The sequence below is a fragment of the Ammospiza caudacuta genome, chromosome 2 (assembly GCF_027887145.1).
Source record: "Ammospiza caudacuta isolate bAmmCau1 chromosome 2, bAmmCau1.pri, whole genome shotgun sequence".
In the NCBI taxonomy this organism is placed as follows: Eukaryota; Metazoa; Chordata; class Aves; order Passeriformes; family Passerellidae; genus Ammospiza; species Ammospiza caudacuta.
The window spans coordinates 87,580,159-87,718,014 of NC_080594.1; the positions used below are offsets into that span (position 1 = coordinate 87,580,159).

The window sequence follows — 137,856 nt, forward strand, 5'->3', positions numbered from 1 at the left end:
TTGTCAGCAGGCTACCACATAAGAGAGTTGGGCAATATGGGTATTTTTAAAGGAAAAAAATCAACTCAGTTTGGTTCTTTCAAAACTGTTGTGAGGGACCCCTGGCTAGGAGAGGGATTCTGCGTTTGGAGAAAACAGCTAATTTTAGAGGCAATCTGTGTACAGCCCCATGCAAACTGTGTTTAATATTTCTGCATGGCTAACCACAGTTCCCCTGCTCCTCTGTGGTTTTGGGGGAGATTATCTTCATGAGGCACTGAGTACTTTCTCCCTACTCATAGTGTCTGAGGGCTTTGAATAGCAGGGGTGAAAAGGTCAAATACCTCAGAGGAAGACACTGAAACATCTGGTCTGGTAAATGATGCGGATTATTGCCTTCTTTGCAACATTACAAAGTGTCAGCATTAAAGATCTAAAGATCTGAAAATGTGTTATTTTAAAATGCTGTGTCTCTTTCCAGACAGCAAAAAGATGGCAAACTCAATGCTAAGGCTAGATTTCACTGTGTGTCTGCAGGTCTGGAGCATTCTGAAATCCTGAAAGGATCACCAGGGTTCAGTGAGTCCAGGGTAGAGCTCGGTCGTTATTTAAACAGCCTGTAAAAATACACCTTGGTGTTGTGCCTTCTGGAGGAGAAAGGAGGGGAGGATCTAAAGGGAAAAAGGGGAAAAATACTTGAAATGGGAGTGGATGAGCCCCAGAAGAAAGGGGAACAAGATGGTGATGCCGTGGGTACATTAAGGCTGTAAAGCAAAGGGAAGTTTGTTCGCGCGCGCGTGTGTGTGTGTGTGTATGGAAATATCACCCCTGAAAGGACAACTCTGTAGTAGGAGCCTTAGTAAAATATCTGTATTATATTTGAATATCTGTATACAGGCCTTGCCCTGATAAGCCCTGGTTGTTCTTGATGGGCTGCAGCTGTGATGTCCTTAATTGGGCAGCAGCTGTGGCTAATGAAGATAACTGGGATAAAAGGGGCTGGGCTTGGCCAGTCAGGGAGAGCCTGGAAGGAGCCCCGACTAAGAAGCAGGAACAAGCGGGAGAAGAAGTCAGAGCTGTGAAGAACTGCCCCCAAGAAATATCTCCGAGAAGGTATGAGACTTTAGAAATATGATTGTGACAGTATGGGACTTTAGAAATATGAAATACAACAACAAGATAACAACACAACTCCACCAAGCATCCATGTTTGGTATTCCAGGCTGTCCTGGTGGCTCCCAGCCTGTGTGTGCACTGACTGTGTGTGATCAGGCAGTGCTTTCAAGGTAACATCTGCATGCAGAGGAAAAAACATCTGTAAGCATTTCTTTAAACATAGTTGTGTAGTTTATTTTCAGCAGCCTAAGGGGTGTCCTAAAGACAGGACATCCTGGAAGAAGGCCAATGAGGATGGAAAAATGGAACCTGGATACTACAAATAGGTCTGATCATTAAAGGAGAAAAAAAAAAACAAAAAACAAAAGCAAATCCTGGGGAATCTTGCAGCAGAGGAACAGTCCAGTTCAGGACATCACTCTTTAAAATGTTTATTAAAATCTGCCATATCGTTGCTGGTGCATCACTGTAACATGAGAAGTCAGATTCTGCTTTGGGAACTGCACAGACTTGAAAATCCAGAGCTGGTCGGCAGAAAGTTCAGCGAAACTACGCTTGAGCATTTAAAGGTTTATGGGAAGTCACAAAAGCTACCAAGGTGTAACACAGATTAACTTTACCCCTCTAACCTATTGCATCAAGCCACAGGCCCACAGAAGGAGAAATATCTTCAACTCCAAACAAGCACACTCACAAATGTGGGCTTAGAACTCTTCACACAAATAAATTCTGTAGTTCATTTGACTTCTTCCAGTCAGATTTACTACTAGATGGAAGCGTTTCTTCATTGCTGTTTAGTGTCAAGGTTCAAGCAGCATAGAAATTCTGTGGGATCCCTTTCACACCCAGGCCTGTTATCTGTTTTAAAAAAGATAAAAGAAAGGAAACAGATAATATAATGAAAGCATTCAAACATTGTAGAGCAAATGCCATAGCAGCAGACTACTATGTGGAGGGTCCCCTGCTTCAAGAGGAGCCCAAAAGGAGTCACGACTTGGGGTTCTTCCAAACTCCTTAAAATCACTAAGATTATCAAGCACTACTCAATAATTTTGCTAATTGAAATGTTATCTGTGGCCTTTGTATGTAGTCCTTGTCTTCAAAACAATTCATAGTAATTTTTAACATGCTTTGCCCATGCAAGACAAATGTGAGTTTGGAAAACATCAATTCCCTTGTGGAACTGGAGAACCCAAGAACAAAACCAAAAAGATGCTTATTTAATCCTCCTGTGGGCTTCTAAACTGTGGTGCTTGAATATATCAGTTCTCAGCCATGAGATATCTGCTCTAAGCTCTGCTTTTCAACAGGAGTGTCCCAGATCCCAGAAAAGATTTCCATCCCTCCTGTAACATGTCTTCATCTTGTGGCCAAACTGATAAAAGAGTTTGGTCTGGGTTGATGGCAATTGCTGAGTAAGAATTGCATTTTATTCTCCTGATGTCCTTTTTGCTAATGGAGTGAAAAAAAATGAAGAGAGAAACAAGTTCCAGACTCAAGAGCCCCAGACAAAAATGTTTTCTAAAAAGTAGCAATCATTTTTTGTTGGAATCTGAAATGCAGGGAATTCCCAGAACTCTAGGCCTGTAAGGCAAAGCTTAGAAATAAACACAGAATTTGCTTTGAGACCTGAGAAAAGGTTTCCAAACTTTAGCGCTAGAAGTGAGAATGTGGATTTATAGTTTAAAGTAGAGACACGTTAAACTAAGTAGAGGAAAGTTTTGAATTTTAAAATACAGTATTATAGATTTGCATATTAAAAAATGATTACCTAAGAAAGCTTACACTGTAACATGAATCCATAAGAAGAAATATTTAAAGATTGAATCAAAAACATGAATATCCTTGTTAACAGTGTTTTATTAATTAATAAATCCTTAGAAGATCTTATAACTAAAAGTCTCATGACCTTCTAAACCATGTGGTGAAGATGTGAACCAAACTCACCCTTTCTACCTATATAGAAGATTAAAAAAATAAATCACATTATCTAAAACAACTCAGAAATCCTATTTCTAACTCATTCAAAATTCCTTCAAATCCTCACATTTTTTAACCGACAAAAAGAAATCCTAAAAGTTTTCAGACTGAGACGCAAAATTTTGCCTAGTAAATTTAAACATTTAATTTTTAAAGGAGAAATATGTTCTGTAAGCATTTCGATTTCCTGGCACAATTAAAAACTGAGAAGTAAGAGAATGAAATTTGCAAAAGGGATTAAATTATAGTAAGAGATAAAAGCAATTCCTTGCAGTGTATTACAGAACACACTATCCATATGGCAGATCCATACCCACTCACTGCCTCCAGATCTTGACCAGTCAGCTTTGGCCAACCCAGATATCAACAGTATAACTTGTAATTTCTCCAAGTCTTCCTTCCAATTGCATGAGCAGTTCTGCAAAAGCAGCTGGGCCTGGCTGGGGGACAAGCCATGCACCTGGAGCAGCTCATGAGATGAATGGGATGAGCAAAGGCAGCCGGGGCCACCTCACTCCCAGAACACGAGGCTTGGCAGGTCTGATGTACACAAAGAAAGAAATAAAGTCTGCTCACCTTGAAAATCTCTCCTGCATGAGGTTCCTTGGCTAAGGTGGCCTCGTCCAGTCCATCATATGCAGAAGTCACATACATTTCTGAGTAGTCTTTTCCACCAAAGCAGCAAGAGGTGATCCTTGGAGTAGGCAGCCTCACAGTTTGGATTCTTTTTCCTGGGAAAAATGTAGAGTTGTTTTCTAATGTTCATTTTTTAGGAAGCATGTAATTATGAATACTATTAGTACACATGGCACAGATGTGCCATTACTCAGAAGGCACCTCCCTTTCAGAGAGAGACCACATCCTAAAGGACAGTTTGTGGGGAAACCAAATTATTTCATCTGCCTCATCTCTAGCTATTTTTCAGGCTCTCCCCCGCATCTGCGAGGCTTCATTTCCTTTTCTCAAAACAAAGCAGTACTGTGTGTGAGGTCAGGAAGGGCAGGGACACCTGGCTTGGGATGGATGTAGTTCCTTAAAGCAATTTCCATTTAAACATTTCAACACTGAGAAATGTTATATGCAGCATTTTGTGGGGGATTTTTTGATAGTGGTACTATTAAGAAGAGTGTGCTGCATTTCATCAGCCAACAATAGGCAGGGGTACCTGACACTGGAGGCAGCACAGGGAGCTGCACTCTTTACATGATCACAGCCTGAGCCAGCCATGCTCTTGGCAACCCATGGGGCAGAAATGGGCAATTCTTTTCACCTTATCTCCTCTTCAAACCATTCCCCCTGCTGCCATTCCCCTCACATGTACATGCACAAACTGGTGGAGGCCTTACCTGTCTCTGGGTCGATGCGAATGACTCTGCCGCCATCAATACAGGCCACCCAGAGCTTCCCTTCTGCGTCTATGCACATCCCGTCAGGCATCTGCTCCTCCTTTTCCAGATGGTACAAAAGCTTGGGGCAGGCTGCAGGGAGAGTTACAAAGCCGATGTTATGTGGGCTGCTACCCATTGTGTATCAGATCCCAGGCTAACCTCTTCCATGCCCTTGCAAACAGCTGCGTTCATTTTCTGTGAGAAAGACATGCTGCAAAATGTATATCACACCTGCATTCTGCAGATGTGTTAAAAGCCTAATCCAGCCTGGCAGAGACAAGTCCCCAGCACAGACATTTCAGTCTGGGATTGTACCAAATTAGTGCTCCTGTTATTTTACCAAGAGAAGAGAACAAAATGCCCCCATCTCTCTTGTTAACCCACCTGCTGCCTGCCACAACACAGCCACTGCAAGTGCAAGAAATTTTCCCGGACCTTTATTGGTCATGTCACATAAATAATTACCTGCATTTAAACATTGGTGATAAGCAATCTGTCCTAGCAAAAGATCAAAAAATTTACTTTTTAATGGCAAACCAAGCAAGTAGTTTTGATTAAACCTGGACACCAGCTCATGGTCAGGGATGCAGTGCAGATATGTTGGTGAGCAGTCAGGTTCATGGAGCAGGGCCCATGGGTCATGGATCACCTGCTCTGACCCACCCAGCACCTTCTGGTCATTTCACTACCCAAGAATAGACAGCTGTGGACATAAAGCCAAGCCTAGGAAACTCAAACATGTTACTTTTTTACATTTGCAGGGGGAAATGTTGCATTATATCCTCTTTTGAAATCTTACATCCTAAAATCTGTAGAAAGAGATGTTCTCAACAAAATGAAATCTGAGTGAATGCAATTACTTTGTGTGATTTTCATCTATGATTACCCAAAGTCTGCCCTCTTTAAAGTACAAAGGCAGTTCAGACATTTAAATTCCTGTTGAGTATATCAGCTTGATACAGCATGAAAATATTTCAAAGAGTTTTGAAATGAGGTTAGATCCATTTTGCTTATACTTAAATTTAGTTCCTTGAAGATACAATAAAAAATGTTTATCCATAGAATGAATTTAAGTTAAATTTGAAAACATCTTAATTTCAAAAATTTTGTAGGGAAAACTCTGTCACAATGGCAGCTTGATCCTCTGAAAACCTTTCTGTGAAATACATACATGCACGTTCTCCACTTGTATTTATGGAGCTAGTACAATCAAAGGAATTCCAGTAGATGGCACTCAAGAATAAATACCATCCTAAAAGCTCTTTCTCATTCTGCAGTGTAAATGACTTCTTTCTGCAATTCCTTGAACAGGACTAAGTATGAGCCATCTCTCCAGATGAAAGAAAGCTGAAACACTGTCAAAAGTTTGTTCACCAAATATGCCTGCTAAGTAAATTTGGGGAATATCACAGTCAGCCAGCTGACAAGCTGTAACCAGAAGATAGGAAATCTCTCAAAAGAACATGCCCTGCATCTCACAGGCCCAGGTCTTCTGCAGACAGAGCAGTGGCACTAATCATCACCAAATTTAAAACATGTGTACCAATCTTTCCAGTGTGCACATCGTAGCTGAAGGCATGGACAGCGTATGACAGGCTGTCGATGTGGAAGAAGGTCCTGTGGTCCAGGGACCAATCCAGACCATTGGAGATGTCCAGCTGGTCTAGCTGTTTTATTACTGAATGGTCAGGGAAGAGGGTATAGAGAGCTCCTTGCCGCCTCGCTCGGACTCCTGGCGCCGTCTCTTCAGCCATCGTGCCTGAAATGGAAAAATGGAAGTGGGAGCACTGGTTAGAAACTAGAAGCTTGCTCCTCATGTTTGATCAAAAACCAAGTGTTACCAAGAGGTTCTAGGGAGAATCACAGGATTGTGATTCTTCCTAAAAAGAAAATATTTTTAGGAAGAAAATCTTTCCTGTGAGGGTAGTGAGGTACAGGAACAGATTGCCAAGAGAAGTTGTGGGTATCCCATGCCTTGGAAGTGTTCAAGGCCAGGTTGGATGGAGCTTTGAGCGACCTGATCTAGTGGAAGGTGTCTCTGCCCACAACAGGGAGGTTGGAACTACATGGTCTTAAGGATCCCTTCCAACCCACATCATTCTATGATTCTACAATTCTGCAATCCTATGGTGAAAGGGACTAATAGGTCCTGTCAGATTGATGAGGAAGAGCAAAAGGAGCAGATCAAGGGAAGCTGCCTCCCACAGAGCAGATCCTGGCCAATGAAAGGATGTTCCTGCATTGCCATGAGTTTTAAGTCATAGACATCAAAGACCCAACGGACTGCCAGGACACGCCCCAGAGGGTTGAGTTTTTGCTTACAGCAGAAGTTGAGATGCAGGCAGGCATCAATCATATGCTGGTTTTGTTGTTGCTCTTTGTAGGCTACTTTCATAATTTAAATGGGCTGTGACCATTAAAATACAGGTGCACACCATGTGCCTGAGAGCATTGTTCAAACAATTCTTGAACTCCGTCGGGCTTTGTGCCATCACTGCTTCCCTGGGGAGCTTGTTCCAGTGCCTGACCACCCTGTGGGTGAAGACCTTTCACTCAATGTACAACCTAAACCTCCTTCTTGCCTTCAGGAGGCTGAGGATCTCCCCCCCGTATCCTTGTTTTCCACAGGCTAACCAAGAGAGGATGCACAAAATGGGTGCAAGCTGCAGCTCATGTTCTGCTCTAGAAGCTACATCCTTCTCTACATTTCCAGAAAAAGTCCCACCTACATGTACCCTTCACTGGCTTTTCCATGAAGGTAGTTGTTTGAAAAACACCTTCCACCAAGTAGGGAAGCCTTCCTGTCAGATGGCCCCTGTCAGCAGCATCTGTCCTCATCTAGGTCAGAAGATGCAGGGTACCCTGTCCTCCTCCACTGGGCAGTAACCAATCAGAGCATTCACAAGACAGGGAATAAATAAAAATGCCTTATATAAAATACACTATAATTAGTTTCCCTTTGCTCCAGGGGAAATTTCTGCCAGGAACTTACCAGCAAAAAACCTCCCCTTTGGATCCACTTTCCCATCATTGAACCTGTTGTTGGGTTTATCCTGCTCGAGCTCGAGGATGGTGGTGACCTCCTGGGTGTCCCAGTCCAGGAAGGCAAACCTGGTCCCCAGGGTGATGACATAGCCCCCACACTGCCGCAGGGCCACTGAGCTGACACGGGCATCTGTGGGGGAGAGGGAGCAGAATATGAAGGGCAGCTCTGGGGCCGTCACTCGGCCCTCACCGAGGGCATCTGGGCTTGACCCGGGACACCCCTGACCAGGAAAGGCTGAGCTGATGCTGAGATCCTTCTCCCCTGGGATTGTGAGCACATCTCATTGGCTCTGTGTTCCATGGATTTTTCCACCTTCTAGGAGGGCACAGCCATTAGGACTGTACCTTTTCCTCTGCAAGTCCCAAATGAAACATGCATTCCCTGTTAGGCTTATCAGGAGCAACACGTGAATGGTCCTCTCCACTCAGCTGGCTTAGGCCACACTGTGCTCAGCAACACATTGTGAGAAGACAGGGAGTGTGGTCCCATGAGAGACCACCAACCTGCAGGACTCCTACCAGGAGGGGTGGATGGGACAGACAGAGTCCCAGGATGAAGCAGTGAGTGTGGACTCTTACCCACAGACACACTCTGCACTTCATTAGTGACGGGGCTCCAGCGGCAAACTTTCTGTGAGTTGATGTCCACATACACAAGTGCATTCTCCCTTTCCTCCCAGACTGGGCACTCTCCCATCCGGTTCTTCTCCTTCACAACGGACTCGATTTTGATGGAGGAAGACATGGTCTGAGGGGAAGTTAATAATGGATGTAATTAAAAGCTGTCATGTGAATATTTCCATGCCTACAATGTTGAAAAGCAGAGGTTGTAAATAGCAAAGCACTCCAAATCCCACAACCAAGTAATTTAGGAGGTTAATAGTTCTTATGACATTTCCATGGCCTTATAGCTGGAACTGACCTTGAGGTGCCAAAGCTTCTCCCCACCAAAACTTTCCTAAGCCACAGCTGCTGATGAGGCACCTGTCTCCAGGCACAGGAGTGCTGGCTATGGCCCTAAGCTGGAACCAAGCTGCTGTCTGGGGATCCATGATCCTAAGTGTTCCCTTGACCACAGGGAGGGATCAGAAGGCAGCAGCACCAATGAGTGGTGGATCAATCTTTTTGTGGAAAATCAAGGCTCTGCCTTACTAACACAAGTGAATTGATTTCCTCCACAGGAAGACACTGACACACCCACAGCACCCACTCCACTTTGCCACAGAAGCCACTGCACAACAAATGCCTGTTCCCACACCAAGTCAGTGAGAATATGCAAATACTGAGGAAGGCTCCTGCCTTTGAAATTCTACTGCTTTGTTTTCCCTCTAAGCCTTTCCTCTTCATCAGCCCCCTCAGTGCCCCAACTTCATCTCCAACCCCTGCTGCACACTCCAAGTTTTCCCCAATGCCAAGCTCTGGGGTGTGATTACCCCAGCTGCTGCTTGGGGGGCCAAAGCCACCAGTGAAGTTCCCATTCCATATGCCTGCCTCTGCCACAAGTTGTTCATGCTCTGGCTCCCCTGTCCCCATTGCAGCAGGGTGCTTGCAGGGACATCGGTCAATCAGCCACAGCTGGTTGACACCCACACATGGTGCACAACCCATCAGTTTTATGTCCAGTACCCACTGATGTCCTCAAAAACACAGATCCTGTCCCTTCCCTGACCTTGCTGTGGGGTGGGAAGTGAGCAATAAGCTCCACATTGAGCTCTTACAAAAGAAAGGGGCCCACTCAGTGCCTCAGTCACCCCTAATGGAGCTGCCTCCGCTGCTGCACCCACTGGCCTCAGCACATTTTTTCCACAGATTGGGAGATAATTCTTGGGAGGCAGCCAATCCCTGACATAACATCAGTCCCAGGGATTACTGTCTTCAAGTGGGTATTGTTTCCTAGCAGGTGAGCCAGTGATAAGGTGTACAAATAATTAATTAGCATTAATGCACTTCAAAATACATGGGAAGAGCCAGTCAATCACTGTGAGTGGAAATGCCAGGGCTGAGGGACGTGGGATCTTTCCTGCAATGAGTCACATCACCAAGTTTCAAACAACCCATCTATCAAATATATCCTTTTCCCTTCCAAAATACACTGGCCACAAGAGGCTGGGCAGCAAGGTGTTCCACGCAGGAAAAGAGCATCTAAAGCATAAATGAAGATACACAGCAAGATGCCAAGTTTTAACCTCCAGAAACCTGTTAAACAGTGCTTGGGCTGGAGGAGTGAGTTTCATTGTGGGTTAAAGCTTTGTGTCATGTGGCTGCCATATGTGGGACCCATGGCTTGGAGACACAATGCTGACTTTATTGTAGCATGGCCTGGGAAACACAGAGCTGTTCTCACCCCTGTGGGAAAACAGGAGCTCGGCAGCAGCCCGGCAGCACTGTGGTTCCTGCAGAGGCAGAAAGGCTCCAGATCTGCAGCAGCCAGTGCGTATTTGTCTTGTCAGCAGTTTCATTCACCCAACCAAGCCTTATTAAACCTTTCTTTTCCCACCAGCTCCTGTTTCATTTACACGCCCCTTGTCCAACTTCTGCAACGCCAAAACAGGGGCCTGGCATGATAAGCTATGGTGAAATACTGATTCACAGACCCATCCCACATGCCACATGAGGAGTACACAATCACACCACTGCCAGCTGTTTCACAAGGCATAGGCAGGCGAGAAACCATCCTGCCTGCACCAGCTGCCTGCTTCCCCCTCTCCTGCTCCCCCAGCGATGCTGCAGAGACCTGCCCTGTCCCATGGACCCTCAGAGCACACCCACCTTCTCTGAATGCACATTCAGCCCCAGCATCCCTCCCCTCTGCCACAGAAATAACTCCTGCGTGTCACTCCAGCTGTGGAGGTTCCCATACTGGTGAATATTGTGGCTCAAATCATCCTCACCCCTCCCTGCTTTTAAGAAGAGGGCAATTAGAAGGGAAGGTCTGTGTTTTGCTAGCTGAGGTTTCACTAATTTTTACTAGCAGCTGAAAATGGAGGCTTTTAACAGGAAGGACCATCCAACCCTAACTGGCAGCATTGCCTCCAAAAGAGTCAAAAGAGTCCCCACAAGCTGTGAGGGACTCAGCCCTGTCCTACCCAGTCCCTGTCCCCCCTCTGCTCAGTGCTCTGCTCATTTCCTGCCATGCCCTCCCTGCTGCAAATGCAAATTTCCCCAGGGAATTATGCAGCAGTAACATTTCACCAAATACAGCATCTCAGAGGGAAAAATGAGGAAATGACCCCCAAAAACCCAGTTCAAAATATCCCAGCATAGCCAGTCCCCAAGCATCCTGCCACCTGGACACCTTTATCTGTGGCACCTTGCACCCTGCTTGGTACAGCACTGACCCATCAGAGATGAGCATGCAAGGAAAGATGAGAAATTCCAAGCAAAAATCACCAAATATTTCTGTAATCTCCCAAAGCAAAATCCCTGCAGAAAAAATCAGCACATCCACCCTGCCTATATCCTCTTTCCAACATTTTGTTGGTTTTGCAGCCTCCTGGACTCATGCACAAGGGATGGACAGGTGTCACTGAAACATTTTCCAAGTTAAATTGTTAAACTGTTTTACGGGTAAAAGTTATCAGAATTTGGAGACCATAAGAAAATGTTCCTGTTAGGAATAAAAAATTAATGTAAAAACATCCTCTCTGCTCTAGAAACTAAACCCTCTCTCTGGCAGCCATTTGAAAACAGTCTTTCTAGACCTCTGTCCACATCCCTTTTCAAATCATCTGCACAAAAGTTGGTCATTTCAGTACCCCTAAAAAGATACAGGTAAAATACAAATGAATGACTGACCTTAAAAGTGGTTTTTTGCTGTTTCCTTCCCTCTCTCCCTCCCGTGCAAACACACATCATTTCATTGTTAATGTCAAACTGACCCTTCAAATAAGCAGGCAGACAGCTAAAACTTTTAATGTACACTCAAGCAACCATCTGCATAAACCAGAGAATTTTAAGAACCCTTTTCCCCTCAGTCAAGCAGCTGAATATCGTTACCAAGCTGGAGGACACCTATGCAAAACGCTGCAGTTCATCCCACCAACGCACCTGCTGAGGAAAATATTGCCAGCCCTGGCTTGGTGACTCTTTTCCAGCACTGGTCCAATGAAACTGGCTGCTGTTTTCAGCGACGGTTAAAAATGTGCACCAGTTGATGTTATCTGCATGGAGCAGGTAACCCTTTACATTTTGTATTCAGTCAGCAGTCACATGAATGATGAGGCAGGGAGCAAAGCCTTTCTGAATGGTCTGGTTTGCAGTGCCAGCAGCAGGACATGTGATAGAGAAAAATCCTTGCTCAGTATTTTTCTCATGTCGGGAGAGTGTGAGAGGGAAACTGAGGCGTTGCACCATTCAGTTGCCCCAAGGGCTAGCTCAGCCTTCCAAAATTTAGGGTGCTGAAAAGGGAAGGTTAATGAAAGATGCGAGTGAGGGTTTTGTAGTATTCTGATAAAGAAAAACATATTGTTGTGATTAAGGCCTATTATCATCTTTAAGACTTGGCTCCTACTCCCAGCTGTGCCACAAGCTTCCTGTGTGTGAAGTCCCAGGGCTCCTCACCTTGAGCACGCAAAGCCTGATCCCACTTTGGCAAAAAGCTCCAAGCTGCTGCCTGTAGCACACAGAGGCAGGACTTTTACCAGGCACTCTCAGCCACTGCCATGGATGCTGCAGGATGGTGATGTCTTGCCTGGCTTTTATTTTCCTCCTCCTTTGGCATTTGCCTTCTTTTTTTGTCTATGGGAGGCCAAGGTGGGAGATGCCAAGTGCCTTCTCCCAGCCAGCCCTGCTCAGCAGAGTGAGGGGATGGCAGGGCCAGCAAGGTGGGGACAAGGCAGGCTTGCCATGGGGACAGGGACCAAGCTGGGCACTGAGCCAGAGCGACCACCAGAGTTTTGGTGACAGGGCCACACTCAGCAAGGGCAGAAGCCCCTTGGGAGAAATCAGCCCCAGTCCAGAATGCAGGAACAATGCATTTCCTTATTCATGAAAGACTTTAATGAACACTGTAATTTGATGTTCAAATGATTCACAGGATGAACACGTTTCCCTGATAAGCAAGCAGACAAGATAGATGTATTATCCTACCATAGTCACCATCAATCCACATTCAGAGATTAAAAAATTACAGCCCTAAGACATAAACAAATTAAAATATTTCTAGGGAAAAAGCCAGGTATATTTCCAAGTCAAACTCCTTCCAAAATCACTGTATTACACACAATGTGATTCTGGGTACCTTGAGGACCCTTTTGAGCTTTCCTTGGCCCCCAAAGGCTCCAACTCATCTCTGCACAAACCCTCAGTTTCTGCTGCTTTCAAAGGGAGGTTCAAGTATAAAAATATACATGTTTTCCACAGCATTTTCAGCTGGAAGACATATCCAAAAGGAAAATTCTGGCTTATGATAATTTTCACTGAAAATTAATTTTCATCTGAAAAAAAAAAAAAAAAAAACAACTTAGAAATATAAGTTATCTTGTTTTCTACAAAATATTTCCCAAAGCATTTTCTTTAAATGGATTTTGGAGGAGAAAACCACATTTTCCACACAGCCTTTTACTTCTGGTGACTTGACTTCCCCATCACAGGCTGCAGCTACGTAAAACCAAGTGAGGCAGAGGGACAAAGAATTCACCTTGCTGGCAATGAAAACACCAAACGTGCAGCTTGCTGGGTGAGCAGCTTGAGTGTTGGATCATCAGTGGCACAGGAAGGACAGCAGCTGGGAAAATTATACCAGAACACATCTCTCTAATTTATTCATGTGGCTGCAAATGCTCTGGGGATGCCCCTGCCACATTTTGCATCATCTCTTATTCCTACCCTGACCACCTCTAGGCTACCAACACAGTTACCACATCTCCCACTCTGCCATTTCAACATCCCACATGTCTGCCTTTCCAGAAGCCAGTCCCTTTAGGAAGAGACACATCTCAAAGGTTTTGTGGGTGTTGCTGATGAGTGATGCAGCTCTGCAGCAGCAGGTGCATGTATTTGCTAGCCAGCAGCTTTTCTATTAATTGTTTCCACAACATAAAGAGCCTGGCCCTGCCATGCCCTTTGTTTGTTTCTGATGTTGCTGGGTTGCAAAGCAGAAGTTTCTAGTGAAGTTGGCCAAAGGCAGCAACGCACCCCTGTACCCCTGGCTGACACCCAACCACTTGTCTCCTCCTGGTGTGGCTTCCTCTCTCCCACTGCTTTGTGTCCTCTGATGCAACTCTTACCCGCTGTTTTTTGTAGACCCTAGTTTTTATCAACATAGTCAGGAGAATATCAAGGCATTATCACACCACAAAATGTGGTATTTAAATAGTTGTCTTCTGTTCCCCACAGGCGTGTGCTCAGACAATAGCTCAGAATTTGTTCTTGTGGCTTTGCAAATATTTGGTAAATCCATCGCTTCTCTTTTTTTCCCCATATCTCTCCAAAATATACTTGTGTTACTTATTCCCCTTGAGGATCCATCCCATCATTCACAGCTCTAGAAACTCAAGTTTGCTTGTTATTTGGTTGTCCTGATCTCTTAAAGTTTTTATGCACCTTTGCAGCTCTCAGGGCAAGAGCCCCCTCCCTTGTTAACTCTGCCTGTTGTTAACTCTAACAGGCAGAGTTAACAAAGACACAGGCATTAAAAACCCCGGGCAGATACAGGTATGGTTACTCACCCCAGAGATATCCCACTTGACAGCGTGGTTCAAAAGTGAAACCAAAGCTTATCTTTTCCTGGCTTCACCCTTTTGTAGGAAGGGCCTGGTCCCTCCCTTGTGCTCGAGATGGGAAGAACTGGAGTTCCCCAGGCAGTCAGTGCCGCCTGCTTTTATTCCAGCAGAGCTATTTTGCCAGCAAAGGATTACAAGAGCTTTCTCCAGCTTGGTTGGGAACAACTACGCTTCACCTACTACTATAGATTTTGGTCATGAGGATGAAGAAACCCTTGAGGGCTCAGCAGCTGCTCCTCCTGATACTGCCTTTCCTGTCACTGAGTTCTTGCTCAACCCTAATTGAAATCAGTGCTGATCTTTGATCAAAGAGGTGAGCGCCATTAATAAGCGAGGGATTAAACAAAAGTCAGGAAGCCTTCCTAATTGAGGGAACCGGCAACGGCTCAGCTCCAGTTTGCCAGATCCAGCACCCAGTCATGGGACCTGAGTGAAAATACGCCAGCAGCACCAGTTTGGGCTCCTCAGGGCTGGGGTGCAGGAAGCAGCTCCAGCCCCAACGCTGAGACGCGCTCCCGGGGCATCTCGGCAGCATTAAAAATGCAACTCTCCTGGCAGAGTTGGCTCTTCCTGCTCGTGGGAAGCCCACAAAACCTGTGCAGCAAAGAAGAGTAGGTGCTTTTACTGCAGGGGGAGGTGGCATTCATTTGTAAAATGTCTGCAGCAGCTTATTTTACCAGCCCGTGCTCTCACACTCACAAAGCACAAAGAAATGAGTTGCTCAGACATTTGCCCAGTGCCACCCATGCACAGCATGGAGGAAGAGGGGCTCCAGCAGCCATGTCCTCCTCCCTGTGGCTCACAGGTGCCTCCTAGCCAACTCTGATAAACTAATCTTTGACCCATTTTTTCATGCCTGTACAAGCTATTGCTCTTACTTTTCTAATGCAGCAACAACATAAAAAAAGATTGGCTTGTTTTTTTCTGTTGTGCTGGCAATCACCCTACTGCCAGATGGTGTGAGAGTGAGCACAGGTACAAAACCTCAACAGCAATGGCAGAGGAAGCTTATCTGTGTTTATGCCCACTTATTTTCTGCTGCATCTCTGGATCTCCACTAGTGATCAACCACAGCAGCCCAACAGCATGGTTCCAGAGTTACAGGTATCACCAGGTTTGTGACTTTAGTGAGATCAGAGCCCTAAATTTGCTACATTTACCATCTCTCTTAACTCAAGCTTTCTCAATACTGTGCTTTGAGTAGACTTTAGATTGTGCCTTTAGATTGCCTTGTAGCACAAAATAAATGAAGGATGTGGACACTCCAAAGAACAAGGCCCAGCTTCCTTTACTGCCTCTCATGCTCATCCACACTGAAGAGTAGCTGCTTAAATCTTTTTTTTTTTCAGCTGCCAGGACAGATCCCTGCATGATTTAAATAGGGGAAACAGTAATGTGTACAAAATAATCTTTGAACCCTTGGATCAAAGCAGCACTGAGGCCTTGGTGGGCAGCTGAGTCACCCACTGCACACTTGAGGGCACAGCAAAAAGAAGATGATCCATCAGAAACTAAGTGCAACAAGCCTGCAGAAATGGCAAACCATTATGTGCGGATTCTTGGAGCTACCTGGAGAGAAAATGCACTGCCACGGGCTCACTTGGCAGTCACTTGGTGGGTGACCCTCACACAGCAGGATGGGGACACACAGCTATTCCACCTGCAGACGGAGGCGCACTAACATGGGAACCTGTAACATTCCAAGAGCAAAATTCTGCAGAATGAAATCCAACTGAGATACATCACAGCTGTTGCAGCACATACAGGCCTGAAGTTAAAGGCAAAAATGCAATCCAGTGAGTAAGTTTTCATTCACAACAGGTGGTGTGAAGAAATTGCAACAGACCTTCCCTTTCCTTCACACTTGTAAAAGCAGTGGCTTTTTGGGCATGTGGGCCTGCCTTGCCTCTTTGTACTCTGGGGGAGGTTGGGTCTGGAGGAGGTTTGTGTGTGCAGGTTGTGCTTTATGCACAAACAGCCAAGAATGCCCAATGTTTTCCTGTCATCATGGACGTCCCCAAAACAGGCCAAGATCTTCAAAGGATAGAAAAGCATATGGTTCTTGACTCCAAAACTTTGGGTTTGTATTTAACAAAATGAGCAACATGGTAACAGGCACTGGGGAGAGGAGTGATAAATTCCAGCCAGAGTTAATTTAAGCACAGCCACAGCTGAGGCCTGTTAGAAGGAAGCTGCAGATGCAGTGAGAGGTATTAATGTTTCAGTTGTTGGGAACATCTTAGGACAAATGAAGTTACAGTTAAAACAGTGGTAGGACCACCAAAAGTCATTTTATGAGGAACTTTGAAAATATGCAAAAGAGACAGTACAACTAGTATAATCAGTAAAACAATATAGCATAAGTTGCAAATGAGACAGAAGACTACTCGATAAAAATATATTAAAATATTATTTAATCATAAAATAGAATTACAACAGTAGCTTATTAGGATGAGAATCTTTTTAGCACAGCAGAAAAAGTACCATCATATATTTCAAGTAAGTTTCAAGGGAGAAAAAAGATCAGTTTTAAAATATTCCATGTATTTCAGTAGTTTTTAATCCTTTCCTGATGAAAGATTGTAATGGGGTTATGATTTCCAAGCAAAAGATGCTGAACACCAGAATAAAACCTTCAGACTCGTCTTGCTTACGCCAGCCCTCTGTAATCCATTCTGAAGAGGGTATTTAACCTGCAAATGGATACGGTGGAACTCCTTTCACCCCCAGTCCTGTTATCTGTTAAAACACAGAGAAAAAAAAAATAGAGTGATAATTCACCATTATTAGGTGCTTGGTTTCCTTACAAAACTAGACATGCTTTAATTTAGAAAAGGACTGCATACTCTAGCTTGACATCCTACTATATTTTGCACACATCAGCTCATCACAGACGGGAATTTCAATGCATGCTCTTTCTCTAAAGCTCAGTAATCATAGGCCAGAGTCCATTCCCCAAAAGCCTCTTCTCTTAGATACTGCTAAGCCTTAATTCTGCAGTTCACAATGTAACCTTCGGCATGCACACACAAAGAGCAGGGCTTTAAAACAAATCCCAGTGGAACAATTTTTTAAAGAGATAACTTCCTGATAATTAACTAGAAAGTAAATAAAAGCAGATGCTTTTATCTGCCTCTGATTAAGATATGTAAGTATATACCCATCCTTTCCATAAATAGAAAATGCAAACAGTGTTGGGAGAGGGAGAAGGATAAAGAGATGATGGCATTGAAAATTTGCACTATCAGCACTGGTACAAAGTTTAAACCCCAAAGTATCTTCAAACCTCTAAATGTGTTTAACTTTCTGCAAGAGGAACAAAAAATACAAACAGCAGCTTAACATATATGACCAATGTTCTAACAACTGCCTTTTTCCAGCTTCCCAGCACTGCCAACTGGAGTTCTGCTACCTGAAAAAATCAGGAGTGAAACAACAGCTTTCTAAAATTAAAGGAGAAAGTATCATTCACCTTGAAAATCCCACCAGCCTGCGGTTGCCGTGAAAGCCACTCTTTATCCATTCCATCACTGGCAGAAGTCACAAACATTTCTGAATAATCCTTTCCTCCAAAACAGCAGGAAGTTGTTTTGTCTATGGGAAGTTTCACAGTCTGGAGTCTTTTTCCTGCAGGAAAACATGCATGGTGTTTCCTGTTTGTCGACTTAGAACAAGAAATCTAAACAAATTATCACAAATAACCTTTGTAGAGCCAGATGTTCTGCAAAAGTGGGAACCAGGGCTGGGAGAGGTCCCACCCTGACTGATGAGCACCATGACAGGGAGAAACCAGACTTCTTCGAACCCTGTTGTTGATGATGTACCATTTGACAAGTTTCAGTTTCAGGTATCACCGACAAATCCCACTTCAATCCCAGCTTGTCCTCTAATTAAATGCTAACATCCACAGCACAAACACGTATCTGAGCTCATCATCTAGGCTGTCCATGGAGTCAATGGAAATGGGATAGAATTCCTCTCTAAAACAGGTCACATGAATCACACCCTAGACCTGCTGACTTTTCTACTTTCAACTACAAAGCAGCCTGGAGCGAGCAGACCTCGCGCAGCGCTACGGAGGCGCACCTCCTGCTGCACCTCTGCTGCCTGTGGTTAGGGCAGATTAATTCCTAGAAGTTTTTCCTGAAATTTCAACCGTCTTCCAAATCAAGCTTTCATAAAACAGGGATCATGGGACATGTGTGATGTTTATAGAAAATCAGTGCTACCATAAATAATACTAGACATTTATTATGCCAACAAATAACGACGGTCTTAATGAGGGTAGTGAACACATTGCCTCCAGCCCTAACCAGAAGGCTGTTGAGACATCTTGCAGCAGATTTTTCCAAAATTTCTGCTAATTCTGGGCAATAACAGCCTATTCCCATTATGCCTATTTTATGTACCTACAAGTGAATTAATTTCTCTTTCTAAAAATATGCACATGAATTTCCTTAAAATATGTGTAATTTCTCTGTCCTCCCAATTGCATGTGCAAAGGGCTTGGTCCCCTTACAGCAACCAACTTTACTGATGTGTTGAAATAGCAGGACGTTGGGAACCCTAGAAAGTGACTAACAACAAGTCTGGGAGAAAGTAAGTAGGAAGGGCATTCAAAAGGAAAAAACATGGACTGTAGGAAAAGGGGCATGAGCCCCAGAGACAAGGAGCTAGAACCTGGTTGCAGGTGTAGAGTGCTCTCAGTGGATAACAGCCTGGAAGTTATCATTTACAAAGCTCTGAAGTGTCTCCCTGGAGTTTCAAGAAAATCTGCACCTGGATGCTCTACAATCTATCTGGAGTATTACTCTGTGCTTGCTCTCTATTGAAGAGACAAATATAACAAATCTTTTTGACACTATAAATGTCAAATGATGCTGAAAACAATCATTAGGAAGAACTATAAAATATTTAATTGCAGTTTAGATTGAACATTAGGAAAAAATTTTTCACTGAAAATGTTGTCAAGCATTGAAACAGGCTGTCCAGGGAAGTTGTGGGATCATCATCCCTGAAAGTATTTAAAAACTATGTAGATGTGGTACCTAAAGACATGGTTTAGGGGTGGACTTGGCACTGCTGGTTGATGGCTTGACTCCATGATCTTGGAGGTCTTTTCCAGCTTTAATGATTGCAGGATTCCAATTTAAAGAGTAAAAGTAGCAGGTCACTGCGTGACCAGAAGCTGTGACAGGACTTGGTAACCTGTACATTAGACATCCCCTGAGTCCTCTGCAAACCCCAGGGATCAGCCATCAGCCCTTCCCTGTAGCACATCCTCAATCTAAAGGCAGCAGCCATCTCTGCTAAGGAAGCCTAGACCTGAAAATCTGCTTCACCCTGATCCTCAAAACCTTCACTTAGGAAAGATGTCAAACAAACAAGTTTCCTGGTCCCATTACCCTAAAAACAAAGTCCAGGCTTTGAAACCTGAAAACCTCTCACGTGCTTTGGATGAGGTCTTTATTGGTGGATGTGTCTGCACTGGCTGACAGCCATTCAAGCCACACTTAATGGATATTGTGCATTAAAAGAGGCTCTCATAGAATTCTCTTCAAACCTCACTGGGTTATCTCCCTAAATAATTACAATTCATTCAGAATTCAGGAAATTGCAGATTTTAGATATTACTTCAAAATGATAGCGTGAGAGGGCAGGTAAGCATGAGATATTCACAAAAAAAGGTGGCTCTTTTTGACATGGACAGTTACCCTGTGAAACTTCACAACACTGTTCTCTGCAGGTGCTATGACAGGGGTGAGGGGGAGACAGAACAGGTTCATGGAAGAGAAGTACACTGAGAAATGCACTACCAACACATCAGCACCTCATCCATCTGTGAGCAGAGTTAAGGACTGGGAGTGCATCAGGGATATGTACTCTGCCATCAATATTCCTGCTATCCCTACACATCTGCTTATGGACACTATTCCTTCTAGCTTTCCCATATGAAAACACCTCCAAAAGGGATAAGGAAAAGGAAAATAAGAGAAAAAGTGGAAAAAGGGAAGGAAAATAAAAGGCAGGAAAAAGGCAGAAACAGTGAACCAGAGAGGAAAAATTACTGAATCTACTACATCAGGAGGGTATTCAGAGGGCTGGTGGATGTCACCAAGGAATGCTCTGCCCACCAGAGCAAGAGAATGTGGGTCCAGAGACAAGTCCCAGCATTGCTGGCATCTCCCAACTGGAGCTTCCTTCTCCCTGAGCTGGGGTGCAGACTCTGCACAACTGGAGAGTTCCTACAGGTTGGCAAGACTTTGGATGGGTACAGATCAAAAGGTGAGGGGGAAAGCAACAGTGTCCCATGGGACTTGTAATAAAAGCCAGGAGGCTGCCCAAAACAAAACACTAAGCTGAAGAAACAAGACTCAAAAATGGTAGAAGTTCCAGCAGAGTCAGAAGCAAGGCTGGTGCACGTGTGCCAGGGTCTGCTGCACACTGCACACAGGGCACTGGCATCCCTGAACCCACAGTCCCACAAAACCCCAAGCCTTCTGCTAGGCTCCAGAGGCATCCCAGTGCAGTTTCTCTTCTGCTGCATGATGCAAACTTGTGCTGTCTGGGATCTGACAAAATCATGCTCCCGTTGCCACCCAACAGCCCTTTGCAGTGAATGTGGTTCATTTCCCTTAAGTGCTTTACATGTGTTTTCTACCCAGAGTAAATCATCCCTGGCACATCACTAGAGTCCAAATGAGAGCAGCAATGAACAACAGACTCAGACAATGGGCACACCCAAGACATTACTGCGGGAATGATAAAATGCTGTGGAATCCATTAAACATTTTTTAATTATTTCATTGCAAAATTGATCGTGCAAGTAACTTCCAACAATAAAAAAGATGTTGCTGGCATCATTGTCCCATGAGACTTGTAATAAAATCCAGCAGGCTGCCCAAAATAATATACTAAGCTGAAGAAATAAGACTGAAAAATGGTTTTAAGTCATCTTTCCCATTTATCAATGAGATAAACATTGGTCTTAATTTTGGAGGATGCAAGAGGATGCTAACACAAACAATTCACAAGCAGAATGATGGTCTCTTTAGTGACTTTATCTTTTCCAACAAAACAGATGCTGGGAACAAAGGAGACATATTTACAAAGGTAATTTTTTAGATCAGGGACATAAAATTGTTTGAAATTATAAGAAAAAGAAAAAAAAAAGAAAAAAGCAGTTTTTAAAAAGGAGTAGATACACTATTTCTGTGAGGTGAAAAAACCCCACCCCTCACGCTTTGTTTTTATTTCTTCTTTGGGGTTTTTTTGTTCTGTTTTGTTTAACACAAAATTCCAGTCCATCTGTTGCAAGGACTTACCTGTCTCGGGGTCAAGGCGAATCACTCTCCCACCATCATAACAAGCCACCCAGAGTTTGCCTTCTGTGTCAATGCACATCCCATCAGGAATGCTCTCCTCTTTTTCCAGTTTGTATATACTCCTACGGTTGCCTGCAGCATAGAAAAACCACAGAACTGAGTGAGACAGTTGTTAAAATTTTTATCAGTCACAGCCCAGCAAAGTTATTTGTGCTACTATTTTCAAAAGCTGTGCTGAGGCCCTGAGTTTTTTTTTCCCATGAAAGAAATAGATTGTGTCTGCTGCCCTGTTTGTTTCCTGAGACAGTTGTTTCTCAGCATGAAAGCCTGTGGATCAGTTTCTATCCATTGAAAGTATAATCCTTCTTTCTGGCATTCATTTCTAGTGCACCACTAGTGTTCCCTACTTACAATATTAAATGAAATAACTGAATAAATTCATGTTAGATATATTCATAAAATTAATTACTTGTTTTAAAAGCAGTTTGAATAATTTCAAGTATGGGTTGCTCCAGCTGGAGACTTTTCAAACAGTTTGCTGGAACGTGCCAACAGTCACTGTTTCAACACAAAACTGAGCTTCAGATCTACAAACTGAGAGATTACATAAACACAGAGTTTGGGGATAAAGCATCAATTTCAAAGGCATACTATTGACCAAAAAACAAACAACTCTATCTGGACTTTTATCCACTATTAGTAAAGAAAATTAAACCCAACTTTCCAACATTGTTTATTTTATGCTCTGACAACTTCAATGCTCCTCATCTGCAGCAACACTTTTAATGAGTTTCCTTTTTGCTGCTGGGGATTGTCAGACTGCCCACAGAAAGAGCGAGCAAGAATGAGTGAGAGAGAGAAGTACCCTATTTCCTAGGGAAAAAATCAGATATAAGCCATGGCAGAGAGACATTAGGACAAGGTGCTACACCCAAAATTGCTTTAAATTCAGAGCTGTAAAACTAAACATCAAATTGGCTGGGCTCTCTAAAAGAAAAATACTGCAGCCTGTGTACTCAAAAGCAAATTACTAGTCCAAGTCACCAGAATTTTTCTTTTGCCCAAGCTTGTAGAAGCCCTCAAGGCTTTGGTTTGTTTTAAATTAACGAAGGAAGCTTTGAGTTACTGCTACCATTGTTGCCTTGTTCTTTCTGCAGAATCTTCCTTTAGTAACTTGTATTAAAAAAAAAAAAAAAACAAACAGGGTGAAGAGTGAAAAAATATCTAGAGAAGCTAGCAGAGGTTTTGTGCAAGACTACAAGCTTGCTGTCACTTTGCCTGTGCTGCCAGTAACAAGAAACACGCAGCCACGGGAAGAGACAGGTGAGATACACTTTGTCCTTTTCGCTGCAAGATCAGATATGCCTTTTGTTTAGTAACAGTAGTACAGATTGTTACTCCAAGTGCCAATTTAAATACTTTATAGTATTACCAAACAACCCTGACTGGTTTGAGCCAGGAGCCTACGCAGACAGAGGTTAATATGGCTTCTGGTCATCCCCCAAAGCTCTGATCATCTCTGTGTAATGACCAGAGCAGAAACAAACACCACCACCTTCAGGCACAAACAACTGGTTTAGAATACAACCATTCATACCAATTTTTCCAGTTTGGAGGTCATAATCAAAGGCATCCACGGAGTAGGACAAGCTGTCAATGTAGAAGAAGGTTCTGTGATCCAGCGACCAGTCCAGCCCATTGGAAATGTCCACCTGGCCAAAGTGCTTCACCACGGAGAGGTCGGGGAGGAGCGTGTACAGAGAGCCCTGGCGCCTCTCCAGCACGGCAGGACGGATCTCCTCTGCCATCGTACCTGTGCACAGCCAAAGGGGAAAAAGCAGGTTCAGAGCCAATGGACTCCTCTCCACGTTTGGGGACAGCCTCTCACTACCATGGTGATCACACTGCCAGCATAGAAAGGGGGGGCTTCTGAAATTTGAGGAAGAAACTGAGTTAAAAACAGAAGGAAAAGGCAGACTTCCGAAGTGCTTGCTTTTAGCAGAAGGTGGCAAAACACAGCCTTTGTTCTTTTGTTGAATGTTTCTGCAGCAGAAATGGTGTGCAGCATGATTCCTGCAAAATGTTTTATTCAGTCACTCATATATTAAGACAGGTGTGGCCAGCATTTAACTTACAATCAATCTTAATGCCTTGTAGAGCTGAGAGAGTGGAAAAAAAATTACCTCCTCCCCTCAGAATGAGTTTCACACTTAAGCCTCTTTTAAAGCAAATCTCATCTTTACACGTTGAAGTTGGCAGCTGAGACTGGCTCTTGAGAGGCTGGGTAAATGCAGGTTAAGTCAGGTCTTGGGACTGAATGACACAGCAAAGCACAGAATGGTGGTTTGAAAATCAGGAGGACAGCATCACAGCTGAGGCTGGAGGCACCTCTGGGCATCATCCAGGATCACCCCCTGCTCAGAGCAGGGTCAGACACCACAGGTTCCTCCCACCAGTGTTGGGCCTTGAAGATCTCCATGGATGAAGACTCCATACTCTCTCTGGACAACCTGTTCCACTGTCTGGTCACCCTCAGTAAAAGAGTTTCCTTACATTCATACAGAATTGGCTGAGTTTCAGCTTGTGCCCACTCCTTCTGGTCTTTCAGTGGGCACCACTGAGCAGAGCCTGGCCTCCATCTCTTTTACTCCCTCCTCAGTCAGGCACTTATACATACAGGTGGGATCCCCTGAGCCTTCTCACCTCTGGGATGAATTGTCCCTTAGTTTTTAGAAGCAATATTCTGAGTTACGGAGAACAAACCACACAATATAATAAATTTCCCACTGGAAATGTATTTTCTATTGGCACCCTTCAAATCAAGCAGCTGACAGGAAGGAGGCAAGGCCAGTATCTTAAACTAGGCAGGCTCGGTGTAGTCAGCCTCTTTTTATCAAAACAGTCCAGATTAGATAGTGCCCAGGTGATATAAACAAATCTGTAAGCGGATTTAAGCTCTGTTTGAAGAAAACAAAAAAAAAATCCCCACCATTTAACTGTGAAGGAAAACTTGCTGCATCTACAACTGATCACTGACTCTTATCACCAAAACCCAGCAAGCACCAGAGGGAAGAAAGAGACTGCGGCATACCTGCAAAATACCTCCCTGCAGGATCCACCTTGCCATCATTGAACCGGGTGTTTGCCTTGTCCTTGTCCACTTGAGCAATGGTGGTTACCAGCTCCTCTTTCCATTTCAAAGCAGCAAACCTGGTTCCCAGGGTGATGACATAACCCCCAGACTGACGGAGAGCCACGGAGCTCACAGGAGCATCTGGAAACGGGGTGAAATTGAAAAGTGAGATGCGCCATGAAGAGACATTTCTTTCCTACCCTCTTTAGACATGCCAACTGAACTCAGCAAAACCACAGGCAAGAGAAACAAACTACTTTTCTACCAACAAAACTGATGTTTAAATACATAGAAACAGATTATGTCACATGAATTTGAGTATTACCACTGCTACCAGGAGCTATAATCATTACCAGCACCTAGTTGTGCTAGGTGCTTTACTGAAAAAAAATAAGTATAAAAAGGAGGACAGGAACATATGCTTTTCACAATTGCTTACTGTGTGGGCTGTCCTCTCTCCAAGGGAAAAATCAATTGTCATAAGAGCTCTAGAGCAACGGTGTTTATTTAGCACAGCTCCTGTGTAAATGAGCCGTGAATGATGGGGGCAGAGTATCTCTGCACTGGGACAGGTCACACGGGGCAGAGACACCCCTGTACCACACTCTGCTGTGCCACTCAACCTCCAGCAGCACCAAAAACACACCTAGGAGTGGCAGAGCTCCCCAAGAGCTCAAACAAAAGAGAAAACTAGTTCACACTCACTTTCCATGACTCCACTTGAGCTATTATGCATAAAACCTCAATTACATGTTATTATAAAGGAATTAGTAAAAGAAAACAGTGAGTGCAAAGACAACATTTCTGTAAAAGCCTACAATCAGATGCAATCTAAGGAATAATAACTTTAGGCAGGGCAACCAAGTCTAGCATAGTGTTTTCTATGAATGGCACTAATCACTAATTTTCTAATTTAAAACCAAAACATGTATTGTATTTATAGCTTTGCAGGGGTATAGAATTAGGTAATACTTTCACAGACACTTAGCCACCACTGGGTACAAGAGGAACTGCTCCTTCCCAGCTGTTTGCTCAAGGCTCAGGATGCCCCTTCCCTCTGGAGCCCTGGCAGCAGCACCACCGTGACAGAAATCCGAATGCTATTTGTCCATCTCCAGCACTGGAGATGAACATCCGACTGCAAGCTCAGCTCTAGCAGCTGAGGGCATTTGAAAGTTCTTTCTAACCATGTAAAGTTATAAAGGGCATTTTAAGTTGTTTCTAGCATGGGGTTGTTGTAATTTTCTTATTAAAATCTTCAATAATTAATAATTTCTCTTAGTTTCCACTTTGGAAGCCTGCTGCTATAATCACATGGCATTCTTTAGTTGTTTGGGGGTTGTTTTTTTCCTTTTAATTGTGGCATTCCCAAAGACACAGCTATGAATCATAACTGGTTTATTACTAAAGAGAGGAAACAATTTAAAAAAAATAAAAGAAAAACAGGAGCTACTTCAGCTGCTCTCCCTTCCACATCTCCAGAGAGATTGCAAGCAAAAGACTACACCTGTGAGAGTAGATCAGTCTGGGGAAAAGGAGATGCACACTCCCTCAGCTAAGCTAAGAGCAAATAAGTTTGGGAAGCAACACTTCCAAAATCACCATCAGGCCTTCTCTCATCTTGAAATTGGCAACTACAGTAATTTGGAGGGCAGATAAGCCCAGATCAGTTTCTAGTGAATAATGTGAACAGCTTATAGGTAGGCAAAATTGATTTTCACCAAGTGCTATTGAACACGTGAAAATAATAAATTGCACTGAAACCACTTAAGGAGCTGTCTCCCAACACAAATATTTACTCTATCACATCCAGCAGTAAATCTGCAATCCTTTTGTAATGTGAGTTAGCATATCTCTTCCTTTCTGGAAAAAATACTTGAGCCATTGAGACTCTAGCTGGCGACACCGCTACCTTAAAAAAGTATCAACTTCTTAAAGCATTATTGGAAATCATCTTTCATAATATAGAAAATGTTTCATGATACAGAAAATGTTATGAGCACTGATCATTCACATCAGAACTACTACAGGCACCAACAGAAGAACTTCACCTCTGGGACAAAGTACGAGTAAAAGAGAGCGAGCTGAGGACAACTTACAGGGAGAGTAAATAGATCAAACATAAGCCAGTACTAAAAATTCATAAGGAAAGTCCCCAGGACTAGGTCTGGTCTGTATCTAGTGTCTCCCAGTGTGCTGGTGACCGAGGAAACCCCGGCTGTAGGGAAGGGTCTCCAGATCTGAGCCAGTGCAGCCGCCGAGGGACAGAGCCCGAGCGCCAGCGCGCAGCTCCCGCAAATCGGGAGGGTTTTCCAGGGCTCCCGCACACCGGGAGGGTTTCCAGCGGCTCCCGCACATCGGGAGGGTTTTCCAGGGCTCCCGCACACCGGGAGGGTTTCCAGCGGCTCCCGCACATCGGGAGGGTTTTCCAGGGCTCCCGCACACCGGGAGGGTTTCCAGCGGCTCCCGCACATCGGGAGGGTTTCCAGGGCTCCTTACCCAGGGCAATGGCCTGTGCTTGCCGGGTGACGGGGCTCCAGCGGCACACCTTCCTGCCCGTGATGTCCACGTAGAGCAGCGCGCCCTCCCTGTCGTCCCACACGGGCGACTCGCCGACCCTGCAGCCCTCGCCGACCACGCACTCGATGCTGACAGATGACATGGCCTGCGGGGAAGCGACACCGCGTTACAGCCCGGCCCCGCCGGGCCTGCGGGAGCCAGCCACCAGCGGGAACGGGGAAGGAAAAAAGAGAAAAAAAAACCAAGGAGAGGGAATAATAAAAGAGAGAGGGAAGATTGAATCGGGGTGCGGGCGGGCACAGGGAGGCCAAGGCCGCTCCGCCGCGGGCCCGCCCCCGCATGCCCGGCTGCTGGGGCGCAGCGTGTGTGTGCGTGTCTGTGTGTGTGTGGGTGTGCGTGTGTCTGTGTGTGCGTGTCTGTGTGTGTGTGTGTGCGCCGCCGTGTCATGTACACACGGCGTGTGCGGGCCCCTGCCTACCCGCGAACGCGGGAGAGAAAAGCAGCACTAACAATCATCAGTAACTCACGGTAGCAAGGAAGCGCTATTCCCAGCCCGCCCCGGCCGTACCTGCTCCCAGGAGCGCTCCCGCTCCCGCCGCTCTTATAGCGCCCCTTGGTCCCCCGGCAGGGGCGGGCTGCGCGGCCGGGCCCCGCGGGATCCTCCTCTCCCCGGGGCCGGCGGTGCCGGCTGGCCGAGCAGCAGCGGCTCGGCACCCCTCTTCCAAGAGCTGCAGGGAGGGACAAGAGGGAGAAGAGCTTTCTTCCCCACTACGGTGGCCCTTGGAGAAGCTGATTCCCCGAAGGCCTGGCTTCTCCCTGCCTTCTTGCTCTGGTGGAGGTGGCCACAGATATTTGGCCCTGACTTCCAGCACCAGGGATCCTTCACAGCTCCTGCAGCAGCGCCTCGGTTATCCAGATATCTCAGGCCTTCCGCATGCCCTGTCCTCTTTTATTCCCCATGCTGTTTAGTCTCAAAAACTTGCAAAGGCAGGAGGCAAACAGCTGGCAACAAAATTTGCAGATAGAGTTGACTGTTGCGCCTGCTTATCTCTGTGCTATGGCCACTACAGCTGCCAGGCCTCAAGTCTCAAAGCAGTGGGTACTTTTTTTATTCCAGGTCTCCTCTTCAGCATCCCATGACATATTGCCTTTTAACTTGGACTTGGTGACCCCCACAGGGATCAGTGACATCAAGTGGCTTCAGGGCCTTGTGTGTCTCCGCCTGGAAACTCAGGAGCACAAGGCAGGCACAGGCTGGCTTGCTGCTCTGTCCCCTCAAACCAGGATTAACTCAACTGCTCCAAAGCTCACCTCTTCCCCATCCAGACTCTGGTTTTCAGCTGGCTTATGTAGCAGCCCCATTATTGAAGGGGCACTGCAACCAGTGATCCCATAGCACCCAGCTGGGTCTTTTAGGAGGTAGTCCCCACACAGTTCCTCTTAGATATTTCATCTGCTTCTTATCATATGTGGGAACCCAGAACATCCCTTTGGCTGTCCAGGACAGCCAGGACCCCTGCCAGGGGGCTCAGAAGCCCTGGCACGGAGCCCAAAACACCTGTGATTTTGATTATGACCCGTGGAGCAAATTACCAACCTTATATGAAGATCAGCAAGCTACAACAGTTTAGGTAGAATAATAGTGAAGTTATCACGGGGTGAAAAAGTAGACTTTGGGGTTTCTGGTATGGGGGTTCAGGAGGCAAGATGGAGGGAACTGGGCGTGTCCAGCCTTTCTCCTTCTTCTTCTTGGCCTCCATCTTCTGCTGTAATGGCACTTTTAGATTAGTTTAGAGTAGAAGCTCACTGTCTAACATAGGTGATAGATATTGGAAAGTAATTGTAAATATCATATTTAGTATTAGTTTAGTTTAGTATTATATCGTATTAGTTTTTAGTATAAAGACAGAACACTGCCCCGGGGGCAGGCAGTGTGCCTGGAACTGTCCTGCTCGACGGACCTCAGCAGGACAGGAGAAAATTTTTTATAGATAAGACACAATAAACAACCTCGAGACCAAGAATTTAAGAGCTCTGACTCCTTCTTCAAGCACTCAGTTTGGGAAAAGAGACTTTTAACATTCTTGGGGTCACAGTGACCAGCAAAAGATCCCGAGAATCATACACCCTCCTTGCAGCAATTATATCCTGTTTAACATTTTTATTTGGTTGTCTTTATTCATAAAGCAGGTGGTCACAGCCCAGGCTTCACTTGCTAACATTTATTTCTATTAGTGGTATCTTCAGAAAGTTCATGGGCTGCATGACCTTACTGACATGTGCTTCATGTAGGCTTCTTCTGATGTAGTACTGATGTGATATTCATTAACTTATGTTCATTAACTTATTGTCATCTCATCTGAGCAGTTAGACTTCTATTTTATAGGCTTCCATGGTATTCCTTCAGTGCTTAGCACTGAATTAATTTATTTTTCTGTCCTACTGCTGCATGTACAACAAATAGCAGGAATTCATCTCAGATCTGAGGCAAGCAAATTATTAGCAACAACCAACACAGAGACACATGCAGAACAAAAGTGCCACATCTCTCTTCTTTTTTCCACACACTTCACAACATGGAAAGAAGATTCAGAAATTTTAAAAAACAAACAAACAAACAAACAAACCCATATGCAAAGAATCAAAGAATTCATTAAGTACAATGAAGAACAATTATTGCTTCTTACAAAGCTTAGCCACATTTACTGCTCTCCCATTGTTTTTGCACACTGCAAGGCCATTTGGGATACAAAGCAAGAGCTTACTGAATCCAGCAGCAACAGGAGATACACCCTCAACCCACCTCAGCAGTCTCTGTTCCTTGCTGACTTAAGCATTTGCCAGCATGGTTTGGAGGCATCAAAACAAGCTGTGTGCTGGCACACATCTTGGGAGAAAATAAACAGCCTCTGTAAGCACTGGGTTACAACACAGACTCTGTGCCATGTGCTTGGAGCTCAGAGCTCTAGTTACATGGGACAGCACCCCTGCTTTGTCCTCTCTGCATTGGCTAATCCAAGCTTGTTGAAAGGTAGAGCAGGGAGGAATCCGTGCTGGGGTGCCTTCACAGAGAGCATCAGATAAAGTCTTCTGCCAGTACAAGCTCACCGTGGGAGAGAAGAGCACGGAAGGGGTGGCTGCCAAAGATTGTACTGCCTTGTGCCTTCCCACCAGGAACTTCCCACTGTGGCACTGCAGCCACAGGCTACTGTGTGGCCAAGTCTGACTGATAGGGAGCTAACTCAGCACCTCTGTGGCTTCCACACTGCTGGCTTAGCATTTATTCCACATGGTGGGAGGGAGCAGGGAAGTGGAATTCTTACTTATCTACAACCATGAGGAACACAAAGAGGAGATCTGTGATGTGGGAGGCCTTGTAGGGTGAAGTCACAGCTCTCCCCCAGCCTGCCAGAAGCCATTACCATTCCTGACAGTCAGGAAACACTCAGCAGCTCTGGAGAACAGCCCAGAGCCCCACAGAGATGGAAAAAAAACCCCCACTCTCAATGACTGTAGGCAAGAAGAGGTGCTGAACTATTTCAGGCACTGTAGAGACTGGGTTTTACTTCTGCTCATTCCTGGAAAGTTGCAGTTGTTCTTGTCTTCTTTTATGAGCCTGATCCTGCAATTTCTTCATTTTTAGAGCAATCCTTGTCTTTTTTCCTTCCTTACTACTGTGAGTCCTCCTTCCTGCTTGAAGGTGGGAGAGCTCTAGGCCTGATCCATGGCTGGTATGAAGTGCAAATGCTGTGCATCAGCTGTCTGTATCCCAAAAGCTGCCTCTGTCAGGCCACCTCGGCAGATGGGCAAGGTACAACTGAGAGCAGGGACTGTGCCAAGGGCTGTGGAGCCCAAAGAGCCATTACCTCAGTGCAAGCCTGTTAAATCCATTAGGGCAGCCAGAGTGGGCATGTGGGAATTCTGCACTAGCAGATAGTACTGCATTTGGGGATGCACAGATGGAGGGACAAGCAAAAAACCCTGAGCAAGAGCAGAGGCAGAAACATGAAATCAGTCACTGCCATCAGTTCACTGGAAAGGAAGAGTTGGCACTGCCATGCACTTGTTTGCAGCCAAGTATAATTCTTGGAATTGGCTTGTGTATCCAGATCAAGTTTTATTTGTTAGCAACAAGCAACAAGTAACTCCAAGAGAGATCAAACTGCTGAGAAGTTTCAATTGTTTACGAGTCTGGCTGATCACAGTTGTGTATTTAAACATAATAAAACATTTGCCAAAGTACTCCATTTTCCTGTTTGCAAATGTCTGCCTGGGAGAAGGTGGCACCAAGCAGATTTGTGCCCATTGACTAATTTATGTGTCCAACACCGCTGTCACACAAGTTAATGCAGAATGGATTAAGAAGCTCAGACAAGGAATCCTTTATACAAAGGATTGCACCAAATCACCATGAAGTCATATTGAAGTATTTAGCCTTCAAAAACCAGTTTTCACAAAAATGGCAATCGTACCCTTTACTTATTACAGTTTATTACACAGACTTCTTTCAGCACAATTCCTTCTGTACAGGCCACAGGCTCATGAAAAAGCATCTCTCACTTAAGATTACAATGCTTAAGCAAATGTGTGACCCTTCCCACTGCAGCCAGTCTCCCCAGTGTTTCATGAACACCCTCACACTCTCACACTTACACCTCCATCTTCTTTGTCATGGGAGCACCAACCAGTGCAGGTTTCTGCTGCCTGAAGCTGCCTCACAAATCTGGAGTTCCCAGCCTGTGCCTCTCCAGACCTCTGCTCTGTACTGGCAGCAGTTGGGCAACAGGGTGCTTCAGAAAGCATTCTTCAGTGGAGCACAGCCAAGACACTTTTCATTAATGCCTTACTTTTCTGGTCTTTGTACCCCATGTGACCTGGATTTGCATTTTACTTGCCTCAGGATAAAAAAAAAAAGCATTGATATGTGCTACAGCAGCTGCAAAATTATAGTCACAACAGAGGTCATGCAACAGAGCCAGGACTTGAGGGGAAGGCAGCATCTTTCATTCAAATAACTGATCTAGCAACAGTGCTTTCAGTGTTTGCAGCTTACAGGCATGCAAATCCTTCTTCTGGCCAAATCAAAATTAAATTTCAAATTAACTGCAGATTTAGGGTGACTTCACAGAGCTTTAATTTAAGATGTTCAACCAGACAATTGGAGGAGTTTGGTTTATGTACCAGCCATTTGTAACGAGTGTAAACTACAACTTGCTTATAAGTATCTGCATCACCTGGCTCATCCAGCTTTTCAGCCTCTGTCCTTCCTTTAACCAGGAGAGATGTCTGGCTTGTTGCATAATGATTAATCAGGAAAAAGATGAAACAATGCTCCTACTTCACTTTAGAGGAGACAAGAGAACAATAGCTGAGCCAGTTTTAAGGAGGGAAAGCACTTTGGTCAGGTTCCATTCAACCAGATGCAAATGGAGCCTAAAATGCCAGTGACAGGGGTTCCCAAACTACCCAGCACCACCCTTCTGAGATAAGGAACTACAAAGGAATGCAGACAGACACTGTGGTTTCAGGTGAAGTGGGTGGGCAGGTGTTTTTCCCCCTCAGATGACTCATTCCCTCACCAGAGCCTGCATTCCCCAAGGTATAACCAGAGCCATTTTCCCAAGTGGCATATAACACTTTTTCTTTCTATAGGTACTACTCTTGAAGTCTGTCACAAGCTCAAGAGCTCTCAGACGACCAGGAGATTTCTTGATGGCACCTTCCTTTTATGTTACTGTTGAGCTAAGTTTAAATCCTTCCTCAGGACACTGGCCCACCAATTTTATGAGCAGAACAACTCTGGAACTGTTATGGAACTGTCAAAATACAACTTTTGTCCTGCTCCCCAGTGCTCTTTCCTTGGGATAGGGTGGGTGGAGCAGCACCTGAGGAAAAACAACAGAAACTGGAAAAAAATGTGTTAAGGATGTTTAAGCCAAAAGAAACCATGAAGGTGTCATCATGGAAGCTAGCCAGAGATTTAAAACAATGTATATCAGATAAAGCAGCCAAGGTGAGGCAGATACCCAGCTCCAAGTCTGACGAGAAAGTAATGGAAGGCAGGGAGGGTCTGCCCAACCTAAAACAAAAGAAGAATCCCAGAGAAAGGGCAGGGCAAGGTGGATGCAGGAGACTGCCCCAGACAGAAGAAGCCTACTGGAAAAAGAAAGTTATCTGGGAGCTGCATACACAGAGGCAGGGAAATTAATGAGCAAATATGCAAGGCTGCTTCTCCTAGAACTACGTGGTCACAGAAATTTATCCAAGCTCTCTGCAGAGGGGGGAGCTTGAGGAACAGAAACAGTCATGCACATCCACTTTTCAAACAACTTACCCAACTAATATGTAACATTTTCTTTCAGAAGTCGGTGCTTGCAGTCACTTTAATCCTCCTGCCACATCCCACTAGATGCACTCACTTGGTTAGGAGCAGAGCCTGACAGCAGTTATCCCAGAATCATCTCTGCAAGAGGTAAATACCACAGAGTTTTACCTCAGGAGTGGGCAAAGTGTTCAGCCATGAAGCTGGTGTAAAAGGAAGGTTCAGAAGCAGCAGTAGCAAGGCATCTCCCATGAAACCAGAGCCCAGAAGTCTGTGTGTCTAAGGAAGCCACATTGAGGCACGCCATTGTTTTCCATTTCTGCCCTTCCCTGGTATTTTTCCCTTGCATGCCAAGCTCCCCGGTTGTGCAAGCAGCTTTTGTTCCTTAATTCGCATCAAAAGCTTATTCTCTTAGTAGATGTGTCAATTCCCTGCAGTGCTAAACCTTTACAAGTTCTGGGATCATCCAAATTCCCAAGATGAGAATGAGTGGTTTCGCTGGATTATCTTGGCAGCTCGCAGAGGCAGGCTTTGGTTGCCTCCCAGGTATCACATCCACACCATAAGTCTGCAGTACAGCCTGCACATCCAGGCCAGGTCATCAGAGCAACCACATCAAATTCAAGGGAATGTTCCAGGCTTACATTGAATAGCCAAAGACATTTGTCAATTTCTCCCCCAGTCGTTTGGGATTTATGGTGCAAAGAAAACATTCCACAAGTGATATACACAAGTTATAACTGAGAAACATTTCTTTTAGGGCAGAAACATAAATGCAGAGATGATGGTGCTCAGAACTACCGTGCAGCCCCTTTAGCCCTTGGACCATGTTACTATCAACAAAAAAGCACACTTAGTTATTTGATAAGACTCTACAAACAGTAGATGTTTCCTAATTAATGGGGACACCAATCTCCTTCCTTGGCCCTGTCTTTCCCTCATCCCAGCCACAAGCAGACTATATGTGGAGAGGGAATTAGAACCACCAGTCAGAAAGTCACAACAAGGAAGTCTGTTGCTGGTATCTGTTGCCAGATGCCTTTAGGGAAGAAGAAATCCTGGTCCTGAATAACAACAACCAGTCCAACGCTTACTGCTTCTTCCTAGTGCTGGCTTTTCTTCCCTTCTGTCTCACTTTTACTGCCTTTTCCCCTTGTTTTACCTCCTGCTTGCTTTTCAGCTGAGGGATTTGGGCTCCATTTCACCCAAGCTTTCTTTAGCTACAGTTCAAGCCTGCCTGGGGCCACCTGCTCAGTCACTCCAGCCCTTAAGCCAGCCCACAGTGGTGTTGTTGGCTGCTCAGCTTTGACTCTGCTGCTGCCGGGGCCATTGCAGGCAGGAGGGTCACTGCTGCCTGCAACAGCCACACTGCAATGCCATCTTTCTTGAAGGCTGCCAGCTGCAGAGCCAGTCAGAGCAGGAGGGACACCACGGGATCAGCTGTGCAGCTAGCACAGCACCTCTCCCTCCACCTTCTCATTCTTCCTTCCTCCCTGCTGTAGCCCAGGGAGCAGCTGCCCTGTGCCAGCGAGGCACCTCACAGCACCGGCCTGTGGGAGCAGGGGGAACTACAGCAGAAGGTCAGGAAAACCCACGTGAAGGGGACACGAGCCCAGGAACGCAGCGCTGGCCCCGCTCTGTCCTTTGCAGGCCAGTGGGAGTTCAGCTGCCACGTCTGCGGGTACAAGAACGGGATCAGACGGGAGGCCTGGCTACGGCCCTTCCTCTGTCACTCACTCTGTCCCACCAGGGACAACCAGCCATACTACAGCATAAGCAAATACATTGAAAAGGGAGGCCAGGGCAGCACATGGTCTGTTACATTTGCTCAGCTAGGCAGAAACAAAAGCCAGGCTTGCACTATTTCCTATACAGAGCAAATTAGTGCTCAGCGACTCTTTTTTGGGAGGCTGAAGGGGAAGGGTTTTCCTGGATACTTAACTTGTTAAAGTATTGCCAAATCGGCAGAAATAATTTACTCCTGATGGACACAGTACTGATGAGTTTTACAACCTGCCAGACACAGAGGGTAAAGCCCTGAATAAATCACAACAAATGAAAATATTGTTAGCAGTTTCATAATTTAATGAAAAAGTACTTGTAAAAAGGGGACATCTGAAAAAGACCGAGTCCATCTTGGAAAATTGAATATATATATATTTATATATATAAAACAAAATGCAAAAACACAACAAAAAATTGACAAATAAGGTTAAGAGGTAATACTTCAAACAGTTAGCCACCGAATGCACAATAAAAACTAGCAAATGCACTTTGGGGACAATACTTGAGAACTACATAACCAAGGGCTCCTTCATATGTCTATTAAAATCATGTAAAAATTAGCAAAACCATTGCCCAGACTGGAAACAACTGAATTGATAACGCCAGAAGAGCAGAAACGCTGAGTTTTGCTGAAGCACCATTTTCCCTCTCTTCTGTCATATGCTTCCAGCCACAAAATAACATGAACACTTTGCTGACCTCCCAGATAAGTGTTCCCAATAAAAGCTTCATAAAATTTCATGGCCAGTGAGAGAGGATTACTAATAAATATTGAAGGAGAACTAAGAGAATCAGAACCAGAATACAAATGAACAGACATTTGTTTACTTATTCTGAATGACCCATGGCTTAGAACACAAAGCATTTCCCATAAAAATAAAATATGTGGAAACCTAAATTGCTACTGCATATTTACACCAAAAGAAATAATTTTGAAGATACAGCTCTAGAAAGATCAATTACACAAATATACATAAAATCAAGAAGTAAAAAAAAAAAAAAATTTAAAAAAAATAAGATGCATGAAGCAAACAGAGCAGATTGGCCAAGTATACTTTTTTAAAAATGATTTCACTTCTGAAGAGTCCTCCAGCCCCTGACCTGCTAGTCCTATTGCAACTAGGGAGATTTCAAAGTTAGTTTAAAACAAATCTGAAAATGTCGTTGCCATTTCCCAACCTAAAAGCAATAAATTAAAACTATGAAGCTAAACCGAGCTGCTGTTCAGATTCTGCATAGTCATCTTCACGCTGTGAGGGAACACCTTTTTGTTTATAGACAAAACTGAACCCTCAACAGAGCTGTACAACGTGCCCTACATAACCTGTGGGTTGTTTCAGCCAGTGATGTGGGGACAGAGGATGTGGAGGATGTGTTTATGAAATGTACAGCATTACAGACAAAAATAGTGCAGTAGCTTTGTTGATCAACACAACACCATCTGTAAAACAAGTTAGTTTGCATTCAAACAGAAATCCCCTGTCTTTGAAACAAACAGAAAGGGATTCATTCCCTTCCCTTCTCGACTCCTCAGTCAGTACTGGCTGAAATTTAATCACTATTTAATAACTGCTGATTTTAAAGGACATACAAAAAATGTGTTAGACTGGGAAACAGCAACTGATCCAGAGGTTGAAAAGCAGCATAATAAAAATAGTAGATTTTCAGGAATTAAAAAAAACATCTTTAATTAAACCATCATACTCTAAATGATGACTGGCTAAAATTTTACAGACCTAGATGCCAGAAGACTCCTATGCCTGTGTTCAGGCAACTAGGGTTGAAAATTTGCACCTGAAAAAAAAAATTCAGCTAAAATTATTTCTAATTCAGCTGACTTTAAAAATACCAGGTAAAAACACCTCCGGATATGAAATCTCAGTTTCAAGAGGAACCTGGCATCACCGGTGATTGCCTAAATGTAAGTGTCAAATAGTATTTTTCTTTGAAGTAGTACATCTACTTTTGTAAACACTATCCACAAAATTAGCCATCTGTACTTGTTAGCTGGGTAAAATATTTACAAGTGCATCCCACAACAAGCATCTATGTACAGAGATTAAAAAAACTGAAGTACTAGAAGTTGTATATTTACAAAATAAGCGAATTATTGTGAAGAGAAACACAATCTTCAGCAAAAGCAGGGAATGGGGGGCACGTCTAGAGGTCAGCGAGTTTGGCAGCGAGGGCCAGCGACGCCTGCTTCCGCCCTCTGCAGGGAGCCTGCAAACGGCACTGCAGTTCCAAGCCTCCTGCAGAAGGGGACCAGCACTTAGTAGTCACTTTGGGCCTGATCCAGCAGAGCACACCGGCATGTGCTCGGATAGCTGAGCACAAACGTTCCCGGGGGAAACCAGCAGGGCTATCCACGTGCTTCACTTCCCAACACATCCGCAAGTGCGTTGCTGGATCAAAGCCACACTGCAGGTGCCATAATAACGCACTTTCAGTGTCTCCGTTTGCAGTCTCTTGCAAGACCTTAGAGCAATGCAAGGACTTCTTCTAAACCTGTCCACCACCACCAGACTGCCTCCACACGAACACAGTGCCTTGCACTTAAGCTGGCAAGGGAGAAGCAGTTTCCTGAATTTTTGCACAATTAACTGCTTTGTGCTCTCCCAGATGTTACCCTCTGACAAAACACACAATTTCCACAACTTTGTGGATAACTGAGCTAACCCTGAAAAGACTGCAAACCAATTCACAGTTGAACAAAACTACTCTGATTTCTCTTCCTCCCCCATCCCCTACTGCAGCTCTTCCTAAATAGGTCCTAGACTATTTTCTGGAACCTTCTGATGCTGAGCTTTGCACTGGTACACCGGAATACATAAAGGCTGAATTACCCCGTGGGGGCTTCTAATCACCTCTGTACCGAACTGTGAGATATCATATTCTTTTTGTTTCTATTGTGACAGTCTCTTCCAAAGTCCTTACTTGGGCTTTCTCGCTCTGAGCTACTTCGTCTTAACCTCACTTGTTCTTTGTTTTCATCACTTTCTGCTTCAGAGTCACTCAGCTCTAAGTCAGGACAGTACCCATCGTTGTCCTGGTATGGAGCACCTTCAAGTGTCTGCTTGCTCCACAAGCGATCTTTTGTTGCAAGTCTTCTCGTTGGCTTTTCACAGCACCGGAGATCCTCCGTGGTCCTCACCAGACTGTTGGTAGCCTCTTTAAAGGACCGGCTGAAATGTTCCATGGTGGATTTGCGGAATCCACTCTGGCTGGCCAAGTGAGCCGTGAGCACGGACTCCTGTTCGTAGGACGTCTGGCTGGAGCTGTCTCTCTGGCTCACATCTCCAGCCCTGCCCATCAGACCATTGGATTTGGACACCAGCCTTGAGTTCTCCTGCTGCAGCCGCCCGTTCCCGATGGAAGACTGTCCATGCAGAGCAGCCTGGAATGCTAAAGGCTTCCCGGAAGGCTGGCCCCGGTGAAACTCCATCAGCTGCGTGGGGCCAGAATCCTTCGCCTCGCTCCGCGGCTTGCCGATCCCTGCCAGCAGCCCATTACTTCTGCTGTCATGCTGATACCTGGCATAAGATTTTGCTTTAATTTCAAACGATTCCTTTGACATTGGCACACTCCGTTTGCTGTAAACAGTGCTGTTGTTGTCAGGAGAGAGCAGTCTGTTGCCAGGCTTCAGCGAGTTATTTTTGCAGTCTCCCAATGCTGATTTGGGCATTTTTAACTTCAGGGTGATCCTGGGAGGTGGGTAGAACAGTGTGTTCTCTAGTGCACTTGTCAGGGTATGGCCTACAGGAGAAAGAGGTGAGGAAGCAGAAGAAAAAGAAAAAAGGCTTTTTTAAAAAGCATAATTTCTTTTGCCATCCGTAACAAGTTTATTGTCCATTATATGCTCATGCAACAGTAGGAAGCATTTGCAAATAATTAGCGTGAAATTATTTTAGGACACAAAGGAGAAGTTGGGATAACCAAACTGTTCCAAATTATCCACCGCTTTGGAATTTAGGTAAGCATTTAAATATTCCATTAAAAACAACAATGTGCCCTTTTTACGGGGCTCTAAGCCAGTGAATTGAACCAGTTTTGAGATATGACTGAAGTTGTTCCAACAAAACTGTAAAAAAGGTTCATATTCAGTTTTGGATGAAGAAAAAACAATGGTTCAAACTGAGTTTCAATTTGGACTTAGTTCAACTCTCTGCTTTGTATTATAAAATTCTCTAAGCTTTAAAAGTCTTTTTACTTCAACATACGAGTTGTTTGTGGTAATACATGCTTACAGCATCCACTGCAAGTATGAAGCTATTATAAAAGTATTAAAAAAACATTTGTACTTGTAAAGATATTAAATAAACTTAGTAGGCATTTCTAATAAAATGCATTTACACAAAAGCAAGGAGCTTCAGACTGCCACTGCTTCCATGAAGTACTAGTCTGATCTAGTTAAAAAAAAAACCCTTATCAGTACTAATGAAACCTATCCATGTTTCAGAGACAGAGAAAAAAAGCAGGAAGATTTCACCCTAAACCAGTGAAGTATGTATCTTGAAAGACCAGAGAGATCTTAATTTCACACAAAAAAAAGCTGCCTTTCCTATTAAAAAAAATCCCAGTAACTACACTGGAATGCATATGCTTTTCCTCTTTCCAAATGCTGTGTTCCTCATTTTAAAATAAGTTGCTGTAAATGCTAAGGGCAAAGTGGGGTTTGGCACCTCAGCATTCCCAAAAAGTTACTAGTCCCTATTAATACCCAGAGTACTTAAACTCTTTTGGCAGGAAGGAGAGCAAATGCAGATGGCAAGCTAAGAAATCTGTGCTGCTCATGACGTGCACAAGGCACATGAGAACAGCAGCAATTCCCATCAGTCACTCTTTCTCTTGCCTGAAGGAACCAACTGGTGACAGCCAGCAAAAAAGCCTTCTCAGCTGGAGAAGCAACCAGCAGGGTGGAGCTTGCTGTGGGGAACCAGTGCCACACAGCAGCAGCCCAACAGTGCAAAAACCTAGAGATCACCAGCAGCTCATTTCTGCTATCTGGATGCCACAGTGATAAGCAATAGGCATATACCAGAAACAGCCATAAAATAAAGAAATATTCAAGTAAATACTTTAAGCAATTATGGAGTTCTGCGTTGCTACTTTGATTGACTGTGCACTTGAAGAAAATTCTTAAAGGCATTTTTACATGTTAAAAGCACTGACCAGGAACATAAAGAAAATACACTGCTTTAGTTTAAATACAGGCAGGATTTATAAATATTTTACATTTATATGATTACCTGCAGCAATTTCCTGATTAATGAGTTGGACTTGCAAGTTGAAGACCTGCTCATGTACTTTACTGTGGGACAACTTCAGTTTCTCTCTCCTGCTTACCATGTAGCAGAGATTTCTTACCTACGGAGGAATAACAGGAGACTTAAAAGGCAGTAAGAAAATAAATCCAGACATAGTTTACAAATTGTATCAACAACATTACTTGCAAAATCCCTTGGTAAAGTTCTTGTGAATATTACTGAATGTAGCTAACTATTAAAAAAATGTTCAGCCTGAAAAAGAGAAGGCTCTGGAGAGACCTCACTGCAGTTTTTCCTTATATGAAAAGGGATTGTAAGAAAGACAAAGAGACCAGAACCTCTAGAGACAGAAAAGAAGGCAATGTTTTTGAACTGAAGGAGGGTGAGTTTACACTAGGTGTAAGGAAGACATTGTTCACAGTGAGACACTGCAACAGGTTGCCCAGAGAAGTTGTGGAGGCCCCATCCCTGAAGTGTGGTTGGGGCTTTGAGCAACCTGGTCTCATGGAAGGTGTCCCTGTCCATGGCAAGTGTGTTGGAACTAGAGGCTCTTTAAGGTCCCTTCCAACCCAAACAATTCTGATTCAGTTCCACATAATTCTACTTGTTTGAGCTAATAGCAACATTTCCACCTAAGGTGAAAGAGTTAGAAGAGACACTGCAAGTTCTTGATAAACACCTAAAAGTGCTTTCAAAACACAGAAACAGCATAGGGGCTGGATGAAAGGTATCTGCCAAATAAACTTTCCCTAGCACTCACTTCCATCAGTCCAGAACGGGAATTCCTTTACCTAGAAACTAAATTCCAAGATTCCCAAATTTATATTTATCCCAAGATAGAATAGAAAATGTTGTGGCACAAGAAGTTCAGAAACTTGGAAACAAGCATTTCAAATTATGAATCCCCTCCACTCAGAATAAGTACATCCATTTCAACAATATTTGATGCAAACCAAACATTTATCAAACAAAAAGCTTGACATGGTCTCTTGAAAAATAAAAAAAACCACCCCCAAATACCAATCCTCCATATTATGGGGTTTATATTTTTTTCTTAAAGTATGCTTCCATATCTAAAGCAGTCCTGGAAAAGATCTGAGATTGATTATGATAGATTAAAGACAACAGTTACACTGACAAGTGCAAATCTTGGCTCCAACAATATTACTGTATGTTCATGTTGTTCTCTCCACAATATTTTTTCCCCTTTTCTCACCACACTATTACCTCTCTTCTGCTTTTACTTCCCCTCTCCTCATCACATCTATTTTATTTTATTACCTTTTTTACATTCACTACCTATTTCTAAGCACTTGGAAACTGCAGGTAACCCCTACCCAACAGGCCAACCTAACAGGCAGCCTCCAAGTGGTAACAAGCCTTACTCTTCTTTTCTGTTTAATAAAAGTAACATTTTTTTCTAATTTAATCTGTATCACTAACTATTACTACAGTGGGCCAAATAAATGTCTTCATTTTTTTAAACATTTACTCAACTGAAGCTGAAGTCATAGAGTCAATTACCAAGTATGTCCATTGTGCATAGAAATATGCATCTTTAAACACATAAAGGAATAACCTTTAAGCATGTCAGGAAGCACTGCTTTCACCTTGGATCTTTAATTGGACTGAGAGAGGCAGCTCCTGAAAGTCTCTGCAGCAGGCAGTGCAGCATATAAAAAATAGAGTTGAAGTCCGTACGTTTTTATTTTTTTAAGTTATTATTTTCAAAATCATCTCCCTTTGAATTCCCCATTTCTTTCATCCACAAAGAAAGACCTTCCTCAACTGCAAATAGTTTTTCAAAACTTTACAAGTTAATGCTTACCCTCTCTAGGTCCTGCCTTAAATGCATGAACATCCTCATGCGAGTATGAATGCTATCTTCTTTTGGCTGCACCAAGCCATTTTCTTCATCCTCCTTGGGAGGAAACAATGGTTTGTTAAAGTTACTTTTTCGCTTTAATTTCCAGTAATTGTAGATAAAGTCTACAGCAAGTTTAGGAAGGCCCAGCTCTGCTGCAACATCCTCCACTTTTACTAGTGAGTAAAACTCTTCTTCCAGCTCTCGGAGCTTTTGGGCTCGCAGGCTCGTTTTCTCACTCTCTGTTTGCTTCTGCTCTGGCACGCTCTTGGGGTGCTCCTCAACATCAGGCAGCGAATTCTGTTTGTTCTTGCTGTGCTTTAGACAGTACGACTTGAACTTGACTTCATCCCCATCATCCAGGATAGTCTTCATCTCCAAGCTATGCTCAAAGGCACAGGTGACATGAAAGGCAGTGATGCAGCTTTTCACGGAGCACTGCAGACAAAACAAAACAAAAAGCCTCAATTACTAATTACTCAATTACTAACAGTAGCAGCAAACTAGAAAAAAAGGACATAACTACCTCAACCACATGAAAATCCATCCCTACCAAAACCAATTTCCTACATGTTCTTAAAAATATTGATCCCTTTGAAGTTGGTATTACCCAATATAGTATTTTCTTGTTTACAGAGTGTTCAGTAGAAGTTTTCTGTTAATCTTTGATAAACATAATAGTGGCTCTTAAACACCTCAGCCTTATTCAAAAGATGGCAAACTTGACTAATTCTTCTGTCTAGTCAACTAATTTGATAGCAAATGGCTATGAAGAAGCAGACATCTATCCAACAGTCATCTCCATTGTAAAGCATCTCTGAACACAGGAAGAACAAAATGCAAAACCAAAATTGCCCTTCTGACAAATTCATCCCTGCAGAGTCACTATGGGACAAGGACGTACCTGAATGCAAGCACCAGTTTTCAGTTTGCATAAACTACACACTAGAGCCCATCGACTTGGTGGAATGTGAGACACCTTTGTGATTGGCTCCATCCTTTCTGGGCAAGCAATACTAACCTGTAAAGAAAAAAAGCAGTGCAGAAACCAGTTATCAAAGAGAAAAACACCCAACCCAATATCTCCATTTATATCAGAAGAAGAAAGCTATCCATTCATTTCTCTTCCAGCAAGATGTCCATGTACTCATACTTCTCAGAAAGGGACCCCAAAAGATCCCACATGCAGACAACAGTGTGGAATACTATCAGTTTAACCTGGTGACTCAAAGCTGCAATCATTCAAAACATTTGAGGCATCTACAGCATGCCCTTGTTATGAACCAATGTCCTGATTCCAGCCAGGACAGGGTTAATTTTTGCAGTAGCCAAGAGGAAGCATGGCTACGACCCAGAGGTTATTCTACCAGCTCACATCATTTTCTGAGAGTGGGGAGAAGGGCTCTCTTCTGCTCAGGTAAGTGTGGTGTGAAGCCAGTGGTCGGGTAGTGCTGGCTCTATTACTGATATTGTAGCTCTTACAGTCCATTCTTCTTTGTTTTTCTTATTTCACTTGCCGCTTCCAGTAAATTCTTCTTTCCTTGATGCATGATCCTTACCATTTGTGCCTCCAAATCCCCTCTCCAGCCTGGTGCAAGGGAGGGGGGAGTGGTGCATGGTTTGAAGTGCTTCAGTGGGAACACTAAATTGGGGAATACGATTCCTAAACTACCACCAGCTGAGAGACTCCAGCAAGTGTCACTCTAAGTTTATTTATATTCCCTTGTGGTTTTGTTTTTGGTTTTTTTTTCCCCTCTGTGCTGCTTTTACAGGTCTAACTTTAAAAAAATGCCAAAATACAAGCCCCTCAGAACAAAACAGGAACACTTTCCTGAAAAGTTCCTTCTATAAAATCCCTAGATCTGCTACGGTATCTACTTCTGTCAACTCAATATTTGGGACAGAATCAGATCTATCAGTAAGCAGCCAGGAAAAGCCTTGCTTCCCAGCTCTGCCTCTCCACTGAGCACTCCCACTGCAAGAGATAATCCTAATACATTTTCCTAACTATGGACTGTATCAAACATAATTTGGGGAAAAAAACCCAACAAACTTCTCTTATTACAAAGCAGGATATATCATCTTGTGCTAGTTTTCACAGACTTAGTCTCAACGATAAATTTGTCTCTGGTAGACCAGATTATAGATATTACTAAAAGAAAAGAAAAAACCCCACCCATATATAGACAGAATAGTTCTTCCTATTCTTTGTTATATTAACTTCCTCATATCCATTGTGATAGAAGTTTCTCAGTTTTCTGTTGTCTACACAGGGAAATGAGGACTCTCCTCATGATGACTTAGAAACCAAAACAGATAAATCTATATCTGTAGACATCCCTAAGCCCATCCTGACAGGATTTATCCAAGCACAGAAACAAAAACTTGGCCAGCTCTGAATGACTAACATGCAGAACTGGGCCAGTATGAGAATGGCACATGGCAGAATATTTCAGTGGGATAACTGTCCCAAAAACATCAGTCTCCAAAAGCTTGGATTTTGACACTTCTCCAACACTTTTTGAATTCAGCAGTTGTGTGCCTTGCAGGGCTACCTGGCTGAACCAAAACCACAATGCTGATACAGTACACTTTCTAACAGCAATTCATCTGAATAGAGCAGACCTCTATTTCCTGTGGTGGGAATATGAGCTTCTTCTCAAAGGGGTCAAGCCTAAGAATTCAAAGAAAGGAGGTTCCTAGGTCATGCTCTGTGGCACAGTGAGGCCAGAAGAAAGCTGATGGCTAAAAAAAGCAGTTAAGGGTGACATTTGAACAACAATTATTTTGTTTTTCTAGAAAATTACTACATTATAGTAATTTCCATAGATTAAATCTACAGTAAGAGACACCCAGGAAAATCTGGGTTGGATGAATTAGTTTAACATGTGATAATTAAACTGGCAAGTTTACAAGAGCTGGTAGACAAAGCTGAATTTTTTAGCTTCCCTTTGGAGGTATATCATCAATCATTTGATGCACATATTCATTTTAAAACCTGTTTAATCCCTATGGATGAAAAGCTTTCCTTCAGCAGACCTCCTCAGTGAGGTAGACTTAGCCAAAGATAGCAGTGCTAAGTCACAGTTGCTATGCTCAGAATATTTTTGCTACTCTCTCCTTATCATGCATTGCTTTAAGGATCATTTAAGTAGGTGGAAAGAACAGCTTTGCAAGAGATTACTCAGTTCATCATTTCCACATTAGAAAAAAAAAAAGATGACCAATAGCTCATGAATTAATTACATAAATGGACTCAAATAAGATAGTGTTTGTTACAGTACTTCCCTCTCTGATCTGCCAAGTGCAAGCCCACATCTTCTGGAATATATTGAGTGTATGGCATTTCCCAAAGTCCTCATTAGGAAGACACTGAGATGCTTCAGAAGGTTCAGGTTTTAAAGAAGAACAGTCAGGCAATACGTGATGTACTCACGAGACAGACGTGGCTAACAATTTAACCTCCTGTGGCCTTCCTTAAATTGGTGGAAAAGTGACAAGACTGTCCCTGGAATGCCTGAGTAGCTCAACAAAATCATGGTCAGTGCTCTTCAGTATCATCAAATGTAGCTTTTTTGCTTCCAAAATGAAAGAAACTTTCATGAACCTGACTTGACCATGCTTAGAACAAGTTGCACAGATATTTCTGAAACAATATTGTACAAAGATTGATTGTTACCACTACACTGAGAGACAAGACTTCCCTTAAGAATCAAGGGATTTCATGAATGTGCCAGGCTGTCTATATTCTTTTCAAAAAGAAATCAGAACCTACAATGACTTTTTTTCTGGAGACTGAGTAATATCAGCTTTCCACTGGGCTTCCCAGCAGGAGCTGGGAATTGACACAGACCTTTTCCCTGCCCCTTTCTGCCCCCTTAAATATTCTCCCTGCTCCTTCCCCAGAGGAGACTCATAAGGTCAGGAAGCATTTATATTGGAAATACTGTTCATTCAGCTTGTAATGCTGACTGTTGATATTACCCCACTTTGTAAAAGCACAAAGAGGCACTTACAGAGTCAGGTGCAATTTATTTACACTGGCCTTGTGCCACCTGCATGTTTCTGCAGAGAGGAGTCAAGGCAAAGTCCGTTTGAACTTTGCTGCTCACAAGGGATCCAGAGAGCAGAAGCCAACCTTTTCATCCCCCAAGAACTCCCATTCCAAGGCAGAAATGATCCATCTGCCATAACATGTAGTCATTTTCTCCATTTCTTCACTTTGCATCAGGTTACATCTTGACTGCTATACTCTGAAGAAGTTCTAGGAGTGGGAGAGAGTGAAGACAGTGGGTTGTTGAAGCCTATTATCATGTTATGCACATGATCAATCACCCTGCTGTCCTCTGCTTCCCTGCTAACTGTGCCACCAGCAGCTGCTCCAGTACACAAGGATCAGGGGTTGGGAAGGGCAGCCCAGTGGCTTGAGCACAGCCACTCACTACAGCTGCTCAGGACAGTAAATTTTATCTTTGCTCTACAGCCAGGGAGGTGTTATCACTTTCTGCTTCAGCTAACACCACAACGACTGGCAGAGGACATATCTATAATAGGTTATTTAAGGCAGAGAAACACCTTGAATTTCAAAACACTCAGTACAGGTTTTCTGGTATCAATGTTTCCTTTTTTGATTTTTTTTTTTATTTAGAAGAACACCTTTTAAAAAAACATGAAATAGACCACATATTTACACTAAAGGAAAGTAAAGGCAGAAGAAAAAGAGGATATAAACCCATGAGCACTCTTTGGAAAGTAAAAACCTTCAACTGTCCCAATCAGTCAAGGGAGTGAAAAGAAAGCCTTTAAACAGCATTAACTCCCAAGGAAGGCAGGGAAGAAGAAAGATTTTAAGACAGTGCTGAATGAATTAATGCAGGAGAATACCTGGCACAATTGACTGCCACAATGCTAGACTACACTTGGTGACTCATGGAGTGTCTCTGAACCTTTTGCCACAAGACACAAATGTTTATAGCCCCTTCCTCCCTGCTTTCTGCCTTGATTCACTTTGTTAGGACCTCAAGAGGAAATTCCAGTGACTTATAATTAATGTTTCTTAAAGGGAGTTCCAGCATGCTAGTACCTTGGAAGAAAAAAATAATAGATACATGAGAATGCACACTCTCCCCTAAAGCATCCATGCCTGGGTCTTCAAACTCTTTCTTGCCCCCTGCAGCACATAAGGCCCCTCCAAACAGGAACTGAGCTACTGGGCTTGTGTGTAGTCACAGGTAAAGCAATTCAGTTAGCAGAGAAGCCAGGAAAACTCTTTGTAAATCTCTACTAAATCTCTACTAAAATGGTAGCTCAGCTCCTGTTTGGAGGGGCCTTATGTGCTGCAGGGGGCAAGAAAGAGTTTGAAGACCCAGGCATGGATGCTTTAGGGGAGAATGTGTATTCACCTGTACACAAGCCCAAGAGAATGGATCCAAGAGGCATTTCCCATGCCTAGAGACATGTACCATCTCTTCACAATGCCTGACACACTTGGCATTGGTGCAGAGAGGAGGTGTCCAAAACCTGGAATCACTGAATGGGCTGTGGAAACAGCTGGATTCAAGCTCTCCCACCCTGGGTGTCCCCCAGTAGCTTCACTTCCTCAGCCAGAGGAGCAGAGCCTGGACAGGCAAAAAGCCAGGGTGTGCTTCCTGCTCAGCCATCACCACCTTCCCAAACCTCACTGTTCCTTTTCTGCAGATGAGAACAGCAAGGCAACCACATGTAGAATGGACCTCTTAGAAGAAACAGTCAGCTCAGAGCCAGGAGAGGTTCCAGGCAAGACACTTCATAAGCACAAGAGGAGAATTGATTTAAAAAAAAAAAAAATTTTTGGTTTTTTTCTCAACTGCTTACTCCTTGAAAGTGAAAGCAATGACAGAAACTACAAATAGGCCTGAAAGGACAAGTGCAGCTGCAAAGATCATCTCCTTAAGAAGCAGATATATGTGCCTGAGACAACTAAGAATTACACACTATATCCAGTTGCTAAGTCAAAATAAACCAAACCAAAATCTTAACATCTTCCTCAAAGTTGTGCACACATCAGACCTGTCTGCACAGAAAATACTGTATGCTTGATTTTAGGGTGCTGACAGATCTGGCTACTGTCTCACATTAAACCGCCCACCATAATAGATTTGTGAATCTTACCAGAAATAAAACATAAATATCCCAAGTGCAAAATTAAACACAAACTCCATCTATACCTAAGTGAACTTTCTGTTTTACAGAACTACACTGTAATGCTAAAGTTGATTCAAAATGGAGGAGGAAGCATAAAACTTCATTATGAAACTTTCCATATATGTTATGCACAGATATATCAAAAAAGCCTTTATAAATAAAGTGTATATAACATGGAGATAAAAATTCTCATCTCCCTACCATTCAGAAAAATTCTAATTCAAAGAAACTTTAAATACAAACTGCAGCATACATCCTATACAAATAATGCAGTGCAGGCGACCTTTAAGCAAACAAACATAACTCTGAAAAAAGTGGAGGTACTCATGCAAATTACACATGAATCCAAGCACACAAATTCACAAAAAAATATGAGACAGTGAAGCTGCAGTTGAAGATACAGCTTATATAAGTTGCCCTTTCTAGCAGGTCACAGATACCATAATGACACCAAGAAGTGATTGCTGAGTAAATGCAGGTGACAAAGTGACTCATTAGTAGAACATAATCTGGACTCTTTCCCACACTTCACAAACTGAGCAGCCCTATCAAAATAAAGCCCAGTATTATGCCAAAGACCTTAAATCATGAGAATGCAAGAGGGCAGAGGATGGAAGAGGAAGACAGGAGAAAACTTAGGGTTTTACCTCTGGAATCCAAAGAGCACAGCTCACATGTGCCCACTTGGTCCCTGTCCTGGTAGCTTTCATGGCACCTCCTCTTTTAGGACAGAGGAGGCACTGAGGATGTATTCCCAGGACACAGGTACGACACAGCCAGCTCCCTTCAGGTACTTTTAAGATTCCATAGCAAGCCTTGGAGAAAAACAGATATTGGAATCATTGTGCTGAAATTATTTCACACACAAGCATTCATATTCACACAGAGCAAAGCTTTCAAAAAGTAAAGGCACTACCAGCCTTCACTTAATCTGTGATTTCTTTACCTTAAAATGAGTCAATTAATCCAAGAGAGAAACAGCCTCAAAAGCAAGTTTTTACATCTGTTTATAAAACATAACCACTGGGACTGCACAACAGCACTGGTGTTACAAACCTTTACCTTTGACTTTAGTGACTTTTAAACACTTACTTTTTAAACACTTACTTACTTTTAAACACTTTACTTCTGAAGTAAACAACATGGATATTCCTTTAAATTAGCTTCTGTACCTAATACTTTCTAAAATTACCACTTCCTTCTGCTAAAAATGTAATACTCTAACATAATTCTATTTAGGGATAGGGATATGAGCACTGCATTTTCTGCAATGTTTGTGTTTACAGTTCTGTGAACTTTTTTTCTTTAAATATTTATATAACATTGCAACAAAAATTACTGCATACACTGGAAGTATAAGATGCTGGGTTTTAGAGTTATTTCCCAAGTACTGCGCTTAACCACATGGAAAATTAAAAATTTCTAAAGTTTTGCTAGGTTTGAGAATTAAAATAAAAAAGGAAAATAGTTTAGTTTCCAATTCAAACTCCTCGTGGTTCTTAATGGAGCCAATGGTGGATCCTGACGTATACATACAACCCTCCTACCTCCATGGAGCTGAGTTATCTGAAATCACTGGCTGCCACCAAGGCCTAATTTCACTCAACCACTCCAAATAAAAGTTTTATCAAAAGGGTGGATATCACAGGAAATCTCATAATTTCTAACACTATCTCTAGTAATGATAACATTAAAAGACTCAACAGGATCAGTAGTTGCAACCATTCTTTCAGATTAAATCTAGTATAAAATTCCCATACTTGCCTTCCCAAACTTTTGCTTGTAAGATTTCAGTATTTAATATTAAACAATATCATAAAACACTGCACATTTATGTCAAGCTTGTAGGGAGGGGGACTTCGCTGAATTAAATGCAGCAATACTGACTAACCTAAATGTTTTTTTTTTTATGTTACAACTCCTGTAAAAGCCCAACAGGGGGAGCTGCAATCCAAATTTTACAAGTGTTCTTTTCCTCCTCTGTGGCATATTTCCACCTGAATTCTTTCTGTTACTATAGCAGAAGTGGCATTAAATCTAAGATCATATCTAGGGTGTTGGAAATGGACTGAAACTATTTGCTAATTTTAACTGATCAGCAAAGGATGCCTAGACTACTAAAACAGTAATTTCACTACATGTCTGAGCCAGCACAACAGGGGTACCACGAAGGAAGAATTTTCTCACACTCTTCCTCCCCTTCACCTCCAAACTTGTGATGACAAACAGACCTGAGGCTATTTGTTGAACCAAAGTTGATCCAGATTAAAAATGAAACAAGTTGTTGCTATAGTTAGGATTCACTCTAGCCCAGACACACTCTCCAGTTTGTTTCAAGCAGATCCAGCACAGGGAAGTGTGAGGGGCAAGGAGGCAGGAGACCATCAACTCAAGCTCAGGTGTCAGGAGACAACCATGAGCCCTTTACTGCAAATCCATCATTACTTCTTAACAGGCACAAGCAAGGACTGAAGCAGGCAGCCCAGCTGCCAGCCATATTCCTGTCACTGCCACCTTACTGCCAGCTCAGGCTCACAGGCTGCTTCACAGGGGGACTCAGGTCAGGAAAGCAGCCAGGCTGGAAGCCAGCCCACTGTGAGCAGGGAGGTGACAGGTCTTTTTTCAGACAGATATGTTTTCCAAATATTACTTGCAGCCAGTACAAAAATGCATTTAAAAAAACCCCGAACTTTCTTGGTCTCTTTTCAATTTGTAGCAAAATTCCCTTCCAGAATAGGATGCACAGAACCACAGGATTCATACCCCTTTTCTGATTATAAGGATACCTTTACCTGACTATGCTGAGCTCAGGCAGTGTAAAGTCTTGACTACATCTGAAACACTATAAACATGAACACCATTCAGACTGAGACCATGGTTTTTGCAGGTGCTGATGGCTCCTGAAAAAGATCACTCTATTAACTTTCTACATATGGTTCCAGATGGCTAAATTTGGACAGTATATGTCTGACTACATAAGTAGTCAGTAAAAGAAAAAAAAACAACTCTGAAACAAATGATCTTCAGATTTCTCCTAAACAGGCAAGCCAGTATTTCCTGTCCTGTTTATCTTCAAAAGCAGATTTAGTAATAGGGGGAACAATTATTTACAGTCACAGAGGAAATACTTGCATGTCCCAAAAACATACTTTGCATTCCTGCTAGACTGTAGCTGTCCACTTATTAACTTTGCTAGGCCACTTAATCTACTGTAATTGTTATAGTCCAAAATTTCACCTCAGTATTGCACCATCCTTTGTATGTAGAAAACCACCAAGCCCTCCACTTAGCATTTAACATCCATTCAAATTCCACATTTGCCTGGGTAAACAAACCACAGGAGAGTGTCACCGTTTCTGCAGGCACTAACCTGATGGACACAGATGTTACATTTGTCACAGAACACCATGTCATTGCCATCCTCGCTGTCCGGGGACCGGCACACGTCGCAGATGACGTCCTCGTCGTACTCGATGCCCAGCCCCTCTTCGGTCTCGATGGCGTGATTCATGTTCTCATGGCAGTGCCGCTCCAGCACTTCAATTGTCTTCTCCATCGTGTTCTCATCCAGGAGCCCACAGCCTGCAACACACAAAGGGAAGGGCAATTAGAGGACAGTCAGATGCCTCTGAGTCAGAGATGCAGGAAGAGAAAAAACACAACTTCTAGCAACTAATGCAGTAGACACGGCATCTAAAAATAAAATAAAAAACACAAGATTTTTCACTCACAGACTAATTATAACATTGTTTTATAAATACAAGCAGAACTACTACTTGAGTAAAAATTTTACACAAACCACAAGGCTGCACCTGGAAGAAAACACTGCATCATAAAAGACGGCAGTTGCTGTAACTGCTGGCTGCTCTCACACAACCCTTCCTGCATCTCCATAATTTTACTAAACACTAATGAAATCCAAAAATCACACACTGTGTTCTTCTGAAGACTAATGCTCTAGGAAACAAAACTTATCAAGAATACTTCATATCTTATAATGAAAGTTGCACCACCCAGTACCTCTAAGTCCATTGTGATGGATGACATGATCAAAATATGATGATTATGAAAAATGGTTTTATGTTTCTGATATTTTTTTTAAAACAAATAAAATAGTAGATAAATATACTGTTGCAATCCATACTATCTGTTCATGTGAACACTACACACACTATATGTACTCACCACTAATCAAACTTAGCATAAGCGGGATCACTTTATAAGTATTTGCTATGAGATTGGCCCTCAGCTTGCAGCTTCAGGACATGCACTGCATTAGAAACCCCATGATGTTCACAGCTACAAGACATCTCCACATTGCATCTCATCAAAATCCTTGCTCAAAAATGATCACAATGTTCACAGCTTTTGATTTACTCACGCCTTCAAATGTTGGGATACTCACATAACATTAATTGCAGAGGCTAATATTTTAACTAAGGCTACTTAGGTTAAAATATTGTGATTTCTTGTTACAAACAATAAACAGGGAGAGTTAAAGTGTTCTCTCCCATGCTCTAATACTTTCTCATTGCCTGAATTAAATGAATTACCAAATCATGCAGGTAGGAAGGGTCCTACAGAGGGCTTCAGCCTCTGCCTGGCTTCAAGCAGAGTCAACAGGAAATCCAAAAAGGCTGCTGCTTAAGAGATGCATGTAGTCACATCTTGAAAATCTCCATGGATGGAGGAGATCTGCCCCCTTGAAAAGCTAACAGCTTTTGCTCACAGCATTCCTGTATGCCTGGAAAGTTTTTGTCCTTGCTTCTACTTACATGCATCCTTTGGCACTGGAGCTCAGTCATGAGCTCCCTACTTCACCAAAGCAGTCTCCCAGCACATCTACTCATTTTCCTGAATGCATAGTTGGAACTTTCTTGTGCTTAGAGGACAGTGCTCTTGAAGTTCTGCTAGCTCTTTTCAGTAATTCCACCCTTCAGAGCTGCCTCCCAGATCCCACCCAGTTACCTAAGTAGAAACATGCTGTCCTGAAGCCCAGGACCAGAAAAACTACTTCCCCTCCTCAGTTCTCTCTGGATCTCAGTCACCACTATTTCATTGCTGTTACAGAAAATGCTGCCGTTGATTAGCACTTCTCTATTGGTACTTCTTATTTTGTTAGCAGCCAATTCAGGAGATGCTAACCCGTCCTTGCTAAAGGACCTACAATCACACATGGAAGAATACCAGCCACACAGGCTATTCCACCACAATTCAGTTATTCCAATGATAATTCCAGTATTATTTTCCATAGCTCACTCCTGCTCATAGACCTCTATACCCACAACTTACATGGCAAAAGAAAGTTTACTTAGCTGATTTTGAATGGGCTAACATGTGTGAAACTTAGTTACTCTGTTGAGAACCCAGCATGCAAGTTCCTCAAAACTCTGAATTTGTAGATATGTTCCAAGTTCAAGAAATGGAAACATCTGCTTTCCCTACATAAAATCTTTAACTTTTGAAGTCCTAGAATTAATTCCACCTGGTGTAGGCTTTTTCTCTCCTGGCTCAGTCTGCAGAAGTTGCTGATGATTTTGGACATCAAGAAAATTTTAGGTACAACAGATAAAAAATAAAACATTAACAGATCAAGAAACTAATTACTTTTTTAGCTCCTGTTTCTCTTAGTATTTCCATTCAATTCTCATTCAGCAATCTTTCAGAGACCTTACACAGAAATACTAGTCAACAGCAAAAAACCTAAACAGCAAAAATTAAGCACAGCTTTTAAAATGAGAACATGTTGTGGAATTACCCATTTCTGTAAGCTCTTCATTTAGCTCCTGGAGCCAAAAGATGTCCATGTCATCCAAGTCATAGCGACACATAGATTCTGCTAGCTCCAAAATGTTGATATAACCTGGCTCTGTGGGCTCTTGGCTGGAACAGTGGATGTATTTCCTGGGTCGTGTATACAGTACTTCTTTTACCTTTTCTGCTACAACCCTGTGAGTGAAAAGAAAAAAAAAATACTTACAGCTTTCTAAGACCCATCCTTGAAAGACATAAAATATTTGCTGTAAGTGCAAAGAAAGCTGGGGTTTCACAGATTTTAAACCAGCCAGTAAGTATAGTCAGCCTAGGGAGACAGGATTCTCAAAATGTCATTTTTTCACCCAAAACGTTCCAAGGTTTACTACACATACAGAACCCTATTTAAAATGTAAGCCTGTCCATATGACTTCAATTTAACAAATGCTACTGCTATGACAAAGCAACTGTTTCTCAAAACCACAGAAAGTATTATGCACAAAACCAATACAATCTTTGTCCTATATTCTTCCTAAATGACATAAGGAAATCTTGCCAACTGATGTCCTCAAAACACCAGCTTTTTCATGAAAGCTTACTGTAGTAATTCTACTGTAGTGTGTATGTGTGTGTGGGAAAAATCCTTGCTCTTCATTTGGGATACTCAGTCAACCCTTTTTTTGTAAATGACAACTTATCCACATTACAAATATATTACTTTTGTTATGCAATAAACATTATGATGCCAAGCAAAAATGTAAAGGGGAAAAGTCATCCAAGAAGCAACAGAGAAAAAGATTTGTGTTCCTTCTGTTGTTTCTTTCAAATATTTTCAGAGATAAAACTCTGTATTTAATTGGTTTGATTTTGGAATGGAAAGAATAATCTGAACTAGATAAAGTTCAATCTTTCTCTGAATTCAATGCAAAAAGCCCTACATGTGGAAGGAAGCCAGAGAGATACAGAATGGAACAGTGCCATGCATGAGCAGCTCTACATGCTTTCTGGAGCTCACCCTCCACAGGACAAGGAAAAAATAAAAACTCTAGAAAACAAGGCAGCAAAAAAGGAGGAGGCAGCGGTCAAGCTGTATCCCACATAATTCTAACTGGACAATGTGGATTATCAATGTCAGCACAAACAATGTCCTTCTGCCATTCTTCATCCCCCTTTACCCTGCTCACTTTTTCCTCTAATTCCCTTGTGAGCTTTTCTTTTTTCTGGTCCAATATTTTCCTCTAATATAATACTGCTGGTATGAGCTGCAATATACTTATTTTTAATAACTTAGTAGTGACAAGAGCATCAGTAGAAATTAAATTATGCTGACACAGCACTTTCACCAGACAATTAATTTATCTTCATCTTGAAGAGCATGCTGGCATTAACCTTTCTTTGTTGAAACATGCTTTGTTTCCACCAGGAAGGGCTGCAGGACTACAGTGCTATGTTTCCCTAGCCTAAACACAGTGTGAGAGAACAGAAGATTCTTTATCTATCTTCAGAATCTGAGATCACTGAAGTTCTATAATGTTAATAGCCAACTGTGGTGAGAGAAGGCAGAAAAGGTTAAAACATTGAGAATAACCAAAATTAGATTATGTAAACAAATGAATAATTTTATCAGGTATCAGTGATTACTGCATGCCTAGTGCTCTATATCACCATGCAGTGTAGGGAAACCCTTCAAGTAAAATGCATGAAGTATGGGCTTATTTTTAATTTATTCAACTCCCCATGCTGAAATAAAAAACAGCTTTTAATCCATAGCACCATGTGACTGAGCAAAAAAGAGCTCTTTACACTCACAATGTAGATACTGTAACAGCGTGCAGACAGAATGAGATCTGGACTGAAGCACCACAGAAATGCTTTCCAAATTGGCACTTGTGTGGTTTAAGAACATGTCTGAAGGCTGCTACACTGAAGATTTAAACATACCAACAGAGAAAATCTGACTGCACTTAGACAACTCAGTTTTGAGAGACCATCTTCTCTGAGTTGCCATTTTGTAGACATGATCCACGTCTGACCAGCAATACCTGAGAGAAGGCTGCGGAATAGTTTCTGGACTGGCTGGAACCTGAACCCCTTTCTCCCATTCTTGTTTCCACGTGTCTGCAAAGACGTAATACTCATCAGGGTTGACATGGTGAGAGTCTGGCAGTTTCATGGCACTAATGAGATCCTTGCGGAACACCTGCAGGAAACAGAGTGCAAACATGGATTTGAGAGAGAGCATTGTGTTAAACAATGTGGCAGGTATTTTTCTTAGTTACACTGAAACAGTGCATAAGCATTGATAATTTTTTTAAGAGTATCAACACAAATCAATTTGAAACTACCTAGATTATTAATTTTTACTGTATTAGGTACAGTAGGATAAGAAGTTTACACTAATTCAAAACCATGCTGCTGCCCAAAGGCTAACCTTTGGAGTTAGAAGAAGGAAGAAGTTTTTTACAGGCAACCAGAGAGAGGAGAAAGGAAGCCCGCATCTGATTCAAGGCTCCTCACCGTATTTTCAATCAGCTTATTGTCAGCCTGTAGGTTGTACCCCAACTTAGACACAAGGTAGGATATCCTTTTCTTTCACTCAGTTCAGCTACTTTAAACTGTCATAATCATCATGGGTTACAAACAGTTGCCATGGCAAAACTGATGGATAGGCACTTGCTAATTTATTAAAACCACTTTAAGTTTTATTGGTTGGGATCTCTGAGATCGAAGATGAACAGCAGCCTTTGCTGGAAGACAAGACCTGTGTTGCTCTGTGGGTAAGCAGTGATGGACAAAATCCAGCCTCAGCATCTTTCAGCAAACCTATACCATGAAACATCACCCTCAGAGTAAACTATAGCAGCAGATCTTCAGCCATAACACTTGGCTCCAGAGAGTTATGTTTTTTCAAGCATGTAAACATTATTATCAGTCATCTCAAAGCTTACTTAATGTCAATATCTGTCAACTACAGGTGTGGACAATTTAAATAAAGGGCACATTTATCCTCTTTTTTTCCTCCACTGCTACACTGCACCAGCTTAATGATCAGTAAAGCAAAACAGCAACCGTGACTTGGTTTTAGGGAGACATTGCAACTAATTAACTGTATTATTGTAATAAGAAATCAAATCCTCAAAGGGCCATAAAATGAAATGGAAAATATCCCTGCAGTAAGTTGTGACAGGTTGAATTCTCTTCTTACCAATTCAGTTTTATAAACAGAGAGTAATAAACAATCTCAGAGCCCAATATCTCCATGTACCCTTTTCAATTTCACAGTACCAGACTGGTTATGCCTACTGCAAAAATTCTCAGCTGTTCTTGGAAATCATCCAGTAAATATTACTTAAAAGTCTCTGTGCTAAACAGGTATTGAAATAGCTGCTGGTGACCTGGAACATCAGTGTTACTTCATTATGTTCTACAACTGCATCTCATACAGGTGGCCAGGAGAGCAAGCTGACCGAGGGTACTCAAACCCACAGACTCAAGGGTCTTGTATCTGCTAATCATGTGCTACCTGCCTTGGTTCAGAACAGGCTGTTCACTGCTGCCTTCTGTACATAACTCCTCAGGTACATAACAGGCTCCTATTAAAATCTGAATGTCAAGAGTGAAACATTGAGACTGCAAGCATCCTTTTTTTTTCCCCAAGCACTATATGTACACACCAAAATAAAATGTAAAATTATTTATGTTGCTTAAAAGGCATTTTAGTTTTCTGTGCTACAGGTACAGAGCCAGAATTATTAGTAACACTAACAGGGTACAATTCCAAAGAACGCCGGAATGGAAAAGTATGATACAGGAGAAGTGCAATGACTGCTTTAATTACCAGAAAAGATATTTCTCAAATCTTATCTGAGGTAAGTGCTTTACAAACTACCTTTTAAGCCAGTGACAGAATATAAAAGTGAAGTATTTCCTATCAAACTCACTATTTCTTAACCACTAGATGAAAAATGATATTAAAGGCATCCGTATTCTAACTACATTGCTTAGCAGCAAATCTTCTGATCATCCATTATGTATGCAAACTGTACCTCTATTTTTAGAGCACAAACCCCCTGGAGCATGAATTTTTCTGGGTTTCTTTTGACTGTTGTGAGTACTGACCACACCGTCACCATGCCACAACATTAAGTTCTCTGCTTCAGATTTCTACAGTTTACAGGTACCACTGAAAGTCAATAATTTAATCAATAAAAAGATAACTGTTGAAACCTTAAGAGACTCCAAAACTCAGCTAAGACTTCCTAAGAATTGCCTGTTCATACTTGTGATTAACAGTGCAGTTGAGGATTTCTTGCAGACACTTGGAATCATTACAATCTAGCTCTAGTCATTCTACATTTCTTCACGTGTGGCAAAGCAGGATCTTCCAACAGTAAAATACTCTCAGAGGGCAACGTATGAGAATACTCAATCTGTATTTCTTCCATTGTGGAAGTAAACCAAAACACTCAGGGGACCCAAAGAGAGTTTTCTGACAAATGAAGTAAATTCTACTTCAGCAGTCAGCCTCAAGGCTATGAACTAAGCCATCCGCACAAAGAGCAGCACACATGCCTCCAGGATTTAGACAGCCAGCTTCTCCTCATGTTGAAAAACAAATAAATGCTGCTCCTTTACTAACTGTGTCCACAGAACAACAGCTAGCCTGCTCTACAGCACACACTCTCCCCTCCTGGCAAGAACCACCTGCATTTCCAGTTAGCCCATGAAGCTCAGCTCACCTTTCAATCACCCCAAAGCAGTTCTACTTCTTACCTTATATAAAGCACAACCCCTCACCTTTATTTTAACATCACCTGTGGTATCATATATATTGAAAATACCTGAAATGAGCACACCAAGGCTAGGCTTATAAAACATTCCCATTCAGAAACACCATTCCTCACAACCAGACTCAGCTGGTGCCGAGTGTCTTTAGCACACAACAGAACAAGGCCCTGCAGAGCTGAGCTATAACCAAGTGCAGCTCCCAGAGCCACACAGAAGTGGGAAACTCCCCACCACTCTGAGCATTCCACAGTAGTTACTGTGTGACAGTGGGATTTATTAAAAATAATTTTTAGTAAAGAGAGCGTGAAAGTACAAACGAGTTTTAGCCTTACCATGCAAGACTGCTTAGTCTGAACTTAAAATTTCATTTTGCTGCCAGGAATTTTTGGCTTCAACCACAAGCAGTACAGCACTTTGAGTAAATTACATCAATGAAATGTGTCTGCTTATGTCATCATTGTCTCATAATCTAATCGTTACCATTTCATTGAGAACTTCTATTACATATTTCATGCTTTAGAACTGGGGCCTAAATCTGGAACAAAAGACTTTGTTCTTTACTCATGTTGTGGTTTTAAGCCCAGCTGGAAATTAACTACTCAGCCACTTGATCCCCTGTCTTCCCGCCCAAACCCGGTGGAATAGGGAGTAGAATCAAAGTAAACTTACATGTTGAGATAAGAACAGTTCAATAATTGAAAATTAAGTAAAACACAATAATAATGGTAAATAATACTAACAACAATGATAATAAAAAGGAAAAACTCAAACAAGTGGTGCACAATACAGTTGCTCACTACCCACTGACCAGTGCCACACCCCGCTTCCCAAACCCAGATCAGCTCCCCTTCTGGGTAACTCCCCTAGTTTATGTAACAATTCTAAGATGTGGAATATCCCTTTGGTCAGTTTGGGTCACCTGTCTCAGTTATGCTCTCTCCCAGTCTTTTTGGTTTCATGGTTTATTTTTTATTGCATACCTCCTCCCTGACAGAGCATGAGACACATAAAAGAAGTCCTTGAATTGGGATAAACATAAATTACCAAATAAACAAAGCATCACTGTGTTATCAACACCATATTAATTCCCAATCCAAAACACAGCACTGCAACAGCTACTGAGAAGAAATTAGCTTTACCCTTACTGAAACCAGGACAGGTCAACATTAGTGGCTTGTTCTGCAGTAGAAGTCTGCCTGCTTTTGCTGAGGAAATGAGAACCTTCCAGTCAGCTCTGCAGACACACTGCCATCTATAAAGCCTTTAAAAGCTAGATTCTACAAAAAGCCTTGAGAAATATGGACACACTGCTCCTCCAAAGCACTAATGCACGAAGAAACAACAATATCAAAGATATAGTTTGCACATTGTATTTGTTTTTCAGACTTCTGAGTCCTATTTGGAAATTATGTTAGAAGAGTACGTCCGAGAAAAATTAACTTCTCAGAATTTATTTTAAAATGCTTCACCAAAAGCCATCTCTAATTTGAACCCAAACTCATTCTGGAAGCACTCTATGGAAATGCAATATATAATCTTCCTCACTGGACCCTGTTTTGCTTACTCTGAATAAATCAGGCTCTGAAACAAAGAATATGATTTCGCATGAAGTATCCTTATCCATTAAAGATATCAGGGAGAATACAAGTAATGCTGTAGAGAATTACAGTAAAACACTAGCACTGAATACAGAATGGTCTTAACAATAAAATGGCCTTCTACAACCCCCATCTTTGATGAACAATTCAAATATCAGATCTGCACAGACTGCCAGGCACCTTCTGTTCATGACCACTGCAAACTTAAAACCACATTAAGAAAAGAAAAAAATTAGTGAAATACCTTTTCCAATACCCCTTGTAAGCTACTACTGAAGCTGACTGATGCCACTGCTCATTCACCATGTCTTGCCCAAATGCATGTGTGAGGAAAAATAAATGGATTGTGTCATCTCTTAAAAATTAAATGTAAGCCAGTACTACTTCTTGTGACGCTCTCTGCGCTTTCAGGTACTTTGATCAACTGCTTACAGACTCCCAGCACGGGTAAGTCACTTGTCACAGGCACCTAGGCCATGACTGGGAGCCACACCTCCAAGGCCTAAGCACATTATGGGTTAACTGCTCTTGTTACAATCGAAGCCCACTTTATGCTGGATTGCATGGAACTGCTTCAGGCTTCCCCTGCACCCAGCAGAACTCAGCAACTCAGGCTTTTCATCACCTGGGGAGTCAGGAGATGCACTGCTCACAAGCACAGACCTAGGATTTTTTTAAAAAACAGGAGGGAACTACTATGTCCTGTCTTCCCTGCAGAAGCATATTAGATCTTTTACAGCAAACAGCATGGAATGAGGGCCAGCATCCTTTCTACCAGACAACAGCTAGCATTTTCCTAGATTTTTGGTGTCCCTCCCAACCCATCTTGAAGGCCAAGTTTGAAATTCTTTTGTCAAACACTTGAGTTTATATGAAATGTAAATTACACAAGAGTTTTTCCATCATGTTGAGAGTAAAATAATCTTTCTTTATTCTCCTTGGAAAGCATCTAGTAACTTTTATTCCCATAAGCACTCCCAAGCATTAAGGCTTACTCTACTATTGTAGCTCTCAAATACAGGCCCTTAGCAAACAGACTTCTGAAGCAGCAGATTTACACCTAAAATCACCTCAAAAATAATAAACAAAATTTAAATTCTAATATGACTTATTACAAGTCACACAGTATGTAAGCATACTTTATCTTTGTATGGATGTTTGACAGTATGCACAAAAGACTGCCCATTTATAGGGGATGAAACACCAAGAACAGAACTTAGTGAGCTTATCCTGGAAAGGGAGAATTCTTCTTTTAATATATTGCTACCTGTGCAGGAAGTTTCTGAACTAAGAAATTTACCTTCTAGAGAAGTGTAGAAACTTAAGGCAGGTTTGCTTTGGGTTTTGGTTGGTTGAGCAATTTTTGGCAGCAAAGAAAATAAAAGGCAACATAAATTTCAAATGGAAATGAAGCTACAATTCCAGGCACATATACCAACTAGACTGAGAAACTTAAAATGTTAAAAATGCTGTGATAGTCAGGAATATGTGTAGAATTAAATTTGTAGTTCCCAAACATCCACACAATTGGGCAAGTAAGGCAGTAAATCCTAATATTAAAACCCCTTACTCTCTAAAACTATCTTAATTATCCAGGGCTTAAGTAAATTAAATATTGTACTTTTCATTTAAGTAGCCATGATTCCTCCAAGCCTCCTTTTACAAGCATGTAAGCATGTATAGGAAATGCCAGGAAATTGGATACTTAATCAATGCTACCTAACATCATGTCTCTGACAGTATCTCATGAGCCAGAAGAATGTGCAAGAACATGTCAAGTTTCCTTCTGGTTGCTAATCAGACATAAGCTTTGGATTTTGGGGTTAATCCTAACAATCAATTTTTAAAGTGGTATTAATTTATACAGATATTTTTAAAAATCTGTACTTGCTATCATCTGTCCAATTCCTTTTTAAATCTTGTTTAATTCTCAGTCTCAACCACTTCCTGTAGCAGATGAGCTTCCCAGCCTAATTGCATGAAAAGGATATCCTTTTAATTGCTACAGATTTTTCAAATTTTGGCCTCATTTTTCAATGCTCATAGCTGCTTTTTCTGTCCAGTTCTTCCATCACAAGGACAGGCAGGACTGAAGCACTCTAGCTCTGCTGTTTCCAACCCGTTCACACTTTACTGTTATGCCTGCTCATTCACTTCAAAGGTAAAACAGCTCAGCTTTTTCACAAGCAAGCTCTTCCACACCTTTCTGCATTTGGGTCACCTCTTCGTAAAGAGTTCAAATAGCCTGAGACAGTATCTCACAGGGGAAAAAAAAATCATAGAAGTAACTGATGAGTTTGCATCTCCAGCCTTATGTATTTTTTTTAAAAAAACAACTAACCCAAGCAGGCTAAAAAGTAGCTCATGGATAGCACATGCTTCCCAGAGGTCTTGAGAAGCCTGTACACATCCCAGATAATTCAGAATTTTTTAAAGTGAGCATGCACATAAAAGTGGCAGTCTCTTATTACACATGGTGCATGCAAAGCAATATAGTTTAACCACATTGCCCATTCAGTCACAGAACAAAATAAAGCACTTTCAAACTGCAAAAAGAGTCCATTTGCTGCCAAGAGTCTAGTCTTACGGGCTGCTTCTCAGGATCAAGACTGCAATTTATGTGGCAGTTAAATGCACTAAAAAGAGTTTCACGTACCCAAGTAATGAATGCAGACCATTTACTTTTGGAAGATAAGCTGCATTTCACATGATAATACAGCTGTCACAATCAGCAATGAGGGATTAAAAATTACTCCTGCTGTGAGATTCAAAACCCTATTTGCAAAGAGCAGTAAAATATTACCATGTTATATGGAAAAGGTTTAAAAAAAAGCACAACGCTAACTTAACCTCTTTGCACTTTCAAGGAGGAGACAGGATTGAAAAAAGATATAGATAAATTTGAATGTCATAAAGATCTCTTGGGCTTTTTTTTGACCCCACAAGCATAAGGGAAAAGACATGGTCAGTCATACAGGCCAGTCCAACTAATGCATTTTCCCTGCAAAAATTACTCCCACTACTCTGCCATCATTTTCTGCCTCAGCTTTCATGGAGACAGGAAACTGCCAAGTACAGGCTTCATGCTGAGCCAGACATCCAAATGTCTCCTACCCTGCTGCTCCCACACAGCCTACTGCAGAAGGCTGTGAGTCCCTCCTGCCTATGTTTAAATCCACTGAGGGGCAACACCACAAATGGTATGCAGCCAACATCATCATAAAAGTCTCCAAACCAGTTATGACTTTGAATTACTGGTGTGCCTCTAACCTCAACACAGTTTATTTATTCACAGTAAATGCTAAACTAATTGAGTAACAGAATTTTGAAGTCACCATTGCAGTCGTTTGTGATAGACTGTAATCCAGAAGGTGAGCAGTGAGAAAGAGACACAGCCCTGCTTTTGACGCTACCTACAGAAGCACCATGGCCTGAAGAAGCATCATTACAGGCTTCCCTTGTTCTCACCTTCTTTTCCAAGGAGCAAACTGGAGTAAGTTGAAACCAGGTCCAACCCACTAACATCAATCAATCAATCAATCTCTTCTGGATTGATACAGGCTCTGGAAATGGGCTTTGACATTTGCACTGTAACAAACACCTCTTGGCCTAGCATTAACACCAGACAACCTCGCTCCATTGAGGCCATTCCCAAACCCACCTGGATTCCAAAGCACCTGGAAGGCAACTCAAGCAGTCCTGAGATGCAGCCACTCATCACTTTTTACAGGCAAACTCAGAGGACACCAGCATATTCAGATAAGTCCTGAACTGGACATATACTCACTACTTGCTTATTGGAGAACCAAACCCAAGCTTTTCTTTGGAGAGAACCCAGGTACTCAGGTTGGGCTGGTGATGGTACAGGAAGGGGAAGAAAGCATATATACTCACATGCAATTTATTTGAAAAACCAAGGCTTACTGGCATGAAAAAAAAATTTAATGTATGAAGACCATGAACAAAAACATTCCCAAACAACTATTTATAGCTTTGACCTTCTAGATTTTCTGCATCACTAACTCAAGAAACAGCCTGCTGTCTGGCAAGCAGAGGTGAATGAAAGGAGAGCAATGCCAACTTGTTACAGAGAGGCCTTGCTAAAGAGATACTGTCAGCCTGAAAATTTAAATTTCTATCTAATAAATATTAGATGTGTAGTGAGGTCCCTTTTCAGTATTTGCTTTGCTCCCCTGTCACCACTTGATGCATAAATAACCAATTTCAATGCTCTGCTGGCAAAAGCATTTTGTATACTACACTTCCCAGCATATGCTTTTCAAGGGGTTGGAGGGAGTGCTTGCTTTTAGTGGAATAAAAGCAAAACATAAACAATAGCCAGAAGTCTTATGTACAAGAGGTACAGTACTACTGTCACCTTCCCTTCCACGCCCTTTCCAGGAGAACTCAATTAATTTCAGGGATCTTTTAAATGTTGTACTCAGAACACTCTTTCCAAAGAGGATATGTTCTAAAGTTTGGGATTTCTTTCCTTTTCTTTTCTTCTTTTTTTCCCCCCAGGATTAGAATCTTAAATCAAATATGACAAAGAAATTCCAGAATTACTAGAAGGATTACATTATGAAATAGACTTTGAAATTTCAAGTGTATATTCCAGGTTTTGTTCTTCAAAGTTTCATATTTTAAGCATTAAAGGAATCAACATTTCGCCTTGGAACTGGTAAAAGGCAGCAAAGATTATCTGAAAAGGAGGAACTGAAAATACTGCTCATTTTAATTCCTAGAGGTTATGTAAACAGAAAACTTTTATGCTACATAGCTGGACCACATCTTCATAATTCTTGTTTTAACGTACATGTGCACATAGAGAAAGAATAGAGCAAACTCAGAGAAGGCTGTAATAGGGCAATCCCTATGATGAAGAGATACAAGAATAAAACTGGATGGCTGGGCAGAAAGAAGGGACTAGCACCAACATGTATCTGAAACAGCAACAAGCCTGGCAAAACATGTGCTTCAGCTCCCATTTGCACAGCTTGACTGGTAACAAAGTTAGGCACATATGAGCAACACTTACAAGACCTCAGTAGCCACAAGCTGCTTTAAGATTTAAATTCTTACAGAACCATAATCCTCATAACATCTTAAAGGCAAAAAGCTTAGAGGGTTTTTCTTAACCTTCTTGGTGGCTGCAAATAAAACACTAGGTAGCTAGCTAGTTCTAGCCAATTTTATTTTTTTAACATTTTTGCATTTTCTTTTAGAATTGAGTTTTCTTGAATTGACTTGCAATGAGAATTAAGCTTCCAAAGAAATGACACATGCTGTATCATTTACCTTGTTCTTACCACAGCAAAACCACCTAGTTAGCAGCATACAGAAAAGAAGCACAAAGCATATTTGCTGAATAGCTTAAGCTATAGGAGCATGATCTACATATTTCACACAACCTTGCACAGCAGTAACCACTCAGGTAAAAAGCTGCTGGTATAGTAAATTACCTTAAATTCTATAGAAATAAAGTGGGGTTTGCCAGTCTTTTTTCAGCACTCATACTAAAATTCTGAAGGACTCATTCAGAGGCAATATGATAACAAGTAAGGGGAATTAACTACAAGAAATATTTCTCAAATTTGTAGTTGGCATCTGACTTCAGCCCTTAAGAAAGCAAGCATAAAATCTGGAGAAGGCAGCCAACAAATCTTCCACTAGGAGGGTCTACCAATGGAATGGTCGACAGGAGGGCTTTGGGCACTGGATTGTGCAAAAATGTCAATTTATTAAATAGGTCAGTACAGGTCCAGCGACAGTGGTAAGTGTTGAGGTTCTAACAGGTGGAGATGGCAGAGTACACAAAAAAGCTACATCGACAGTAAAAGGCAAGAGTAACGAAGTAGCAAACACTGCATGTACATATCCTACCCACTTGAGTGTCCCACTGTTTCATCCTGAAGCAGACATCCTTCCCAAACACATACATATTAGCCACTTTTCTACTCCTAAAACCATAACAGCTTTTCCCAATTTCAAAATGATATTAAAATTCCAGGGAAAGAACAAAGTACATATTACCATCTGCAAATGCCATAAGTCATTTTGGACCATCACACATCAGAGCTCCTATAATAATCACACAGTGAGGAAAATGAGGGTTCACAAAGAATTTGACAGGTGACAAAAGGACTCACCAGCAATAGATCCAGAGCTCACTTCCTTCAAGGCTTAGAAACATGAAAACTGCATGAAAGAAAACTACCAGTGACCAACCCAGTTCTTACCTCAGCAGGCTTCTTTTGTTCATTTGCTGGTGTTTTTGACTTGCTCCTGTATTTTGAACAAGAAGAAAAGGAAGTGGAAGGACCTGTTAAAAAAAAAAAGAAGAAATAAAAAAGGATCATTATAGCTCGGTTCAATTCATTTATTTTCCCATGAAACACAAGGCTCCCATGAAACTCCAATCTCTTGAATTATAATTTTTGACAAGATGTGGGCAAAAAAAAACCTGTTAGGCAGTCTGTAGGCTTAATTTCAGCTCTTCCTGTTCCACTCGTTCTTTATAAAACCACAGCACACCAAGTTTATGGGTACACTCTGCTCTGCCCAACACAAGCATGAGTAAACAGAAACAAGCAGACAGACTGCTTTCTTTCATTTAGTTCCCTTCAAACAAAGTGGAAGGAAGAGTAAAACAGAGCTTGAAAATGCTCAAAAAAAAAAAAACCCTAAAGAAAAAAACAATGATACTAAAATGTGCCAACAAGAGATGCAAAAAACCCATAGTGCGATATCTGAGATGTTTCTGGGAAAATGTTATTTTAGCAGAGGATACATCAATGACTTGCAGTGAACATGACAATGAATCATTATTATGTACAGAGCTACTAGATAGGCACAGATTTATAAGCTACAAACAAGACCCTGTCACACAGGGTTGTTCTGTTTTGGGTTTCTGGCAGATAAAATGGGAAGATATTCAGGTAGATGTCTGCCAAGGAACACTTAAAGTGTAACTTTACTAAATTGTTGAACAGAGAAAAATGGAATAGATCAAGAACCAGTATGAGATAACATAGCAATCAATGTACTGATTATACTTCTAACACATTAATGCTCAAGAAGCTTGCCACCCCCAACTATTTTAATGTTGAAGCTCTGCATACCATGAGACAATAGGGTTATTTTTAGAAAAATAATCACAGAATAGAACCCTGGGCAGTAAAATTTCTCTTGATTTACAGATTTCTTCTTGCCAACTATAAATGAGAAAGATATACAAGTTTCTCTTGGAATTCTAAGTATACTCAGAACTCCCCTTATAAGATCCTTTGCCTTATTCTCCTCCTATAACATGATTCAGAAGACCAAAGACCACAAATGCAAAAAAGAAACCCACCAAGAAACATTTTTTTTTAAATTTTAAGAGGTTAAACAGTTTGCCTTCAAACCACAGAGGGAAACCACAAGGGGGTGATAGACCAAAGAAAAAACTAGCAGGTATTACTTACTCTCATTGTCTGAACTGTCACTGGTGCTTAGATGCCTGTGGCGTTTCATCCTGACGCATCCTAAAGAGAAAAAAAAAACAAGTTGATGGCAATTGTTCTACCAGAAAATCACTGGCTGCTGGCTGATGCCAAGTTCTTCTAACTAAAGGCAAAGCTCCTCTGAAGAGGCCTTAGGCAGAGAAACAATCCCAGTCCAGTCACTATGTTTTATTTCTGCAAGCAACTAATAGATCACAGTGCTATTTGTGAAACTGAGCACCCTCAAAACCAGCATGCCTCTGCTGGGCAGAGCCTGCTTTTAATTTTGCAGAAAGAAGTGCAAGCCGCCAGCTGATTCCCGGCAGGGCATGAGCCTGCACTGCTCCACTCAATGTCCCATCTGTTCAGCTGGAGCAAGAGTTGCCATGGCGGCAGGAGCTAGCTGAGAGACAGTGGAGGCCAGGAAATAAGGTGGATGCACAGCAAGGCAGGGATTTAGAAATATAACACACCTTAAAAAAACCTAAACAAACAAACAAAACACAAGGAAACCTTAAGGCATCGATGCAAAGCAAAAGGCAGATTTTAAATAGTGACAATCATAGAAAGCAGTGACTGATGCCATTTAGGTCATCTGATCACCCTTTATTTCACAAGCAACGTGGTTTTCAGAAGTTTGAGAAGTGATCAAGAGTATCACTGAGAAATACTTCAGTGGCACTGCACCAGTTACATAAAAAAAAAAGGTTTTGAACTTTTCGAAATTCAATTTTGAACATGTAATGCTACAGAGAGAGGGGAAGAACTTTCTGCACTTCTACTTAATAAAAGAAAAATCAAAACAGTTATCAGCCATATACTCTAAACAAGTGCCAAGAAAAATCTATCTATATTCTTATTAGTCCTGCCACTCTATAACATTCAATGTTACGTTTGTTAACTAAGGTTCAATAACAGTTTACAATTAATAGCAGTAAATAAAAATCACCCCTATGTTTGTAATGGATTGAATGAGAAAATCAATAAAGAAGTAAAAAGTAATTCTAAAGGAATATACAAGAACTGTTTTTTTTTTTTTTTGCTTCTTTTTAAGCAGAAGATATGCTCAAGTAGGTTGCAGATAGCTGAACCTGAAATGTCTGCAGTACTCTAAGTGCCAGCTTGGCTACACCTGAAGTGTAAACAGCTTCATTGCTTAAACATAACCACATGCCATTAAAAAAAGCAATACAGCTGAATATCCCATTTGATAAGTACTCCACATTAGTTACTGTACAATGGCTCTTGAGATTATCTAAATACCACGGGATAAACAAGATCTCCAGATAAGAGAAGCCTGCCCAAAGGCTTTGAAGAGATTGAAATTGAATTGTTTGCAGCACAAGTGTTTAATTCAGTGGAAAATTTCAGCACTCTTTGTATTTAAGAGAGTGAGTTTACTGAATCTAAATGCAGTGATCACTCCAAGTTTAAATCAATCCTTTCAACCTGTTATACAAAAAGACATTGTCCACACTCCTGAAAGGTGACAAAGGAAGCAATGCTTCCAGTTATCAAGAAAGCAGATACAGAATTTCTGAGTCAGGTATTTACCCTAGGGGAGGAAGAAAAAAAGACACAGGACAAATGTCATTTGCATCATCACTTAAGCAAGGTATAAAGTTCCATTACATAACAAACAATTTCACATTAATTCACCTTCTCACAGCTCAAGCAACATAGGGGAGACAAGGCAGCCATGCTACATGCGCAGACCAGTGTCCAAGAAAACAGCAACATCAAATATTAAATAGTCAAAAGACCACAGGGCTTTGCTTCCAGCAAGCAACATAAGGTAGCTTGTACAGATGAAGAAACTTCCATGAAGCTCTTGGACAAAAGTTGTTTGACATGTAGAAGGCACTTGGGTCAGAAGGACTTGTCTTTTTATATGTTTTGGGGGACACCAGACTTGAAGTTTGCTGCAGAGTACTGAAGGCAGGTGTACAGGACTACTTTCATATTGTCAACTTGTGAAATTAAAAGGCATGGATTTTAATCAAGAGCAAATAAAACTTACTCTCATTTTAGCAAGAAATGGAAGTGCTTGCTACTTGCTTTGGTTTTATGTCCAGGTGAATTTTTGAGCAATTGTTAAAAGGTGTTGCAAGCCTATGGCAGGTGATTCCCATCTCTTACAGGCTATATAAACATGCAGCAATAAAACTTTTTCACTCTGTACTAAGGGCAGCTATCTACAAAGTATAACATGAGCATTCAATTAAAGTAGGTTCAAACATGAGGCCGAGAGAGACAACTACAGGACAGAACACCCAGGAAGCCTGGACTCCTGCCTGGGCAGCTAGGAAGGAAGAGCAGAGATGCCTACACTCCAAAGACAGCTTACATAGAAATGGCAAGTGTAACAAAACCTTTAGAACAGAAAGCTCACCTCTGCCAAAAACTCCATGAGAGTAGAAAAACAAACAAACACACACTAAACAAAAGTAACAAGCTGTTATTTGAGAACTGGGTTTGTAGCAGCTCAGGGAAGAGATTTACACCTCCATGATAACAGACAGAAACAGAAGTAGTAGTCATTGAGGGCAAAAAGCCCAAAATAATAATAGTACCGGATTCCTCATTTTTTCAGCAATATTAACCACATTAACAGTGTATAAAAATCCACAGTTACAACAAATTACAGGTGGGGTGTGTTTGGTAACTCAGGTTATTTAAGTGCCTAATGGGCTACAAGTTCACCCTATGTCCCCACATGATGCAGGAGGACCCAGAGCCTGAGCAGCATTCAGCAGAGACCACCTCTACAGGGGATTTCACTTTTCTGTCTAACAGAGAACTGCTTTGCTGTCCCCTTGTGCACACTGGGACTGCCACACAACTTCCAGCTCACTTCCACCCAAGGCATGAGGGCTCATCAGAAAGGCTCCCTGATAGACGCTTCTATTCCCTAGACACTAGAGAGGGATCCCAAAACATCCATTCCGTGGGAAAGCTCCTGCCTCACTTCACCTGCCTCTGAAGAATGGAGAAGAATCAGAAGCTGCTCAGTTCAGAAATTCAGGGGACACCCCTTCCTCCCCCATAAAAATTGATGTCAACCCTTCCCAGCTTCAGTCCAAAAGCCCCAAAGCAGACTGGCATCCTTCAGTTTGTCCAGGCATTTTGCAAATGGACACGATGAACTTCTTGATTCAACAGACTTAAGTTTTAACATTAACACTTTTTTGCAGTTTCAATGTACAAGCTCAGGGAGTATAAAGCAACTCAAGACTGAAACGTTGTTGCAGAGCAGATGAGACACAGCTCTACCCCCCTCCCCCCAAAATGCCTGGAGAAAATCCTCCTTTCTCAGTCACTAGGTCATGACTCTCACTACCTTACAAAGTCAGTAGGGGTGCTTTGGCTATGGACTTCAAGAGTGCACAGACATTATAGGCAAGCACAGACTACCTCAAAAACGACCATTAAAAATACAAACACAATATATTAAGTGCTTTTGCCCCCTTTTTTTTCGCTTTTAGTCCACAGAGAGACTAACATCTTATTAATCACTTGTATGACAACATATACAAATTCTAAAGATGTCCACCTTCAGGGATCTTCTAAATGAAAACTGAAAAACAGAAGCAGCAGTAAGAAATCATCATGTCACAAGGAAAAAGATGTTCAACTCTCCAGGCAATTACTGCAATGAAACATTTGCTGGCATCATTTTTAACATGAATAACTACTTATTCCTAAACTTGAACCATATTTTACACCTGTTGCACTTCTAACTTGCCAAGCCATGGCTGCACATTTATGCCCAATCTGTTTGAAACAGCTTAAGACATGAATTGCAACTTTAAAAAAGAGAAATCAGCATCACTGCCTGCTGTCACCTTAACAACTGAACACAGGTCAAGATGCCCTGAACCTCTCTGTGTGTTTAAGCAGAAAACAACCCCAGGAAAACCTCAGCCACAGACAGCAGCACTATGCTGCCAGCTTTTCCTGGCTTCCACAAGGCTGCTGTACATATTGGGAATTTTGCCCTGGAGACAGAATCGATGCTTGTATCCATCCAACACATCACTGCACTTTCAAGGAAAGCCAGGAAAAAGCCACCCTGCACACGCCTGGCTGAAATTAAAACATGAATCCCAAGCTAAGAGGAATCAACACCTCAGCCAGCACATGCAACAATCTTAAGACAGTAACACTGGCATTTCCAAAAATCTAAGGGATATGTTTTGTAATTAATGATTTCTAAGTTTTATTTGCTCCTTTTTGCTTATTCACAAGTACTTGCACTGCTAAAGTGAACAAGAAGCAGCCACTTGCCTCCACCACCATTCTCTCCTGCCCCTGAGGAAAATCAATGTAGCACTGACTTAAGGCACTTCCCACTTTTCAAAAGCTAGTTACCACGGATTACTCAAAAAAAAAAAAAAAAAAATCACTCAAGTAGCACATGTAAGTAGCAGACAGGTAACAAAATTTCAGAGCCTTATCCAAAACAAAAACCCATTTCAAATATCTGTAGAAACAAGACAAACAAATATTTTTTCATTTTCAATTTGCATCAGCATAAACAACTAAATGTACCAAATAAACTATTACCTTTAGCTACTTTTCCTAATGCATTCCTCTGCATAGTTCATCAGTAACAGCAGACAAGGATGAGATATCACAGTCTGCATTTGTACAGCATATTAGGCAAGACATCAGTGACAAGCACACAAAATGAATCCTTACAGAGAGCCAAGATTTCTGAACAAAACAGTATCTCCAAGGAATAGCCGTGCTTCCAGGCTTTAGTTTGCTGCAGACAAAGATTAAACACATCCATACACTACTCAGTACCTGTTCGGACCTATAAAGATGGAAAAGACAGAACCAGAAAATTCAAGAAACTGTAAAGCAAATATATCCTAGACCTGTGAGATTTTACTTCTTCACATCTTAAAATAGCCTGACAAAAATGGAATTGGCCACAACACTATGGAAATTTTCAAGTGGGACAAAAAGTAACCTACTTCATTTTATTAAAAAGAAAAACAGCATCTATGTATGAAAACCAAATGACAGGCTACATGCAAATTTCAGATTAAAATTCTGTACTTACATTTTTACAATATGGCTTGTCTACAAAAAAAAAGGAAAAAAAAAGGCAGTAGGTAGCAATTTCCAAGTCTCCAAAATGTGGTTTATGTAACTGTTAAATTTAGATTAGGAAGCAAATTATCTTGAAAGGTCTCCAGGAAATGTAGTACAGTAAAACCATTTAAATAGGTCAGATTTCATAGTCAACTGCCAGGGAAATTACAAAATATGAATAGAGTTAATGCAATTAATTTGTTAATTTCAAATAACTAGAGGAAGAGAGATCGCTCGTGTTTGGGTTTTTTATTATTATTTTTTAATATCCTATCCAATCTCACAAAAAGGCTATATAAACTGGAAAAAATACTCACTTAGAACCTGATGTAGCAATATTTGCTACACTGAAAAGGTTTGAAAGGTTAAACAAGTCACAGAGGAGGATGATCAGCAAACTAAGTAGCAACCTTAACAATTCTGTGATTGCTTTTTTATTTCACTCTAACCAGAAAATTCTTAAAAATTTGTAGTATACTCCTACTGTACTCAAGAAGTCCATAATAGAGTGACCACATCTACTCTAGTCTCCCCTAACTCTCAAAATAAAATAAGGAATTGTTTTGTGAAGATTGTTCTGGGCTCACCACAAAGTAAAATTTTTCTTGCTACTATTCCATACTAAGTCTCAATTAACATAATAATCTGTAATTCAACAAAGGAGAAATGCACCAGTTTTTAGAAGCAGCAGTACCAGCAACAGCCAATTCCTTTGTCATTAGGCAGTAAGTAATTGTAGCAAGCAAGGAAGTGCCCATTACAGGATTCTGGCTAATAACTTGGGTCTATATGAAATGCAGTAGCAACAAGACAGTCTCAAACTCTGTCTTCCTTGGATGTTGCATCTTTATATAAAGCAATTCGGCAGCTGCCTCAAAGGTACTGAAGGTTTAAAAAGGAAAAGAAAAGAAGTAGTCCAAAATATCATATTCCAACATGACTTACCCCTTGAAATTGTTAAATTCTGAACTGGACTGAAGTAATCTGATAGACCATAAAACTAGGACAAAGAAACCCCAAATATAATCACATACACACATTCATTGTGGATTATGTGCCAAAAGGGAGCCCTGATATCACTTCACGTGCCCTTCTACCACGATGATCCATCATTCAGTCTAGTGCAAAGTACTTAATGACCATCACTTTGCCTTCCAAGTATAAAAAGAGGGTAAATTATGCTACTTCACATTAATAATGTGCTTTGACAACATGATAAAACACAGCACGCCCCATTACCTTTCCTACCTTGAAAACAGAAGTACAGTTTTTAATTTCTGGTACCACATCCATGCATTGACCCACTGCAAGGGCAGGGGAGCAGATTTACACCAGAGGCCTTCTAAATTGCCTCACACCAAGCAGCTTGTTAAAAACCAGAAATCCTCAGAAGAACAAATCACCAGCAACACGTGCAGTGCCGCCATTACCTCAGCAGAAACTCTCCAAGAGGCTATAAAGATATTACACTGCACCGTCTTCCCAGTGCTTTCCTGACACCCAGCACTGACTGAGCAGCCTTATTTTCATCTTTGAAAATACGTGTTGGCCTGTATACAGAACAGCCAGGTGGGCCAGGCTGACATGGAAATACTTCTGTCAATTAAACATGCAGTTCTAGCATTAGCATCCTTAAGACAATACTGATCTGGGCAGTCCATTAAAAAAAAAATAAACCACATCAGACTGTCATTAATTCAATCAAATACACCACTCTGTATGTGGTTCTGAGCTACTCTCTGCTTCAGACCTCATTATCAGTTTTCTACTCCTGAACACAACACTGGTTTTATACAAGCTGTTTATTAAAAGGACTATCATTTTCCTAAAACAGCATCAGAGATTTGGACACACAAAATCATTTCCTTCAAAACATCATACTGCATTTGAATACAAGTCTGCTTTTAATATAAAAGAAAACAACCCCAAATCCCTTCCTTCCCTAGAACCACAACCAGTCTGGTGCTGCCTGGCATCGCCACGCTTACACGCCTGAAGTGTGTCTGTGTGGCTGCAGCCCCATGAACACTTCTCACACCCACCTCCCAGCTCCTCTCACCCTCCTCCTGGCACCGCTCCCAGGCAGAGAAAAGGCAAAAAGAAGGGTCCATCCCTCAGAAAAGGGAGTCACAGCCCTCAGCAGGGTACTCTGCCTGCCCACCCCAGCCAGGTCCATCTCAGGGCTGTAGGTCCCTCCCTGGGGGAGCAAGGAAGTCTCCAGCATGATGCAATGAGGAACAAGTTCCCAAGGGGAAAGTCACAATGGGAAGTGGTGGTGCTTGTTTGATACTGAACAAACAAGCACCACCACCTGCTGAGGTGACCAGCAGGACACTGTAAACAGAAGGATGCCACTACAGCTCTCACTTCCTCTGCTCAGCATCACATAAACTGTCTCTTGTCAGGCTGTTGGAAACAACAGAGCAGCAAATTGATCCTTGAAGGAAATGCCCAGGAGGCAGGGCCAGCTCACATACAGCCCTCTAACTGCACCTGCACCAAGGGCCACGGAAAAGCACCTACCCCAGTTCCTCCAGCTCTGGAAGCTCACCTGCTCGGAAGAGCCCTCATCTGGAGAGACACAGTTTTTGAACATGTTTTATCTGTTTTACAGGGCTTCCTCAGAAGAAACCTCATACCTGACTAAACACTAACATTCAAGAACCAAGGGACAAAAGACGAAAAGTCCACTTACTACACAAAGCTAAGGACAACATTGGCTTTGAAGAAAGACTGATGTGGTGCACTGCTACTAAAATGGACCAGGAGAGGTCATCACGCCCTATGCTAAGCCAGGCAAACAAGGGGCTGGCTGCCCAGGGGGCTCAGTACCCAAAGGCAGCCACGTTCCCTGTATCCATCTGCAAGGAGACTGCAGCCACAGGCACGCCAGGCACTGGTGAGAAACAGGAGCAGCACACGCTTCACCAATATGACTGAGCAGAAAAACCTCCGAGCGCTTAGCTGGGCTTTCTATTTTAAGAACTGGTATGATTCACGTTACCTTGGCTCTAAGTGTTTTTCAGTCTTCACCATATCTACCCTCATGATAAGCTCATATTAAGCAAGCACTAAAAGCCCTGACATTTCAGAGCTGCAGCGCAGAGCAGCCACACATCACGCTGGAGCCTCCAGCATCAGCAAGCAGCTGCATCCAGGTCTCCCAAGTGCGTATTCTGTGACCTTGTCACTCACTGCCCTTCCTGTGCTGATGCACATGTGGAAAAAAACAGAAGAAAAATCCCTGTGATACACTAAGTAATGTTCTGCTGTTGCACAATGATGAAACTGCAGGGACACGGGAGATGGGGACAAAAGAAAGCCCACAGAAGTATCCCCACTTAATTGAAAATTAAGCAATAACCAGTATTAGACTAGTTCAAGTGAAGCTCCACTTTGCCCCATCTGCCTGATGCTGCCAGCAGTTGCCCACTTGTATATTTTTCTTTTAGCTGTACTAATGTATGCTTTCATGACAAAATAGAGTACTAGTATTGCAGCTAGGATCACAGGCAGGAAATACTATCAAAGAAGGAAGGATCTAGAAATGTTTGTGCTATTTGGGATTATGAAACACAACTTTTCTATTAATAGCATAGGAAACAGTTCTTATATCCTACGAAACACTTGCTTAAAATAATAAGTTAATTTTTTTGTACTTGCTAATAAATATATTAAAGTAGGTTTCACTGTTCTTGCTTTGTTCTTTTCAAATATCCAATAAAAGAATCAACAACAGCAGCCTGCATTAACTATTTTATCGGTTTCAACTAATTTTTTTCTTAGTTATAATGCTTCCAAGAGGCTAACCACTTCACTGCAAAATTTTCCATCACCAACAAAACCTGACAGATTGTAAAAGGCAGAAAACATCAATATGCATCTTTATACCCTACACAAAGAAAGTAAGAACACAAATATTTTCCTGCAGGAAACATTAGGTTGACAATTTCTTTCCTTATCTGACAAGAAATGGTTGTCATTTAAAAGTTGAAATAAATCTGGATGCTAAAGGTTTCCTCAAGTAAAAAGAGTGCATTAAGGGGATCATTGGATAGGAACAAGTAAAGGGAATGTTCTGTCACAGCCAGAACTCTAAACAGTATTTGGAGTATTTCAAATCTCTGGTTGAATACTTACATTCTTCTACATTTTCCTTTCACACAACATGCATATATGCAATTGTATTGTTATTTTGGTTCTCCATGTCAAAATATCACAGCATGAGAAAACATTAACTATAAGGTTTTTAAAAATATTTTTTAGATTAGGTTAGTATTTTTTAAAAAATCTTTTGAAGAGATAAAAAAATCTGTCTTAATAACTAATGATTTAAAATTAATTTTAATGTCTGGTTAATTTAATTAATGTTATTGTACTATCTGTAATATACAACACATTAGAGGACACAGAGGGTCTTTTAGTCAAAGACTTAAAATAGATTTATAAAAATAAATACTATTCCAGGTTTCTCTATATCACCAAACTGACATGGGGAAAAAACATAATGAAAGATGTACTGTGGCCAAATGATGTTTGTCCATTTTTGTGTACAAAGTAGAGGCAGAAACAAGTATTTCTCTCTGCCATAACACGAGCTGCAGCAATGACTAAATAAGTAACAGACTTGTTCACTGGGGCTGATACTACCCCTGAAAAGAGGAAAGGACCATTCTATTTGCCCAAGTTTTCAAAAATGCCACATCTTGTTTGGGGAAGCAGTCAAGAGATGCATCCTGAAAACCATGTAAGGTTCAATTTCTCATCAAATGGTCAAATTGAAGCCAAAGTACTTTCATATTTTTAATGAAGGGACACACTGATTAGGACTGACCATTAACAGTCCTCTAAATGCCTCCTTCCTCTTCTATTCTGTGGAAATAAACAAGATTTAAATAACTAATTCTACAGCTCCTAGCAGAAAACATGTCCTTCTCAGGCTGTGCCGATGCAGGTGGCTTTTCTGGCACAGGAGAAAAGGTGCCAACCCACAAGGTGGATCACAAAGAACATGGGGACTTGAACAGGCGGACTCAAAGCAGAGGAGAACACTCTCCATCTCCTGAGGATAAGGAACTATCCACAGCTGACCTTCCAAAGCTGCCAAGGTGTGAGGAAATGAGTCTGCCTCCAAAGCAGGTCTCTTGTCTGCACTCCTGTACTGGCAAGAATGGAAATGCCTACAAGCCATGGAAGTAGGAAGGTGTTTCACTACATGTTTACTCATATGGTAAGAGCTACAAGATGTTGCAGCTGCTGCAATTGAATCCCATGCTGTGAAGAGCAGTACTAAAATCTCTGCTGAGAAACAGGAAAAGAGGTTCCAACTGAAAGTACAACTATGAAACTGAACAAAACAAACAAAACCACCCTTACAGCAGCATCACTCTTAAGACTCCATGATGTAAGGCAAAACCTGCAGCTGATATGTTTTGTACATGCAACTCCACCTGGTCAGAGAGGTTTTCACAGGCCTGTAAAGAAGCTGCCATCTCTGCAGGCCCTTACCTCACCCAGCTGCAGGACATGGGGCACACTGCAGCTGTACCAGTTACCAGGGGCTCTGCAAAGGAGAGAAGGCACAATCAAGCCTGTACTTGGACTGGGGCAGAATAAAACCATGCCAGACTCTGGCCATCCACCTCCCCAGCTCTGCAACACCACAAGTGACTGGCTGTTCACAGAGAAGCTGTGATATGGCAGCAGATCACAGATGAGGCACATGCAGCTGCTCCCTCAGCCATCCTGCCAGTGAGGCAGAGTGCTGTGGGCCTATCCCAATATTGACTATGGTTTCTGGTTAATACATACACAGCCACAGAACCTGTGAGACACTTCTAGGTCTGAAGAAGATGAAAACACACACATTAATTGAACGCCTTTAAAAATACAGCACTTGGACATTCCCAAATCACCTGTAGCAAACTACTGTAGGAGGAGAACATCACATTGATGCAAGAGAGGCATCCTTCTGGGAAGGCCCAGGAGCAGCAGCAATAAGCACCAACACAAACCTGTCTGGTTTCATTTGCTACACCCACTCAGTGACACAGAGAAAGCTTTATGGATGAGCAACTCATTGAGGCTAAGTGCAAGGCAGTATCTTCTAGCTCCCTCAACACCATTGGAAAAGTATTTGTAAAATGTGAATCCCCACCTACAGCTCTGAGGAAAGTTTACCATGGCTTTAGGGTAAGAGATGAAACAGACTCTCTGTGGAAGGAGGATACAGAAGAGGGGAGATCTATTTTAAGTGGCAAAGAGAAGCAACAGAATGAAGAGACTACTCACAGCTTCTCATGGCCCAGGAGACAAGGAAAACAAAGTTACAGAAGAAACTTCAAGGGAAAGTAATTAACTGAAGGGAAAAAAATATCATTATGTACAAAATGACCTTGAGAAACTCCATGCTATGGCATATTGCAGAGGTTGAGAAACAAACAGATTGAAGGAAATTAAGCAAAATGGAGAATAAGGACTATTAAACACAATGTCATGTCAATCTGCTGGAAATTCCAAAATCAAAATTTTACAAGAAACAGAGTCAATAGAACTTTATAATGTTGTCTTTCCTGAGGTGTCCACTGCAGATTATTATCAGAGACAGCAACTGGCCTAATTGAGTAAGGTAAATCATCTGAAACCACACATACTCATGATCCATTAAATCCTCTTGTGCTATGGATTTCATTGGTTTTTAATTCACTGCTTCCTAACCTGACCTCTGTGGACTACAGATCAGAGGGGTGTCTATAAGGCCATGATAAATATTGAAATGACTCTGTTTATCAGATAAGATTTTGATTATGATGAGCACAATCACCAGAGATTCTGACACTTGACATACTGTTGCCCTTAAAATTTGTTGATTGCTGTTCACAGAACGATCCTGATCAAAATTATTAAGTAAAAGATTAGATCATTCCCAGTGTGCTTGAGTTGCTGATTTTTAGTTTTTCTTTTTAAAGGAGAAATCAAATAAACAGTTGTACAAATACAGCCTACATCCACCTTAGGGCCCTATCCACTTGGGATTTTCTTTGGGTTCTGCAGAGATTCAATCCCCTTAATAACTACACTTCCAATTCCATGTCTCAAGTTTAAGAATCCACTACGCTTTCATTTTCTTACATTTTTCCAAATCTGGATAACTAACAGGGTTCTCATGTGATTCTTACAGGTTTATTATCTCAAACCTTTCCAAGATACACATCTGAAGTTATTCTGCCTCTCTCCTCCCTCATAGAGAAATAACCCAAAACCTCCAGCCAGCACTGTATTGCTGCACACTTGAATTTTGCAAGCTAAACACTGAAAAACCTACCTAAACTACTTAGAAAAATGTAATCTGCTTAAACCTTTGCCTGTAGAGCCTAAACATGATAGTGATCCATCTCATCTGAGCCATCAATTTCACTGGTGAAATCTATCTGAGGTCATCTTTTCTAACTGCAATGGCAAAGCACAATGCATCACAGCCCTGCTAACAGTACAGAATCAGGTGGGAGGAGAGGCTGATGCTGGTTTTGTGTAGAAAAGAATTGCTAAGCCCTGACCCCTCGAAGACAAAGCGATGGTGCAAGAGTAGTCAAGGCCAAAGCTCTATTTGCAGAAAATCAATGGGTTATGCACAATAGCAGCTGCACTCAGATGTTCACAGCTCAGCTGGAGTCTGTAGAACTGGTCTCTAAATTCAGAGTATTTGACGTTGAAAACTATGAAAAAACTGCCAAAAACAGTCCTGCCCTCCCCCCATTAAAAAAAAAAAATAAATGGTCATAACAGAAGCAAGCTTTGATCTAAAATTCTTGAAATTGAGATGAGTGAATCCCTTCTCTTTGCCACTCCTTATGATCTTTGGTAGCCAGCCAAATGGCTCAGCTTAGCTTTACTTTCCACATCAGTCCAAAAGTTGAATAAGTAATAAAACTTGCATGAGGAGAGGGCTTTATAATCACATTAGAGACATGCAAGGGAGGCCGGTTACCTCGGTTCACCGGACAGCTTGAACAAGGCTTCATAATGAGGGACAGGTGTTGGCACCAATTAGCAACACTCAGCTCACTGCTGACATTGGCCCCTCAAAGCACTGACTGCACTTTAATCCTCTAAGCCACATAAAAGAAAAGCAGAGTGGGCAGACAAAAAAAAAATTTAAAAATGCCTCTGCAGAGGATTGGAATATTTTTGCTTACTTAAGGGAATAAAATAGAAGAGCCACAAAGCTGCAGAAAGTTCACTATGAAGTATCTTGAGTATAACAAGAATATAAATCTTCTGCACAAGCAGAGTATTTAATTTTAGGAAGGGTATCACCATGTATAGTGTGCATTCATCACAACTATCAGAATTTACATCCAGAAAAGAATCACAGAATAAAAAGGAGTAGAAGCAGCATATGTAAATACTGAGGTAAGATAAAATTATTCCATCTACGCCTACGAGCATTTCAAACATTACGGGATACATAAGACAGATTTTAACTGAGATTATTATGGAGTCCCGCAGGTTGAAATGTTACTGTTAACAGCTTCTTTTATGACTTCCTCCCCTTTAAAAGACTTTATATTCCTTTAAAATTCAGAAAGCTTTCATTCAAAAGGTGATATCTGAAAGTTGAAGGTATATAGATTCAATTTACACATTGTAAACACCAACACACATTTATTTATTTATTTATTTTTAAGTATCAGTTCCTCCCTCACTTACATGCCAGGTCATGAGGTAGATGTTTTCGCTTCAGCTGATGACATCACAAGCTCCTAAAAAAACGAAAGGAGTGCTTTTAGGTAGTAGGAATGACATCAAGCATTTAATGTTTGAGCTACAATTTAATTTTTGGCAAGTAAGTGAAGGTTGTATTAAATTTTTATTGCAGCTTTCCCAAGCAAATGATATGCCCAGAATATAAAGCCTTAAATTCCACAATTCTCTTTTGATATGAGGGAAACTGATATATATCAGTTACATGTGCACCTACTATGATAGAAATGCAATAAGTACAACAGCTAAAAACAAATTTATAAGAATATTTTCAAAGTTGATTTTACCATCCTCTTAATATGAATGAACTTTACTAATACCAACAAAATGAAATTTTGATTAGTATTTTCTCTATCCTGTTTTGGCAATAAAACCACTTCAACAAACACATTCAAATAGATGCACACTTATTCAGCTGGCTTAAGGTGTTGATTTCTCCTTATACACAGATGCTTTCTTCATTCAAGAGGGTCTTCCATGAACCACGCATGCTTAGAAATTCACAGGAGGGCAAACAAAATAAGCATAGAGGGAAAGCTCCATGTGGCTCCTGATTTAATTCCCCACGACATTCCTCCAGACCTCTCCTTGACAATCCCGAATAGCTTAACTTCCCTGGCAGGAATTCTGCTTACTCGCCCTTTTTAATCTAGTCCTGAGCCTTGAGCAATATTAAATATGGGAATAGAAGGCATTTTTCCCTCTACCAACTGCCCACATTCCCCTGCTGCAGGATCATGCACATGTATGTTTTGTGCTCTATTGTAATGCACATGGCAAAGGCATTACAGCTGTCACACCCAACAGATGAGTTGCAGCACTCCTCAGAGATGTCAGCAGCCCGACCAAGGGCTGTCCTGGCACGCAGTCTGCCCCATGCCTCGGAGCAAAAAGTTAACAAAAACAGGACAGCTATGAGCTGTGGAACAAAGTATTACAGAGCAAAAATGCAAGTAAAAACCAAGGAAGTGATAACTGCATAGCCTGTCAGAAGAAAAAGAATTCAAAATGGGGATATGACATGGTTTTTCTAACTGAAATAAGGCTGTTTCTGGCCGAAGTGTCAGCACCATGCTTTAACATCTGCGCTCCTCCACCCATCTGGAGTACAAGAAAAAGATACAACCACCCATCCACTAAGGAGTGGCACAGATCCCATTACTTATTACAACTATTGTTGCTCAACTTAGGCTGTGGCATCAAAAGAAAACATTTCTTTACAATGTGAGGGGGGCAGGGGGGTGGGGAAGAGAGAAGGAACACAATATATTACAGCTCCTGTATGCTGGCTATGCAAGATTTTGAAATTTTGGCTCTACTAATTCTATTTGATTTAAAGTTTCACTTTTGGGCGTTTTTTTTTTGTGTTTCTGTGTTTGGTGTTTTGTTGGTTTTTTTTTTAGGGGTTTTCTTTTGTGAGGGGAGGGGGGTGGGCAGCAGAGGTGCTTAGTTGGTTTGGGGGTTTGTTTCTTTTTATTAAATCTTCCTAAGTTCCTCTTCCCATCTTCCTGACATTCTCTGGCTATACCCCACATTAAGCAATTAACTTTGAGCAACACAAGATCTGTAGATCAAAGCAGTACCAGAGCCAAGGTTGTTGAAACATGAATCACACTGTGTGGGTCGGGTTTTTACCTCAGGATAAGCAGACACACTCGGCCACCACTGCCACCACACACACGGCCCAAAGCAATCCACAGGGTCCATGCAGAGGAACCCAGCTCAGGGGCAGCAGGAACACCTGGCACACAGGGAGTGGGGGTCACCAGAGGGGCTCGCTTAAACAGCTGCTCTGCTGGTCCTACCCTGCCTGGTACTCTGCCTCTACCCTCCAGCTAAGGAATGCCAACAGCCTCACCCACAAAACACACTGGAGGAGGGAGGGCAAGTGAAGAAAATATGTAAATAATTATTAAATGGCCGGCTAAGTTTCCAAACATGACTTTGAATGAATTTTTCTTAGGACTTATTTCATTATGGGATAATTCTTTAATGTCCCGATTGAACCCATTTAATCTAAGTTTTCCATAGAAACACAAGCAAAGCCCCGGTTGTGGCAGCTCAAATGGCATCATTAAAATGCAACACAGCCTACAACTTTTAAGTGTGAACAAAACCACAGCTTTTGCCTCTCAGCTGAACCACAAAACTAATATATTTTTGAACTCTTCATTAAAAACACATTTATTTGCTCAGTCAAATGCCAAGACGAACTCTGAAATACTGGAAGGTTCAACTAAAAATTGTTTTCTTTCTCTAATCCTTACAGTATAGTCATAATCTTCAGTCCCAACTTTACTTATTTCATAACCATGAACAAATATACACAATGGGATGAAAAATACAGTTGCCCCCACAAAATACTATTTGCCCCTTCCTTGTTTTAAAAGCTTTAAAAGCTGTCTCAACATATTGATTGAGAAACTCTAAATTAAGTAACCTCAAATTAATGATCAGGGGGTTCTTCCTCAACAGATTATAAAAAATGGAAGAATACCAACCTCCCTGTGAGCAGCAAGTTCAGGAGCAAAGTAAAGAATACACAGAAGATGCTCACCCTCCCTTCCACACAGACTGCCAACATACTGAACTCCTACTCTCCAGATGCATTTGAAAAAGCAATGGGCCAGCAACAGAAACTGTGGCATGAAGAAACAAAAAAAAAAATTATAGGAGCTAAAGGACAGTGTAGACACAGAAAACAAACTTAGAAATGCACAGTAGCTTTTCATAAATACTGCCTGGAAACTAAGCGTCACCAGGGAAAAAAGCATCAGCAAGATTTATTTCTTAAAATACAACTTATAACAACAGAAGGCCACTTGGAACACAGATCTATTTTTGTAGTTATCACTACTGCTATACTATCACTCTCTCTGTAATTTACCACAGTGCTTACCAACAGCCAAGCCACCAAAACAAGAACTGGACCGGTTGAAAATAGAACTTCGTGCTTTTCTCATCAACCATCCCACACACTGTGCTGCCATTTGCAAAAACAGAGATGGTCACAGAATAAAGATCTGCCAGGGTCCTGAAAAAGGACAGGCAGGTAGGACTGAGAACTCAGACTCTGCATTACAGAGGCTCCTGGGCCTCTCCAGGGGAGCTCCTTCCACGCAGTGTGACCCTTACTGCCAGCAAGTTTGTCCCAGCACTTTAAGCACACCTTTCCCCATGCTGCTCGAGCCTTTACCAGGTCTCTCCTAGCACTGGACCCTGATGATCTCACCTCTTTTTTGTTGACACAGTTTGAACACCAACCTAACTCTCTTTTCAGTAGGTCCTTGTCTTTTCTCCAGACTAAATGAAACCCAGTTTTCTCACCCTCTGTTTATAGCACATGTCTTCTACATTTCTGATGCTTCTAGTTGCTGCTGCCCACCACCCTTTCCCAGGCTGGCACACAAAACCAGTATGAAGTTGTGATATCCTCAACAAAGTTCCCCATCTGAATCCTTCCCTACACAAAAAAAGGCTATTCTCTTTTTACAGAAAAATATCCTTTACGGTCACCTGAGCTGCAGATAACAATCCTACATATAAACTCCAGTGCATTTGCTTTTGCAGCAGCACGACTGTTGTCTCAAGTCCTGGCTGTGAGCAATTATTGCTGCTGGGGCCCACTGCCCCCAGCCTGCAGGCATGCAGCCAAAACTTTATGTCACAGAGCTGCCCCTCCATGCCCTGCTCAGCCCCATCCAACCCCTCCTTCCAGACTCCATCTCCAATCAGTCAAAGTAACTTGGAGTTCAAAGCATCTTCTCAAGTAGACATGCAGCTCCACCCAGCTTGATTCAGGTATTGAATGAACAGAGGCCTCATTCCTTCACCCACATCATTAATTGCAAATATTAATTCACCTGTCTTGTTTGAAACTAATTAGCAATTATCCTCTCAGTTTCTCTCAGCAGCTACAAACATTCCAGTGAGCATTTCTGCTAATCCATGCTTCCTTAGCTAGCTTCTGATGATATGGATTGCCTGATAACTTGCATCATCTACTGTGCAATTCCTACCTCACAAATTACTTTCAAAACTGAATTAGAAAGCTGGTCTTGTGATGCTTCACATCTCCTCCATAAATAATCCCAGGGATATAATACTACTTAGGTGGGAAAGGTATTAGAAAAATTTGTAATTTCCTGGTTTTTTACAGATTGTTTCAGATATCTAGCACATACAGACAGCTCCCCACAGACTACCAGTAAATATCACACAGACCTCTTACAAAAGGCAGGTCAAAAAATTAATACTACCAAGACAGCAAAAGAAATAAAACCAGTAGTCTTTAAGATTATAAATATAGTTTTTAAGGTAATGGTACTCCTTCGCTTATAGTTCTGAAAAAATCATAACAGAACAAGTATCCAAACACCAAAACAGTTCCCATCATATTTAACTGAAGAGCTATTTCCAGGCAATACTTATCCTACAGTGATTAGAGGTAGCAAAGAAAAAGACAGTAAGCTTTAAGAAAAGTCTTGTAAAATCCCTACAAAGTCTTTGAAGCAAACAGTGCTGGATTTCTGCTTGTAATAAACTGATTTGTTGTTTATTCTTCCTCTTCTTCACAAGCTTCTAAACAGTACTGACTACAGTAAGTACTCTTGATTTTAATCCCTCTTCCACATTGGCTTAGCCAACAAAGTAATTCAGTATAAATTCACAATTTCATTGTAAAAATCTAAAGACAGTCCATCTCACCTTAAGGTAGATAGAGACGCTGAAAGCATTTAGTAAAGCCTGCAACTTTCTGGCACCTTCAGTTCTTCCCACTGTCACAAAACTATTTTGTGACACCTTTATGCAGCAACAAGCCTATTCTTAATAACAGCCAGTGATTTAGTAATTCCCAGCAACCAATTAAACTTGCTGGGAAAAAAATTTCCCACAGCAGCTTACCCCACCTTCAGACAAACAATGCAGCAGGATGTCTAGAAGGATAGGTTTCATAAGGCAACTAACAAGTAACATCAAGACATTTTATGAAATGCTCTGAAGTCCTGGGCCCCAGGCAATCAGATGGTGATCCAACACAGCAGCTATTTAGCCTGTGTGCAGTGCCAATCACTCTGCAAAACACTCAAAACATCTTATCGATTACTTGAAAATCATTGTTACACAACATAAGGTACATACACATGCAAAAAACTGAGTCAGGCTGAAAAAACTGCCCTTACAGGGAAAAGCTACTAACAGCAACATAAACAAACACCTACTTTAAGATGCAAAGTTGTTTACATTCTTCATATACAGATTGAAAATTATAATTAGTCAAACAAAAGCCTGCATCTTATGAAGAGATGAAATGAAATGGGATACACTTAAGACAAAACCCAAAAGGTTTAAGCTTGGCATTAAGGAAACATCCTGAGAGTGAGAACTGCTGACCCATGTCCCCAGGGGGAGGATTGGAGGCTGCAGCTCTTGACATTTAAACAAAGATTGGACAAGAGTCCCGGTTGCTGCGCTGCCAACACAACATGCTCCGTGGAGCTTAGCTCTTCCCAACGCAGCCGGAGGGCAAGGCAACAATACATGGGACTTGGGTAGAAAGAGCTCTGCACAAAGTGGTTTGTGGGGACTGTCTGTGCTGAGGGCTGCACCTCACCATGAGACATGCAGAGCAGCAAGTACTGTGCATCAGGCAGCCACAGAACTCATGTGTACGCTGCGTGCTGGGGAGAGCAAAGCAATCCCAGGCAGCTATTCCACCATTCCATCTCTTCCCTACACCAGAGACTGAGGGATCGATCGATCGATCGATCTATCTATCTATCTATCTATCTATCTATCTATCTATCTATCGGTATCCCTGACAGATGCTGCAGTGTACAGCTGCATGCAAGGACAGCTAGTGCACAGCAGCTCAGATCCCTGCTCCTCTTTTTGGGATGAAATGTTAAGGCAATGTGCTACTTCAGCCTGGTGCAGGATGCATCTCTCAGAAGAAGAGGTATTCCCTGCAGCAGGATGCACCTCAAGGCAGAGGAATGTAGAAGAAAGAATACAAATGCATGAGGCAGAAGGCTGCAGAACAAGATCCATACTGAGATAAAAATATAGGAAACTGGCAGGAGGCCTCCTGATCCACAAAGCCTGGAATGGGGTACAGGCAGAAACAACGGAAGTATTTTGGCACTACCCGCTACCAGAAACTTGAAAACAGGTCTGTGAGCCACAGAGCAGCAAAAACAAGCTATTTATGAGGATCTGGAGCAAAACAAAATGGATGCAGTTCTTGAGGAAGGAGATCATTACATGTCCTGCTGCTAGCCACAGCCACATGCTGGCCAGTTGGATTTCAAGTATCAACCCACCTCATTTGACTTCTACCTCCTGTACTAAACAGATGTGCTCGTGTGCATTTCCTGTAGCCGAGTGATGGCAGTACTGTTCCATGCTATTTTCTGAAGGGTGGTTCAAACAAACATTTCAGAAGCAATAAAATCTAGATGACCTAGAAGCATCTTTTTCCATAGCCAAATTCTATTATTTAATGCAACTATATTTGTACACAGACCTTTAGTGGAAATCTTAAAATAAAAATAAAACTATTTATGTGCGAGAACTTACAAAGTATGGTAAGATAACAGATGTTATGTTTCTGATGCCACAGCTATGCCACTTCCACACTCTCCACAGCAAGTTCCATGACCCCACCACACACAAAAGAGAGTTACAAATGCTAGAAGCAGTATATGGATCCTCCACACAATGACAATATAAAATATGAAGGGACATATTTAACCTTTGGACTAAAGTAATACCAAACTGTGTACTTCAATGTACTCAAGCTACAGCTCTGGAACAAGAAACAGCAAACACTACAAGGTTTTAACTACCCACCCAGCAAATGGAAAGGTCTTTACAGTGAGATTCAAAGTGCCCAGCATGTTCAGGACAGCCAGTTCACACACCAAATAGGGAATGATGCCAGAACTCTCTCTTCTTACACATTCAACTACTGATTTGCAGTTCTGTAAAGGATACCTTCAGGAATCAGACTTTTCTTCCTCCTCTCCTCATATGTACTCTTCAGCATGCAAGGACAGTTAGTGCACAGCAGCTCAAACCCCTGCTCCTCTTTTGTGGGACGAAATGTTAAGGAGATATGTTACTTCAGCCTGGCACAGGATGCATCTCTCTCTGAAGAGCAGCTATTCCCTGCAGCAGGATGCACCTCAAGACACAAAGTGTCAGCAGTTGCCAAACCTTCAAAAGCTGTCCTTAGTTTTCAACCCATCTTCCCAATCCTCCTCTCCGGTCAACCAAGAGTCTACCCCAGCACTTTCTGCCTTTTGCTCAAAGCCTTTTCCATTGCACAACTCTGCTGCTGCCTACCTACAGCACTCAAGCATCTATGATCATTCCCATCACTTCACCAGAAGACCTCTCTGTACAAGCATTTCTTATCTATGCTGTGATATTTTGCTTCAACCATTTACTTGCAGGATGACCAACCACCAGCTGCTGGGGAGTGTCAGGAGGAACTCGTAGCTCAAACCATCACCCACTTTTACACAACAAATGAGCCTCTGTTCCTATTTTAGTCAATGCAAATAGAAAAAAAAAGGAAACTACAAGCAAAAAGATTGAGAATAATTTATGCCTGGATTACAGGAGGAAAGTTATCTCACAACTGGATGACAGCAAGAAAAGATTCTGTCTCCTTTTCTGGATACACTAAGTTGTGATGCTCACCAGTGTACAACATAGGGCTTCAGAAATGCTACAGAGCACACTCTTCTGAGTTTCTTCAAATACTCCAGCTATGTAGAAATTGAGTAAAGAGCAGTGTAGATACTGAATATTCCTGGCCCTTAAGGGGGTCTCAGTGGCCACAGAAAAATAACCCTCATAAACAGCTCACCTCACATAAAACAATTTAGTCAGTATTTAACTGAATGTCAGCTCCCAGAGGAAAAAAAAAAAAGGAGGCAAGAAAAAGGTAACAGTGTTAACTTCACTTGATTATCAAAATGATTTAAAGTACTTTTGACATCCTTTATTAAACCTGGCACATTGGTATTTGTGATTTTTCATAAGGAAAGCCTCTCTGTTCCTTCATGGTCAGACATCAAACCAGCACTTAAACTGTGACCTTCCCCTGCAAAGAAACTGCATAAATAAATAAAGCACCCAAGTTTTGCCCTTAGACCACAAAAACACAAGGCTGGGAGCACAATCAAATGACAATTAATGAAGCAGCAGACACTAAAACACAGTAAATAAGACTTCATCACCTTCATCCTCTGTGGCTGCAAATCCCATGGCAGCAACCAAATATGCCTCCTTCATTGAAGATGATATTTAATGGTTGGAAAGGGTTGTGTTGGTTTTTTTTTTTTACTGCTATGAAGGAGAAACTTGTGTCAATCCTTTTCCAAAGTCATTCCTACTCAGTTATACAAAACACATGACAAACTCTGAGAAACAAGCAGGGAAACTTAGATCTTGGTGGAGTCAATGGGAATGAAAGCCACTGCCAAAACAAAGCCAGAAATTAGCAAAACATTTATCTGATGAATTTGTGATCCGAATTCCTAAATTACAAAACTGAGCTTATTTCTTTTTAAAATCTTCTGATGCGAATATATTGGGGAAGGGTGGGGGATTGCAAGACCAAGTTGCAAAGCACGAAAACTATTCTTTTTAAAAGCACCCACTGTTAGAACAACTTACTGTCAGAAGGAAAAACCTTTACCAGAATTGTCTAAAATATTTAGACCTTTCTGTTTTCTTGTAGTTTATTAATGTAGGACTTCCACTACACAAATCTGTTGCCTTTACAGAGGCAAAACTTCTGATATTGCTTAGCAAGGGATAAAACTAGATTTGGATAGTTTCCCAGCCATGTCATTATGGATAGGCTTCCACCAGTTCCAAGAAGGACAGCAGGTAACACTGCCCTTCACAATACACTGGCATTAAAAATAAAAAGAGAGAAAACTGGCCTTAATAGATTTGCTCCCTTAGGAGTTTGACATTACTTCTGCTTACCTGAAGCACAAAAACGTCAATAATCCTGCCAGACCCAGAAAGCTCAAAAGCAGAAGTAAACAAAGGAGCTGAGCTTTGTCTCCTTTGAGAATTGCCATCATGCAGTTAAATCCACAATTCTGACTGATTAAATCCCTGTGAACCTATAAGGCACCACAAACAGGCAGAGGTGACATAGAGCACCCTAATGTGACATTAAATCCTCTAAAAGATAGATCTAAAGATGCTTTGTTATGGCCAAAGGAATCTGGTACAGGAGTGAAGGTGGCTCAACTTGTCCAGCCCTTGTGCAAAGGCTGACACTAATGCCACTTCAGAATTAGGTGTACATGACCAGTCAGATCATTGTAACAGAGTTACACCAGAGTAACACCTTCAAGCTGTTATGAAAGCTAACTTCTTTGATAGAATGAGCTTAGGATAGATTCCCTGAAATTATTTAAAGGGAGAAAAGAAAAACAGCATTTTGACAAAAAAATTATCTTAGAGTAGCAAATGGTTAAAAAAGGGCTTGATACAAGTAACCAGGATGCATTAAAATGTTTTAAAAGTTACTCCACTAAACCAATGCTTTGCCACTGTCTCACTTTTTCTAGCAGTTCCTCCCAATATAAAAGCAACTTTGTTTTGAAACACTCTCACTATCTGTACCAAAATAAATACAATTGTTGATGTGTGTCTAAGTTCAACATACAGACTTAACTTCCTTAACCAAGCAAAATTTACCTATGTACAGGCATAACACAGAAGGGTTTCTTGTTAAACACTAGCTAAATAGTCATCACACCAATATCAGCATTCACCAGGAAAAAAGTTTAATATCACAAATCCTTCTATTAATGAATTTTTAAAAATACAACTTAAATTTGCAGTGCATGACGCTTTTATACATACACATATGTAAACTCCCACAAATGTACCAGCCACAAAAAAAAAAAAAAAAAAAAAAAAAAAAAAAAAAAAAAAAAACTTACAAAAAAACACTGATGAAGGAAAATGCCCCCTTTATCAGACTGAGCAAACTTACACCAAAAAAATCCCCAAACCAACAAGTCTGCCAAAATACTTTCAGGTTGACTGCTAACAATCTGCAAGTCCATACTGTCTGTAGTCTGGTAGAGGAGACAGATTTAATTTTACCTAGATGATTTATAGGGTCTCAAGAAGACTGTGAGACATTCACTGGAAACACTGATTTCTCCAATAATAAGGAAAAAGTTGGAAAGTTAAGTCAAAAAGGAGAGGGCCAAAGGGAGACTACAAAGCCATCAAAGACATGGATGGCTGAGAGAGATAAGAACTACAAATCACATTCAAGTTCTCATCTGCAATTGAGGCTTTAGTTTTTCCCTTAAGTTTCTTCAGACTTTTTTTTCCAATTCTTATCCCATTCATACTTCAAAAATTGACTGATTCAGATGTAGAAGTCAAGCACACAGAAGTGAACACAGAAAAAAAAGTAGTTCAATAATCTTAGAGAATGAAATGGCACCTGCAAAAGCTACTAGATTTCAGTAAATTCATGCACATCCCTGTTTGGTGTTACATATAGAGGCTTCTGCAAATCTAAAACAAGTACAAGAAGATGCCAAACAAAGGATCTAAGACAGCACTTAAGCCAGTTTAATCCATGTAATGGGAGTCACAGGGCTCTGACTGATACTGAGCTGATTGGCAGGAGTGTAAGCTTTCTAAGAACTTATGTCCCATCTTCTCAAGTCTTATGGCATTTACAGAGGAAGAAAAATGAAAATATCATGCATCAGATCCATATGTATTCAGTTTTAAGCAACAGAGGAAAGACTACTAAGAATATTAAGTACTGAAACAAAGTTTAACATACTCTTTCTTGGAGCTCAGAGCAGAGTCCCATTTTCTACAGTATTATACCACAGCTATTCTGTCCCTGTATAGGTATGCAACCAAAGAAGGCAAGTCAGATCTCCATCAAAACTGCAGAAACACACATGAATGTAACCTGGCCAGTCACCAGCAAAATCTCATTCAGTTGCAAAATCTCATTCATTTTAAGTAAACGCTTTGTACACTAGCTATTTATGTAAGTATTTGGATCAAAAATATGTTTACTACTAACTGCAGCAAACTTAGGCATCTGAAAAATACCTGAATAAAGAACAGATTTCACAATTTTCATAAAATATTACTCGAAATTATAGTATGAATCATTAAAATGTACAAAACTACAAGAATCAAAATGAAACCACTTGAATTTATGGATACCAGTTGCAAAGGGCATACAAAACCATTTTGCATCATTTCTATTTATATAAAAATATGGAATTATTTCTTCCCATGGGCTTTTTCATCTTTTTCTTCTTTGGCCCAAAAAAGTGAAGAAGCACTAACCAAACAAAGTGAAGAAAATTGGTGTCTGTTATACAGACATAATATTTTGAAAAAATATCTTCCTTCCAAGAATCAGTACCATAAGAAGAAGTGAATTTTACTTCCTAGGTATGCCAACAGCCATTACAATACTGTTGTTCATAAACATGTACCTTACATTAGGATCAACTTTTTGGTTCCTCCCTCACTCCTAGCACATTCTGTTGCAGAGCTGCAAGCTCAAATTTGTCAAGCAAAATGCTTCACTTACTTCTTAGGATTGCTCATTTCATGCTACAATGGAAATGATTACATTGTTAACATAAGGAAGACTGCAACTTCATTATCAGGTTTAAGTATCTCTCTTTCAGTTACTTAAATGACAAGCAATTTGATTCTTGTAAAAGAACACAACTGCTCTTGAATTAGGCCCAAGCTGAGGAGATGCTGGAACTCCCCCAAACAAGGTTAAGGATGTCAAAGCATAGCAACAACGCTGACAAGCAGCACCCCTTCCTTTTCCAGTGCTCTGGTCAGCAGTTCTTGAAAAAAAAAAAAGCTACCATAAAAAGCTGTTATGTGCTTGAAATGAGCGTTTTTATCCTCTCTCCTATCAAACAACATCTAACAAGTTTACATTGCACTGCAGAGTAATCACTCGTTATCACTATTTCAGTCACTATTTTCCTGCTGGGAAAAGAGTCTATTAGTATGAAAGCAGGAAGAAGAGCACCACTTTACTACTGCTCTTTCTATCCAAGTATTAATAAAAGTGGGAGAGGTATTAGTCCTACCTCTCTGCTGAGGCTCCTCCTGGCCAGATAATTGCTGAGCCTTACACTTTCCTGTGTGTCCCCAATACACTCACACACTGACTATTTCAGCTCCACAAGGTCCTCGGTTGGCTTGCTTTTCATTAAAGCCAAAGCCTGTACAGGACACAGACACTATTTCCTATGATGAGTCCTCTACAGCCACTTTCATATCAAAGCTTGCAAATTAACACTGAAAAAAATATTTAATAAGTACAAGCAGTTAAAAGCAGAACAAATAAAGAGAATTAAACACAAGGAATCCCACTAGGGACATTTGTTTCCTCCCTTGACAGGGTAGACATTTCTCCTATACACTTTTGTATCCAGCAGCTCAAGATGTCAGGTTTTCTGACTTGTCAGCAGATAGAAAATACTACCTTGTTATTATGCTATACTTGATATGTAGGGGAGGATTTAAACATTTGCACACTATAAGAAATTTTCTCAATACCACCACAGTCTATAGAGGAATCATTATTTAAAAACTGTCTGGTCTGTTAAACCAAGACTTAGATTTTTAAGTATGAACGAAAGCTCATAGTTTAGTTATGGTTTTCAAGGGCTTGTGAATAGCCACGTTACCGTAGCTCTTGTCTAGAACTTGTAGTAAATCCATCATTTATCTACAGATTTAAAGAATTTCAGTCATTCAATATTACATAATAAACTATATAGCATAATTAAAAGACAACACCCAGGCAGAACTTCTATGCAGTTCTCCTCTCATTATTTTGTCATCAACCCAACAGCATATTCCAAAACAAGAACTACCTGAAAATAAAAATCAGCTTGGAGAACTCTTCATAACACAGTCAAACAAAATTACCTAGTTACAATAAATATTCCTGGTCAGTTGTTTCACTTTGCAGCTCCTGGTGTGTGGGGTATCACCCCTCCCTTTGGAGGATCTCAGGCATCCCAGCCTTGACTCACCCACTGCACTACGCTAACTCTCGGAGGCTGTTGGACTTGCTGTGCACCAAAACCACTTGTGCAGGCATGAAACTGCTCTTTAAGACATGAGCAAGAGCCTGAGCCTTTCACCAGCAAAGGCTATCAACAGTCAGGAGCTTTAAGCAGGTAAGACAAACTCTCAGAAAATATTCAGGAGTAACTTTTTAGAGCGAGGTAGGAAAAAAGGAAGAAGGAAGGAAAGTTCTGAGCTGGAGGAAGCTCAGAACAGTAGACTAGCAAAATAATACATAATTCCCCCAAGACTGTGTGACAAGCATATTCAGTTTAGCAACCAGTCAGGCATGTGGCATAAACCTGTTTTTTTAACATCTCCTAGAGCTCTAATTAAAACACAAAGAGACATTAACGACACAATTTGTTATGTTCACCATTCAATTCAATGATGAGGAAGCACAGCTCTTTAAGCTAATGCTGTAACAGGTGTACTTTGAAGAAGAAAAGCACTCCAAAGTTTTCAAACAAAGTTTAACAAGCTAAGGCAAGCATTCCAGTATTTAATCCAGGAGAAAGTTATAACAAATAGCATCAGCAGTCACGAGCTTATCCTCCCACCTTCTCCTGCTTCTCTGAAGAGGGCGACTAAGCAAGTGCCAGTGGAGCCTCCGCAGTCATGCTCACAGCTCAGGGTCCCTTCTATTCCTTTAAATCCAAGCAAAGCCTGCATTATTGCTCTACAAATGCAGGAGCATTCCTTAGCTCCAAGATCACGCATCCCATACTGCTCTAATCCCTAAATTCTTGGTCTCCTATACACTGAAATAAGATATTAAATGTTGGAAGAGTTCAGATGTCATCTAGAAAAGACTAACTTGGAAGCAAATTAATAAGAAAGAGTGAACAGCCCAGGGAAACAGGGAGGCGCTTGTTAATTACATCAGCATCTTTCCACAGAAAGCAACACCCAGTTTGTCACATTACATTTCTGAAACTTATTTACTAGATACTTTCGTGTAGTCAAAATAAGTTGAAGTATCAATAAAAATAGTACCTATAGACAAAATTTTTAGGGGTTTATCAGACATGCAGCTGTAGCTGAAAAATAGCATTAAAAAAAGTACTTTTAAAGTGACAGGTGTAATTGATCATTTAACATGAATAAATATAAAAGGAATCAATTCTCAAATCGAAACACTATCCTTTTTATTAGCAGCATTAGATTAAAATAAGCTATGTGTTAAAATGTAAAATTCCATACAGTTATCTCACTTTTCAGAGGTGCCATCAAGCCCTCCAGATCTCCAGCATCTCCCACTCCCTCCTGACCCAGCCTCCACCAGCATAAAAACTGCCAGGGCCTTGACATAGCATTTTGTACATCAGCTCTTCAAGATGCAAATAGCATCTGTTGGCTTCCATTACATAAATACCCCCGATAAGAGCTATTATTAACTTGTTAGTTTCCATTTTAAGTAAAGTATGTAAAAATTGTATTTATGTCTCCAATTACAAGAAGCCTTGAGCATTACAGGCACTTCAAATCTTCGAAAAGAGAAACACCACACAATGTCAGAGGCTCCCCTCTCTGTAGAATTCAAAAGCCCCCGAGCCCCCTTAGCTATAGCTCCCACAAAAATTGTGGGAGTGGAGAGATTAAGCAACATGCGCAAATAGCGAGTTTTGGCTCAGCCCATTTCTGTCCATAATGAAAGAAGTCACCAACTAAAACACAACACTACCATTGATCTAGACAAAACAGTAAATTTTTGGTTATAAATGCACTGAGAGAATTATACCTATACTTAACCAAATGTTAACTTTTACATTTTGGTTGAATACAACATTCTTTGCTATCAAATTACCTGGTATTTTCTGAAGAGTGGTCATAACACTACACCATCAGACCCATTCGAGTAATAGCCCCCCAAAGCACATACTAACTTTTGAAGGAGACTTCTAGGGACTAAAGGAGGAAGACAAACCACAGAAACAGGTGTTTACATGACATTTCCATCCATGGATGATAAAAGATGCACAACAGAAATGGGTGCACATTCCTTCTCCAGATGCATCCCATGTCTTGCCAAGCTAACCAAAAATATGCAGGCACCATGCCCTGCTTCTCACCCACTGGGGCATGATAGTCAGAAATTAATTACAAAGATTAAAATAAGCTACCTAAATAGACCACAAGGAACACTGCAGGAGTGTTTCAAACTCAAGTCAGCTTGTGTAGGGTTTAGTTTCACTTCTCCCCATCAGATCTACCAAATCCAGCCATTTTCACCATGGCCTTGGACACTTGCCAACACACTAGCCAGGAGCTGAGGTCACCAGTCAAGCCATCCCCCAGGCCAGCTGCAGCAAGCTCTTGGGGAAAATGCTCTACAGCATTCACCATGTGGGAGCTACTACAGTGACCACACACACGTCTCTGCCCGTGTGTATATACATATAGAAATGTACAGGTAAAAATAATACTCAATTGTAGCTAAGAAGGCGTCATATAAATTCTTCTCCATAAGTGAATTATCCAGGTCTATTAAAAGTATGTACATATTTTAAAAGTCAAAATTAAAGCCCACAACAATCCCAGGTATCCCAATAAATCCTTAACACAAACTTCCTGATTTTCTGCTGCTGAGAGGAAGTGCACAGAACCACAGAGAAGAAAACAGCTGGGTTTATTCTAAAACGACACTGAGATCTATCTATCCCAGGCTCTTACATCCACAGTGGATTTTCATGGTTTTAATGAGATCCCAAATGAACACGCATCCTTGCCAATAAATGCCACTGCATATGTTCCTACATCAATTCTCTAGCAAACCCTTGTGGGTATCTGCTACGTGTACGTAACACAAATATAACAAAAAAAGACCTACAGTCAGACCCAATTCAGAGGAATTTTTGCCACTGGGGGAGGGCGGCTTGCTCTGTAAGAGGAACCTAGAAAGAGGAAACATCAAAGGAGGGACAGGTAACAGAAACAGTTCTGATATTTTGATTACTTTTACTGCATCTAAAGTCCAACTTTTGCAAATAAACCTTTCGAGTTCTCCTCCTCTCTGCAATAAAACCAGGGCATGTCATGTCTAGTCTGAAAAGAGGTCAGACGTTCAATTAAAAAAGAAAAACAAAACAACACAAACTTTAGATCCTAAAAGTACTAATTTGCTTTTACTTTGAAAAGGTCAGAGACTTCTAATTGCATTTTCTCCCATTGGTAAGTGCAGGTAAAGACTTTTCTGATGTCACCTTAAGGAACTCTGTGGCAAGCTGGAATGTTATACAAACGTGCCTTCATCCAGGTCGACCTTTCCGGCCTAAGGCTCTCACACTTTTCAAGCCAGCTCTCTAACCATCACTAAGATGCAGTCTCACTGTGAAGAGATGAGCAGGTGTGCTCAAGATCCCCTACAGAACAGCCCATAACAAGCACCAACCTGATGTAAAAAGTCAGCTGCTGACCAAGCATCTTGCAAGCATCAGGACAAAATACATTTTTCTTAATCTTTCAGTTTTAGGGCAAAGGCTCTTTTATATTAACAGAGAAGCACAACAGCTTTCAAGTATCTAGTGTGTAGTAATTGAAGGCTTTCTAATCATACATGGATGTTGTCTTCAGCATCCCTTTTCTCCTGAACATGAAAAAAAAACATTGGGCTTTGAAGCACAGTGCAAATTGAGTGATATTTTAATAAAAATACATAGCTGCTCATTATAACAATTGCAAACAATAGCTGAACTCCTCAAGTAACTACAAGTACTTTTTATAAAATAACTCTAATTAAAAGACAGAAAAAAGTGGTGTTTATTTGCCTGGTAACACACATTTTAGGGTGCCCTGTACCAAATTCTCCCATTAATCATCTCATTATTATTTGCAAGTATAAATACTTTTACTACATCCCCAGCCGCTAACCATACCGGTCGCGGTACATCCGTAGAACGAAGCCATGCCTTTGCAGAAACATGAACAGCATTAAAGCGAACAGCATTGAAGGGAGGAAGGTTTGATCTGGAGAAGTGAAGCCGGGACCTTCCCGCTCCTCTGCCTGCAGGCACAGGGGGCACCGGGGGGCCACCCGCCCCCGCCGCTCGGGAAAAAACTTACCTTGGCGGCGCGGCCGGGCGGGCTGCGCTAGCGCTTCATTGTCAAACTCAGTTCTAGCAAGTTCCTCGACATACCGGCGGAGCGGTGCTCGGCGGCGGACAAGAGCCCGGCTGTCTGTCTGTCTGCCTGCCCGCCAGCCACGCCCAGCCGCGCTCCGCAGGGCCCCGCCGGCTCGGGCACCGCCGGGTCGCCGCCTCTCCGGGCTGCTGCGAACAAAAGGGCGCTTGGCCGGAGGTCGCCCGGCCCTTGCCGCCCCCCGCGGGTGCAGCGCCCGCCCGCTCCGGAGCCGCCGTAACTTTTCCCTCCGGACGCGGCCGGGGCCGCAGCGCCCACACCGGACGGGCTGCCCGCCGCGCCATGCCGCCCGCCCGCCCGCCGCCCCCGGCGCGGCAACGCGCGCTCTCCGCCGCTGCCCCACGTACCCTCAGCGCCCGCCGCCTCTCCGCGCTCGCCGCCGCTTCTCCTCCTCCTCCCTCCTGCCCGGCCTTGGCGCCAAACGCCGCCGCCGCAGGCCCGGCGCCTCCCCCGCACAGGCCCGGCGCGGCGGCCCCGGCGCCCGCCCCCCGCCCCGCCTCCATGCGGGCAGCCCGGGCCGCGCTCACCTCCCGCCGCCGGCCCGGCCCGGCGCGCCGCCGCCTCCTCCTCCTGCTCCTGCCCTGCTCGCTGCCGTGGGCGGCCGCGGCCGTCAGGGCTGGCGCTCCCGCCGCGGCGGCGGCTCCTGCTGCGGGTGCTGCTGGTGCCGTCCCGCGCCGGCGCGCATCGCCCCCGCCCGCCCGGGCCCGCGGCCGGCGGCGGCTCCCGCCCTGCGTGCCGGCTGCTCGGCGCGCCCGCAGCCCGGCCCGCTCCTCCTCCGGCGGCGGCGGCCGCACAAGAGCCCTATTGTATTATTGACACTGCTGGGCTCCAGGCCCCGCCTCTTCCCCTTCCCTCCCTGCCCGCGCCGGGCCTTCCTGCCAGCTGCGCCGGCAGAGCCGCCCCCAGCCCGGAGAGCGAGCGGGAAGCACACGGCAGGGAAGGAAGAAGGGCAGCGTGTCTGGTGAAGGTGTGGAGCGCATGTCCTGCGAGGAGCGGCTGAGGGAGCTGGGGGTGTTCAGCCTGCAGAAGAGGAGGCTCAGGGGTGACCTTATCACTTTCTACAACCACGAAAGGAGGCTGTAGCCAGGTGGGGGTCAACATCTTCTCCCAGGCAACCAGCGACAGGACAAGAGGTCATAGTCTAAAACTATGGGCGGGAGTTTTAGGTCGGACATGAGGAAGAATTTTTCCACAGAAAGGGCGATTAGATATTGGAATGGGCTGCCCAGGGAGATAGTGCAGTCACCGTCCCTGGAGATGTTTAAGAAAAGACTGGATGTGGCACTCAGTGTCATGGTCTAGTTGACATGGCAGTGTTTGGTCATGGGTTGGACTCGATGCTCCCAGGGGTCTTTCCAACCTAATTCATTCTGTGGTTCTGTGAAGGGGCTGGAAGGGAAGGTCACAGTCTCAGCCCTTCCAGTGGGTGTCAGGGTCTGAGGGGAGAGAACCATACCTGAAACCAGATGAGAGACAGGAGCTGGCTCCTGCCACTCCCGCGTGTTACTTTGCCAGTTCAGAAGATGAGCCAAGGCACAATGCCTGGTCTGCATCCCTGAAGCCACTGGCTACCAAGACTCAGCTTTGGACTGGGCAGCTGGTGGCAGCGATGGAGGTGGCTAGGCACCTCGCCACATCCCTTTTACCTTCCAGCAACTTCTGAGGGCACAATGCACCCATCTCAGCCCAGTCCAGCATTAAACTGAGATCTCAGTGGCACAATTTGTAAAATAAGGAGCATAAAGTTTATCTTAAGGCAGCTTTTAGCCAGTTATCAGTGTTAATCATTCAGCCTTTGGCATTGAAACAACATTGGATGGAAAGCACAGTAGGAAGCATCAGAATAAAGGAAACAGTGGCAAAAATTCAGCAAACCTCCTCCGTTGTTACACCCCACACCCACACTCATTTCCCATACTGCTATTACCAAGTATCACTTGCGTCAAACCCTCTGGAAACCCCTTTTGCCTTCCTTAGCAGAAGGACTGTTGCAAAGAGTCTTAGCTGGAGATCATCCTTCAGCTGCTGCAGCCCCATTTCTCCATGCACACAGTAACTGAGGCATGGAAGGGCTATGGAAACTCAGCAGAGAAAGAAATGGAACCTGGGGACTCAGATCTGGGGTACAGGCCTTCTCTTGAGGCCAGGCACAGAAAAGAAACAGCAAGATTATAATAAGGTGTACAAAGGAGAAAAAGGAAGAGATAAGCAGCAAGCATGGAAAGGATAGTTTGGCATGCCTGAGCTGCATTTCTACAATGTTTTCTGACAGCAGCTGAAAGATGAAGAGAAACAGATCATAAGAAGAGAGGCACTGTTTCAGCCAAATGTTCCATCTCGCTCAGCCTAGCCTCCCACCTGCTGTACCGAGTCACAGGCACCTCGCACTGACTTCCTCTTGGCCCATGTGGGCATCCACAGTAAGATACTTCCCCTGAGTACTCTCCAAGTACTTAATCACATTTCCCAAGCAGTATGTTGAGCGTTGTTTAGTAACCCTCAGCAAATCACTTCTCCAATACTTGTCCAAGTCAGCTCTCACTGAATTCTTGTGGGCTTCTGACTGTAAATCACTGCTGGCAAGGGCTTCCATGCATCTACTACCTGCTTCAAAATAAAAAAAAAGTCTTTTTTCTTTGAAATAACTGGTTCATATTCCTGAGTGTAATGTGAGGCATAGCTTTCTACAAATGCAGTTAGGCCACAACTAAACAGCAATGCTGACATGTATGACTTCCTTCACACACCAGCAATCACCTCATTTGCCTTCAGTTCATTTACCTGCCAGAAAAGCACTCTGAGCATCTTCAGAAAACCACAATATTGAGTAAAACACCAAGAATGCTGCCCCTACCACTGCCACTTGTGGAATCCTTTATATCAAACCAGGTGGAGCAGGCAGCAGGGCAAGCAATATTAAATTCAAGACAAGAGATTTGAAAACCCAAATGAAGGGAATTCAGAGTGATAAAACCAAGTTCATGTACTAAAGACCTGTTTTCTTATCATAAAAGAAATAGTCTGATTGAGTTAAACTGAACAAAAACCATTTTCAAATACCAATATCTTCCATTAGGATTTCAGAGCAATTTATATTTTTTCTGTGTCCATGAAACCTGCTTAGTAGAGTATACTCACACCGCACACACACCCACACATAGTGTTTAAAGTATCCATCATTCTGAAGGACAATAAAGAATGTATATTCCCATCAGTGAAGGAAACATCCCTACAAGAAGTTTCCTGGCAGATTACTTTATATATGAGCGACCTTATCAGGAGCAGATGCATCCCAACCCAGGAAAGGTGTTTAACAGCTATCTTCATTTCCCATGTCTGCAATCACACACACCTCCCTACACTGGCTGTCACATGTCAAGAGAAAATGGCATCCAAGCTTCTAATTCTGTAATAAATCTACAACTGTACATGGTGGGCTCATAGCCAAAAGATAAGTGACATAGGAAAACCCATATCAGAAAGTCTGTGGGGCTACAAATTTCAATAAATGCTTTACATTCATTGTGTATTTCTATAGGAACATCAAGCAAGATGAATAAATAGGAAGCAGATTGTACACTTTTGTTCTTTTTGAAGATGTATGCAACACAATTTCTACATTTGCTCACGAAAGGATGAACTACAGATGCTCTTATGCACCTAGAGAATATAAGGAATTTACAAAGCCAGATGTTAACATGTTGATAAAATGTAGCACAAACAGGAAGTCTTCCCAAAGGAAGGATGATCTGGAAACTAGAAGAGCTATGATCAGGGTAAAATAATGTATGCACATATACCATACCCAAGTTGAACCAAGTCCTAACTCAGCTGTACAAAAGCTGCCTGTGGTATATTAGGATATTAAGAAAGTTACACTGAAGTAGTATTTAACATTTGAGAAGATGGTCACACAGTTTGACATGGATCTGAGCCACAAAAGAAGCACCTCTAACTGAAATACCTAGAAGCACTCCAGTAAATTTGAATAACAAGTATTTTTTTATACTTTATCTGCTATCACTGTTTAGATGCCAGAGAAGAAAAAGACAACAAGTATGTCACAGAGGAGTAGTTGGGGGAAATAAGCATTACAAAGACCTGGGAAGTTAAATCAAACCCCTTACCTCCAAGTCTTTGTGGCATTCCCAGCCTGTACATAGAAGCCTCCCTGGCCAGTGATTCTAGTTGTCTTCTGATAAAAGAAATACACAGATACCAAAGGCTGATAATACCACTTTTCTTTGAAATGCATAGATGCTGCATAAAACTCTCTACATCAGCAGAGCAGATACCATTGATGAAACCTTGACACAATGTCCTTGAAACCAGAGCAAGCATTGGCAGTTACTGGCAAGAGACAGAAAAGCTTAACTTCTTTATTTTCCTTTCACAGTGAGCAAAATTATTGAACTGTTACCATAAAGCACAAACATGCACCTGCAAATGAGAGCATTAATAATGACTGCGGAGAAACTTTCATTCTTCTGTGTAAAAAAATGCAAAGCAGAATCTCAAATAAGGATGGCTAGCCATCTCTAAACCCTTGTGACTAAAAATGTTTCTGATACTCACTAGCAGAAATAGAAGCAAAGAACACTCAGAGCTTCAAAAGATAGTCTTTAAACACTGAATCCAATCCTTTCGCACTTGTTGGGGCAGCTATCAAAAGATGCCCTCAGGTCATAGTACAGCCCTTCCATTTTATCTCCAGGACTCTATAAAAAAAGGCCCCTGAAGTGGTTTTTTTTTGTTGTTTTGTTTTGTGAAGGGACTTCAGAAATGGAGGGGAAGATCTCCCTTCATAAAAAGATCAGGACATTCAGACAAAAAAAAAAAAGTACTTTCACAATCATGAACCATTTATGCTCTTAAGAGCAAAATGTCCCAGCTTCACTTCTCAGGGTCTGACAAGTTCAAAGTTCTGTGCTTAGGGAGATCTTTGATTTATCTTTCTCCTTCTAAGACAGTAGCACAGAATGGAGAGGGCTGCCAGTAGCTTTCAAAACCAATTAGTATTATAGTTCTGTACCTTAAATTCATGGAAGTAAGTACCTAAAAAAAAAAGCATCAAAGAATACATGTTATGCTTGTATTAGTGAGGAAATAAAATTGCCTAAAAAATAAAGAAAGTAAATTGACTAAAAAGTCTGCAAAGTTAGCTGCCTCTCTGGTGATGTACATCAGTTTGGGGGAAATCTCACCACAGCAGACAGCATCCAGGTAAGTAGGGGACAGTAAGGCTGCTGCTCCCTTCAGTGCTCAGAAATCACAGCTCTGTGGTCACCCCACCTTTCCATATCCCTCAAAAGGTTTAATTATTTTCCCTTTTATTTTTGAGACACGATTTTAATGGCTTAAACAGGAAAATAAAAAGACATACCAAAATAAAGAAACAAACCCAAGCTTTCCAAGTTTTCTTCCCTATGACAGAAGGTTCTTAAAAATCAAAGTGTAGATTCTCACTTCACTCTATGAACTGTGACTTCAGTACCACAGTACTTGTGCTAAAATGAAGTTGAAAAAGCAGAGAGATCCATACCACTGTCATCTAGACACAGAGTCCTTTGAGCTCCCAGTGCTGCAGAGGTGCTTTGCCTTAAATTTAGCCTCATCATTTGGGCAGAACTTATTATAACACATTTTTTTCAGCCTTTGCAGTTTGGGAACATCAGACAAACACTCATTTAAACACTGTTCAAGAGCCTTTTAACATCACTGTAATTTCCTAGCTATGAACTTTACCTGTTGTTTGAAGGAAAAACTTCCTACATCTTTTTTAGCAAAAGGATACAAGTAAAATCCACACATATTTGAATGATCTCGTGGGCCCTTGCAGCACTGGCAATTTTAAAGCCTTGAGTAATTGGAAAGAGGATGACTTGTACTTGATAGATGCTGGCCACATTGCTTAATATACATTCTGGGAAAATACTCAAATACTCTGGTCATTAAATTGTCATAGCTGGGGATTATCACTAAATGCATCAAAAAAAAAAAAAAAAAGAACGAGCAGTTGTACATTTTTCTTTATGTACTCAGAAAACTTCAGAGCTTTTTTAAAAGCTTCTCTCACTTCCCCCTCTTTTTCTTCTCTCTTACTCAGAAGCAGTGATGACTACATGTGCCTCAGGAAGGCTCTGACCACAAACATCACCAGCAACAGTCTTATGGCAGCTGGGCCCTCTGAAGAGATGAAAGCAGTAAAAAGCATTTTTCTATCAAACTGGACACCAAGATATCAATGTCTGGACTGTTAATGCTCCGTGACTCCCAGGCATTCAGTTAGTCCTCCTGCACATCTTGTTTCTAGCAGGTTTGATATTTGCAAGGCTTTGCCATATGTAGATGGTTGTGTTGAGAGACAGAGCTCAGAATAGACAGCTTTAAGAAAAAACTCCAGGATGGCAATACAGCAAATTATTACTTTTCAGAACTTCTTGTCCTCAGCAAATTACTATAGCTCATGCTGCAAACTCTGCAGTCAATGCCCAAGGAACAGGGTGGACTCCCAGAACTAGCTGCCTTCCAACATATAATGCAGCAAAATGCAGCACTACAGCTTCAGGAAGTGCTACAGCCAGTTGCACCATCCCACTCAAATCCATAGATGCTAGAGACAATACTTGCAACTGGCACTTACTCACAGCTTCTGAGACTGTTGGAGTAGAATTTACATGGTTTAGATCAGATTTAAACATGCCTTGGAAGAGCTGTTTCTGCAGACCTCCTAAGACCTACATCACCCTTGTGGACTCAGGAGGCTTACTCATTCATTCCAAAAATAAATGGCACAAAGGTCCCAATGAGTCAACAAGGAACTTGATAGAAAAAGACCTAGAGTTTAGGAACTAATCAGGCAGACAACTGGGCTACTCCTAGGTGTTAAAAGATTTATTTCTCTATGTCCTGCATTGAATTTTTATGAACAGCCTTTGAAGTCAACATCTTTTAGAAGATACTATTGTCAATGCTGATTTAAATTTGTGCAGAACACTGAATTCTGTATTAATAAAACCTAAATACTTAAAAACCAGCATTTAAATAAGAAAATATTCAGCTACATGAGTTTTACTCATGCTTAAGTTAATAAAACTTTTTTCCCCCTTATTAGTCAGAATGACTTAAGCAAGTATTTTGTAATAAAAGGTTAAGGCTGCTTTATGGAATTGAAAATAAAACTGTCCAAGTTATATAAGTGCAGCCTGGTATGTGGATTAAAGTCATGCAAAAGAAGGCATGTATAGTAGATATGACAAAAGAAATTGGGTGATCTTCTAGCAACTAGGGCACAGATACTTCTTCATGTTCATATTTGAAGATGCAATTGTTAAAAATGGTGAAAATACTTAAGGGCAGCTTTGGTATGACTCAGATACATAAAAGAAAAGATTATTAGGCAACTTGCCTCCAACTGGGGTAACAAGATGGTTTCCAAACTGTAAATTTGTACAATAGCTAAAGGTAAACCAAAAGCTCTGATACTTTAAAGCTTCACAATTTTACTCAATATATTCAAAAGACAATTGTATTGATACAGTACTTCATGTTCTTTCCAAACACTTATACCTAGTGAGAGTTACCCTGGACCATCTCTTCTTGGAAGAGTCACATTTCTGATGAGTTTAAAGCCACATTTGGAAATGTATTAAATGCTTGCCTATTTTCAGGAGGATTTTACTGGTTGTCAGATATTAAATGGACCTGCTTTCTAAATTTACAATTTTACTACTATAAACACCACAATCTCTGACTGAGGAAAAATCCCTGCTGTCAAAAAAAATCACATTTTTCAGAAGCTGAATCCCTAGAGAGTTAAAGCTTATTTTCAATTAACTATGAGTATCTATTTCAAGATATATTCCTGTTTAATATCCCAGTTTTTATACCTAATATTATGTAATTATATTTTTCAATCTACCATAATTTTAAGAAGTCTTCAGAATCCAGAGTTCAAATATTTCAAATGTTTATTATGAATCACATTCACAGTGCAATACAAATTACATTAAAAGCTACACAAGAAATGTACAAAGAATACATTAAACACGTACCATTCTGTAATGCAAAGAATTCCTGACTCTTAAGCTAGAAGTGTTCTTAACACCTGTTAGCAAGAAATGGAAATCAAAAGATAGATAAATAATTGGATTGAGAAACTCCTTCATTATTTAGGGATATTTTATTAAAAATTCTTGATGTCGGTAAACAGACCATCATTGTTAAAAATAAAAAAGCAACACTGCTCTTTCCCAGCATGTAGAAAAGTTATTCTACTTTTTCAAGCCTAGAAGAATTTTCAATTAATCTTCCCGTCCTCCAGCAAACAGAGTCACAAAAGTCCATTTAGCACTTTGTTTCCAGGACAGGTTAATGATACAAAAAATAAGCTATAAACATACACGTAATCATGTGTCAGCATGTAACTTTGGAAATATTATATGTTAAAGTTTAGAGACCAAGATAGTCTGGTATATGTACTGCTAATACAAATCACACAACACCAGCTCTGAAGTACATTATACAATTTCAATGTACTGTCCATACCAAAATAATATTTACTGTACATATCTAGATTAATTCCTGTAAATGTTGACTGATTAGTTGTGCTAGTACTTTGGAGAGCAAGATAAAATTTTTAGCTGTTTTTACAGACCTCGCCTCACACTTACCAAAACAAAAAAGAAAACAACAAATTTCTGGCAATCTAAATGCAAGTAAGCGGTAATTTCTGCTACCAGTTTAATTGTGGTGGTGGCTTGACTTTGTCAAATAAAAACATTTCAAAGAAGTGGCAATTTTCCTACCTCCAGTACACCAATGGTTTGGTTTATTCAGGACATATTCTTCCTTATTTAATCTATGGATAACTATAACAAGAAGTCCTAAGGACATATTCTTGAATTTAAACTAATGGCAAGCATTTGCCCAGTAGCAACAAAATAACAGTTCAGAACCTCTCTTGGGCATTACAGAATTATGAATTTCAGGAGAAGAGATTCTTTCATGTGCTAATTCAAAAAAAGATTAGAGATGTTTTTAGCCACCCACTTTGGAGCTCCAGAGCTGTGAAACTGATGAGTCAAGACTCATCTTCAGTTAAAATTTGCAAGATCTTCCCTTTTGATGGATGACCATAATGAGGAAATGGCTTTAGCACCTCAACACAGCCCCAATCCTTTCAATGAATTGTAAAGGCTAAGCAAACTGGCAAGCCATGTTTTAATTATGAAATTTGGTTTTGTGTGCCTGCATGCACAATTGGTTCAAGTATTACAGAGAGCTTGTAAACCTGGACTGAAGCTTTAAGTTCATGTAGAAAAATCAGTAAGGATGTAATACGCAAAAACAGATCAATCATGTATATAATACCATATAGATTTGCATTCTAATATGCATTATTTAGCAATAAGCATTATTTCTGCACACTAATCAAATGCATCTCCCAAAATGCTTGTGGTACCTCTTCAGTCTGTCTTTAGAATTAATACAAAATAAATCCTATGGCAGTGTGTAGCATTTTACAGCACTTTCTATATTACTTCTGCAAGCTAAAGCCTTCTTCTGGGGTCTAGCAAGGAAGAAGGGGTTTTTAATGCCATCAGAATCCTTCTCTGACTACTGGCTATGTCCCTTCTAGCAAACAACAATATGCCAGAGGTTTATTGCTCAGGTGCAAAGAAACCTCAAATATACCCCATGTGTGAGCTGGCAATGCCAGAGGCAGGTGTATCACCAAAGAACCTGAGCAGACCTTAGAGCAGCTTCTGCAGGGCACTCATGCTCAGGATTCACCCTAAAGCAGAAAAGCCTGGCAAGTGCTCACTCACCAGAATGCTGTAGTGACACCTCTCACCACAAATGCTGCTGGCAAACAACTTTATTCAAAAAGCATGCTTGAAGGAGAGTTAGCCAAAGTCACAAACTGCTTTTGAAAGCATGCTACAAGGAAAATTAATTTCAGACTAAGCTTTCAGAAAAAGTAAATGACTACAGCTTCCTTCCTGGACCCCCAGTAAAGACAAATTTGCATGTGGGAAAATTTTGAAGGGCAAATTTCACATAAATACACTTTCTAAACAATGTGTCTGAGTGAGAGATAACAATTACTACTGCATCAAACTTGGATCAGCATTGCACTTATAAAATATGTATAATCATTAGATGTTGTCAAGAAACATTCAAGTGTCGATAGAGGTTCAGAAATCACTGTTAAAAAGTTAGTAGAAAAGCTCAATTGTTTTTGAAGTTAAGCTTAAGTTTCAAATACAATACACATGGCTAGCTATGCAGTTTACTCCAGTTCAGATAATATTGTATTAAAAACCACCAGTGGCTTTATAAAAGGGATATATGAGAAATACAAAACTAAATGACAAAACTACTGCGATATTCAAGCCAAGTGACGTCCAAGTCTAAGACAAACCGTATGTGAGCACCTTCATGCTAAACTTCACATTCCCATCTGCATGTCAGCAAAATTGTAGAAATTGTCTACATCTTGAGATGCTGATGCTTTGCTTTCTGATACAAAAACCTGTTTTGTTAAACAAGAAAATAGTTATACATCAGTAAAATCAGTCATGCTCATTTGGAACCAGTAAGGCTTATTTTTAGTTTTGCATTTCATGAGAGACACAACTCTGCTGGTTCCCACTGTGTGATAGAACAAATCCTAGTATTCTCTCAGCATTGATGCCTCCACCATTTGTTATTGTCACCCTTTCCTAGCACACATGCTGGCTGCATTAACTCTTGCCTTCAGGATCAGGAGCTTGGGGCTTCATTATTCAGGGGTCACAGCTTCAGTTAGTGTCTATTTAGATGTATTTTGATTGGTAAAGTCAACTCTCGCCAGGAGAGAGGGGGAAAAATAAATACACAAAATCCTTAGACTACTACTTTCCTTTAACAGAAAGGGAGAGTTTGTAAGAAAGACTTCCTTGTGCTACATTACTCTCAAAAAATCTTCATTGCTTCTCCAGCAGATGACTATTTTTTAAAAAGTAACTTCAATTACTTTTTCATTTTTCAAAATTTATGAATGTATGTGAAAGTCCAAGCTCCATCTACAAGATGACGGTTTTCCAGAAATTGGGCAGCCTAGTTCCAAGTAAGTCTTTTAAAAGGAACTGAAAGACAGCAAGGAGCTGCCTGGATGGCAGATGTCTAAAAGATATTCAAGTCTTCTTTGAACAACTGCCTGAAAGCAAAGGGTCTGTCACTCTCTTGTTATCAGGAGTGTTCTAAATGTTTCCATAAACTTTCTCAAAACCATCACCATTTAGAGAAAGGGAACAGCAAGGAAAGATGAGGTATGGTGTAAGGAAGCTAAAGTGAAAGAAGCTGACAGAAGAAAAAAGAACACTGTCTTTGAAGGAAGGCATTCTGTGGTATCCTACATAGCAAAAGTAAACATGGAAAAAAGTTGGAATCCCATCATATTATCTTTGTCAGGGTTTAATAGACAGGCCACCACAGTTAAGTGACTAAATCCAGGACTTAAGTGGAACCTTTTTGTACTACAGTTATAGAACTTGATTTTGTGTTATGTGAAATAACAGTTCTAAGTGGAAATCTTGTATTCTTCAGTGGAAATGGGGATTCAGAACTTCCTTTCCTAGGACAATTTTCTTGTCAGCAAAAAGTAACTCATGTTTTGAGTACAAAAAACCAAAACAACAACAAAAGGATATTCCAATTTTACTACCCATGAACTGAAAAAGATTGTGTAGTATCTAAATACTCTCTCTTGACCATGAAATAGCTCAAACATTCTGTAATATTTTCTGTGAATAAAGCAATACACCAGCCTACCTTGGTGCCACTAAAAACTTCATTTACGGTGCTTCGACATTGTTCCACAGCACCATCTCCATTGAATTCCAAAGCAACCACTGGACCTAGAAAATAGGTTCATCTGAAATCAATAATACTTTTAAGCTTGGCATTAAACAGTAGATTTCTCAGCCCATAGTCTCAACCCATAGGGAATTGTGAAGCTTGCAAGAAGCATTTTATTTTTTTTGCTTGAGTAGCCCCATAACAGAAGATAAAGAATTGAAAAGACTTAAACAGGTTACAAAAAAAAGTACAGTGTTATCTGCAATTTCATGCCTTTTTCTTTTTTTCAGAGATTTGGACAGGATTCCAGTTTTACTTCTTGAAAGGCAGCAATAGCACAAAAATGCTAAGGAGTCAAGGCATCATGGAAGTGAGTCAGACTACTCTGCTCAAATAGTGAGCCATTTCACAGACATCTGGAGTGGGACTGAGTCATTCAAGCATTTTTGCTTCAGTCCCAAGATATGAATTGCCTGATTTTTAGACTGGTTCTCACCCACTATTTGCAGATCTGCTTTCTCTGGTTTCATTCTGAACATGGTGTTTCTTCCCACATGACTGCAATATTGCCCATAAGCTGGACTACCATCTTACAAATGCAATGACTTTTGTCCTATTCTTACAATGAGCATCACAGACCTCCCATGTCACCATGAAAAAATCTGCATGTTGCTACCGAGTTTTGGAGTGTGCAGTGAGCTTTTACATGTAACACATAACAAGATGTCAGTACTTCTGAAAGAAGAAACAAAACCCAACTTCAGTCATATCAATAAAAAAGGCATTTGAAACACTCAGACAGCACACCCAGTTAAAAACACACACAGTTACAAATAAGAATTTTAAACACTTATCTGCTTTATGTACACCTATATCGATTTGCTTAAATAATTTATGCAGAAACACTGAACAGCTCAGTGGTTGAGCAGCACTTGTGACAAGTCAGAAAATAGTCTAAAAGCATGAATTTTTTTTTGATCTGCACTCCAGGCAGATCTGCATGTGCCACTGCTCCTGAACTATGCAGTTGGACCACTAGAGGGGGAGCAGAAACAAAAAATAAATGTGAAATAACTAATTTCTGATGCCTTGAGGAGTTTGGCTGGTTTAGGGCCTCACTGAGGCTTCCAAAACTCATCTCAAAAGGTTTTACAGTATGGGCTTGAAATACAAATTTGTCCTTCATTCCTCTTTCTTCTCCAGAACTCTCAAGTGACAGATTTCTATATCAAGAGGAGAAAGAAAACACAAACTCACCTTTTTCCAGCAGTGGAATGAATTCTGATGCACTCTGCTGGAAAACTCGGTGAGCATCCTCTGCCTTCATTAAAACTTCTTTAGTCTGTACCAGCTGAAAGCCTTTGCTAGTCATCTGTTAACAGAGGAAGAATTCATGTTAAAAATGCTTCTAAGACAGAGTTCAACTTGAGTATCCAGATTACACTGTAATAGACTCATTTTTCCCATACACATTAGGTCTCAGAGCAAATGGACCCTTTTTTCTCTTTTCAGAGATCATTTGCTTTTTCTACACTTCTGTTTATTTTCATTCCATTCATCCAGATTTTCTCCTCTGCCCTAGTGCACCTAGAGGAATAAATGTGAATGTTTTTGTTTTATATATTAGGTCCCAGGGTTATGTGTTTTTCCCCACAATCCCCCACAAGCAGAAACTAATGGGATTTAAAGGCATTCAGCATCTGGAAACAAGCAGTCAGTTCTCTTCAGTCTGCAATAGTTCAGTCAAGCATTAGCTGAAACTCTCATCTATCCACTGCTAATTTTCAGTTTTGGAACAAGAGCTAACAACATTTGAAAACACATATACACGTCCCACCCCCTCATTTTTACTCCAAATCTAATATGAAACTAAAAGCACATGAGAAAGGAGCAAATACATTTTTACTTCCAAAACATCCATTAATCTGCAGAGCAGTTAGATTTCCACAGAAACTCACTAACTAGTCCTTTAACATCTTCTTAACTCTAACTTCTAAATAACTACTAACAGAGGAGAACACATCTATTACCCTCCTCCTGTAGCTACTCCTTCGTCAGAAAAGAAACCACCCATAAGTATCATTATCTCCTTTCACTCAAGTAACTCAGTAGCTCAGTCCCACAAAAGTCCAGCTGGGCAGTGGGGAGGCAAGGAGACACCCTACAGCTTTCTTTCCTTGCAGACAAAAACCCAAGGGAAAGAGCTCCACCAGATGTTTAGTTGATCATACAACACTGTGATCAGCAGCTTTTGCAGATACCACTCTCAGATGCTGTAGCCCATAGTTACTGGCTCTGCTCTGTGACATCCTTGGCACTTGAGGCTGGTGAAAGCAGCCAGCCACTCCCAGGTTTTAGCCCCAGGAAAGTACAAACTCAGCCAAGATTGGAAGCTGCTGTCTCACAGGGGAAAAAAAAATCAAAAAAAGAAAGAAAAATTTTAAAAAGCTATTTAAGTCATTAAAGACAGCTGACCACCCTTGACAAACACCCACTGCCCCCCCTTTCAGAAAAAAAGTTCCAGCACTGGACAACATGGGGGATACATTTTAACACTTTTTTTTTTTTCTTTTAAGACTCCCTGTTAGTACTGGAAAAACTTTCAGGACAGACTTTAGTTAGCTGAGACTTTCAGGACAATAAGCTAACAAGCTGATCAGTTACATCCCTTTCACAAGCATTGTCAATCACTTACTCTATATTTGACCAAATTCATCAAATCAACTACATATTTTCTTCAGAGCATTGCTTTGCTATGCCATGATGGAAAAGTACACCAGAACTGTTAGAAGATAGATGTGCCACCCACAGGATGCCAACTGTAAAGCAACTGACTGATGAAATGAGATTCAGTCTCTTACCTTGCTTTGAAGTTTTAAACAATGCAATTGATCAGTATGGTCAGTAGACAAACAGAGCCTCTATAGTCCCCCTTCAGGGAGAATCAGAGGCTGGCCACAGGAATGCTGAATTAGGAATTGAAAAGCCTGAATGAAGACAAATGTTGCTCACCTCATCAATTAACTTCCTGGCATTTGCAGTTGTGTAGTCACCAGCAAAAAACACGGCCAAACACGATTCATCGCTGTTTTTCTGCCTCCTCCCTCGAGTTATGGGTATTATACTCTTTGTGGCATCAGTAGAAACCCTGACAGCTTTCAGCTCCTCAGAGCTGGGCAGAGGAACGTAATCTTGGACTGCAGCAGTTTCAGGCAAAAGGTCCCAGTTATTTTCTCCAGACACAGGGGTAAAGTCATGGATGTTGCTCCACGTGTTATTGAAGATACTCAGACCAGCATCTTTAAATTGTAAAGCAAGCTCAGGATAATAGTACTGGAAACATCCAAATTTCATTCCTGTGGAGGACTCGATAATGGGCTGGGTGGCACAGCATAAGAACACCTCCAGCTTCCTGCAGTCCCGCGTGCGGAACTGCTGGCAGGCAACCACACACTTACAGTCTTTGCAGTCACGGAAGAACACGCTGCCTTTTATTGGTCCTAAAAAGATTTGGCAATTTACACAGTCGTCAATTGTGATTGTAGCAGAATGGTCAAATATGTAGATTTGACAGTTCTCACAGTCCTGAATGACAAACTGTTGCCCTGCTACCTTTCCAGGCAGTCGACCCACAGTTTCATTTTTAAGTCCGGAAAAGGTGTACTCTTTGGGGTCAATCTGAAGGAGGAATAAAAAAAAACAAAAGGGTTAAAGTATTCAAATGCAGAGAATATTAAAATGCTAAATGCCCATTGATCTGCACTGATTGAAGTACCCCTGAATAGTACAGGATATACTGCCACAAGGGTCTTCAATGAGTGATGAAGGATCAGAAGCAACTCTTCCAGCTAAACTACTGGAATACACAGTATTGAGATACAATTAAGAACTGAAACTACACCTCTGAAGATCTCCAAAGGAATAAAGAAAAGCAACTCAGTTAGTCCTTTAATAAAGAAAGGGGCAAGGGGAGCTATTTTTAACTGTAGACTCTGAAATGTTTCAACAAGGATGATGGTTCTGTGTAGAGTAGGCATTATCTCGTGCTAACAATGACAAGACTTTTGTGCTAACAAAACACACAAGATTGTTTTAGCTATGTCCAAGAAGCAAAAGCTGGCAGTGGTGGTACAGGGGGCATGTTTGCAGATCACCTCCACACTCCAGCACCCCTCTGGCTGGGGCAGAACACTTGGGGGAGGCTGTGGCTTTCCCTGGCACTCTCCTTTAGAGAGCAGCAACTCACAAGCCACGCAGCACCTAGGATGGATGCGCTACAGTTGGAAAGCATGAAAAATACAGCCCATGCTGTGCTAAAACCAAAGGAATCTGAGCTGGCCCATTTCTACTTATAAGTCTCAAGCCATCCACAGTTCCTGGAGCAAATTCTACTCTGCCCTCTTGTGAAAGCTCATTAAAATAGCACTTAGAAGTGTATAAGTGAACAACTAACACAAGACCTCTTCACCAACCTACTCTCTGATTATCAGCCTTGAGGCTCCTAAAATTTGCTGCACCATAATCAGTTATCATATATTGCCACAGTTTTGGTGCAGATCAATTGCTAAAAATACCTCTTCCTAGCATGTCAAACATTGACACAATATTTGAGGCCAGCAAAAGGCATAAACCAGAATGGGCTAGCACCAGACATTCATTAAACCAGCCTTGGTAGCTTTTGACTGGAGCAGCCAAAGAAAGCTAAAAATCTCTACCAGCTGATAAAATGTATTTTGTTCTGTGCAACATATATGACCTTCAGACAGGAAAGGAGTTTTGCAGCTGATGAATCTTCCAAATAAAATACAAGCTGAGACAATGAAGATGGCTTCCTAGAATTCTCTCCTCAATCATACTTAATACCACTAGTACACATCCAGGAAAGCTAGCTGGAAGTGTTACAAATAAAACTGGGAGACTCCAAAGATAAGGGACACCTCCTGGAGACTCAGTCACACAGCATGCTTTGGATTCTAACTCTCCAAGATCCTTAGTCTCAAGTAGTGTTACATATTTCAATATACAAGTTACTTACCCTCATATTCCCCCTTACTTGAGAAAACAAACATTAAAATTGCTTTTGGACATATTCTTCCCAGGCATCTCCTAGAACATGTACGAATATTTGTGTATATCTGTATGTTGGTTTTTTTTTAATGGCCATGGGACACAGACTTACTGCTTTCAAAAGAGGCACAGAGGAACAGTTACTTATCTTAGGAATGAGAAGTTCAGTGTTTCCAGAACTCACGGCACTTTTGAAACTTGAAACACAAGCACATCTTTCTGATTTGCTCTGCTCTACAAAGCCTGTGAAGCAGCACTAGCTCATCCTACCCAGTGGCCTTTGCAAGGACGTGTGAAACTTCTCTTTGCAATTTTATTTAGGCTTATGTGAAAAACACTGGTTAGTCAGCAAACTCACAGCTTATAGACAGTTTCAAATTAGAGTTTTTGAGTACCAAGAGTAGTCAAGTTAAAGACAAAAGTTCAGCTTATTACCAGATTCAGGATCTCCTCTTTATTTGCCTATTTTCCAGAACTAAGAGTTCCACCTTGACACAGCTTTTACCTCTCAGTTTGTTGACCATGCCAAGGAATTTGTACATTTCCTCTGATTTTGTTTGCAGTTATCCTTTTAAAGACTAAGAGTATTTCTTGATTAACACTGCAGTACAGACTGGAGGGACTGCATGGAACAGATTTGATATTCTCTCCCCCCACTGGGTTATTGCCCCTGAGAGGACAGGATATAAGACTATAGCAGATATAAATATTTCACTTCTCCTGGGTAAAAGAAACATGACAGAGAAACAGGTCTGAAGGCAGAACCATGACTGTGAGGATGCATCCAACAGCGCCTTATATGCCCATAGGATTATAGAATAGTTTAAATTGGAAAAGAGCTCTAAGTCCATCAAGCGCAACCATCAACCTGACACTGCCAAGTCCACCACTGCTGCCACATCTACACATATTTTACATACCTCCATGGATGGTGACTCACACACTTCTCTGGGATGCCTGTTCTAACTCTTGCTATGAAGAAATTTTTCCTAATACCCAATCTAAGCCTCCACTGGAGCAACTTGGGGCCTTTTATCTTATCCTATCACTTGGTACTTGGGAGAAGAGAGCAACCCTGACCACCTACAGCCTCCTTTCAGGTGGTTGTAGAGGTCTTCCCTGAGCCTCCTTTTCTTCCAACAACCACAGCTCCCTCATCTGCTTCTCATCAGATTTGTGCTCCAGAACCTTCACCAGCTCCCTTGCCCTCCTCTGGACATGCTCCAGCACTTCTGTGTCTTTCTTGAAGTGAGGAATCCAGAACTGAACACAGGATTTGAGGTACAACCTCAACAGTGCCAAGCACAGGTCATGGCCCTAGTCCTGCAGGCCACACTCCTTTTGATACAAGCCAGGATGCCATCAGCCTTCTTGGTGCACATTCACCGTCCCTGAACTCTTCAGGTACCACCAACAGATTAATATTAAATCACTGCAATCACCTTCATTCCCCCTGAGAGTGAACACCAACTGCTTCTTAAGCTCTGTCTTGGCAACATAGAAAAAAAAAAAAAGCAGGCTAGGAAAGCCAAAAGAAACAGAAGTAAAATCTTCAGTCTCATACAGCCATAACCAGGGCTATATACATTTCTCTGCCCATTCATTTGGTGCTCCACTGGCTATAAAATCTTAAGCATGTGTCAGGTCAGGAAAATTCAACTATTTGATAACTTATCTACTTGTCCTTTGTGTTTAGATTAAGTTTCAAAAATCTTTGTCCAAGTCCACCCATTTTACCCAGAGAGATGCTTTACTCTCCAGCCATTAACAGGTTTTTTAAACATCCTTTTTCCCCAGGCTGATATAAAATTCAAAAGGTGCCAGTATTCACAGCAGTAGCTTTTAATATTTTCAACTCAATTGAAACAGTTCTTAGAGTAGATAGGAGTTGCACATTAATATATATTGGCACAGCTCAGGAGTTGAAGCCTTCTAACTGAAGTGTCTATGCACAGGTTTAGGAATTACTCCATGGAATGACCTAACATAACCAGATGTGATGAAAAAGCCAGCCCTTTTTACAGGGCTAATATTTTTCCTTCTCATAACAGGCACAGAAGCCTAATTTTGGTTTCTTAGCAATTACACAATGGTGAGAAGTCTGTTACAAAGGGCTAGAGGATGAACTGTAAGGAGGAAGGATTTTAAAGAGCAAACAAAAGCAGAGAAGTGAAGGCAAACGAGTTTGTCACAGCTCCTTACAGCTCCAGGGCATCCTGTTACAAGTGCAAGGTGCATTAAGCAGCTTTGCTTCCTGCAGACACTTGTCTTGCAAGGTCAGAGGCTGTGTGAAAGCTGCACATGACATACATCTCTTCAGCCACCACCATCCAGTTTGCTGGCACCAAACTGGGCAGCTCCCATTTAGAAAACGGCTTGCAAGCACTAGACCTTCACAGCTGTTAGTGGTGACTGTACCTAGAATCACAAAGGATCCCAACATCTTGAAGTGTTTCTGGTATGAGTTCATGTCTTAGCAAGACTTTTTCACAGGATCCATTAGGGAAGGAGTTTCAGTCAATAGTGATAGACCCCCAAAAATATGAAAAAGTACAGCTGTTCTTAACAGGTTACAGTTCTCCTCTAGTTACCCTTGTTCAGACTGCTGAGCAAACAGTTTGTAAAGTATTTCTAAACTACTTCCACCAAATTCTTCTCTTTTTAATATAATTCTCAAAAAATCATACCCTATCTCTCTAAGTCACTACAGATGGCAGTTCAAGAAAAGAACTTACAGCTGATAATATACAGAAGTTGGCTGCTGACCCAGTGACATTAAAAGCTGCACCTATAGGGTAGGCACATCAACTTAAGAAGCTTTAAGCACTATTTTTGTCAGCAGGGGAATTAACATTAGGGAAATAAGAAAACAAAATGTGCATTCCCAGGCCTAGACACTTCTGCATATTCATACTTGGATGGGTTTGGTGCCCTCAAGTAAGGAGTTGCAACATCCTCTGGAGATTGTTGAAGTTACTCACCCACTGGCAGATTTCAAGATTCTTGCACAACAAGAAAAGGTTTAAAGTGTAATGAAGATTCCTGTCTCCAGCAAACAGTTTTTCATTTTGGAGCATCTCCTGCACACCCTGACTTTAGAAGTGGCCAATACAACAGTCGGAATGCTCATTTCATTCTATTCCTGGGAATCTTCATGCTTTTCCATAATGCCCATAAGAGCATAAAACAGTCATTCACATTCAGCAAACCACTGCTAACCACTGCATACTGAAAAAGTGAAAGAAGAAAAGAAGCTACCACGGGCCTGTATTTGATCTAACTGGAAATACTGCTTAATATGAACCTTCTGACTGTTTCTCAGTTGATCTGACAACATTTTGAGAAAAACAGCAATAGCTCTTCTGGTGCAGCAGGAAGTATAAGGGAGATACAATGACTTAGTTTGTCCTTAAATCCAATGTTTAGAGAAAAAAAGTTATTTTATTAATATTCAAAACTAAAGTACAAAATGGCTACCTAAACAAGATCTAGACAATTCGAGATATTCAAGTCAGACCATTCATGAAGAATCCTCAAATGTAAAGTAACTAACAAAAGACTATGATTTGGCAAAAAGTGAAAGGTCTTGAGGTTTTTTAACTGTTTAAATGCAGCTACATAGCACAGTAACAATGATAGCTGCATGCTTCCTATCAACTAAACCAGTCAAGTTGCAAGTCAGTTGACATATAACAAAACTTTACTTGTTCCTCCTAAAAGTTAAAAAGTCATCTGGGAACAAAAGTTCCCCTAAGCTCTAAATGCTACTATGATCATAATTAATCTAATCCTACTTCTTTGAACATGAGACAACAGCAAAAAAGATGATGCAGCTGTTTGTGTTTCTCCTGTGGAGGTCATGAGTGTATCTTGTACCATCACAAGACACAAAAGCCCCAGTTCCTGTCTGTGCATACCCACATTCAGTTGCTGCTGTTAGTCATGCAGTGGGAAACAAAACCAACCCAGGTGGAAAGCTAGCTGAAGGAAGGGCTGAGCACCACCAAGTTCCTCTCCCACCCTTGGTCAGAAAGAGATTCATGACAGCCCAAAGACATCAAGAGACATAGTAAGTCCTCAGGATGCAATGCAGTACTAACAGACTCTGGAATAAACTGTGCTCTACTTCCACTCAAGGACTGAGAATCCCAGAGCAGCAAGAAACTGAGTGCTCATCGTTCTCCTTTCTGTTTTCAAAATAATCTGATCCTCTGGTTCTTCTACTGCACCATAAGTAATCTTCACCCACTTCTCTAAACCTAAGGCTCAGAAAGCATTACAGAGACCTCAGCAGATTTACAATGGAATCTGGATTTTATTAAATTTTGAATACCTTAAAACTTCTGCCCTCACTTAATACATAGAAATCTGAAAAGGCTCCTCAAAGTCATATACTTTCCTTAATTTCAATTCAACTCCCAGCATCTTATAATATTTTCTATTTAGAATTTCCTACCGCACGGTCCATTTTTGGGACTATTACACAAGAGTTATATAGTCACTGGGATATCATCATGCTTCTCTTTGTCTAGGGCTACACTAGCAGCCAGACAGTGTCAATTCAATCAACCTTTGCCATTGAAACATCATTAAAATAGGCTCAACTAGCAATGATGCCCTTCAGAAGCAGAAGAGATAGTTTTGTTGGAGGAAACCCTCAGGTTCAGTCACCCCTCTACACATCCTAATCACACAACTATGCACACAAGTGTGCCTACATTATTCTGCCATGTCAGGGTGGCATTAGTTTACAAGAAGACAGCTGGAGTGTCTGAGCAGCAAGACATGCTCACCTGTAAGAACATACAGAGCACAGTTTACAAAAACTACAGACAACTTCCAAACCTGCTTGTGAACTGGAACTATATAACCACAGCTGCACCGCTGAGTAGGAGAGCCTAAAATTAGAAACACAACCCCAACCCAAATGGTGGAAATAAACATCAAAAGACAATTTAGCACATTTCTTGACAGAGTTGAGATTTTCAGGGTTTAGAATACAACTCAATGCACTGGATGGATAAAAAGGAATTTTGGTGCCACAAGTTTTCCAACTGACTTCAAGTTAACTTTGTGTACAAATTTGTGAAATAAATAAGTATATGTGAAGCATCACAAATGAGAAAGCAATAGACAACAAGACAAACTATCACAGACAACATTTAAAGCTACTACATTAACAATGACAGGTATCACTTAATACAAACTGGGATCAACAAGTTTAGTGCAGCAAGTGCTCAGCACTCCTTCACCTAAGATAAGGTGACTCCAGATGCTTTCCTAGTTTAATGTATTAATCTTACACCCAAAAAGCCCAATGAAAAGTAAGGCTGCAAAGAGCAAGAGAAATAAACTTAGACATTAAATAACCATTCTTAGGCTATACAGTATGAAATTAAGCACCTAACTTGAAGGCTTCCACAGTTCACTAGCACGGCCCAAACTCCCTGATTCTTCTGGTTTGTAAGAGTCTTTTATAGAAAAAGAGGAAGTTTTACACGCAATACATGATCACGTTTTTTTTACTCCACAGAGAGAGACTGTTGGTGCTGTAACATTTCATGTTAGCCTGAGCCTACTTCCAGCAAGTTAACAACAATCATCTCCTTAGCAACAAGGCCAGCTATTCTCTGAATCAAGTCTTTCTATATCCTGACTTTCTTTCTTGTTGTTTTCACAGTTAGCTATATAAAAGTAGATGGGGTAAAAAATTTCATACCTATTGAGCTTTAGCTGGTGAATTTGCTCTAAAATTAAACAATATTATTCCAAAGGCTGATTTAGTAATTTACTTTTAGACCAAGTTTTGTTCTGTCACTAAAATACGGCTTCAGTGCAGCCCCTCTGGCTGTGAGAATAGTCTCCGTAAAAGTGACAGGCTGCTCTCCTCTCTTTCTCTGTCTGCTCCCTAAATATCTGCTGGCCAGTCAAAGCAATAAGCCCAACACAGACTGCTCATCTTTATCCACAGGGAACCAATTCCTCCAGGCCACACGCACACACTCTCTAGCTCATCTCCATCTAAGCTTGCCTTAATCTACTTGGAAGACTTAAGGGACACCCTAGAGCACCTGGCCAAGTTTAAAAAACAAGCAAGCTAAACATTCAAATAAGTTCACACATTTTCTTTTCCATACTTGTAAAATACGGCCAGAAGGTTTGAGGATTTTTTTTTGTTGAAACCACATTAATTAGGTTTTTCGCCTGCCCAGTTTCTGCCTCCCCCACCCGAAGGCAGCTGGAGAGGAGAGGAGAGGAGAGGAAGAGAAGCCTAGTAGGGCTACAATGTCATTACATCTTTAGGAAGTGATACTTGAAATGACGCTAGGAAGAAATACATTTTATCCAGCATTTAAATGCTTTCCCGCTTGAGTCTTCATGACTGCCTCCGGGAGCTCTGGAAACAGCACGGGAAAGGATTTGACTTCATGTGTCTTTTTAGGGGCTAATAAGATAGTTCTACTTCCTCAAAAAAAAAAAACAAAAAAAAAAAAAAAAACCAAAAAAAAAACCAAAAAAAACCACAAAAACAAACAAACAAACAAACCCAAACACCCAACCAAATCAACAGTGCAAACACCCAAGCAGGAAGAATCAATACCGACAGTGGTGAGGACACACGGCACGAGTGTTGTGCCTCCGCTCCAATGCCAGTGCGGGGCTCGCCCGGGCACGACCAGCTCCCCAGCCATTAATCCCGGTTTTCTGGATGGAAGCACCCACCCGGGGGACTCCGTGCTGTCTCAGGAATCCCGAGGGCAGGCAGACACCTTGGGGACCGTCACAGCCAAGCCGCCTGTCCCCAGGGCGCTGTCCCACCGGGAGGCAGCGCCAGCCCCTCGGGAGCAGCCCCGCGCCGGGACCGATGCTGGCGCCGCCCTCCCCGCTTGCACAATTTGAGACTGCCTGGCAAAATCCTTCGGCTAAACACTTTTTAATTGTTCAAATAAACGCATTGAACTGCGCGGACCGAGCCGCAACAGCGGGACCGGGGAAGGCGTGCTCCCTGCCGGAGCACACATCAGGAGAGAGCGGGACGCTGCCCACTGAGAGAGGGGATAGCCCTAGCGCTAGCCCCAGTTCCAGCCCAAGCCCCAGCCCCAGCCCCATCCCGCAGCCGCCGGGGCGGTACCTTGGCTCGCAGGTCCCAGCTGTACTGCGGTGCCTTCTGCTCGCCGGTGGCCGCGTCCTGCCCGGCTCCCGCTGGCGGCTGCGGCGGCAGCTGGCCGCCCTGGGCCGGCTTCCTGCGGCGGGAGAAGAAGCAGCCCATGGCGCTGCTGCCGCCGCCGCCCGGCGGGGAGAGGCTGGCGGCGGGGAAGGGCTCGCCAGCGCCGCGCCGCCCCGCCCCGCCGGCTTCCGGTTTTCTCCCGTCTCCCGTAGCGACCGCGACATTTCCCCCCGCCTTTCCCTTCCCCTTGCCCGCCCCGGCCCGCTCCAGCCATCGCCTCCGGCCGGCGGGGCGGTGCCTGACGCAGGCCAGGGCCGCCGGAGGCAGCGCACCCGCGGGGCCGGGGGCGAGCGGGACAGCGCGGTTTGTCCGTGATCAGCATCGCTCCCCCGCCCCGGGGAGGGCTCCCTCCCGCCCGTCCCGCGGGAGCGGCTCGGAAGGGGCGGCGGTGGCTGCCCGTGAACGCAGCGCTCCACCGAGGTGAAACCGGTGTCCCGCCCGGAGCCGTGTGTGGGTTCAACTGTGCATGTCGGAGGCAAGCAGCCCGGTTCGGGGTGTAAATACAAACCGACTAATCCTGCATCACATAATTTTGTCATTTCCCTCTGGATACACCGGCGCGGTCCCCTCGGGACAGCGCCACCGCCGCGCTCCCTCCCTGGAAGCGCTGCCCCAGACCCGGCTTCTTGCAACTGTTTCAGAGCAGCAGAAGCGGCCAGCGGCGGCATAAGAACCCCCAGCGTTCTGCTCTGTCCCTCCCTTTGCAAATAGTCGGGCTTCCTATGTTGGGTTGTGGTTTGCGAGTTTGTTGTTTGGCTTGCTTTTCTTTGGCTGTTTTTTTCCCCCAGAGTGAAAACTCACATTTTTAAAATCAGACTGACCAGTCAAAAACATTTTTCCCGAGATTTTACAGAGGATTTTTTCTGTGGTTGAGGTGAAATACTTCAAAGTTGTCTCTGACGCTTTGTTCAATTCCTTCAGAAAGTGTCCACCTGCTCTATTGTGGGGTCCCTCATGGGCTGCACTGCGGATATTTGCACCCACTGTGGTCCTTTACATGGGCTACAGGGAACTCCTTGCTCCAGCACTGCAGCACCTCCACCCCCTCTTTCTTTTTTGACCTTTCTATTCACAGTGGAATTCCCCACTTTTTTCTCCTCACTCCTCTTTCTCTTTCACTGGTATGTTGTGGTTTTGGCCTTCCTTAAATACGTTTTCCCAGGGGTGCCACTGGTGTTACTGGAGGGGCTCAGCCATTCCCCATGGTGGGTCTGTTGGAGCTGTCTGGAAGTGGCCGTGTCCAGCATGGGACAGCCCTGTTTCCTCACAGAGACCACCCGTGCTGCCAGTACCTGGCCACCTACACCGGCCCATACACACCAACAAAACCTCTGCGACATTCTGTGTAAAACAAAGGATGACATTCCTGCTGCCGGAGCAGAGATGAGAAGCCAGGAGATGTGGCAGAGCAGTGCTCTGCCAGCTGAGCAGGCTGAAAGGCTTGTCCAGCTCAGGGCCCCGAGGACAACAGAAAGGAGGAAGTGAAACCAATTGCTCATAAATGGTTGCTAAGGAGGAGGTGTGACTGACACTCCTTTTGGCGTCATCTTTACCTCAGAACCGTGTGCCTGGGCAGTAGTGAGGCCTGCTCTGAGCTTTTGAAGCTACAGTTCAGGTCAATAGCTACCCTCAACACCACCGAGCACAGCTTTACATCTCAGCAGAAAAGTGGATTTGCTCTGTGCCATTTTCTTGGGCACTGGTTTGCTGATCTTCATCTAATCCTCTGTGCACCAGCTTTTTCCTCCCAAATTTTGTCTCAACCCAGGACACAGAGTGTGTCCAGCTAGAACAGTTTGAGAGTGTTTGCTAATGCAGGAGTCTGATACACCTTCATCTCTTCTAGCTCACTCTCTGGAAGTCTAACAGCCCCCCCAGACATCCGTATTTCATACAGATTAACAAAGTTCTGCAGCCTTTACGCAACCAGGCTCCTCTTTCTGCTCATCCATTAAAAAAAAATAGAGGGAATAAAAAGCAACATTTGATACCTTTTGTTAAAAACTAAAATACCATTTAATTAGGCTAAAACCAACAAAACCTGAACCTATGTTACCAGAACATAGTTATCTCACATCAATTATTGGATTTCCTGTTGTAACAGAAAATAGTCTGTGTGTGTAGAGAGACTTCTTTCCCTGTTGAGATGCACTGAGCTCTCTAATGGAAATATCCCACCACTGCTGTAGTAATGTTTCTAAAAGGTATTCAAATGCAAGAAAAATAAAGTTACTTTACATCACTAATGAAGAGATGCAAGGCAAATGCAAGTTTTGGAGTTGAGATTTTCCCATGTGCTATGATCAATATACTTGTCCTGCAAAATTATCAGTCCCATAAAAATACAGGATTTTTTTTATGACAGCAGCCGATCAGGAAAGGCTGTAGGTTTTATTTCTCTGGCATAGCACAACCTCTCAAGCTCTAGGGTGTTTCCTGACACCAAAGCTCCAGAGTACTTATTCCTGACCAAATTAATATGACTTGTGATTTATAAGCTTGTAACTTAAGAAATCCCAAGTGCGTAGCTCAGTTCTTCATTCTCTATTTATCTGCCAGCCAGACCCAGCCCTCTCAGCTTCTGAGATTTGATACAATCATAGCCTGAAGTGTAGTAATACAAAATTGCAATGGTATCATAGTCACTACCAACCATGACTACACTCACCTTAATTTCAACAAACTGCTGTAATTAGTGATTTCCCTCATGGCGGTGTTGTGAAATATGTCTAATTACAGTCTAATACAGAGTTTTGTGATCTCCACGAGCGGTATCTAGGTAACTGAAAAGTAAAACATTTTCTTTGTAAAGGTTATATTCTAAGGTGTTTGGTGAAAGAGACTTGCTGGATTGGTAACTTCTGGGCACATGGAGCTTGCAAGGAGCTTTTCAGATCTCTGCTGTCCTTCCCAGGGGGGCAGTGATGCCATTCTCAGGCAGATGGGCAAAGCACCTGGCTGGGCTGTGTCTCTGTATGGAGTGGCTCTCATGCCCACACTGCTTGGAAGTGCTTGCATGCCCACAGACAAGATTCTAACTCCCTTTCCTCCTTTCATTTGACAGTCTTCTGCATTGCCCCAAAAGCACAGAAAAGGAGTTCTCAGTAAACATCAGGACCTGGAAACCTGTCCAGGTCCTGAACAGGTATCTTAGGGAAGCAAGAGCTCACTGTGTGCACATCTGCAATTCTCCTATCATGGGTTAGAATCTGTTTGTCTTGGTGGTGTTGGAAGCCTGACAAAATGCACAAAGCCAACTCTCACAGCCTTCTCCTTCATGAGATTCATTGTATTCTCTGTGTGTCTCTTAAAGCTCTTGTAACCATACCTTTATGACAAAATTGAAGTGTGTTTTGTTTAAAGCGGGTTTTTAATCCTGTTGGTTATAGAGAAGACCTTGAAAACATAATTTCTAAGACATGAAAATAAAGAAAACAAAAGAGCTTAAATACTTTCTAAAAGCTCCTTTTGCATTTTCTATCAGGAAAGATTATAAATCCTGTGTTTGTGATCCTAGCAACTTACTAAAATTGATATAAAGCTTTGGAAAGAATTCCTAGTTAAGATTGGGTTAACCTATACTCATACAAAAATGTGAAACACAGATGAATCCTTCCACAGTATTCAGTTTTTTACACAGTATTCAACAGAAAGGAAGGGAAGGATACTTTACTGCTGGGTTCACTCTCTGTGGCTGTGTTTTCATGCACACTTAAGACAGAACTGTCACAGAAAACATCCCTTGCCCAGCACAAATACTTGCACAGACTTGGTAAGTTGTGTTGGGAAACAGATGAATGTGTGAAACAACCATTTCAATAAGACATCTGTGTATTTCAGTCTCATATACTTTTTTTCCTTTTTTCCCCCTTTCTTTTATTTTTTTTTCTTTTTCAGAAGCAGATGATGAATATACAGACTAGGATTTTCACACAGTCATTACGTACTATGACATCATATTAGCCTTCTTTGGTCTCTTTAGCAGATTCTCTACTGCTGGAGATTCTTGCCAGACTGAACACCAAGACAAGCTACTCTGCAACTTGAGAACAAGTAGGGTAGAACAAATAAAATGGCTAATTTTGTGATAAGATGTACTAGAATCTTCTTTTTAGCATTACTAATGGTTATTTTGGACTAATGTCCTCCCCATTTTCAAGCAATATATGGCTTTTCAGCATTTCCTTGCATACAGAATTAGCCCTGGTCACCAGTAACTGTGCTAAATCACATTACTGCTGCTCAACAAGGAAATGCACTCATTTTTTGGTAGTTTTTTGGGTAGTTGTCCCTAGCATAGAATCTGTCATATGCAACTTTAATGCTGGGGTTCTTTAAGTGGGAACAATGGATAGGTGTGCCTGTGCCCCAGGTTACTGTGAGCTTACCTGATAGGACAAGGAACAAATAGCCAAACTGAATAGTTAATGTTTGCTAAGCTGCTTGTTCAAAAATTACCTTCCCTGTAAGAAATTACAGCTTGTCTACAGACCTTTTCCTGTCACTGGTGTTCAGAACCAAAGTGAGCAGTGTTCTAAGCAGTACATGAGATGCAGAGAGACAGCACAGTATTTGAAATCATTGTTAAAAGGCACCACAGAGTACTACAAGTAATTTTAGAAGTGTTTTTTACTGAAGATACAAATAGTCAATTTTTAAGAGGCATAAATTAAATATTGTTGTCTGAAGAACTGAAATACTATATCCTAATATTAGCACAAAGGACAGCATAATGCACAATACAAACCCCACACTCCTCCTGAATTTTGTTTCAAGCCATCTCCGAGACAGAAATTCTGCAGTTGGAAAGGTCACAATTGGCTTAAGGGCAGCTAACGTAGTGGGTGCAGTTACCCAACAGAGCACAATTAAGTTTTCAGCTATAAAGCATATTCTTATGTAACACTTTCAGGGTGATACATCTCACACAAGAGTCTATATCCGAGATCCAGTTTTGTGATATGAAGAGAGCTGCCTTAATGAGGGCATTACCCAAAATTCGGGTTGCCAGAAAGCCTTATTTTCCATCTGAGACTTTAGCTGAAGCAGACAGATTTTCAGTTTACTGTTAAATGAAAATGCAATGTAGTTACATCAAAGTTTATGAATTATATGTCTTAATTATATGTCTTTAATTCATGCTTAATAGAGCAACAATTCAGAAAACAAGCTGCAGTGCTGATTCAGCAAGGCATGTGTTCACGTTCTAAAACTTAGAGATTTCAATGGGATTTGAGGGAGCGCAAAGAGTTGGGCTCAGAGTTTAAATTAAGATATGTTTTAACAGCTTGCTGCATTATAGCCCAGTAGTCCTTAAATTTTTCCCAAGCTTAGAGTTATCTTTTTTTGTTGTTGTTGTTATAGAAGTGAGAGGTGCTCTGTTTCCCCATGTATCTGAGTTAAAATTGGCAAAATCATCTGCCAGCATCTGTCTGCAGTTACTCTGTCCAGGTCTCTAGCATCTGACATTGGGGTGCTCAGTGGAGCATTGTTGCAAAGGCAGGCTCATAGAAAGTTTCCCTCTGTCATAGTCCTAATGTAGAAAAGTCCATAAAACACTTGGGTAAAAGTGGCTTGCTCTTATCATTTGGCATTTTAGAGCCTTTTTGACTGTACATTCTGTTTCTTTGGGGGGGTGTTTCTTGCTTAGTGTCTAACACAATACCAATCCTCTTTCACTGTTGGTTTCAGCTGCTGCTGTGGAAAAAGGACTGCTGAGACCTGGGGTAGAAGCTGTCCTCCTAGTTCTGGTGCAGCAGACCATGAAAAATGGGTAATTGGAAGTGGCCATGTGTTAATTTGCTATTGCACAATTCATCATAATTTGTCTATCTGAAGTTTCATTTACATTGTTGCACAGTTTATTCATGCTCTTCCAATCTGAAGCTCCTAACATTAGCTTTGTGGGGTGTCTTTATTTATGGCACCAACCTGCGATGTGTATTGTTCTTGTGGGTGTGAACAGTGGCTGCCTGATGCTCCAGTGAGACTGGAAAAAAGTGGGATCCTCAACAAAAATGTAGACAAAAAATCACTGATCTGAACCTTGTAATCCTGCCAAAATATACTGAAGGGCTGCAGTAAGGCAGTAGTCTGCCGACATTAACTTTAGGGAATTACACAGGAATCTATAAGCCTGAGCAGCTTGCACACAGGTTCAGGCTTTATAAAATTTCATCAGCATATAATGAGCCAGTGAATCAGATCTAAACTGCATATTTAAATATTCAGTGTTAACTGTGGAAAAAATCCTACTGTTAAAGTAAACAAACACACGACTCTATTTGTTTTCTATTCTATTTGCCTTTTCTTCCCTTTCTATCTTTCAGCAGAATGTGCAATTAACATTCTAGATGCCCTTTTTGGAAATAGTGCTACGTCACTGTAAGATTCTGAGGAATAAATTAGTTAAACTGTTGATAATACAAAATAGCAAGGGATACTGCAGAGATAGCAGATGGAAAGAAAATACTGAAGTAATTATTATTGGGAAGAGATTAAACTCTAGAGCTTGCTTGGCTATTAGGAAGACTCACACTAGGACTGGTTTTCAAATAATGTGTTTTACACTGAAGGAGTGAAAATGTTCAGTACAGAAATCAGTAAATAAAATGTACAGACACAGAGGAACAGGAGTGGAATGAAAGATATCTTCTCTTGTAAAAAATACTTACTCACTAGAGTGAAGTATAAATTCTAATATTGTAATGTGAAATCCCAAAGGAGTCCTGTGATCACAAACAGGGTTAAGTACACTACACATGACCTGCATGTAGTTAGGCAAATTGGTCCAGAGTTGAAAGAATAAAGAGGGGAAGCACAGCCAAGTAATGAGAAACTGATGCAGAGCTGGCCACTGAGCAATGTGAAAATGGTGAATATCTTTGATTTAAAGCAAATTAAGTAATTTCTCATTCAACTTTCTGCTGTTTTGATGATTTTCAATCCTTTTCTTTTTAGGAGCTCAGGGGTTATTCAAACTGCAGTAACCTCTCTAAAAACTTTCATCCAGAGAGGCATCAGGACAAAGCCAAATTTAAAAAAAAAGAACCAAAATCCAATAATAACTGAGTTGGGGACTCACACTTTACTCTGTTTCAGACCTATTGAGCAGGACATATGTACCCAGAAAACCAATCTAATAGTTGTCTCTGGTTTTAATTATACAAGGAAAAAATCTGTCTCTCCTGTACTTCTGTTAGTGGCTGAACAGTACAGAGTTCTGTAGTACAGAGAAGTGACCAAAAAGTTGGGTTTTTTCTTTTTCAGTTCACAGCTCACTGGAATCCATTGCTGCCAAACAAACTAGAGTCCTGGGTAGACTTCCTCATCCATAGTTTAGTAGGTCTACTAGTCAGATATGGAGCTCTAAGTTCATCATACAAAGCAATCTTTTTTTGTAGGCTATGGAAAAAAATGTGGGGGAGGCAATTAATCTCTGATAAGAACTTTTGGATGGTAGCTAACCAGACCTATCTCAGCTTCTAAGTTTTTTTTTCTTTGTAAAGCAAACAAAGAATGATGAACACAGACATAGACACCAAAACTTTAGGCAAGGCTGGTTTAGGTTAATCACACTTCTTATGTTCAATTGTTTGTCATTGATTATTTCCAGGAGTTAATTTCATAAGTGAAATCACAGTCCATGCCAGAAATGGCTTACATCTGGAAAGCAGCTAAGTCAAATCAGCTCATACACACAATAAAAGGTCAAATCAATTCACATATTAAAGAGGCGCCTGCTATAACAACTCAGCTTCAAACAACTGGTTAGAGTCTACTCACTTGTTATTTGTAAAGGCGACATATCTATTGAGATAAATACAGTAAGTAAATAATGCTGGATCATACCCTGAAACAAATCCATTTAAGATCTTATTCAGGCATACAAAAAGATATTAGAATTTAAATAACTTATGGTAAACACAATATTAATTTTCTGGATTAAACTGGCTTGAGTTAAATAATTTAAAATTATTTCTTTTTAAAATAATTTACTTTGAAGTCCCTCTATTTACACACCAAAGTACTCAAGAGTAAATAATAGAAAGCAACAGAAATATAATTAGAAAACTGTCGGCGATGGAGAGAGACAGGGAGACTGACCTGGTGATCAGAATCTGATTTTATTGTGGATACAAACACTTATATACGATTTCAGGGAGACTAGTAATGTGTACTACAATGATTGGGTTAAAATCATATACACAAACTCATGCATATAACACCACCTCTTGCTTACAGAGTTTAATGGGATTTTCTTTTTCCGGTAAACCCGTTTGATTTAATCTTCTTGTAATTTAGGTCTAATTTCCAATGTTCTCTTTGCTTTTGCCAAAGCATCCTGTTATCAAATCTCTTAAGTTAACCAGGTCCAAAGTCCATCAGCTGTCTTGTGTCCTCCAACATTCCAACAGAAAACACCAAAATAGACTGTTGCCATGAATGTAAAAGAAGTGAACTAGAGAAAACCCCAAATACCAGAATGGGAGCGAAACCAAATTTAAGAGCAAATGAAACAAAATATGCCTTCCATAATGAGCACTTTAGCAAAATGTGAGTGCATCTCTCTCAGTTGTAGCAGACCACTGAAATAATTTTGTTGGAGACTGACTCATTGCACACTCTGCATGTCTCAGGGGCCACAGGATATGTTTGAGAAGGGAAACCATGGGAACAGGCTCTATAGCTTTAAAGAACCTAACTTGCCTGTCTCAAGGTGTCCAGCAGTCTCCTGTTTGCTGCACCCAGAGGCTGCATCAGCAACTCATGAGAGAAGGCTTCCCCAGGCAGTCCTGTGGGAAAGCCTGGCTTCCTAACCACACAGCTGATTAGGTGTTCAATGTCTTCTGTTGCCACACTTGTTGCCATTTCCACCTCATCTTTCTGTCAATAGCTTCTTTCTGGCACGCCTGGTCCTGTCTTTCCCTGCTGCCAAAGTTGATATCCCAGGCACAACAGCAGATCATTTCTAGCTTCTTTTCCAAGCTGTGGGGATTGCAGACCCTCCAAGAGGATGGCAGCAATGACAGCTGCACCTCTTCAATGAAATAGAACCCTCAGAAACAGGGAACCAGAACATTATTCTTCTGCTGATGTTAACAGAAATCCTTACTCCTCTTTGACTTTCTGGGTCACTGCAGAGAAAGCACTGCCAATTTTACCTTCAGATTCTCATTTTTGTTGTCATTATAGGGCAAGAGTTCTATTATCATTACATTGCAAGGGTTTCATATTGCTAGAACTTCATACCTACTTGATGTTTCTTGCAGACACCTCCTCTAGGCACTGACTCTTCCTTGTCCTCGCAGCAGCCAACTGACTCCAATTCCCCTCAACCAACCAACCCACTCTTTTAAAACACTCTTCTGATTGGCTACAGCTGTGGCCTGTTAACATCAGGCCTGTTCCTAATCTCCAATAATTAACCCAGCTGCAACTCTTTGAAGAGTGAGATTACTTTATATACTATCTATGTTTTCTTATATCATATCCCCTTACACATTGTCATTCCTTCTTGAACTGGTGCTTCCATGTTCCTTATTTCTCTACATGAAGATAATAGCAGGGGGGCTGGTTTTGGCCAGGAAAGAGTTAATTTTCTTTATGGTAGCTCGTGTGGGGCTGTGTTTTGCATTTGTGCTGGAAACAGTGTTGATAGCTCAGGGATATTTTCCTTACTGCTCTGCAGTGCTTGCACAGTCAGGGCCTTTTCTGCTCCCTACCCCACCAGGGAGGAGGCTGGGGGTGCACAGGGAGTTGGGAGGGGTCACAGCTGGGACAGCTGGCCCCAGGGATGTGCCACACCACATGGTTTCATGCTTGGGATGTAAAGCTGGGCAGAACTAAAAAAAAAGGGGGGGGACACAGAGTGGGGGCATTTGTTGTCCAAAGTCACTGTTATGTGTGATGAAGCCCAGCTTCCCTGGAAATGACTTAACACCTGTCTCTCCATGGGAAGCAGTGAATTAACTCCTTGTTTTGTTTTGCATAGCCTTTGCTTTCCCTATTAAACTGTACTTGTTTCAACCCAAGAGTTTTTTCCCTTTTGCCCTTTTGATTTTCTTCTCCATCCCACTGTGGAAGGAGTGAGCAAGTGGCTGGGTCAGGCTGAGCTGCTGCCTGGGGTTAAACCATGACACCGGGAAAGATTAATGACAATGTGTTATTCGGTGACAGTGAAAACATTGCTGCAAAACATTCGCTCTGCTGAGTGTTTGGAATTTTTCTGAATTAAAAACTTCTCTCATTCTTACCTTGGCAATGGGCCAAAACTGGGGCTGGCATAAGCCTGGCAGTAGGGTGGGGTACAGCAGCACAGAGCTGTCACACATGTGGTAGTTCCTCTGCGACCTTGGCTTTTGCCCAGCAGCATGAAACTCCTACATGTGACTCTGACAGTGCCTCGGGCTTAATACCACTAGAGGTCATGAGATGTACTTATTATCTAAGCTGCTTTTGGAAAATGCTCTAATACCCACATCTAGTAGATGTATTTGTACTCACAGTATCTGCAGACACTGCTGTGGCCTCTAGATGTCCCAGTTTTGTATGCAGATAGCAACTACACCACAATAGATCACCCCACCTACTCTACTGCCCAAACCTGGAATTTATCTTGACTAGCACACAACAGGGGAAGCATGAGGAACTGGGACTATATAAATAATATTAACATGAAAAACCTTCATGATAGAATGTAGTACTCTATTTACTAAAATAAGGAATAAACAGGTAAAGACAGTGCAGTATAGCATCAAACTCTTCCTTACAATACTCTAGGTGGCATCTGTTCCTACAATACCAATTATGTCTGACCTGACTATTGTGATGCTGATTCCACCAACACATCTGTCTTGGATATTTCCTATCTTGGGGTTACAGCCTGCAACTGTATTGATTGCTCCTCAAAGCAGCTGACAACTACTCTGTCTTTTGATTTCAGTCCTTTGTATCTTTCTCCTCTTTGACTTTGGCCAGCAGCCTAGCAATCAAGCAAACAAAAAACACCCCTGTCTGCATCATCCACATGAAAGTTTCATGTCCAGTGTTTTAGGGAGCTGTTAGACATCTCATTCTGACACAACTTGGCCCAGACTTATTATCATAATTTTTCCAGTAGATGCAGATCTGTGGCAAGAGGGTTCTACTATTGGAGCCAGCATGTTTCCCTTTAGAGCTTCCCATTGGTATTAGCCAGAGTCTACCAGAAGCTAAAACTTGCCCAACAGCACTGCCTGACCAGCCCAAACTTGATTATTCTTGGAAAGGAACAGCCAGCTCTCAATACTGGCATCACCTAGTCTTGTTTTGGACTAATCCTCATCTTTCAGCTAGGCAGCCACCTCTGCTTCCCTGACTCAGGGCTCTCCCAAATGAAACTCAAAATGAACCAGTATTGGTCAATTGTAAATAAAGTTTTTAGTTTCCACAGTAATAGAAATTTACAATTTAAGTTTGGTTTTGAAACACCACTATCAGACTTTTGCCAGTATGGAAAGCTCTAGAGATGAATATTGTTGCTAAAATAGATAATTACGTTCACAATCTCATAATTGATAACCTAATCTCATTTTATCATCTATTGATAATTTCATCAATTATAAATATCGTCTATAAATATCTGAAGGAAAATTGTACAGAAGCTGGAGCCAGGCTATGCTCAGTAGCAAGACCAGAAGGTAAAACAGAGAAGGTTCCCTCTGACCATCAGCGCATCTTTTACTCTGAAGGTGACTGACCACTGGCACAGGTTGCCCAGAGAGGTTGTGGAATCTCCATCCATGGAATTGTTTAGAGGCTGTATGGACATGGTCCTGGCCAACCAGCTCTAAGTGTCTCTACTGAAGCAGGGGTTTGGGCAAAATGGACTACAGGGATCTCTTCCAACCTCAGCCATCCTATGCTTTCTGGCCAGTTATCTGACGGTCTCTCTCCCTTAGTCATTTCTAATCTGTGCAGAAAATTGCTTTGATTATATGAATTGACTGTATTAGTACACTGCTAATAATTCAGCTCTTTCAGCAGAATTAGAGCCCATACTTCCTTACCTCTAGTTATTCCTCAAACCTCTAGGCTTCTTTTTAAACTGTAGAGCAGCTGTTGTCCAGCACAATGGGAGTAATTTATCCATGCATGTTTTAGGATCTCATATTTCTAGGAAAAATGGTTTTCCTGTAGGAGAAACCACAAGTTTCCTGTTTGATCACTTCTTTCCAGAACAAAAGCAAAAATAAACACCATCAGACATAACTTCTCAGGACAGACCTAACCTTTTTCTGTCCAATGTCTCACCATGCCTCTGGGCTGCCTAATTCAGATGAAGCCAGGATACTTAGCATGACTTTAGTGACTGAGATTAATTTTCTAGCCTGTGCAATGCCTACAGGCATACATATTGAACACAGCCAATATTGTTAACATATTGTTGTTATCACATTTCTAGAGTCCCATACCTTCTGAGTGGTTTACTCACAAGCAGCTCTTCACAGCAGTGTTGTTCCTGCTTCTTAGTCAGGGCTCCTCCGAGGCTCTCCCTGACTGGCCAACCCACCACCTTTTATCCCAGTTATCTTCATTAGCCACAGCTGCCACCCAATTAAGGGCATCACAGCTGCAGCCCATTTAGAACAACTAGGATCAGGGCAAGGCCACTTATACAACACATATATTTACTAGGACTCCTACTATATTCCCCCTTTTCTTTTACTTATAGATATTAAAACACAACATAGATATTCAAGTGCAGTACATACATTTCCCCATGACTCCAGGGCCATTCACAACACACACGGCTCCTTGCTCAAAGGCCATATTCTCACAGCTCCTGGCTGTCACAGCTCCTTGACTCAAAGGCCATGTTCTTCAACAGCTCTCAGCTGTCCTATCTTCTATCACATCTTATTGTTGTTATATTTCTAGAGTCCCAGCTCTCAGGCTGCCACAGCTCTTGGCTGTCCTATCTTCTATCATGTCAGGGTCACCACTTGTTGTTATCATATTTCTAGCATCCCATACCTTCAGGGTGGTTTTACTCACAAGCAGCTCTTCACAGCAGTGTTGTTCCTGCTTCTTAGTCAGGGCTCCTTCCAGGCTCTCCCTGACTAGCCAAGCCCAGCCCCTTTTATCCCAGTTATCTTCATTAGCCACAGCTGCTGCCCAATTAAGGACATCACAGCTGCAGCTCATCAAGACCAACTGGGGCTTATCAGGGCAAGGCCTATATACAGATATTCAAATACAATACAGATATTTTACTAGGACTCCTACTACAGCCAAAGTTTAATGAAGCATAATTTTGACTTTCTGTTTCTCTATCAAGAAGAGAACAGGGGGCTTTGGAGGGTTTTTTTGGTGGTGTTTTTTTGTTTGGTTTTTTGTTTGGGGGTTTCTTTTGTTTTTGTTTTTTTTTTTTGGTCATAGGTTTTTGTATAATTGTGTAAATATGGAATAGAAATATTTTCAACAATTTGAATGCCCACACTGTACCCACCCAATCTCTCCTGCTGTATGCATCTGAACAGCATTCAGGAAAACCTTTTGAAGACACTGTTTCTGGTAGTGGTCAACTGACAGCTGTCACTAATAGAGCATCCATGTGCATGTTTGCAGTTTCAAGTGATGTTCACATAGACCCTTCTTTTGTGCACAAGGTCATATCATAAATCACAAGCCTCAACTGAGGCTCACTTACTCTTTTCCAGAATGTTTGTTTCAGAATCTTCTGGCACAGGTTGAGTTGTGGTACTTGTTGAGCTGTGATATTCACTTGTTTTAATATTTATGGGGAGCATGGTGGAAAGTGATGAGTGATGAGAAGAATGATTGTTTAGCTTCTTCTTTGAGTGATTACGACTTTGAAAGTCATAACCCTGATGTGCACCTGCAAAGGATAATGAACTGCCTTCTTCTGAGGAAAAAGAGACAACTTGCTGTGCCCCTAGTAGAATGACACTTGCTGATATCACAAACAGCTAGAAGGGGAAATAAATCTGTTTGGGTACAAGGGAGATGACAGAGCACTCTTACATAGATAAATTTTCTAGTCATATCCCTCTCAGACACCCTGAAAATTTATCATGACTCAAAAGCTGTGAGTTGTGGCTGCACCATGAGTGACTACTGTGTCTTGCAAATAGCACAAAACAGCTTTTACTGTAGCTAGACTTTGTCTACTGGAAAGGCTAATTATGATTCCTGCACCTGCATTGATGGAAAATGGCAGTTCTGACATTTTCTCAACTATATGACACCTCTGCAGAACTAGTACAAGCAGAAAAATGTGTCACAATTGTTAGCACTTCCAACAAGCTGGAGATTTGAAAAGA

The 137,856-nt window shown here is 41.7% G+C and overlaps 4 protein-coding genes across 5 annotated transcripts; all 4 read right to left on the minus strand.

Annotated features, from left to right (window-relative positions):
• Positions 1-1,398: 1,398 nt before the first annotated feature.
• LOC131554459 (regucalcin-like) lies at positions 1,399-11,681 on the minus strand. The gene is made up of 7 exons (XM_058799903.1): positions 11,556-11,681; positions 8,088-8,256; positions 7,456-7,638; positions 6,007-6,222; positions 4,422-4,553; positions 3,652-3,806; positions 1,399-1,953 (listed from the first exon to the last, which is right to left on the minus strand). Exons 2-7 carry the CDS (start codon positions 8,251-8,253, stop codon positions 1,903-1,905), a joined length of 903 nt encoding a protein of 300 aa, XP_058655886.1. The 5' UTR covers positions 8,254-8,256; positions 11,556-11,681; the 3' UTR covers positions 1,399-1,902.
• Positions 11,682-16,556: 4,875 nt separating this feature from the next.
• LOC131572521 (regucalcin) lies at positions 16,557-27,976 on the minus strand. 2 transcript variants are annotated; one of them, XM_058825740.1, is made up of 7 exons: positions 27,777-27,976; positions 27,188-27,353; positions 24,647-24,829; positions 23,153-23,368; positions 21,556-21,687; positions 17,703-17,857; positions 16,557-16,969 (listed from the first exon to the last, which is right to left on the minus strand). In XM_058825740.1, exons 2-7 carry the CDS (start codon positions 27,348-27,350, stop codon positions 16,919-16,921), a joined length of 900 nt encoding a protein of 299 aa, XP_058681723.1. In that variant the 5' UTR covers positions 27,351-27,353; positions 27,777-27,976; the 3' UTR covers positions 16,557-16,918. The 2 variants fall into 2 exon arrangements, with proteins under 2 accessions (XP_058681723.1, XP_058681722.1); XM_058825739.1 differs by having other exon boundaries at positions 27,736-27,777.
• A 7,669-nt stretch (positions 27,977-35,645) lies between these two features.
• JADE3 (jade family PHD finger 3) lies at positions 35,646-68,287 on the minus strand. The gene is made up of 10 exons (XM_058825078.1): positions 68,236-68,287; positions 67,009-67,091; positions 56,426-56,583; positions 54,388-54,578; positions 52,000-52,211; positions 49,277-49,444; positions 43,351-43,467; positions 42,411-42,884; positions 40,565-40,682; positions 35,646-39,071 (listed from the first exon to the last, which is right to left on the minus strand). Exons 1-10 carry the CDS (start codon positions 68,282-68,284, stop codon positions 38,179-38,181), a joined length of 2,463 nt encoding a protein of 820 aa, XP_058681061.1. The 5' UTR covers positions 68,285-68,287; the 3' UTR covers positions 35,646-38,178.
• Positions 68,288-107,383: 39,096 nt separating this feature from the next.
• RP2 (RP2 activator of ARL3 GTPase) lies at positions 107,384-123,601 on the minus strand. Its single transcript, XM_058825207.1, has 5 exons — positions 123,434-123,601; positions 114,247-114,912; positions 112,492-112,606; positions 111,208-111,293; positions 107,384-109,927 (listed from the first exon to the last, which is right to left on the minus strand). Exons 1-5 carry the CDS (start codon positions 123,569-123,571, stop codon positions 109,844-109,846), a joined length of 1,089 nt encoding a protein of 362 aa, XP_058681190.1. The 5' UTR covers positions 123,572-123,601; the 3' UTR covers positions 107,384-109,843.
• Between the last annotated feature and the right edge of the window lie 14,255 nt (positions 123,602-137,856).

Excerpts from the sequence above, each read along its gene's own strand:
- LOC131572521 (XM_058825740.1), bottom strand. The coding sequence starts at position 27,350 with ATGTCATCTGTCAGCATCGAGTGCGTGGTCGGCGAGGGCTGCAGGGTC. Across the intron at positions 24,830-27,187 it reads AGCACAGGCCATTGCCCTGG|ATGCTCCTGTGAGCTCCGTG; the intron begins GTAAGGAGCCCT and ends CCCCGTTTCCAG. Across the intron at positions 16,970-17,702 it reads AGGCTGGTGGGATTTTCAAG|ATAACAGGACTGGGGGTGAA; the intron begins GTGAATGATACT and ends GTGTTTTAACAG.
- RP2 (XM_058825207.1), bottom strand. The coding sequence starts at position 123,571 with ATGGGCTGCTTCTTCTCCCGCCGCAGGAAGCCGGCCCAGGGCGGCCAG. Across the intron at positions 112,607-114,246 it reads CCAGGAAGTTAATTGATGAG|ATGACTAGCAAAGGCTTTCA; the intron begins GTGAGCAACATT and ends CTCTGTTAACAG. Across the intron at positions 109,928-111,207 it reads AAGTTTTTAGTGGCACCAAG|GTTTTTGTATCAGAAAGCAA; the intron begins GTAGGCTGGTGT and ends TTAACAAAACAG.
- JADE3 (XM_058825078.1), bottom strand. The coding sequence starts at position 68,284 with ATGAAACGCCACAGGCATCTAAGCACCAGTGACAGTTCAGACAATGAG. Across the intron at positions 56,584-67,008 it reads AACAAAAGAAGCCTGCTGAG|GTGTTCCGCAAGGATCTCAT; the intron begins GTAAGAACTGGG and ends TGTTTCCTGCAG. Across the intron at positions 42,885-43,350 it reads AAACTGGTGCTTGCATTCAG|TGCTCCGTGAAAAGCTGCAT; the intron begins GTACGTCCTTGT and ends TTTTGTCTGCAG.
- LOC131554459 (XM_058799903.1), bottom strand. The coding sequence starts at position 8,253 with ATGTCTTCCTCCATCAAAATCGAGTCCGTTGTGAAGGAGAAGAACCGG. Across the intron at positions 4,554-6,006 it reads TGTGCACACTGGAAAGATTG|CCTGCCCCAAGCTTTTGTAC; the intron begins GTACACATGTTT and ends CTCTCCCTGCAG. Across the intron at positions 3,807-4,421 it reads TCGCATCGACCCAGAGACAG|GAAAAAGAATCCAAACTGTG; the intron begins GTAAGGCCTCCA and ends CATTTTTCCCAG.